Raw genomic sequence first — 113164 nt, forward strand, 5'->3', positions numbered from 1 at the left:
CAATATCCAGTTAACTTAAATTATTTATGTAAATTTGGTAATATCATGCTATAGTTCCGATATAGTAATATGTTTTTATGCAAAAAGAACAATCATTAAACTTTTGAAATAGAAGTAGGTATCACAGTTGGCAACAGTTATTTTTTATTCTTAATGTCAAGGAAAAAGAAATGACCTTGACCTGACCTTGCCTCTAATATAAAACGGTCAAATTTAATTTCACTGATACTATCACTTACTGATATTGTCTTCTTATTCTGTGAAAATTTCATTAATTTTTAAACATTAGAAATATGAGAAGAATCCTACCTTAACTATAGTTCACGGTTTGTAAAAAATATAAACCTAGTTTATTGTGAAACGCTCATTTTTGTGAAACTGGCGTGCTATTATTAGACATTTCCAAAAGAAAATCGAATTCGCAGAAATTCTGATTTAATTTCCTGTTTCTATTGTTGATGTTCCAAACTGAAATGGGTACCAGCTGATGAAGATACGAACATGAAAAAATATACATTTTTAAAATAATCATGCCAAAGTAAAATGGATTTTTTTTTTGTTTTTGTTCTATTTGCTTCTTCTTGTAAAGGTGGGTTTTTTGTTGATGTCGTTGTTTTTCGATCACAAAAAAAATTTTGATTCATATTAGTCCACAATTCAAACAAGACGTGAAAACATTTCTAGTAAAGTTGCTTTTCTTTTTAGAATTTAAAAATGCCCCACTATCACCCACCAACCCACAGTTAATTGAATAAAACTCTACCGGTAGTATATATTTATGATAAACACTATTACAATTACTAAACTTGAGCAAAACTTAGGTCAAAAATATTATTTCATTAAACGAATAACAGTCATTAGACTACATTTTCTTTTCATTTCATGTCAAATATAAATGAAAAATTTGAATTTCAAATAATCATCAAAAATTTGAATTTCAATTGTCGAGATACATGACATATTTAAGAGCTCCAAACTTTTGTTATTAAACAAATAACAGTTATTAGACTACATTTGCTTTTCATTTCATGTTAAATATATATGGATTCTCCATTTTATGGTAAGATTACTAAAGAAAACCAGAACATTAATACATGTATACCATAACAAATAAATGAAGGATATGGAGATAACGAAGAGTATTCAATATCAAGGTCGATAAAACAATACAAAATAGAAGCAGAGCAAACACGGACCTCCAAAACATCAGAGTTGGGATCAGGTGCCATGGAGGAGTGAGCATTCCCTGTTGACCGGTCACACCTGCCGTGTGGTCCCTGTCATTATCGGGAAACAACGGGAAAATCCGTCGTTAATTCAGTGTATAAATAATGAACAAATAATTAGTATGAAAAACATCAGTCGGCATTTGACTCGATGAAAAATTTTATTCATTGGCTTTGACTGGTTACCCACACCCCCACTGATTTAATACATTAACTACTAATATATCGCATATGAAAATTCATTCATTTAAGGGAAAATGCTCCTAGTTTCAGCTTAAAAATTTCAAATTTATTTTACTTTTTTTTCATGTTTACAAATATATAACTAAGATATTTCTAATGATCATCAAAAATTTGAAAAATACTGTGAAAAAATAAAGAATGAAGACAGTGGAAGGCAATTGACTGTAACTTTACTAAAAAATGGAAGCTACATGATAGATATCGATGCAGATTGCATTGAAAGTACGGTACACACAAGAAACAAAGTGCAAAGAATGCTTCAAGGTGATGAATTTCAGTTATCGAGATACAAGACAGATTTAGAAATTGTTCAGTTTTGTATCTCCTTTGTAAAACAAAAATGATGTTCAAATTTTTTCTGATCATTAGAATTGCCTTCGTTAGGAATTGTAAACATTAAATTTGCATGATTTTTTTTTAAAAATTCAGTTGAAACTATGTACACGTCCGTGTAAAGTGTGTAGATTTTTTTAATGAAATCTTCACACGATCCAATGCAAACTGATTTAATCTTCCCCTTTTTACACGTTTTTGCATCCTTCATCAATTATCACCCATTTAAAGGGAAGTTTGGTACGTCATTTAAACAGTTTAGAAACCATCTAACCCCAAACAATTTGCAAAAACTTTGCAAAAAGTTACAGACAAACCACAGGCAGACGAACAGATGGACGACTGATGATAAAAAAAAATCCAACTTGAGCTACCAGCTCAAGTAAAAATCAAAAATGTTTATGCATATGAAGCTTTTATGTAAGTACAGTCTGTCACTCTGTTATCACTTTTAAATCCGTATGGTTTCTGTTAACGTTCTGTTTTCACTCTATTTTCACTTTTCAATCCGTATGGTTTCTGTTACCGTTCTATTCTGTAGAATGCGAAGTTCACGCATCGTTGCTTCTAGAGCATCTAAAAGGAGTCGATATTTAAAAAGTGGAACAGTCATTGGTAAGCTGGGTGCATTGGGATTTTGGGCATCTACTAGAACGCTGGGATTTTGACCATCTACAGGAACTCTGGGAATTTGGCCATCTCCTGGTACAGTGTAAGATTCAACAGGACTTCCATTGTAGTAGAAGTTGTAGGTTTGATGTACTGGATTTGGTTTATCATCGGGGTCCTCATACTTATTACGAGAGTGTGCCTAAGAAAAAGGGTTTGAAGATTGTTATTGGAAAGGGATTTATGGAATATTCCAATTTTATACTTTAATTGCAATAAAATCTTAAAGAAACATTTATTCTTATATTCTGCTAGAACAGTAACATTGTGTATACTGTGGCTTCTTTCAAATGATTTTTTTAGTGTAAATGTGCAAATTACAAATCGTAATTATGAATATACTAGTATTACACTTTTGTTTATCTTTCAGAAATATCAAGGCCGGGCCCGCCTAATAATAAACATTTCAAAATTAGTTAAACATTAATCATTAAACTTCTAAGCAAACAATTCTCTGAAATATTGCCGACTCGACGTTAAACAATAATAATCAATCTAGTACGCAAACACAAAACACCAATATTTTGAAGCAGAAAGTCATTAGTATCATGAATTTTGAAAGATTAAAAAGTTCGTTTCAAGAATTCTTGCTAACTTTCTGACTTATCATGACATCATAAACATGTTTTATAATCGTTATCAACATAACTTTGATTACAAGGAGTCCTCTTTGACTAAAATATTTCCCATAAAGGGGAAGAACTTTGATTAAATACAATTCTTCTCCCTACAAAATGTTCTACATTGAAATAAAGTTACATGTACATCTGAATAATACCTCTGACCGCCTCCTTTTCTTTGGAAATTCCTGTTTCAATTGTCGATCATTATTTTCAGTGTGCTCGAATTGCTTTACGGATATGCAGCATCCCATGATGATTATTTAAACAAAAAACGCCTTCGTTGAGGAGCTTAAGAATGAATAAAATATTTCAACGTCAATGTTTGTTCTATAGCTGAAAAAAAGATTTACATCATCAACTTTTTACATTTTATTTTTGTAAACCAAAGAGTTAGTCATAAATTTATTTTTATATTTCATTTCCCTTGAAATGTTTTGTATTTATTAAGAGAGATTTACCTGTTCTTAAATCACAACGACGTTCTTTTGCCACAAACATTAAACAAGCTAAACATTTTGTTGCTTTGTAATAGGCTATAAGATTTTTCGCATGTAAATACAGATTAACTTGCGATTCTTCCTGATCAAGTCTCCCTTTTTATATGGTGCAATGAATGCGTGCACGTGATAAATTCAGAATATCCAACAAAGTAAGGAAATTATTCAAAAATAACTTGGAAAGGAGAGAGAATGCAGTAATGTTTAAAATTAAGCCAAGAGGATATCAGAATTTCAGTTTGTATTGTTAGTGTTGGATCGTGACGAGAATCTAAAAAAGTAAAATTAATCCACAAATTTAAAGATTCGCTTTAATTATTTTTGAGTATGAGAAAATTTTCTTCTATATTTTGTCAAAGGACTACTCTAAATATAAACGAACTTTGAAAATCCAATAAAATAATTTTGAATATGAGAAAAATATCTTCTATATTTAGTGAAAAGACTTAAGTTTCCACTACCAGCTGCAGTATTGACGTGTCTCCACGTAAGTGGGATCAGGTGCCTTAAGCTTGGGCCAGTAATCATCCCCTCTTGATCGGTCAAAACCCGCCTTGAGCCCTATATATTGATCAGGAAAACAGATCCATTGTAAAGTATAGTATAAAACATAGCACTTATAAAATATATGAAATACCTCAGCCAAAATACATCCACACGATATTTGTCATCAAAGTTATAATAACGATCATAGACTTTACAAAATGCTTACTATATAGAATTAATTTCCTGTCACATCAACTTATCAGAAAGCTAGTTGATCGTAGTTTCATAGTGATCGTTTATTTGTTTGATTGATTATTATTTAACGTACATCTCGAGAATTTTTCACTCATATGGAGACGTCATAACGTGCCGGTGGAGAACTGCCAATTTTAAACCTACGAGGGACTTTCAATAAATAATGTCATCGGTGCTCGGAAAGAAACAAAAAACGCTTTTCTAAGATTTAGTCTTAATAATTAAACTAAAATATTCTCTATTAAGTAAAACACATGTCCGTAACATTTTTATTCAATTTCTAATTGTTTTTGGAACACATTTTTGAGTATGACCCTTCGTATACTGGAATATGGCAGATCCTATGATTTAATGGAACTATGTGATGAAAAGTGGTCACATAAACTGTTATCAACTAATTAAAATGAAGATTCAATAATTAGAGAAAGTCAAGCTTAATGGCATATGATTTCTATCTTGTATGTCATCGAGCTGATGACATTATTTATTGAACGTCCCTCGAATACTACGGCACTACGCTAGGCGCCGATCTTTCAGGACTCTCTGGAAATGAGTTATACATGTACTTGTTTCTGCTCGGTGCCAGATGTCTAACACTCTCGGACTGTGACGCAACAGAACTCCATATCTTCAACTTTCGTTATGTATAAGAGATGTGGCAGCGGCGTATCACAGAAAGACAACGACGTTCTCTTAAATGGACCAGACATTTCTAATCCCTGTGCATTAACTCTGTCGAAAACGTACAAGTTAATTTCTCCGAGCTTAAGCTCATTTTAAAATATAATTTTGCACGCATGTAAATAATAAGCACTTATGTGAAGTTACCTTTTGTCTTTTCAATATGTATTGTTGAATGCTCATGAATCTCAAAATTGAGCAAATAAAGAAAGAATGAATGAAAAGAATGAATGAAACTTGGAGGGCTATCAATTTTAAACCTATACTCGGCACTCAAGGCCATGGAGCAATGAGAGATCTTTTTGTGTCAACGCCTACTGCGACACAGGACCTCGGTTTGAATGGCCTCATCCGAAGGAAGGTCTCATATGTATGACCTCTACTTATTTATAATATTTATAGTTTTCTTTTAGATCAATCATTATTCGTTACCAAAATCTTCTCCTTTTACAAACTAAAATTTTCATATCGTCTTGAATTCTTTTAACATAATTCCTCCTCTCTATTTTCCTTTAGTTATTTTTGAATAATTTCCTTAATTATCAATTTAGAATTTACCATGCAATCATTGCCAATGTAAAAGTATATAAAAGGGAGACTTTATCAGGAAGAATTACCAGTTTGTATTTAGATGCCAAAAAAAGCTTATGTTTAGCCTCATCCAACACAAAAGAATGTCTAGTTCATCTCATTTTTGTGGCAAAAGCACAGTGTGATTCAAAAACAGGTAAATCCATCTTAATAAAACGTATCTTGAATACTGTAATAAGATATTTACGTATATAAAACAAATATATTTGACATTTTATAATTTAAATGAATTGAAGAATCTGCAAATTCCTAAATATACGCGTGGAATTAATTATCGCGTAATTCCGCGAGAAGCACTACTCGCGAAATAAAATTACTCGCTTTTATTTTTATAGTGCTATAAACGATGTTAAATCTCTTGATAAACCAACCATTCGCGGATTATTATTCTCGCCATTTGACGTTGAAAAGGCTTTTCGCGATAATAAGTACTCACGAAAAATAAGAAATCTAGAGTATTTATCAAACTTTGATTCACTCAATAAAATTTAAAACCTCAGTGAAATGAGTGATGTAATTTTTTTTTTCAGCAATAGACAAAACTAATATTTTATCCATTCTTTAATTGCTTGACTGTAGTTTTGGGCTAGAAAATCAACATCATGGGATGCTGCTTTTCCATAAAGCAATTTGAACACACTGAAAATGATAACCGACAATTGAAACGGGTATTTTCAGAGAAAAGGAGGCGGTCAGAGGTATGGTTTATAGATGTATAAATAACTATAGAACGAACCAATCATTCATTCAAAATTCATGATACATGTACTACTAAATAATCTACGTAAATTTTGTTTTTTTTTATTTTATTGATTGCTGAGAAGTTTAATTTATGGCTAATGTTTAAATACTAGTAAATTTGGATCGTTTTATTATGGAGCCTGACACTGATGTTAAGACATTTGGAATAATATTATTCATAAGTTACAATTTTTGATTTACACGTTCAAGAATACATTTGAGAGAATTGATCTCTTAGCAAGGATATTTTGTAAGTAAAAACAGATTGAAATAGATGTTTCTTAAATATTGTATTTTTTCACAATTACAAAATAATATAGTTGCAAATAAATCCTTACTCATAACGATCTTCAAACATGCATCTATTCTTAGGCATGCTCTCGTCGTAATCAGAACGAGGCTCCTGAGGATAAACAGAATCCAGTACATCAAACCTACAACTTCTACTACAATGGAAGACCTGCTGAACCTTACACTGTTCCAGAAGAGGGTCAGGATCCCAGAGCACCCAACTTACATGTACCAATGACGTTGCCATTATTTACGTATCAATTGCAATTAGAAAGTGAAAAAGAAAAAGAAAGAGAAACTGAAAGAGAAAATGAAAGAGAAACTGAGAGAGAACGTGAGATCCCTGAACTACCTCCTTCTCCAGAGCCCAGAACAGTGTACCTACGTATTAAAAAGTGAAAGTAGAGTAAAAAGACAAGACTTGATTTATCTTACATAAAAACATTAACACCCTTTTATCTTACCTGAGTTGAAAGCTGATAGCGTTTTTGATCACCAGTTGTTCGACTCCGTCTGTCTGGCCGTGGTAGAGGTTTCACGAATATTTCGCATTCTAAATTGTTCAAGTAACGAACCAAGGCCCCTTTCAATGGGATAATCAAGAAAAGACAGAAATGGGATTTTCATTTTCATTTATTTTTTCAAATTATACAAAGAATAATTTTTGTGTTGAAATATTTTTTAAAAATAATTTAGAAATCTCTTGCTCAAGAATCACTGGACAAGATGGGCATTATATGAAAGCTTATTGAGGTAAATCTTTACTATTCGAAGTACATGTATGGTTCCAGATGGGGCAAATGAAATAAAAGTTTTGCAAGGAACAATATAAGAAATGTAAGGAAATCTTTCAAAGAACCACGATAGAACATTAAATTAAATTTGCCGATCCCAATTAAGTACAGCTGTTTGTAAGAACCAGGCAGGGGGTGATTCATGACCACTTCAGATTTTTACAAAATTTTAATATGTTGCTTCATGGACCAAAGGAACATCATTGGACAACATAATTTTTTTGGCCAGCCTTTGTTGCCATGGAAACAATGCACCATGTAAATGCACATGGCAACCAAGCAAAAGATTGAAAAAAATGTGAATTTAGCTATTATTGAACACAGGAACAGAGCTTTTTTGATAATAGTACCATAAATAAATTTTTTTTTCCTGAGAAGTACATACAAAATGATAAATGATTACCATAAGGATAAAATAATATAGGATTTATTAAAGGTGCTGAATTTCAATTTAACATAGGTCATTTCATAAAATTCACTTTTCACAATATTTCTTCAAATCCATCATATTTTAGAAGAATATTAAGAAAAAGGCCCGCATGATAAAGAAATCTGATAACATGGGATAGAAAGAGCACATTCTTAATTTTAATAAAATTAAATAAAACACATGGGTTTTTTAAAAATATTCTGTTACCATGGCAACGAAATTTCACAAAAATTTATTTTTCACAATAATAACAATTTTTAGGAGCATTGTAAGAAAAAATCCCACATGTTAAAGAAATCTGATTATGTGGAATAGAAAGAGAACTTTCTTAATTTTAATAAAATTAAATAAAACCCATGGGTTTTTAAATAATATTCTGTAACCATGGCAACAAAATGTCACAAAAATTCATTTTTCACAAAAATAACCATTTTTAAGAGCATAGTAAGAAAACATGCCACATGTTAAAGAAATCTGATAATGTGGAATAGAAAGAGGACTGTCTTAATTTCAATAAAATTAAATAAAACCCATGGGTTTTTAAGTAATATTCTGTTACCATGGCAACGAAATGTCACAAAAATTCATTTTTCAATTTTTCACAAAAATAACCGTTTTTAGGAGCATAGTAAGAAAAAATGCCACATGTTAAAGAAATCTGATAATGTGGAATAGAAAGAGAACTTTCTTAATTTCAATAAAATTAAATAAAACCCATGGGTTTTTAAGTAATATTCTGTTGCCATGGCAACAAAATGTCACAAAAATTCATTTTTCACAATGATAACCATTTTTAAGAGCATAGTTAGAAAAAACCCACATGTTAAAGAAAAACTTAAAGCATGGGATAGAAAGACCACATTATTAATTCTAATATAACAAAACAAAACCATTATCAGGTTTTTCAAAAATATTCTGTAACCATGGCAACAGAATATCACAAAAATCCATTTTTCAAGAAAATGCCAAAATACATCATTTTCAGAGTATGTTGTGGAAAAAATACCACAAGCACAAAAAAATCATAATATAAGATAGAAAATGTTCTCCTAAACCTTACAAATATTAGATAAAACCAGTGGATTTCTCATAAATACATGTATTTGAAACCATGGTAACAAATTATTCTGGCAATGCCTTTTTAAATACATTTAATTGTCTTTACAAAATCTCCATACAGTACAAAATAATTATTGACAAACATACATGTATTATTTTCACAGTTTATTGTAAATGCATGAAAATATATTTTTTTTAATATGCTTTTGTGATTTGTATCTGGTTACCATGACAATATCTCCAAAAATATTGTATTTGCCTATACAATTTGGCCAATGTGATTAGCTTATATGAAGAAAACTGTATGCGTGGCCATTAGCTAAAATATTGAAAGACAACATTTTTTTGTACCTAACTTTTTTTAAACAAATATTTTGTTTCTGTGGTAACTGTGATTAAGCATTTATGAGACATGATCTAAATATTTCAATTGTATTTTTAAAGCAATTTTTTGAATAATCATCTGTAAATGTACTTTTTGCTGAAATATATAGTTTACAGTAAAGAAATCTCGAAAAAATGTAAATATAACATTATAAAGTGTATCAAATGTCAAAAAATCCATGTTCTTGACTAGATAGGGAAACTAAAATTCAAAATTTTATGTTGAAGGGGTGTAATATTAAATATCCTTGGGTATATCCTGGTCTTGGTTTCAATAAAACCCCTTTTACATTTGGAGGAGCTTAAAAATCAATATCCTTTGTTTCTGGTCTGGATTTCTTTCAAAAAGTTTTAAACTGAAAGTGTCTTTATTAGAGTTTTTTAGCCATCATTTAGAAATGTGCCGTTGAGATTTTCTGTATCAACAGTACAGGTACATCTATGTGTCCTGGCTGCTAAATAGGTGCTCCAGCTAGATTCCTCTGACATAGTGCATGTGGTTGATTCATCAATCTGGAAAAAATATAATTCAAAATTTGAAATCTGTTAATGAAAATAGGCATTCCATTAATCAATTTTTTCTTGTTGCTGTTGAAGGAAGAGAGAAGCTAAGGTTCGTTTTCTCTATGAACATGATCATGAATACAAGAAGACCATGGTCCATAACACTCACCAGAGTAACTGGTCATTCTGTTCTACACCAGATTTTCCTACTTGTAATACCTATTGTGGTTAAGGCCTATATTCTTAGGGGGAGGGGGACATAATTTAAACAATTTAGAATCTACACTTAATCCCTGGATGCTTTAACATAAGTTTCAGCTTTTCTGACCCAGTGGCTCTCTATTTTTCTCTTTTCTTGATTATCACCCCTTGTATGGTGTCTTAGCCCTGCCAAGTTTGGTACAATTTGGCCCTATTGTTCTTGAGAAAAACCTCAGCTCTACAATTCTTCTCTAAATTTTCAAGTGATGTAACCCCTTCTTTAACCTCACCCCATCCTTGCCTCAAATAGTTAGCTGTTATTTGATTCAGAATATTAGTATGATTATTACAGCCTTGCTCATCTGAAAAGGGTCTTTTTCAACGACAAAAATTCTGTTTAGATATGCTGAATTTTACAAATTTTGATTTTTAACTTTCTACTGATTTTAGTTTCCAATATTCAAAGAAACCACTGAATAGATTGAACAAAATAATGAAGATCACACTGTGTTACATTTACAATGATACATCTTTTACTCCTATTTGGCTTCCACATACATGTAACTGCAGTACAACTTGTTTAGTACAAAGACGTGGACATTGTGAATTCACAGATATAGTGAAGTCTTCTCGGATCCCCAACTATATAAATTTCACAAATTACAAATATGGATATAATGAATTATTGATATATATAGCGAATACTTTTACAGTTCCTAGTTTGTTATAACCGAGTTGTACATATATGTGTAGATAAATGATTTAACAAGATACCCAGGGCCACATCACTCACCTGGCTTGGATAAAGATTAAAAATCAGCTTTGTTTTGAAATGCTTAAATGCATATGACATCTCCCTCTAAGGGAGAGAGAGAGAGGGGGAGGGAGGGATTGATTGAACATAACTGAATCTACACTAAGGATGCTTACGGGGTATTTATTTTTGGCTAACTGTGAGTTTTAATTTCTCTACAAGTTGGAACTTTTTTTGTGGCCCCGACCTATACCTGGAGGGGGGGGGGGTTGGTCATAATTTGAACAAATCCACACTACGAGAAAATGCTTCCGTGTCCATGATGCGTATATATAACTTACTGGCTTTTCTGTTCTTTAGAAGAATATTTTAAAGGATTTTTTCTCTATATTCTTATGTAAAAAATTTGATTGGCCTTTGTGGTCCCACCCTATCCCTGGGGTCATGATTTGATCAAACTTGAATCTACAACACCTGAAAATGCTTCCATATAAATAGTACCAATCAAGGCTTGGTGTATCCGAGAAGAAGATTTTAAAATATTTCTTTTATGTATTCCTATGTTAAACTTTGATCATCCTAATGTCCCCGTCCTACACCTGGGGTTCATGATTTGAAAAATTTGAATCTACACTACCCGACAATGGTTCCACATAAGTTTCATATTTCCTGGGCCATTGGTTCTTGAGAAGATATCAGTAATGCTATTAAATTTTGCAATTCTCTCCCTTTGAAGAATGACGATGACAGACAAAAGACAAACTTTGATCAGAAAAGATCACTTGAGCCTTCAACTCAGGTGAGCTAAAAAAAATTCAGAGAATCAAGATCAAAAGAAATACCTGTTTCAAAGTCTCTGAATGGCAGTGTTCACTATAATTCAGCCCTTAGTCAGAAGGTCCTTGATTGCTAAACAAAAAGGAATGTTCGTAATGATAATTAAAAAAAAAAAACGGAAGTTGTCAACACAAAATACCAAATTATCTAATGATACATAAATAATATAAAGTATATATAACACTAACGTTAGTTGAATTGATTATCTTTTCTTGGTGACAGTGGTCCTCAATTTTTACATTATCTCAGCTGTGCAGGTGTTGTCCAAGGGGATTTTGAAATTCAGAACAAGGCTCAGATTGCATCTGAAATGATAACAAATCATGAAATTCATCATATGACAAGAGAATGCATACATTTATTTAACCATTTAGCTTTTGAATTATTGATAATTAAATATTTATTTACTTCCCCCATGTACTAGTTAAATCATTATGAATTTATACTATTAGTTTTAATTCTAAATTAGACGAAAACATTGGCAGAAACCCATGCATATTTTATGTGCTCTCATATTTATAAATCTCTCTCTTTTCTATGTGTGTATATATTTGCTTGTAGGAATATTTGGGAGCCCCCCCCCCCCCCCGGATAGGGTTTTATGGCTTTTTTTAAAGATTCTTTTGGGAGGTTTACACCCCATCCCCCGTTTCAACTGATAAAACCATAATAGTATTTTATTAGTTGTTTTGCTTGTCAATTAAATTTTGTAGGACTCCTCACCCTTATCTATAATTCAAATAAAAGTAAATGCAATTATAGAATATCATACATGTACACATATAAGTTTGAAAATATAGAGTTTCAAAGGGCACAATTTTACATTTTGATTACATGAATAAGAAAATAGTAATTATGGTTTTGCCATAACATCTGATTTTTTTTATGGGCTTAATTAAATATTCACGATTTTAAGAAGGACCCATTGGCCATTCCGAAAACAGTGTTTGAAATAACAGTGCGCCTGACCGCCCGATACGCACAAATTTTGCTGTGGTCTTACCAATTTGCACAAATTGATGCCACGCTGGACTTGTTTAAAGTTTTCATTAATTAAAATTTATTAATGTGATTTATCGCTTCCAGATCAACTAATGGTATCATGAGCAGTACAGGATTTGTGATTAAAAGGGGGGGGGGTGGATAACTTTGTTCAGGCAAGGGGTCTTGATAGTGATACTCCAAAGTACAGTCGTATGTTAGTCATACCATAGTTTGAATGAAGGGGGTCCAGGGGGCAAAGCCCCAGAAGCTCCTGAGATTTCGTGTGTTTAAGAGTAAAATTAGGCAAAAAAAATAGTGGTATTATACGAAAGTATGGCATTATTAATATAATACTTTCCTACAGCAAAACATGGACACTATTATATTCATATCGGAGGCAGGGGGGTATCATTCAGTGAGCTCATTGCTATCAGTACCTCTAGTTTCAAAAATCAATTTTACAAAAGACAATTATTTCCTCAGGCTGGTAGATTTTTAGCAGGACAGATACTTTTTACTAACAGTCGGGCTTAAATGTTTGTTTCCGCTTTCCCGACCGACCCTAATTTATTGTTCCGACCCTAAAATTTTTTTAAATGCTTTTGTCCCATGAAGTGCAATATTTCACCCAGGGAATCATAGTCTCCAATTTTGCAAGCTTTTCAAGACAGGAAGAAGTTTGAGTCACCTTTCTATTATAAGTTTAAGTCACAGAAATGCTTGAAAACACCATTTCTTTTGTCATTAACGTTACATGTACTTCTATACACGTTTTGATTAAAGAAGTAAAAAAAAAAAAATTTTAAAAGAAATTTGCATACCTACCTACCTACCCTATATTTTTTTAACCTGAAAGCGGAAACAAAAATAGCCAATAGTGTCTTTGTTTAGATATAAGTCTGTGTTATGTATTAAATAATAAATACCTGATCTAAATATGACATCCATAGAGGCGCCGAGACATAGAAAAAAATTATGCTCCATCCAATCTCTGCTATGACTTTCACTGCTTCTTGCTATGACTTCATGTATGCTGAGGTCGAGGACTTCTTCCGGTCGACTGGGGTATATTGCAGTAATAAGGGAGTATCGACGGAAAGGAGAGATACTGATCATACTGTAATCCCCAGCAGCGAGCTAGTGTTCAAATTCCAGTACAAAATTAAATATTTTCCCAAAATTAACTGAATTTAAGTAGTTTTGATGTTATTGTTAAACATGTTAGTTTTTTCAAAACACTCAAACTCTGTTTTTATTTAGCATGTTTAGGAAATAAAATTTTGTTTTTGTCAAATAAAATTAAGCAAATTGCAGGCAGTTATTATTTTTATCCTAGGCTTATATTTTTCTAATAATATTTTAGACTTACATGCCCCTTGGATGTATGAAAACTGTCAAAACATATCCAAAATGAAGATGAAATCACACACATTTCTTAATCCCCACCTTCTAAATTGAAGAGTTAAATACACTCTTTCCAACTCCTTTTACTAGAGAGTGCCAAGGGAGATAACTAGAATTTCATGTTTTTACATAATTTAAAATCACAATTTCTATTCGTAATTAAAATAACCCATGGGTTTTTTAATTGTTTTTTACTCTTTGATACTAGATGTTCAATATTTTATAATTCACATTCAAGGAGAGTGCGGGCCTTCTTAAAAAATCACCTGCACGTACAGACACCTTTCAATGGATACTGTTGACTGTTTCAGTATATATTGAATTCATTTTTTAATCAACTATGCATGAAATCCATTTCTAACTGTGATCAAGTATTTAGTTTTATGCATCTTAATGTAAATATGATAGTTTTTTAAAAATCTATCACTATCATGAATCACTTATTTTCATTTCTGCCTGGTTCTTATAAATAGCTGTACTTAAAAGTTGTCTAAAATCCAGTTTATGCATATAATGTATGAACGCACAGGAGAATATTTGTCGTTTTCTTAATTACACGGCTATTTTAGCGATTTTACTCACATTGATATTGAAATTTTTCCTATGGTGGAGATTCAGTACCCCCCAGATTTAAGACAGCTTTTTTCAATGGGGTGACACTCCTGGGAACATAAACATCTTTGAAGATTTTTCTAAATTAACCGTTTGAATTGAGTAACTCAGGTGAACGTTGTAATCCATGGGACCCTTGTTAATTTTGTTGTTGTTGTTTTTGTTTCTTTGTGTGTATGTACCTGCGTTTTAATTACCATCATCTTGTAGTTTGCTTCCATATTTTATGTTTGTTTTATCAAGAGGATTTATAAAGGAATGATAGACATTTATGTCATTAAGAGTTATCTCTCTTATCAGAGTTTCAATGAACCTTAATGAAAAGCAAAAAACATGTACAAAGGACAATTTTGAAAAAAAATATGTACTGAAGCCAGTTTTATTTTGTCGAGTAAGATTAAAGAAGTTTTTCTTTAATTATTTGTATTATTAAGTGCAATAATTGATCTATTACATGGGTAAAAACTTGATGATTCATCAAAGTCGCAATAAACTCAGAATCCTTGCAGAAAAAGAATTTTTGAATTCAAAAATTTTTGTACTTATTTTTCGATTAGTGAGTTAAATATTTTATTATAAAGTCACGTTTTTATCAATATTTCGCTTTTTTATTAAAATACTATAAAAAGAATTAAGCTTATAAATATTTTTAAACTCATATATTTATAATTCCAGTTAGTTCGACACAAACCAGCACCAAAGCTTCCTGTATACAGTTAAATATAATACATTTTGTCAAAAAAATATATTGCTTCCCTATAAGATTTTTCATGTATTCTTATACATTCCAACAATATGTCACGCCCCACCATTGTGTTCCGTTTAGAAATTAACAAAGATTTTCAGTAAACATAAAGTGGCGTTATGATTGACAATTGCACACAAATGTCATACAGTATATCATAATGCGCTCCAGCGCGTCATTGAAAATTATGCCATGTTGTGAAAACTATTTTATTTCTAGACATATTATTTAATTCTGTCAATGACATAATCTGTGCAATTGTGGTACATTTTGAAACGTCTGACAGATCACGTGACATTCCGACTTTTGGTAGAACGATAAGCCAAGATTTTTTAGAAGAATAGTGGAACAGAAAACCTAGGCTAGTGAAGATGATTTAGGGTAATCTGATCCTCATGTTCTAAGATCAGGCATTAACTCAGAGCCAGTGATTCAGGTACATTTATGGAACGCCGGGACTGTCGTACATGAGGATTAAACATGACTCAATAAGGTGACGTAGCATTGTTTTTGAAAGTGGGGGGGGGGGGGTCAGCCGGAGAAAAAGATAACTTGCCTGAAGAAAGTGGACAAGCCAAAAAAAAAACATTGATCATTTTCAATAGTAAAAGTTATGTTTGAGAAAAGGGGGAGGGTGTTGCTACGTGCGTGTAATGTCTGCTCTCAAAATCTTATGTCTTTTCCTGATACATATCATTTATATAGTTTAGCTAAAGACAGTGAATATCAGTCATTTTTTATACACCATAGTATAACAATTAATACAATGGAATGATAAAAATATTTTAATAAATAAGTGCATCTCTCTCTCTCTTTGTAAACTACTGAAGTGTTGATATGATCTCGATCTCTCTCCCTCGTTGTAAACTACTGAAGTATCGACATGACTTCGAAATTCCTTTTTAATTAATGTAGGGATAAATCCAGTTGATAAGTCAACGAAATCTAAACAAGCTTGAAATTCAACCATACTTAAATTTTTCCAATTCCAAGAATCTTTGTTCTTTTTTGACTCGATTGAGAATAAGTGCCCACAAATTAAAGACAGAGGTTGGCAGATTATGTTCCGTTGTTGAAGATGAACATCATTTTTTTTCTTTGTGTATGCCCTCTTTATAAACAACTAAACATGCGCGGATCTAGAGGGGATGGGGGGTCAGAACACCCCTCCCCCCCCCTTGGAATTTGCAAGGATATTAAATTTATATGCTAAATCAAGAAAAAAGTAGCCTCAAAAATAAATAATGATATAGGGATAACTATTGTGTGGTACATGCATGATTATTCCGCTTACGTGTGGTTGATTCCCAATTATTATTGATAACCCAAAATCATGAAGAATGTTCATATCTAAGAACGAAAAAAGTAAAACTTTCTAAATATAACAAGGGGGTTCAGAAAGGTAGCTTCCAAAAGATCATCATCATAAAGAAGAAAGCACCGCATATAATACTGTGTCTACATCATAACGAAATGCAAAATGTACCGCACGGAATACTGGACTGGACATGATATTTAACGATCAGCATCATCATAATAACAGAAATACTACACATAATGATGAATATACTATATATACTGTGAGAAGTATAAAATATATTGTTGTGTTTACTACATATAGTAAGAACTACCGCATATAATGTTAAAAGCACTTTATATTATGATAGATGTACATATGAGAGAAGTACTGCATATCATGGAAGTTGTACACGATATAATGTAGAAACTATACTTCATATAATTAAAATAGTACCGCGTATAATGAAGGAAGCACTGCATATACTGTTTAATCCTCATATAAGACAGTCCCGGCGTTCCATATACATTTCCATTTTTTATGTTTCTTATGAATACCAGTTTTCTTATTACAAACGCCACATTGACCGTAGGCCTACGTGACGTAATTTCTTTCTTTCTGTAGCAGACGAACATACAAGTAAAATTGATGCAAAGCATCAAATCGGTCGCAAACAAAATCTAGCATTTCATAAAAGCAACTATGCAAGGAAAGCACAAGACATTCAAAGCTGAAATGGTGGTCATGTTTTGTTTTTTTTTTCAGACAAAAAAATAACTTAAAAAAATTAAATAGAAATTCTGGTGCATCTGCTCATCAAATGGATTCATCGATATACTAAAGCCAATGATAAATGATAAGAATTTATTGCCATCAAAATGAAGATGAAGACCTCTCAAGATGAATACCCCAGATCTTTGGCACGTGATAATGTCCAGTTTCTAGTATACGTTTAAGAAGTATATTTTATTCATAATATATACACAAAGAAGTATACAATGAACATGGATTGAACAGCAGGCCAACGGCCTATATTAGTTCTCTCCATAATGTCCGGTGTCTGTAGAGTAGGCTGCATTTAGCAATATTCTTATCTTTAAAAAAAAAAGCAAAAGTATATTATATCATAATGCAGTATATTTCAGTTTCGTCTATATAATACCTTTAGTTTTCCCTGCATATGTTGTTTAAGTAGAAGTTTTATCTCAGCATCAACTTTCAAAGTCTGTGACAGCGATGATATGGAGTTGTAGCGTAACGTATAAATGCTGAGCTGTCTGGAGCTTGCAAGCTGAGGAGTACCTATTGTAAACTCTTTTTGTTTAACCAAAAATCATAAATTATCTGTTGAGAAGTAGTACAAATGAATTTTAAACATCATAACAACAATTAATACTTAGTTTAAAGCAATTTTTTAAAACATTTTACTCATGCTCTTATACGTTTGTCATTTAAGATTACTGAACTCATTTCCCCATGCACTTTCAAACACAACCACAAATAGATCGGCCGCCGATAAGGCTGATTATGTATTTGAGTGATAGAAAATGGGTGGCACTGTAGCTCTCCGGTTTGCCTAATTATTTTTATGGAGAGCTCAGTTCTGCAGCTAAAGTTTGTGCGAGGTGAGGCGGATGGCAAGAAAAGTTGCAAGCCTTACTCTTTTTATATGTATCAGTCGAATAATTTATATTTAAAAACGGCTTATAGAGACAAAAGAGTTACATTATCGATACAAAGTAGTGCATATTAGACTACCAAAATAGGAAAAAGGTGTGTCGGCCCCAGATTTAAAAATTTCCAGCCTCAAGTGCCTGTGTTTAGACATTGATAAATAAAATAATGTTCAGATTGCAATACCCGGGTGTCTTTTCTTTTATTTATTTTTTTTTTGTCGTAAAGTGCTCATGTTTCTTGGAGAAATAAACAGTCCGTGTTGTGTTCAAAATGCTTTAATTCAATTCTTTATACAATTCATTGGGATACCACAAAATCTATACTTATAAATTAACAAATTTTGCAAATAAACTCTGAAACGGCTGCACAAGAGTTCGTACCTACTGCTCTAGGAATACACTAGGTATAAGTTGATGTCCGTAAACTATATTCAGATTTCACTCGCATAGTAATTATCGTAAATTTAATCAAAAGTCTACTTTCATTTTCGGTAAACAGTCTCGAAATATCATAAAAGAGAGTGTGGTGGTGTTTCCGGTTGGCGGATTTAAGTTACTTGCCGTGTTTAATGAAACTGACATTAAGCTAGCATTAAAATTATTTCATGGACGTCATTAATGAATTATCAAAGTTGATTTAAGTGATATAAAGGAAATAAGCTGCGATTACTGATTAAAAAACCAAAATGAGCAAATCCTTTCCGTTTATGTCCGATTTCACTTTTTATTGAAAGTTCTAGAATGTCAGAAAGTATCGAGATCATCTTGAATGCAGGCACGTAGCAATAGGGGGGGGGGGGGTCCCAACATATTTTTTATATTGAAACTAAATGATAATGAAATTTACAAATTAATGTCGATTAATGACTATGGTTATTTGTTTTTAAAATATATATAGTAAGAGTGGTGCACTTTAATTTTTCAGTTTTTACTAAAGCTATCAAAAGTTTGCGTTTCAGAGGTTTTTCTACATACAGTCTTTTCTTTGTATTAAAGGCCTGTATGCATATGGAAGGAAATCTATGGCAAATTTAATTTTTTGAAAATGCTTCTAAATGAAGATTTGCTTCTTTTATCCTTAATGGAAATGGAATCAGTATCCGAAGTATACTCAGTAATGGACAAAATAGCTCTACAGATATTAAAATGAAGTTTCCAATGTGTAAAGCAGGCACGTAGCAACAGGGGGGGGGGGGGGGGGCAATAGCCCCCCTCCTACCTTTTTTCATAACATTACCTTTGGCTTTACTATTGAAAATTACCATTGAAAGGTTGGTCGCCCCCCCCCCCCCCCCCCACTTCTTACCACAGTAAATTTTCTTTCTCTGGTTGGCCCCCCACTTTCAAAAACGATGCTACGTGCCTGTAAAGAGACAATGTCAATTTCAATAAACACCCTTAGTACAGGAAACATAGTACAACAGATATCAAAATAAAGTTGCTTTGTAAAATGTAAGAAGAAAACGTCATTTTCTTTTAAGTATTAAAAGGGAGTGTACATATCTTATACATGTAATTCACCGTTTCTGTTCCTCAACTAACTGCAGGGTTTTGAAGTACTAGTATTCGGCAGGCTTGTATAATAACTGTGTAGAAACTGAAAGATTCTTCAAGGAATAGTTCTGTTAGCAGTAAAAAAAAAAGGGGGGGATCATTTTCCCCCGCGCTTGCGCGGGGTTTTATTTAGTTTTACACAAATAAACTCAGTTTTTTTCTCGATGTTTAGCGTCCGCGTGCTCCTTGGTTTCACACTCATGTCAGAAAAGAAACTGGAGTCCTGAAATTAGTTATTCTGGTCAGAATTCTGTCGATTTTAATATATATTTGTCTAAATCGTCTATTAGGTGATATATGTCAAACCACACACCCACACACATACCCTCTCACACACACACACACACACACCTTTAGCCACAACATGACCATAATTGAAAGGAAATAGCATCAATATTGTTAAGAGCAATGTTCTATCTATAGATGTATATTTTCTCGTCGTCAACATTTTTTTCACTGGGTGCATGCTTTTTCCATGTATCTGTCGGTTTTTTTCCCGACTATTCAACCATTTAAATGGACAATGCACATGTTCAAGGTAAGATCTAGTCATGTAATTTAATCCTTCTCAAGAATTACTAATCGAATAATATATTTTTTTACTGCTACATTATTTAGCTCTGTTTTGGAGACCAACTCTTCTTTTACATGTACATTAATTTTTTGTTGTCATGACGTCCATTTTTTTTTCCGAGATCACTATAGTTTACCACGTATTGCGTACAATATTTACGTTACAATGAAGCGCATTGAAGTGGTAAAATGTTCCGTTCGAATGAAACGTTTTGAGCTATCTTTAGAGTGTTTATTGTCATCTTATGACACGCCCATTTGTTTGTTCAAATACCTGTAGAACAGGTTTTCCATAAATATAATAGCCAATCAAATTGAGGATCTAAATAAACACCGAGTAAACACGTGTTCGACCGAAACATGTGTTGTGGTAACTTCAATAGACACGATAAGTTCAAAAATATGTACATATTCGTTGCAATTTGTGTTTTACGGAAGCGGGGAGTCTCTAACTCCCTCTTCTAATTTTTTTAAAGCTCCATTTCAGTGTAACTCATGATGAATGGGGTGTCCTAAAACTACGACGAATATTTCTCTGTCGTTTCTAAAAATATGGGCGTGTCATTATGTTATAATTGACGTTCAAAACATGACTCAGAACTTTTCATCCAAACGGAAAATTTTACCACTTCAATGCGCTTCATTGTATATAAACTGTTAATTTACGAGGTGCGTTGGTGTAAAATTAATTTTTTTTTTAACTTCTTTACAATGAAGCGCATTGAAGTGGTAAATTTTTCCGTATGAATTTTCTTAAAAACGTTGTTTGTCATGATATTATGACACGTCCATGATCACTGTCCATGTTTTTAGAAAAGTGAAAAGAGACTGTCTTATTCAGTTATTGCTCATTCGAATACCTGTAAAACAGGTTCCCTTTATAAATAAATAGCCAATCAAATTGGCAGTCTGCGTAAACACTGTGTAAACACGTGTTCGATCGATACATACATGTACGAGGGTTGTTAGAAAAATTCTCGGAAGTGTTCTATTGTGAGCCAATCTGATAAAAATCAGATCGTTCATCCGTTCCTTTATTTTCTTATTGATTTGAAGAAACCCCGTTTGAGGTCACCACCTGGTGAACTTTTTGTTTCCGTACCTGATCGCTTTAGGAGTCTAGGGGTCAACAAATTAACCTTCAGATATAACTTAGCTTCTCAGATATGATATCTTAAAGGTACTTGGACACAGATTTGAAGTTATATATTTTAATAGCATTTCACACAAAAATTAATTAAAAATCTTATTTCATATAAAAGATATCAAAATTTCAAATTTTTTGGCGGGTTTGATTGACACATCCTTGCACTTTCACAAATTAATTTTATTCTTAATCCTTAGGAAAAGTGGCAGTCTCGTTGTGTATAAATGAAAAATATTAATACTATAATGCAGAAAATTCAGAATAGACATGTTTGAAAGCAAAACAAACTCACAATATTTTGGCAGTCCGTGCAGTTATGGTAAGCAGACTGTGACGACTGAACGCACCCGGTGAATTGTAAACATCAACAAAAACAGAACTCGTGCCCTGTTTAAAAAAACCGTGTACATAACACGAGTGTGCTCGATTTTCTCTTAGATCGGAATGACGATACTTGTGAATGAATTTTCCTTTCTAACATTTCTACTCTGAATAAAATTATTTTTCTGGATAAAAGTTTTAATATTTCTCATTAATACACAACAAGATTGCCACTTTTCCTAAGGATTAAGATTAAGGTTAAAATTTGTGAAAGTGCAATAATGAGTCAATCAAACCCGCAAAAATTTGAAGCTTTAATAACATTTAACTGAAATAAGATTTTTAATTAATTTTTGTGTGAAATGCTATTAAAATATATAAGTCGTAATATTATAGAGAAAATATTGACTTCAAATCTGTGTCCAAGTACCCTTTAAGCTGTCAACAATCATCTGGCCAAAAAGATTTCTACTTACGGTTTAAGTAGAAAAAGACAACAAAAGTGTAAAGAAATGAAAGATATTAAGAACTTTGAAAAATCTTAACGGGTTGGTTTTCACGCAACTTAAAGTGATTGCTCCGTGAATCCTATGACCGCATAGTAAAAATCATTGTAAATTTTCAAAATTTTAATAAATTTTTAACATAGAAACTAACCAAAAGATAGAAATTTAATAATCAGACATAGGTCATAATTCACAGTACACAATAGATTTTCCGTAAACCAATGTGTCCGCGAACTTTTCTAACAACCCTCGTATGTTGTGGTTAGGCCAATAAAATGATAAAGTAATGATTATGTTCATAAACATATTTGTTGCAATACGTGTTTTACAGAAGCGAAGACTCTAACTCTCGCTTCCAATTTTATAAAATACTAGTATCCATTTCAATGTAACTCATGTTGCTGTAACTGCTGGTACGCGAGCAATCAAACGTCGCGTAAAAAAAACAACAAATGACAAACGTGAGTGAAGGGATCATAGGGACTCCCCCTCTTACTTGTTTAAAACAAGATGTGTTTGTGAAACACTGATGCCCCCGTATGGCAAAATAGCAAAGACTAAACTTTTCTTCAATGCAAATTTTATTAATTGGTACCAAAAGTGGGGTATTCTCACTGGAAAACAATTAAGGAATTTGAAAGCAGGTCAATGTTAAAGATTTTCAATAAGTACAAAAATCTCCAAGGTCAAGGTCAAAAGGTCAAGATAATTGGTATCCAATGAAAAGTCTTGCCATATAGAATACTTCTGTAGAGTATGGAAGCCCTAGCCCTAACCGTTCACAAGTTATGGCCAAGGTTAATTTTTTTAAAAGTAGGTCAAACTCCAAGGTCAATGTCAAAGGGTCAAAGTTCTTGTTATCAAATGAAAGGTCTTTTCACAAGGATTGAATATGTAAAGTATGAAAGCACTAGCCCTAACTCTTTAAAACTTATGGTCAAGGTTTGCTTTTTTAAAGTAGGTCAAACTCAAAGGTCAAGGTCAAGGGGTCAAAGTTCTTGGTATTCAATGAAGGGACTTCTCACAAGGATTACATATATGAAGTATGAAAGCCTTACCCCTTACCGTTTAAAAGTTATGGTCAAGGTTAAAGTTTTTCACAAATACGAAAATCTACAAGGTCAAGGTCAAAGGGTCAAGGTTGTTGGTATCCAATGAAAGGTCTTTAAACAAAGAATACATATGTGAAGTATAAATGTCCTGGTGTCTACTGTTCAAAACATATAGCCAAAGTAAAAGTTTAAAATTTTCATGTAAAAGTGAGTCAAACTCCAAGGTCAAGGTCAAAAGGTCAAATTTGGTGGTACCCAAAGAAAGGTCTTGTCACAAGGTATACACTTGTGAAATATGAAAGTCATAGCTACACTTAATCAAAAGTTATGGGAAAGGTTAATGTTTTTGCGGACAAACAGACAGACAGAGAGACAGACAGAGAGACAGACAGACAGATAGACACGACAAAAACTATATACCCCCGAAACTTCGTTTACGGGGGCATAAAAAAACGTATATTTACTTTACTATGAACATAACAATATGCCCATCTGCCTTATTGGTCACCTGAGCATCATGCAACAAACTTTCCAATGATTGAATTTGGTTCATGTTTTAAGTTGTGACATGACCTTTCTTATGACCTCACTAATTTACATGCGTATTTGGGTACATATCACTCAACCAATCAGCTGATTTTGCAGAAAGCTGTTGTAGTATCCCATTTTAAGCATTCGCAACTGAAATGCCGAGTGAGGTGGACGTGCAGGTATTTATCATTTAAAAAAAAATATTTAGGGGATGCATAATATAATTTGTTTTCCAAAAAAATTAAATTTAGATTTTATTACTTAGTGCTTTTTTCTCTATTCAGCTCTTGCTGACATTTTTTTTAAATTTAAGCCTCGACTTAATTAATGCAAAATATTTTGATATATAAGAATCGTGCAGGAATATTTTTGAAGCAAAAATGCTTCGGGAGAACGTAATCTGAGAGAAATGCCCGACAATGTCCTCCTCCGGTCGTCATATACAAAACTGAAATAAACAGATGAAAGGAAGGGGTCCCATCCATATTTTTTTTAAAACTTCATGTTTTTAATAAAATGTATTGTAACCAAAGGGGATCTGAGTAATCACTGGTCCCCCCCCCATCCCACCCTCCTTAATTTTTTTCTTTTTCGTAAATGATATTTGGTAAACTTGTATTTAATTTATCAACAAATAACGATATCACGCACATAGTGTTTTGGTTGGATATAAATCTAACCCCACTAAATACTATTTTCCACTGATTTTTTTTTAAGGGGGGGTGTTCAAAGTAGTCATTTGTGAACTGCCCCACTCCCTCTTTTCTTAAATTTTTGAATCCGACACGAATAAATTTACGTTGTAAAATTTTATTTTTAATTCACCTCAAATTTTGAGTAAATACTAACAGTGCTACATGCATCATGCTAATTGAACGATTTTGTGTCTGTATATACAGATACAGCTTTCCGTCATAGCTAAAAATAAACCGTACTGTATCGTTGATATTTTGCAGATACAGTACAGTTTCTGCTCATTTGCATAAGAAACGCCCACAAAAAGTGTTCTGTATCGCAGTTACAGTACGGTTGACTTCAAAGGAAAACTCGCCGGGTCATGTCACAAGTTATATTTAGAATACTCGTTTCCTACTGTATCAGAGATACAGGGCGGGGCCCGGCTCGAGCTATCGCTCTCGCCTCAAGCCCCGCCCTGTATCTCTGATACAGTAGGAAACTGGTACTCTAAATAATACTTGTGACATGACCCGGTGAGTTTTCCTTTGAAGTCAAGCATACTGTAACTGCGATACAGAACACTTTTTGTGGGCATTTCTTATGCAAATGAGCAGAAACTGTACCGTATCTGCAAAATATCAACGATACAGTACGGTTTATAAACGGAAAGCTGTATCCATATACAGACATACCAATCGTTCAATTCGCCATAGAACTGTTAGTATTTACTCAAAAACTGAGGTGAATTAAGAATAAAATTTTACAACGTAAAGGTATAATTGTCGGATTCAAAAATTTTAGAAAGGAGGGAGTGGGGAAGTTCACAAATTATTACTTTGACCCCCCCCTCCAAAAAAAAAAACGGAAAATCGTATTCCGTGGGGTTATATTTATAATCAACCAACACCTATGTGCGTCATTTCGTTACTTGTTGACGAATTAAAAAGCGTATGTATACAAGATTAGGAAAAAAAATTATTTACGAAAGCGAAAAAGAAAAAAAAAACTCAAAGGAGGTGGGATGGGGGCACCAGTGTGTGCTGTATTCCCCTTTTTATAGTTACTCTACATTTTAATGAAAACATAATCGTAAAATACCCCCCCCCCTTTCCTTTCATCTGCTTATTTCAATTTGTATATGACGACCGGTGGAGGACATTGTCGGACATTTCTCTCAGAATCTACGATCTCCCGAAGCATTTTTGTTTCAAAAATATTCCCACATGATTCTTATATATCAAAATGTTTTGCATTAAATCGTAGCTTAAACCGAAAAAAAAAAGTCAGCAAAAAGTGCATAGAGAAAAAAAAATCCTGCGCAATCAAATCTAAATAAAATTTTTGGAGAACAAATTAATTTATGCATCCCTTAAATAATTATTTTAAAATGATAGATACCTGCACGTCCATCTCACTCGGCATTTCAGTTGCGAATGCTTAATTAATGGGATACTAAATCAACTTTCTGCAAAATCATCTGATTGGTTGGGAGGTATGTACCCAAATACGCATGTAAATTAGTGAGGTCCTTGGAAAGGTCATGTCACAAGTCATTTAGAATACTCGTTTCTTACTGTATCAGAGATACAGTGCGGGGCCCGGCTCGAGCTATCGCTCTCGCCTCAAGCCCCGCCCTGTATCTCTGATACAGTAGGAAACTGGTACTCTAAATAATACCTAGATGCCATGGCATTCACAATTTTGAAAGAGGTGCCATAGTTCATCATAATTATACAGTTAGCAATAGCTTACTTTGGTTACTTAATACCCATAGGCAGGGTAGGGGAACAAAAAATGCATTTCAACTAATCAGTAATATTCAGCAATAATCAGAAGTGCCCCTACCACAAATGAACCCCTGACCCTTGGTCCACACATTTCACAATTTTTGAAAAGGCACCCTTGCTTATCAAAAATGTCTGATTAATACCAAGGAGCAGATTTCAAACAATTAATTCATTTTCAGTATACATTGTATAAGTACCTGGCAGTTAAAACTGTCTAATCCAACACCTGCGTAATCCGGCACACTGTGAAATCCGACATTTAATTTCGTTCCCATTTCCAGGTTTCTTTACACTGTATAATCCGGCACCCTGTCTATTCCGACACAGAATTTGTCTCCCAATGCATGTTGGATAAGACACTGTAGGTTTCTTGTATAGTCCCCCTCTATGGTACCCCTGACCCCGTGGCCTTGAAATTCACAATTCTGGAAGAAGGACCCTTGCTAATCATAGCTATATATGCAGTTCATCTGCTTATTACTCAGGAGCAGAGAAGACGATTTTCAAAAGATTTAATGTATTTTCACTATACAATCAATAGAGTCCCGTCTTAACACTAGAAACCCTGACCCTGGGGCCAAAAAATTCACAATTTCGAAAGAGGCATTCCTGCTTATCATAACTATGTACTTGATTAGTTTATTTAATACCCAGGAGCAGAGAATTCACAATTTTGGAATAGGCAGAGTTATTCAACATAGCTATGTACTTGATTGGTTTATTTAATACCCAGGAGCAGAGAAGAAAGGAGCAGAGAAGAAGATTTTAAAGAAGTAATGTTGTTTCACTATATTATCAATAGAGCCCCGCCCTAACACCAAAACCCCTGATCCTGGGGCTATTGCGTAAAATTTACAATTCTGGAAGAGACATTCTTGCTCACAATACTTATACTTAGTTTATTAAATACCCAGGAGCAGAGAATAAAATTTTCAAAGAAATAATGCATTTCACTATATAATCTAATATAGCCCCGTCCTAGAACACCAAAACCCCAGACAGTGGGACCATATGGATTTCACAAGAAGAAGAAAAGCTATTTACCCCCCCCCCCCCCCCTCCCCCAAGCTTACAAATATGTCAGCATTCAAAATTTAATGTATACATGTATTGCATATCTATGATTATACACATATTTGCTCAAATTATATGCATGTCATTGGCGGATCCAGGGGGGGGGGGGTTTCCGGTGGTTGGACCCCCCTTTATTTTTTGCCAAGTGGAGAAAGAGAGAGAAAGAAGGGGGATAAAACGTTTCCCGAGAATAAGTATTTGTACGTCTAACTTAAATATGTATCGAATAGATAGATTCTCACACATTTACCGGTAGGTTTTCCATTCACCTTCACTATTACTTTTTATGAGTGAATGGTAGAAAATATTCTACTTATTTTTATATATCTATGATATGTAACATGCGAGGTTAGATTTGATATTAGATTCCCGCGATCTTAATTTGGCTGTGTTGGCTATATACAAGAAGATGTCGTTTTTTTTAAAAATTAAATCTTATGAAGGAACTAAATATTAATTCATCGTTTTATACCCAACTCAAAAAGGATTTTCAAATTCTTCAAGAAAATCCATTCTACCTTTCGGAAATAATGCAAATCCATTCAATTTTAAGGCTTCAGTAGTTTTTTAAATGTGTTAATTTTTTTTATACGGACTGGGGGTACCTTTTCAAAGAAAAAAAGGACGTAGAACAAAGATATTTTCCACAATCTTATATTTTTCCATACACGTGTGTGTGAATCTTTGGCTGAGAGTGTGTAAGGGGGGGGGGGGGTGTTAGGGGGACACAACCCTGGAACCCCCCCTTTCAAAAATTGCTGGATCAGCCCCTGCATGTACCATGGGATTAAGTGAGTTTTACGATTAATGTACCATAGGTCGCCATTTTTTCTGTTGTTTTATCTATGGTTTATCTACCCATAGGCGGATCCTTCATAACCTATAGGCGGAGCCTTGAATTACATACAAAACAAAACTTTATTTTCAATCTTTAATAATGTGTACACATATGTACATAATACTAGTATAATGGCAAAAAAAACAAAAAAGAATTAGGTCGACATCTTTAACTAGAAATGATAAAATCTTGATTTACAATCCATTTAAAAAAAAAAAGGCAAGGAAATTTTCGTGTATGCCACATTCTCGAAAGTACCTTAGTATTCCACACATAACATGTACAATGATTTTGGGGGGTATGGATGGTCATCTTTCTGCGAGCTTCCACAACAAATTTACCTCTTAACTAGCTACTTGTTAATGAGTGCAGGTTCGGTTAAATTCTCAAGTTCAGGAATTTCACTTCCGGTACCTAATATACACGCAGATCGCTATTCTTAAAAAGTTTTCACACTCCAACTTGTGTTTTTTCTCGAGTTTTTACTCTCGGTAGCCTTTAGAAGGGCTTTCATATTATCGTTATCGTAAACATGGTAAAACTTCCCACATCGATCGTCAGAAGGGTCCAACTGCTGTATATCATTCTCGGGTGTAACCGGCTCTTTGGTCAAATGAAAATCCGCTTGAGTAAGAGATAAATCCCAAAACCATCAAACACGTTTACTTCGTCCTCTATCAACTGTCCTATTTGTGAAAGAGTTTGGTCATCGATAAAACTGTCCCATTCAAAATTTTGCGGCAGTTCAATATCCATGCTCATTGCATCACGTTCGTCCATTTTCGCTTTTTAACTGCATGTGCGCGAAATCCGCAATTAAATGTATTATACATGAACAATGTACAGCGCGTGCTATTATAACTATGTCAGGTGACAAACCATATTAGGAAATATTTTTGGAACTTGTACATAATCCCCCTGCCATATTAGGAATTCTGAGAGTGCTATGGTACATGTGACTTACCGTATACGTTTTTATTGGTTTCCTACAGATACCCTATAGAGAGGTTAAAAGGTCACTCGAAGGCTGCGCCTTCTCGTGACCTTTTAACCTCTCTATAGGGTATGTGGAGAAAACCAATAAAAACTTATACGGTAACTACTACATATTTTTTTAACTGTATCATATTGCAGCTGGTTAAAAAATAATCAAAATGGGATGCTGCAGTTCACTTATAGACAGATATATCGACCATGACAACAATAACCAGGAACAGGAACTCCAAGAATTCTCTGACTGGAACCACAATGATCGGGATAAAACACGTGAAGATCCGTTCAAAATCAATGTCTCTCAGTGTAAGGAACAGGATGAAAATCACAAAACAACGGAAATCAAAGACAGAAACGATGATTCTGGTATATCGGAGGTATTGTAGGAGTATTTTACCCTATCTTTGGACTTTCAGTAGGCGTGACTTTCTCGGCGCTACGTAATGGAGAATACTAGTAGATTCTCATTGGTTACGAAATTAATAAAATAGGAACTTAAAATTGTTGTTGATATCGATCAGACGACTTATGCCCCACCTCTGTGCCGTGAGAGAACTTTTGATTGGCTATTTACTACACCAGTTGACATTCGGCCGCACTTCTATCATATGTATATTTCAACAGTGAAGGGAAGCTGTGTAAATTTCAGAAGCTAATTAGGTAACGTCGAGAATGCCACGCCTTACTGAAAGTCCACACTAAGCGTGTAATTCTTCTAAGCTATTCTCCTGGCTGTTTGCGCTGGTGTGGTCTGTTTGTTTGTTGTTTGACGGTCCTCTCGAGAATTTTTCATGGAGGCAATGTGTATAAGACGAAATTTAAACACCACCCCCCTTTTTAGTAATAATTATTACAAAACTGTTGTGTTAAAAGAAAAAAAAACGTAAATAATTTTTACCAAAATTTGCTTCGTTTATGAAAGTTTTGCACTTTTTGCTGAAAAATGTGACACTTTCTGACTTTAAAGTTAAGCGTTCAATCGCTTTAGTGTCGTGTATATTAACAAACATTTTGTAAGGAACTATATATGGGGGGGGCAAAATATGGGGGTGACTTCTTGGGGGTGTGTGTGTATATATTTATTTTATTTTACGAAAAACAACAGGGTCAATTCAAGTTTTATATGATTCTATCGGTCTCCGTTATTATTTCTGGACATTTTAAATTTCAAAATTTATAATTCTTTTCTTTATTCCATCAAGATCTTATTTTAATAATTTAAATTATTTCTTGTAGATACACTATTGCCCTGAAGAAAATAGGATACTTGAAGATAGAAGAAAAAATAAATCACCATCATATAAATATTTCAGTGGCGATAAGCACCATGTCTGTTCTTCCGAGAGAGAGCTAGTTTACGGCGACGACCCATTATTAAAATCCGTGAATAACGCCAAGAAGCCCCCGAATGATGATGGAGCTGTTGTAAAAGTGGTTCCCCCGGCACCACCCCCTCCAGTGGCCCCCTGTAGAAAATTCTAAGACGTTGTGCAGATGTACCTCAACAAATGTGCTTATGGAAAGCTGTAGGGTACCACCACATTACAGGTTCTCTACGGCATATCACATATATGTACTGAATGAATCTTTATGTATACATTGTGTTTAAATTCTTGCAAAGTAATGTTCTATTTGAAACCCAAAAATAAAAGAATGACAAAGTAATACACGTAACAGTTATCCTCACTCTCTTTGTCAGTTTTAGTGGATTTTTCTTAATGCATTTCGATATATACATGTATCCAATTGAAGTTGGAAATAAGATTCCGTATAAACATAATTTTTAGCGAGGATTTATTTTTGGCATTATTAGGGAGGGTGCAAAAATTAAATATCGCTAAAAAATAATAATTACTGCGTTTAAGTTGTCACTAGCTTCTTGGTTAGCATTTAAAAAATCGCTAAAAATAAAGTACCGTCTTTTAAGGACAAATCGCTAAAATTGCGTTCCACTAATATACAATGTACGGTATATCTGATAAATTTGGTTATTTTACTAGTTTGCTTGATTGTATGTTGTTATATACGTCTCATTCGAGAATTTTTCACTCATTTAGAGACGTCAGCACCAGGCACCAAAAAAAATGGTGTACTGAATGATTTGGCATTGCAAAAAGATGGCCCTCTAAAGGTAGTTCATCTGCTTTATACCCCAGAGAAGAAAATTTTCCCCCCCCCCCCCCCCCCCCCGAAAAAGGATTTTTGAGTTTGGACAAACTTCCTTTCTTTGTTTCTTGCTTGTCAACTTTTTCAAGTAGTTAAAAAAGAGTTTTCTCTTAACACCAGAACCCCAGAGCCCCAATTTTGGTTGTTTATTTAATACCTACCCTATCAAAAACGATGCTACGTGGCTGGGCATAAACCGGTGAAGGGCTACAAGTTGTGATCATTACTCGACACTAAGGGCCAATGAGCAGTAATAAGGAATCTTTATCATCCCAACGCCTGTGAAAACGCGGGGCCTTAGCTTAAGGTCTCATTTGAAGGACCCGCAACTTTTACTGCAAGTTCCGAGCGCATGACGAACGAACAGTTGCTACATCTACCAACTTATTTTATTTACGCCTCTCTATTGTGCTTAAGGTGGCAAGTTTTGTTTCAATTGAAATCACAACTGACGTCAACAGGAAATATTTCCTTTACTGCGTTCATCATCCGACTATGCTTTACTCGCATTGGTCAATATTTTAATGAGCTACGAAGAATTCTCTCCTCGTTCAACTACGGCCAGATGGGAGAGGAGCGTACATTTTGGCCGTGGTTTGCGAAGATGGATCAATTATGGCTTTGTTATTCTTGAGAAGAAGATTTTTAAAGAATTTACCTATATGTTTCCCCATAAGTTTCATCTTTCCTGGCACAGTGGTTCTTGAGAAGAAGATTTTTAAAACATGCCACCAAATTTTCACAAATTCCCAATTATCTCCCCTTGAACGGGATAAACTTGAACTCCCTTCACCCAAGGATGTTTTGTGGCAAGATCACGAAAATGTGAAAAGTTTACAGACAGACGGACAGACAGACAGACAGACGGCTAGACAGATAGATAGACAGACAGACGGACGCCGGACAAAATGTGATCAGAAAAGCTCACTTGAGCCTTCGGCTCAGGTGAGCTAAAAACGACGCTACGTGGCTGAGCATAAACCGATGAAGGGCTTCAAGTTGTGATCATTACTCGACAATACCGACATGAGCTACCTCCAATTTTGACCGTAGAGTTTGAATCACTGATGAAAAACTTTAACCTTGGTTATTACTTTGGAACGGTTGAAACTAGGTCTTTCATAAGTCACAGGTGTTTTCCATAATGTGAAAAGAATATCCTTGGGTAGAACAAACTTTTGAGTTTGACCTACTTTTGAAAAAAAACACCTTCTAACCTTGGCAATAACTTTCGAATGGTTAGTGCTATGTCTTCCATATTTCATTTGCGTGTTTCTTGTAACAAGACCCTCACATCTGTATTGATCAACAATTTGTACTATTTGACCTTAGCATAGCCTTTTACCTACTTAAAAAAAACTTTATCCTTGACTTTTTTAACAGTAAGTGCTAGGGCTTTTACATTTCACAGGTGTTTACCTTGTGAGAAAGCCTAACATTTTATCCTGTTGACATCAAACATTCACAAACACATCTTGTTTGACATGTAACAATGTTGTGTAACATAAATATTAGTATGGTGTTCATAAAAACTTAGTACATGAAAAGTAGCTATTAGTGAACAAGAAAATTGATTGATTGTATGTTGCTTAACGTCCTTCTAGAGAATTTTTCACATATTGAGATGTAACTGTATGCCGGTGAAGGGCTTAAAATTTAGATCTATACTCCGCACTCAGGGCCACTGAGCAGTGGGGGTTCTTGAACGTGCCAACGCATACCATGACACGGGACCTACGTTTTTAAGGTCATATCCGAAAGATTCGTGAATTTCACTTCTAATGCCGAGCATTTAGCGAAGAAACAAATGTTCAGACAGACATAATTTTTATTCTCATACAGCTTTAATTTTCATACAACTTACAATCTAGCATACATACCATTCCAAATAAAATGTGCACCAAAATATAACATGACATACATTTTCATTCAATAAAGCACATTTGTCTTAGTCATATAAAAATATACATCTTTAAAATGACCTCCTTTGTATTACATGTATGTGCAGTTTCAGTGTTGGGGGAAAATCATACCTTGAATGCAAAAAATACTGTGAGAAATGAATACATTTTTTATGATGTTAAAAAAACTTAGTTACAAGCTTGTCAAAAAGAAAAGCCCCAAGGACTAAGATTTTTTTTTCTTTCTAAATAAAGTTTATGGCAATTTCTTGCAAACAGTATTACATAAGAATGATATTTTTTTACAACCTAGATTTACGAAGCAATATTAAGCAAACATATTCTGATAATATGATCAAAATACATATAACATATAAAAACAAAATTGATACTCTAAAACCTTTTTTTTAACCCTATCAATAAATTACCCTCTATTTTCATCTCAGGAACTAAGATACTGTTATAAAATAATTTTAAAATCAACATCTGTGGTTTAGAGAGGGTATATATTTTCTTTTTTCTTTTTTTTTTTACAGGTTGTATGTATGGTTTTAAAAAGCTGTAATGAATAAGACAATCTAGAATAATTACCAGTAATTGAATTGACAGCTAGGTATATTATGTTTTGAACTCTTAATTAAAATAAAAATAGTGATCAAATTAGCTGTTTCTTGTTCAAATTCCACATAATTTGTTAAAAATTCAGTAACAAAATTAATGCATTTGTAAATGTCATGGTCTATATAAAAACATAAATATCATTTGTGAATGAAAACAAATTTTCTTACAAGGATAAAATAAGTTCAAACATAACAAGTACACTACATCAATTGAACTTTAACAACAATTCACAAATAAGAAGTGATCGTGCATAACAAAGTACTGGCTTCAAAATGGTGGACACTGGACACATGTACATTATTTGAGGACAATGGCAACTTATCTTCTTTAACAAAATCTTCCACACTCAACTTTCAAACAAAATTTAGTCATTATCAAAAATATGGTATAAATAGTGTGCAGGATGTTAAACATAAACTGTTTGGGGATGCACAAGAATGATGATAATGATTCTTATCTCCAATTACTGAAGAGTTCTATAATGTCAAAACAGACAAGTTGACAATCTTTTTTTTTAATTCTGAAACTGTGCATATTAAAATAAATATTAAAATGGTTAAAAGTTTTAGGTTTTAAAAGGAGATGTGAATTTTGTTGCAGTGAAAAAAAATCAAGAAGAACTTCCATAAAAACATACATGTATTCATGGAACAGGAGATTTTTTTTGTGTGGGTTAATTTGTGTGTGTTATCAGAAAAAATGGAGGTAGAGGGTGCCAACAAAACATTCTCACCTTTTAAAGCCCTAACTAGTTGCTAAAATCTACATGCATATCTAAAATTAGTGATAAGTGCTTTATCAAAATATATAATGCTGTGATTTTAACAATATGTTCTTAAAGCTCGTGCTTGACAACTCCTTTATCCTTTAGACTAGGGTGTTAGTGTTCCTATTTTACAAAATTGTCCATCCCTTTGTATAACGTTCCCTACATTCTTTGTTATTTTTCACACATCAACTATCCATCACCCACCAACTATCATTTTTTTTTTGGGGGGGGGAAAATCAATATTATTTTCTCTGTTAGAAAAAAAGACATTTTATGGCACCTTGCACTGTTGTCTTAATTTAACTTCCATTAATTTATACATATATATTTTCCATAAATTTTCCTAAATTTCCCTAAATATAGGGAAAAAAATCTGTTTCATATATGAATTATTTGTTGAGGAACCTGTATAAACTGATAAGTGTAGGGTACTAGTGTAAAATAGAATAAAAAGATCTTAATAGTAAATGACACAGTTTGAAAATTGATCAAAGTATCCTTAACATTATATATAAAGATTATGATAGAGTCATTGAAAAAAATTTTTTTTTTACATTTATTCATCTAATACATGTACACATCAGTTATTTACTTTTGATCGCTAATTTGAATTTTTTTTCCTGGAGAAATATGTCAGATACCAAATGTTGAATTAAACTAGAATAATTGAATTAATGTACACCTTTATATGATCGAGTTTTAACAAAAGTCTGAATACAATTGTCTTGTACTTGGAGCTTTCTTAATTAGAATGATCAATATGTTTTACCAATCTCACTATATAACACGAAGGCTTGTCCCTTATTGTTAAATACAAGAAAATGGCAGCAAATCAACATTTCTCACACATATTAAACTTTTGGCATTATCACAATTTTATATGTTAACTGGAAAGTAAAATTGACACACTTTATCTTAAATCAAAACTAAAACAAATAATAAAGTACATGCATCTAGGAATTATAATTTAGGTATTCTGAAATTATTAATATATTACTGCAAATGTGGCAGAAAAAAGGAGTCTTCAATAATTATTTTTCGGAATAAAATTATTTATTTAAATGTGATTTGTGGACATCTGGCAATTAGATTTTGGCTTGAAATCTCTGAGCAGAATTATATACATGTACTGGTATTGCATGGAATTCATCCATCTAATTCTATTTTTAAATCTCTTACACAGAAAATACGGAGAAAGTATGAAGTGATTTTCTTGTTCTACACTATTTAGCTTTGATTTACTTATTAAAACAGATTATTCGCTCAAGACAATATGGCTTATTCAAGTTAATAATTAACAACTTCATCAATGAGTTCCATAATTAGAACAGCACTTGTTTTTTTATCTAGGAGTTTGAATTTCTTTACCCTTTCTTAGAGGTAGTTGTTTTTCCCAAATGACTTCAGATCTTTATCAAAACTTGTTCCTTTGAAATAATTTGGTAATGTAATAAAAACCAAAATTGCTTGCTAGGCATGGGCATATCTTGCATTTAAAATAAAAATTGTAGATTCAAAGCATTATCAAGCACCATTTTCATTAAACAAAAAGCTCACATTTACATATGTATAAGTTACAATGGCATTCAGCACTTAAAAATATCAATATAAAAATGGTCTAACAGAAATATTAATAACATTTTGAACTAAATTAAACTTGGCTCAAAAGTCAATATGAAACTGATTTGACCACAAACTTGCTATATAACATATAAAAAGAAGTTTTTAAAATAAATGTTATGAAACCATAAAGAGGGTTTCTTCAGCAGGTGCAAAATTTGGCGATCTGCTTGCTTTTGGCAAAAATTTCTTTCATGGCCACAGAGTTCTGTGTTGTTGCAAAAGAATGTTAACCTTTTTAAAGAATGTTGTATATTTAATATTTACTGATTTAAGCAAGAGTTTGATTGAAAACCAACATCAGATGAAAGATTTAACATTTAACAAAAGCAATTTTTCTTATATTCAATTCTCATAATCAAGGGTGCAAATTTGCAGATTTCAATTTTTTAAGCCTTTTACAAAACTTCTTAAATAAGCCAAAGATAGCAAGCCACTGAAAATTCCTGCTATACAGTATCTCTTGAGAAAACAGCAGGAAGAATAAAATTAATGTCTTTACCAAGTAAAAATTTTTTCAATGTTAACAAATATGAACCATCATGGGATCAAACAATGCTTTACATAACAATGTGCAATCAAAATGATGTATCTCAATAAGTATTTAGGCTCCTTACAAACAAAACTCTGAAGTGAGTTCCTGAGGGCTGAACAGACTAGGAACAAAAGAACACATAAATAGAAGCAATACTAATGACCTTGTCTGCTGACCTTTGACCTCCAATGCTTTGTTTTAACCTTGTAGTGTTTATATGTAACAGTCAAGGTCACCGTCCCTTAAGTTTACTGGTGATCCACTCTAGGCCCTGATACAACCTAAAATTATAACAAAAAAAAAATAATGTCTGACAATAAAATGACAGTCAGTGTATAAAACAGGATATTTTACTGCTTAGTCAATTACTTTGAGATCTGAAAATCTTTTCAGATACCATTTACCATGTTATATGCCAAATAAACTGCTCTTCTTATTTTTAATCATAATGTGGTTTTGTTAAAGTGATCAATTAATTTACAACTAATTATGAAAAGAACATACTACTTGAAGAATTATCCAAAAAAAAAAAAAATACAGCTTTATCTTTTAATTTTTTCCCCCCACTTTTCTTATACATGTACTTGCACTTCTCTAGCTACTAAATTCCCCTGATGGAGCACAAAAGACCTATATTTGATAACTTACCCTATTCCCAAACAGCCCTAAATTTGATAACTTACCCTATTCCCAAACAGCCCTAAATTTGATAACTTACCCTATTCCCAAACAGCCCTATATTTGATAACTTACCCTATTCCCAAACAGCCCTATATTTGATAACTTACCCTATTCCAATGAGAGAGCAGCCCCGTATATTTGATAACTTACCCTATTCCAATGAGAGGGCAGTCTGTAAATTTGATAACTTACCCTATTCCAATGAGAGGGCAGCTCTGTATATTTGATAACTTACCCTATTCCAATGAGAGGGCAGAGCAGCCCCTGTATATTTGATAACTTACCCTATTCCAATGAGAGGGCAGAGCAGCCCTATATTTGATAACTTACCCTATTCCAATGAGAGGACAGCTCTGTATATTTGATAACTTACCCTATTCCAATGAGAGGACAGAGCAGCCGTATATTAGATAACTTACCCTATTCCAATGAGAGGGCAGCTCTGTATATTTGATAACTTACCCTATTCCAATGAGAGGGCAGTCTGTAAATTTGATAACTTACCCTATTCCAATGAGAGGGCAGTCTGTATATTTGATAACTTACCCTATTCCAATGAGAGGGCAGTCTGTATATTTGATAACTTACCCTTCTCCTGAAAGAGCACAGCAGCCCTGTATATGCCAGGGATGGTCTTTAATGGACGTTAAATTTAAATGCTGTGAAATCTCGGCAGCAGACATGGAGCCTTTAATGTCTTGCTTGTTCGCAAATACCAAAATGGCTGCCTTCCTTAAATCCTATAAAATATTGGTTTAATAATCAAAACTAAAAATCTCTTTCAAACTTCGTACAACAGGTTAAAACATTTATATAACATTATTTTATAAAGAAATACTCAAACTTAAACTGTAATTTTCCAGTAATTTGCAATTGCACCTATATTCTTATTATGCAAATACATGCAATTATCTGCTGATTTGCATCTATCACTTTTATAACCCGTCCTCATTATATATAAATTGATAATTCACCTGTAGGGCATAAGACCTACATAAGTTACATTAATATGTCATGACTGTACAGTCCCTTTTTATCACATATTACTAAATATACATTGTGCACATTCCATTCAAACTCTACTACACAGTTTATCAGAAAGAGTGTAGTGGAATTAGTTGACCCATGCACACTGTACAGATAAAAAAAAGCGATTTCATTTAAAAACAAAATATTTTAAATTTGATTAAATATGTGTTCAAAATTTTGAATTTCATTAATCTAAAAAAAAATTCTGAATTCATTTATACGTTTATAATTATGCTATTTTTGTTTCAGAAAAATTTTTAAAAATTAATTTTAAAAAGTTCTATAACTAAAAAAAAATCTCAATATACTATACAAGGTAAATTTATGAAGTCAGAAATCACAAGATATCAATAGGTCTGACAAGATCAATGTCAAAATAGAACAAACAAATCCTACTGAAGAGGAGATAATGAAGCAAAAGCAAAGCTGGGTCATGTGGATAGGGCACACTTTTTGCTAGCCATAGCAGCAATACATGGTAAATCCTATCCTAGAACCCCACCCCCACCCCACTCCACTAAAAATGAACTCAAGAAGTATGGAAGGCAAAGAAAGAGAAGTAAGAGAAACCTGAATGCCAATATCAAAAGTTTGGTAAAGCCTTTCAAACATATTTCAAACTCCACTTTCCGGGTCTTGAGTCAAAAAATGTACAATGTTGTAGAAAGGAATACACATACAAATTTTGGAAACTTTAATAAAAACTTTTCAAAAAATTAAAATTATCTAAAGAAAGCTCTTGTTACAAGAAACACAAGGGAAATATAAAATCCCTAGCACCAACCAATCAAAAATATTAGCAAATTTAAAGGCTTTGGAAAAAACATGCAGATGGACAGTCAAAAAAGTACCCCCCCCCCCCCCCCCAAAAAAAAAAACACTTCAGAGAAGAAAGAATGAAGGTTAATAATTCTACAAAGTTTTGGGTGATTTTTCTTCATGTTGAGATAATAAAATGAAATCCTTAGTGACGTACCTCGTGGTTCAGCATTTTACACAGCTCCTCTTTTGTGATGGACAACCTTTCTCTGTCTGTGGAATCCACAACCAGAATAACAAACTGTACAGAGAAAAAAGGAACAGTCATTAAGAATCAAATAACTATCCATATGTGTCTGAATATTCAAATGTGGTAGGGAAATAAAGATTGATGAGTTAAGTTCAAATACACCCTTGGAGTTGGATACAGTAACACAAAATATTTATACAAATACAGTTTATACAGTTTTAGTCTTTACATTTTAACACTCGATCACTTGAGCATTTCTTTAATATTCATTTGAGTGTTGCTGTAATACTCACTTAAATGTTGCTGTAGTACTCACTTGAGCATTACTGTGATACTCACTTGAGTGTTGCTGTAGTACTCACTTGAGCATTGCCTTAATACTCAACTTAAGCGTTGCTTTAGTACTCACTTGAGCGTTGCTATAATACTCACTTGAGCATTGCCGTTATACACACTTCAGCGTTGCTGAAGTACTCACTTGAGCATTGCAGTTATACACACTTCAGCATTGCTGTAGTACTCACTTGACATTGCAGTTATACACACTTCAGCATTGCTTTAGTACTCACTTGAACATTGCTATAATACTCACTTGAGCATTGTCGTTATACACACTTCAGCGTTGCTGTAGTACTCACTTGAGCATTGCAGTTATACACACTTCAGCATTGCTGTAGTACTCACTTGAGCATTGCAGTTATACACACTTCAGCATTGCTTTAGTACTCACTTGAGCCTTGCTGTAATAATTGAGCGTTGCTGTAATACTCACTTAAGTGTTTCTGTAATACTCACTTGAGCCTTGCTTTAGTACTCACTTGAGCATTGCTGTAGTACGTGTTCCAGGCCGATCGCAGCGTTTCCTGACCTCCTATGTCCCACATCAGGAAGTGAATATTCTTCCAAATCACCTCTTCTACATTACTGCCTATGGTGGGAGACGTGTGAACAACTTCATTCATTAAACTAAAATTAAAATTAGAAAGGTTTATCAGCATTTTCGTTTGATCTTAAACATGATAAGTCATTTTGGAAAAAAAAAGATTCCTGCAAAAATATACAATCAAAGAATTTTCATGTAATGGGAGAACAAAATAAAGGGAGGAAAAAGAAAATGTGAATCCATATGTTTATATAACATTTAGTTAATACTTCTTAAACTGTACATTTACATGAAATAAATTTAAATCTTAAGCAAAAGGCTTTTTCAACTCATATATATGTAATTAAATAAGTTAGATCCCTGCAAATGAATATATTAGTCATTCATGAAGTGTACATAGCATTGAATAAGTACTGAAAGAATTCAAGGCACTTTTTAAATTTTTGTTCCACCATGTTCACAGTGCATGTCGTATTTTAATTACAGGCATGCATAACATGCTTAACAATTTTGTAAACAATATCAGAGAGAAATTTAAAAATTCCCCTATGAAACCAAAGCGATGAACTCGGAAGATGGGTTGTATTTTAGTTATTAGTTTAGGGGCTGTTTGGGGGAGGGGGTTGGCTTATAAAATAGCCAAACTATAGCAAACCACAGTCCTTTTCAATTAGATACTAGAGTTTGTAATATTCTACTTATCTGAATGGCCAATACAATATGAAGAGACTGAGAACAAACCAGTAAAGTCCTATAATTGAATAAGATTCTAGAGTTTGTAACATTCTATTTGACTGTCTCAATGACCAATACAATGAGAGACCTAGGACAGGTGAATATCAAGAAAGTAAGGGCCTAAAGAACACTACCCGTTTTACAGCATTGTAAGACCTGCCCTTTAAATATAAATTTCGGGTTCAAATACAATTGTCCGTGATCGCCTTGCCTTTTAAACCTCAGTAATGATTGCTCTGTGAGAATTTTTTCTGATTTTTTTTGAAAGGAAACACCTGTCTGACCTCTGCATGCAATGTACTCAGTGATCGGGTCATCTATTCATAAATTGTTTGACTCCCCTCTCCCCCACTGACTTACTTAAAATGGACCAACTCAAAACTTTTTTTTTATATTTGTGACACAACATTTTTAAAAATTCACATTGAAATTTTCTAGAAAAAAGAGTTTCTCACCTACCTAAAGGCCCAATAATTTTACCCCAGGTCAGGAAAAGGCAAGAAAATATTTAATATTTTTAAAATGGCCTCATATGAATAGTTAAACGAGGAATTGTACAATACCTGAATATATATTGTACACAATGGATGTGTTATGACACAACAGATAGGTTGAATGGAAAGTGTGTATTGTGTATTATTTACCATGTTTACTGAATTAAAATTTTTTTTTACATTTTCTAAATACCCCAGTACATTTTTTTTTAAATCTAGGAGTGTATTGGACATTTAAATCTTCTTAAATCTTTATCCTTAAACATGTTAAACATGACAAAGAATGTAGCTATCAATATGAACATAATATCATAATGATTGCTCCTGTGCTCTCAACATTGCAAGAAAGGTGATAGATCTACATGATGTATGAAAATTATTTCACCTGAACAAAACTGTATCTCCTTTCCTATACATGTACAGTGTATAAATACAAAATAAAATTGTAATTAAAAGCTTGTAACAACAAAGACTTTCTTTGTGTGTTTGATTTGCAAGTGGGTCAGAAAGAGATGAAGATAAATACAGATGTCATTGTTGTGAACATGAACTGTACATTAACATTCTAAAATCTCCTAAAACGTAGAATTGCCATAATTCAAATACACTCTCTATGTGACAATTCTAAAATTAAATAATATATAGCTATATGTGTGCAGGGCATGAAAGTCTATAAATAATCAAATATACATCTTCAGCACTCTGAATAAGAAATTACTAATTCTAAATGAATATTCAGATTCTCAAATTCCAACATCTTAATTAACTGCTAATTAAATGTTAATGTAAACATGTAACTATATTATTAAAATGCCATTAGTTAGCAGTTTGAAAAGAAAGACATACAACTTAACCATGCAGTCATGTTAAAGTCACATAAAATTACTAAAAACTTTTATTGTGCAGACTGGTGGATCCAGGAATCTTGCAGGGGGGGGGGGGGCAGTTTGGGGTTGGGGAAGAGTCCTCCAGCCACATAAAAAAAAAATGATTTATTAAATCTTGAACAAAAAATTTTGGACTCTGTCCCCCTGAGACCCCCCTTTTAAATCCAATGAATCTAGGCTCTCTGTTTTCATGGTTATGTGTATGTTTGTCTCTATTTTTTGCCCTAGAGATTGAGCTTTGGTTCTGTAGCTATCAGTATCTTAGATTAAAATAAAATTATGTACTAATTCCTAAACGATTAAGAATTATGTGCATGCAGAGTTTTTACAGTACATGTACATGATGTGCAACATCTGAAATATAGCACATTCATCATGCTCACATCTAGTCAGAATCAATATTATTCTCCATACACCTCACACCCTGTGAAAAGCGGATTACATTTAATATCTCCTTAATAAAACATCACAGGTAGGAAGTTTATCAATGTTCATCACCTGTTATAACCTTTGAGAAAGGAATCTAATTATCATAGAAAAAATCTAATTATCACACACCTGTAAACCAAAAGTGAACCAATTATGTCTTTACAATGCTTAAGTGTGCGATAATTTGGTTAAAAATATGATATTAGCATGATTAGTTCATGTCTAGACAATTCCGTCTTAAACATGTAAAAATGGACTATTTATTAGAATACACCATTCAAAATCCTTAGAACATGCACCTTTTCCAATTGCAACTATATTTTCGAAGTACTAATAAACATGCACCTTTTCCAATTGCATACATTTTTGAAGTACAAATATTCATGCACCTTTTCCAATTGCATATATTTTTGAAGTACAAATATTCATGCACCTTGTCCAATTGCATACATTTTCAAAGTAAAAATAAAACATTATTTTACTTACAACTGATACAAGATGGTTGTCTTCCCAGCATTGTCCAGACCAACGATGATGACTTTGTGTTCTGTAATAACAGAAAAAATACAGATTTAATCATAAATGTCATCTAATTTTTGGTGACACGTCATATGCAGCCAGAGTTTGAGCTTCAATGGTCTTTTTTGCAGTACCATAAAATGTGGCTGCATAAATATATATCTGTCAACAGTCGCACATTAAAATACATGCATATAAATAGTCCAAATAGTAAAACAAAGGGATAGTTGTATCATTTATCACACTCATTTCAATGAAACAAGCTGTATGTGTTTTTTTCTCCATTTTATTTACTAACTTTACTCAATGCATAGATATTGTAACATCATTAACTTCAGACTAAATGTACTTTTTGTGAGTCAAATCTTAAGTCTTAAATTGTAATTAAATTTGTCAAATTGTACAATGATAAATTGAGCAGCAACTTGGAATGATCTTTCAATTACTATTTAGCAGTGAATGATTTCTTTTTAGGGGGAGGGAAGTAAGTTGTATTTTTCGGAACTATAGTTCAACTTAATAATTTTCAACATTTCAAGACAAGCCCATTGAACTCATCACGGAAATACAATACCTGTCACTAAACTGATCGCACTCATTACTAGCTGCAGATCTGTAGCTCACTGGTAATGGAAAAATTGGGATGAACGATCTTACCTCAATGTGAACAATTTTTTTTAAAAATCCTCAGACCTCTGTCAACTACTTGTACTCTCATAGGTGAAATCTACATGAAGTGCATTTGACTGAATTATCCTGGCACCCAAAATGGCAGTTAAAGTGGATGAAATCTTTGATGGTATCAATTTTACGCCCATGAGGGTTATAAATGATTGATATAAGGAATGTTTTGTTGTGGAAATAGTTAAAGAAAATATTAGTAACACAGTTAGTAAATTTTGAGATGGCAATTTGAAAAACACAGAGAAATAAAACAAGAAAAAGCACACTTCTTTGTGTGCAATAAATGTACACATTTTCAATGGATGTAATTGCAGCTCTCTGGTCTGTCAACATATTTTTTTGGAGAGCTACTGTTCTGCAGCTATAGCTAAATACCTGTCAGGCATACATTTATGGTGCGTGACCTGTTGAAGATGGATTACAAGACTAAATGCATAATCTACAAACACTCAAGAATGCAATTATGCTTTTTCATTCATTATAAAATTAAACACATATATTTTTTCAGGTCTCTGATTGTTATAAATATGTAGCATTGGTTTTAATTAAACATACATGCACAGATTCAAGATAGAACACCAATGCAGCCAGTATTGAGTTCAAGATTGCAATGACCGAGAATACATGTACATGCATATGCATACATTAATTTTCCAGTAACTTTTAGAAAAAAAGGATTTTTTTTACCTGTAGTGTTTCAATCAAATTATAGAAGTAATAAGGCATAGTATAAAAAAGACAAAAATTCCATATCATGGTCATCCCTTAGACACAGAGAATTTCCCCACATATTACGCTGTGATCCAAACAATTTAGATATATCCTCTAAGTCCCCTGTTAGTGGAGGAACCCTGATGCCCCAGATTCTAACTTCTTGATTTAAACATAATTCTTAGTGAAAACCCAGCATATGGATTTACACAGGTGTGAGATTTTGGTCCAAAACCAAGAAAAAACAAATTATCCTGTAGTGAAAGTTAAACCTTGGTACAATGTATTTCCTATTCGATCAAACTGAAAGATGCAATTAAACTTTGTATGCAAATATTATCCATATAATAATACATATTTATATGATATCACACCTTTTCATAAGCACAGCAAACAGTAAAACTAGATTAGCGGGAACACAGATATTGCGAATTCACGGATACACTGTTGTACAGCAAAGTAATATTGGATCCCCAGCTATTTAAATTTGAACGAATTTGTTATATGGATAAAACAAATTACAGATATAGTGAAGTTATTTCACATGTCCCCAGTGACTTCGTTATAACCAAGTTTTATTGTATAATCAAAAATATTTTTTAAAAAGTGTTCAGCACTGTTCAAAAAAGTGCCAATTGTACACAGACCTTCATTTACCTAATGTGGATTTATGATGGGAGTAGCCTTTATCGTATATATTCATTATTCATGACCTACTTTTCTCAAGAAAATATATACATGTACTGATACATCCAGTTGACGAATGTGATTTACAGTACATGTAGCTTACATGATCCACAGGGGCTTGTCACGAAATATTTATCTTCTTTTATAAAGTTACCCCTACTATAAAAATACATTGTATTTTTATAGTAGGGGTGACTTAAATATTTCGTGACAAGCCCCTGTGCATGATCATGATGTAAGAATCTCATGAAGAAGGATGGATGTGTAATAAAACTCAAGTTCACGATTTACATTGAGAAGAAATTCAAAAATTATGTTTAATATGGTGTGTATTGAATGAAGTGGTGTAATTTTCACAAAACGTACCTTCATTTGTAAATAAACTCCACAATCTTGAAAATAGTAACCCCATTGTTATGTTTGGATTGGGGTTTCTAAAAATAAACAGGAGATTCCCTCTTCACTGGAACCGTTATAAAACGCAAAATAACACCCAAGGGTCACATTATTTCGAAAATATATACCAAATAGACACAATTTAACATATATTACACAGAAATGAGTTTCTAACACCCAAGAAATTTTCACAACAGCTGATTGTTCGTGACTGAATACTGACACGATCTATCGGAAGTTATTTGTCACGGGAAGATTGCCCATGCGTGAAACAGATTTCCGGTTTCACTTTCACTTTACAGCCAACAATGTGACAAGATAGAAAATTTATTCAACTCAGAACTTTTGTTATATTTTGTGCAATTTTAATGTATTTTTTAAGGTTAAAGTAAAGATTTAAAAAATGACAGAGGAGAAGTTGAAAGTGTAAGTGATTTTGTTTTTATTTGAAAGTGTATTTGTAATTATTTTTTAGCCAAAACTGAAAAGACAAGATCAATCTATTTTCAGTTTCATATATTTGATAGCTCTGAATCTTATAACTGTGGTAAATGGAAAAAAAATTCATGTAACTGGTAGAATTTTTAGATATATATTTAACTTATTCATCGTTGCATTTTTCCTTAGGGATTTAAGTGTTCCATTTCCAACAGAGGAAGAGGCACGTATTGCCTATGGAACACTCAGTGTTGATTCTGAACCTAAAAGGGGCGGTGTCAAGAAAGAACTGACAGTGAAAGGAAATTTGCTCAATGTGTAAGATGTTAACCTCAGTTGCTCTTGATCATCTCAAAAAGCATGAAAAAAATCATCTATTGAAATTGTCAATAAGCAATTGTAAACTAAAATCAAAAGTTCCAGACATTTTTTCATGAGATTTAGGTGGATATATATATAAAAAGAATCAATGCATTTTTAAAATTTCTGCACTAAAAGGTCACAATAAATCGCAAAGGAAAGGAAGAGACATCTTATTTTGATAACCAAGGGAAATACATGTATGTTTCGTTAAAGAGGCTTGGGAGTTGTGGCCATATTTAGACTATATTGATCTCCTTTAGAAGAATTAAGAGCTCCATATGAAGATATACAAAAAAGATCAATTCTTAAAACTGAAATGTATGGAATTTTTCTTTGCCAAATGATTGTTGACAGCTTAAGGTATCATATCTAGTAAATGAAATTATATCTGGTGGTTAATTTGTTGACCCCCCATCCTCCTTTAATATCCCTTGTTTTTGTATACTTGCAGTTCCCTCCCTTTTTGAAGAGAAAAATGTATAACAGTTACACAAATATTGTAGATTAGATGATATATCCGGAATTCGTTTTTAAAATATTTCATTTTTGTTTGCAGACACTTTGAATCTCAGGAAGCTCGTATGATGAGAGTAGGCGTCAACTCCTTTTTTGACCACCTTAATCTAGTGATTCAGACCATGGAACGATTCGGACCTCCTCAGGAGAAACCAAAGTCCTGATACATGTTTTTGTTGTCATTATGATTTTGAAATTATTTTTTAATGTATCCCAACATGGTTAAGAGAGAAAGACAGAGAAAGAAAGACTTTGATAATAGTGACTTCAAAGATGTATTTAAAGTCTCTTCCAACCCTTCACTTTTAGCATGCTCTCTAGTAGAGTTGAAAACCAACAAAACATTCTATTTGTTTTATTTGACCTTAACATTGTATTTGTAGTGCCCTAAAATGAGTCATTGGAAGAATTGGAAATGATGCATATGTTATTTTTATGACAAATTTGTTTATACTATCTATATATCTACAATGTACTTGTACTATTTTAATATCAGTATTTTTTTTTTTATATTTAAATGACCTTTCTGCCAGGTACTACACTCGTCTGGTTAAACTGAAAGTACATATATATTGCTTTGCATATCATTAAAGAATCCATAATACAAATCCGTACATCGGTATTTTCTTTGTGTCAGTGGTTGATGAAATAAACATACATGTAATACTGCAGTTACGTATTTTACAATTTTGTTATGCACATGATTTTGTGGTTCTCTTCATACCACAATGAACTCTTGTGAATGGTACTAGTACTGGTTATAAGTACTGCTTGTAAATCATTAAGATCCAAGGGCCCCCAAATAAAGTTAATTATACAGAGCATGATTAGCCTTAAAGATTATGCTTTAATCTGACTGATAGTTTGATACAAGCAGGGGATTTTTGAAAAAGTCTCCCACTTTCACAAAGTGGGAGATATGAATTTTGGTCTCTCTGTTCATCCGTTCATCCAATTCAATGAACTTGATTAGATTAATACGCAGAAAATTGTATAAATGTTTAAAAAGAGGAAATAACTGTATAAGCTATTTCGCAATATGAATTAAATTAATTTTTCCCTGGAAAATTGTTGGCTTAACATGCAGTACACAAGACATTATTATGAGTTTCTTTAATGTTTCCCGTAGCATAATACTTATTCTTGACAAGCAAGAAAGAAAATCCAAGCCTTGGTTTTTTTTCAACCCCCACCCCCAAAGTAAAACATTACTACACAAATGCGGTACCATGTTATAAAGCGATGGGTATCCCCAATACGGCAAATCATTCTCCGCATATGGTTGGCTCCTGCTAACGGATTCCTAAATTCTATTGAAAACGTAAAAACAAAATCAACATAGGCGTCGGCACTGGGGGGGGGGGGGTCTTACCCCCTCTCCCTCCCCACCTTTTTTGCAAAGATATAAGGCATTGAACATTGGGTCGTAAGTTACCCTCCTTCAACAGTCACGGTATAGTGTAGGCCAAAAAATATAAGTGTTAGTGTTTGAAAAAAAAATGTACTGAAAGAAGTCCGTACCAAACTCCTACCCCCACCCCCCACCCCCCACCCTCCCTTGACAAAGGATTTTCGAGTTTTTTCTTTTTTCTTTCTTTCTTGATGTACGTGCATACTTCAACATACAAGGTCATTGGGTGGGGGGAGGGATTCAGAATGTATTTTTAAATTAGATGACATTTTTTGTCCTCTACTTACATGTAGGCCGTTTAAATTTATTTCTCTGACGAAATGAATAAAAAAAATGCTTATTATTTCACATTCGAAGTGTTTTTCGAAGTGATTTCTAAAGAGGATTGTCTTCATCTCCGGAAAGACACGAGAATACGTGATTGATCGATTCCAATATAATGACGTTTAATAAACTGTGACGTCATTTTATTGTAGACTTGAATCATGTCATGCCAAAAATTCAAATTTTTTAACGATCATGACGGGTATGTAAAATTTCTTTTTGGAAATTATATTTGAGAAATTTAAACTGATTTTAAAATTTAAAATTCAAGTTAACGCTTCACTCTAGGGTTTCAGATCCTCTCATTTCTACTGCGGAATTTTGCTTGTACGCCCCATTGATTCTGTGCATAGGAACAATACTCACACTGGGACTTGGTCCTTCGATAAAAATTGACAGTGTTCTTACCGTAAGTATATATTAACACCACATATGGCTTTTTTTTTTTATAAATACTATTTTTAAATTTTACCTTTAGAATCTTTTGCATAATTAATCAAAACGCGTAAGATTTACTAACTACTGATTTCCAATATTTTACAGGAAGTTTTAGGAGAACACGCTGTAGCTGCAGCAACATTTTTTGCATGTTTTAATATTGTACAAGGTAGGACGTTTTTTTTAAATTGAGCTAGTTTACATCAAAATAAGTAATCTAAAATTCATTAATTTTTTTTAATGGCATTTGTTTTTCTTGTAAATTCAATTTGGACACCTACACAGAAGGAACGGTCGAAAGGTGACATCAGCCTTCCAATCCCTCCACCCTCCACCCCCCCCCCCCCCCCCCCCGGAGGCTTATTTCTGGTTATATGTGTATCCGCAATCCTCTCGATTTTACGTTTTAATAGGAATGCACAAATATATCCTTTAGCCCTATCCTGCGCCAAAAAAATCAAATCAAGTCAAGTGAGTTTAATATCTCAATTTTCTATTTTTCCAAGTTGAAAAAGCAGTTATCCCATAAACAAATATATATATTTATCATCTAAAGTCTTTTTAGTTAACTTTTAAATGAATGTTTGGAATCATTATTTAATTATAATATTTTAACCAGTGAAAAAGTAAATCATTGTGGGCCGCATTGAATTTTGAATTTTTTGGCCTGAGAAACTATTAATTAATTTTTTGGCCTAATCATATTTTAACCAGTTCAAAAGTAAATCGTTGAGTAGGGAGTAAACAAGATTTCAGTTCCCCGCAATCGGGGCTATTTCCCTCGACTCTGTCTCGGGAATTAGTCCCAGCCTTGCAGAACTGTAATTACTTTTTATCAAAAGAATTATTTATATTTTATGGAATCCGAAAAATATAGCAGGATTATACTGAATGCTTGTAGTTTTTCATCCGGTGGACGGCCATGGCGAGGAAACGCTGGAATCTTCATCAACATCCGGGGACGAAAAGTTCACTGAAGCTTCCTCCCAGACAGACGATAGAAACTACAAAATGGAGACAATGGTTATGAAGCAGAAATATGACAGGGAGATCAGGAAGTTAGGCAGAGAATCCAGGATTGTAAAAAGGAAGTTGGGCAAGAAAAGCACGTATTTCTTTTTTTTTCATGAATTGGGAAGGATGTGTTCTGTTCTTCCCATTTAGTCTCAAGCTAATGTAAGAATATAAATATAGGCTTATGTATATACTCAGTAGCGGACCCAACGGCCGCAAGATTCCGTCCTCCATCCTTAAGTTGGTGTACTAGTATTTTACATTTTGATTAAGAAAATATAAATAACCCAACAAAATAATCATATACATTACACACCCACCTGGAAGTAAGGACCCCTTGTTGTAATAAGGAAAGCAACTCATGTATGTATTACCCCCTTTTTTGGGGAGGATCTTCAAAGAATTCTGATGCCGGCTTTTTGCTTAGATTCCTTACAAGTATGTGCCTCCATCTTTTTTAAAACAGTCTTGATTCAGTCATTGTACCATATTTTGTATATACAAACTTTCCTTTTTAGTCACAGATTTACGAAGAAAGATAGAAGCCACCGACAAGGAACTGAGTAGTCTGCAATTACAAATCCCCGCCCTCGAAAATGAAAGATCCGCCCTCCTGTCGGAGACCGACGCCGTTGACAAACAACTCGAGGAAGAAAAGACTCGTTATGACACATTGATGACAAAATACGAAACATTTCATGCTCAACTCATGCAAAGTGGAATAGCCTCGCTGATGTCTATGGATTTTTTAAACACTAATCCAGAATTATGGCCAAAGATTTAACTGCTTCACTGAGATACAATTTTTATTTCTACTGGGTGTAGATGGAAGCATAATTTATGACTTATTATTGCTTTTAATAAATTATTAATCATATTATAAAAAAAATGATTTTGGCCTCAACCTTTGTTGCACCAATTACCCAGTCGAAAAGATAAATGGTACTTCTTTAGATGATTATTTGTGAAGATGTATATATAAACATGATGAACAAAAAAAATGTTTTTTCTTAGTTTGTTGGTACACTGTTTTGGGAGTAATATTGCAACTTTGAAGAAAATACATAACCCGCTTTCTGCAACGACTGCAACATTGATTCCCATACTGAGATCTACATGATCTAAAGAAAGCACTTTATTGTTAAAATGAAGCGATAATACAGCATGTACATGCAGTAATTACATGTATATTTCTATAAATAAGGAAATCTGAAAAGTTAAATTAAGTCATTGGGTTCCAATGAAAGCTTAGCTGGTATTTTAATTTTGCCATAATGTCCTTCTGTCATAAAATTCCGGAATATGAGGCAGTTGTGTCAGACAGGCGTCTTTTATTTTGAATTCAATGAGATATATCAAACTAACGTATAAATTGACCTTTACTCGGCACCCAGGACCATTGTGAGGAATCTTTATCGTGCCGTCACCGACTGCCACAAGGGGCCTCGGTTTTGAAGGTCTCAACCGAAGGACCTCACTGTTGAATTGAAAAACCACCGCAAGAGATTTACTGTTTTCACGGGAAAGTTTTTGAACAAAAATTGCTTCATAATAATATTTAACAAGCAAATTCAAAGAATTGTGGTCCCCCACTTTCGGTGTCTTTGTGGGTGAGATGTCAAATATGAACGCCCTATTATATGTCATTTAGAAATTATCACCAAAGTTGATTTTTTTTAAAAACAAGGTCAATCGTGAAGGTCAAGGAATCAGAAATCACAGCTTGCTCGGAAATATCTTTTCATAGGCAATTCACGTACATGTCAAATATGAAAGCCCTATCTCTTGTCAATCAAAAGGTAAAAGGAACAAAATGCGTTTGTGAAACACTGATGACCCCGTATGACAACAAAGCGAAGACTAAACTTTTCTTAAATGGAAATTAAATATATTGATACCTAAATGTTAAAAAGTAGGTCAAACTCCAAGGTCAAGGTAATTAAAGGGACAAAGTTCTTAGTATCCAATGAAAGGTCTTCTCACAAGGATTACTGTGAAAAATGAAAGCCCTAGCCCTTAAAATTCAAAAGTTATGACGAAAGTTAAAGTTTTTTTTAAAAAGTAGGTCAAACTCCAAGGCCAAAGGTTGTAAGTGCTTGATATTCAATAAAAGGATTTGTCGCAAGGATTTAATATTTGAAGTATGAAAGCCCTTTAGGCTAGCATTAACCCTTCAAAAGTTATGGCCAACGTTAAAGTTTTTAAAAAGTGGGACAAACTCCAAAGTCAAGGTCAGAAGGTCAAAGATCATATCATCCCATGAAAGGACTTCTCACAAGGATTACATATGTGAAGTTTGAAAGCCCTAGCCCTTACCATTTTAAAGTTATGGCCAAGGTTAAAGTTTATTCATAAGTACGGAAATCTCCTAGGTCAAGGTCGAAAGGTCAAAGTTGTTGATATCAAATGAAAGTCTTGCCACAAAAATACATATGTGAAATATAAAAGCCCTAGTATCTACCGTTCAAAAGTTATCATGGCTAAAGTAAAAATTAAATTTTTTTGTGTAAAAGTGGGTCAAACTCCAAGGTCAATGTCAAAAGGTCAAATTTGGTGGTACCCAAAGAAAGGTCTTGTCACAAGGAATACATGTATGAAATATGAAAGTCATAGCTTCACTAAATCAAAAGTTATGGGCAAGGTTAAAGTTTTTGTGACGGACGGACAGACAGACAGCTAGACGGACAGACGATTGAGATTTAATGTCCCCTCGCTTTCGCGAAAGCGGGGTACAAAATAACCTTATTATGGGGCACAGTTGGTACCCAGGGTAATAGATCGTTTTCCTGTGACGTACCACATATTTTACCTTGGGATTATTCCGATTGGCCGCCATTTTGTAGGTCAAAGCAGTGAATTTCCTCTTTAAGCAACCAACTTTGAACTTGTATGCAAGAAATACAAGCAAATTCAAATTGCAAAATGCAAATTGTGGTCCCCCGCTTTCGGTGTCTTTGTTGGTGAGATGTTATTTTTTATGACATATTGTGTCTAATATGAACATCCTATCATATGTCATTTCATAGAAATTATCATTGAAGTTGAATTTTTGAAGGATGAAAACCCTTATCCTGACCGTTAAAAAGTTATGGCCAAAGTTAACGTTTTTTAAAAGTAGGTCAACTCCAAGGTCAAGATCAAAGGGTCAAAGTTGTTGATGAAATGTTTTCTCACAAGGATTACATATGTGAAGCATGAAAGCCCTAGCCCTTACCGTTCAAAAGTTGTGGTCAAGGTTAAAGTTTTTACATAAGTACGTAAATCTTTAAGGTCAAGGTCAAAAGGTCAAAGTTGTTGATATCCAATGAAAGGACTTGTCACAAAAGAAACATATGTGAAATATAAAAGTCCTAGTATCTATCGTTCAAAAGATGTGACCAAAGTTAAAGTTTTTTTTAAAAGTAGTTAAAACTCCAATGTCAAGGTCAAAGGGTAAAAGTTGTTGGTATCCAATGAAAGGTCTTCTCAAAAAGATTACATATGTGAAGTACGAAAGCCCTAGCCCTCACCGTTCAAAAGTTATGGTCAAGGTTAAAGTTTTTCCATAAGTAAGTAAATCTCCAAGGTCAAGGTCAAAAAGTCAAGGTTGTTGGTATCCAATGAAATGTCTTGCAACAAGGAATACATATGTGAAATATAAAAGTCTTAGTATCTACTGTTTAAAAGTTGTGACCAAGGTTAAAGTTTTTAAAAAGTAGTTGAAACTCCAAGGTCAAGGTCAAAGGGTAAAAGTTCTTGGTATCCAATGAAAGATCTTTTCATCAGGATTATAAATGTGAAGTATGAAAGCTGTAGTACTTATTGTTCAAAAGTTATAGCCAAGGTTAAAGTTTTTTCATAGATACGGAAATCTCCAAGGTCAAGGTCAAAAAGTCAAGGATGTTGGTATCCAATGAAAGGTCTTTCCACAAACAATACATTTGTGAAATATGAAAGTCCTAGTACCTTCCATTCAAAAGTTATGGCCAAAGTAAAAGTTTGAAATTTCTGTGTAAAAGTGGGTCAAACTCCAAGGTCAAGGTCAAAAGGTCAAATTTGGTGGCACACAAAGAAAGGTTTTGTCACAAGGAATACACATGTGAATTATGAAAGTCATAGCTCTACTAAATCAAAAGTTATGGGCAAGGTTAAAGTTTTTGTGACGGACAGACTGACAGACGGACAGACTGACAGACTGACGGACAGACGGACAGACAGACAGACGAATGAGATTTAATGTCCCCTCGCTTTCGCGAAAGCGGGGGACAATAAGGGGGACATATTTACAGTATTAAAATATTGAATAAAAAGGGGCTTTAACAAATGTATATTCACATGAACAGCAGTAATGTCTTCACCTCAGTGACCAGTATAACAAATTGAACTTGGTTGAATAATGATGGGATCTGAGAATTTTGCCCTACAATAGGGCGGCCATAGAGAAGTAACTCTTGGCAAGCTTATACATCACTTCGATGGAAAAAGGTCGATCTTTTCCTACAGATTACTTGGTACACTTGGTATTCAAGGACTATATTATAGTTATTGTCCTAGAAAAATTCAAGCATTTTCTCAATAAAAAAAAAGACCAGAGGTATCTTTGAAAAAATTGTGACATTCATACTGAGAGGATATGGAGTTGATCTCTGAAAATCATGAAACACTATGGGGCACATAAATCTCTTCAATTGTTTTTAATTTCTGTGATAAATGCTGCTGGATATATAAAATAAAATGAAAAAAAGAAAAAAAAAATGCGTGGAATCCCATTAAATATCATATACTTCCCACAAAAACTTAAAAGAATTTCTTATTAAACTAGAAAAAATTTAATTGAATAAAGGATGTGAAATACTTCGTAAATGGCATTCTTCCTGCAGTACTGTACCAACCAGGCACGTGATCTTTCACCAGAGCAAACACAAAGTGAAGTCATATTTTGAATTAAGCAAAAGGCCCAGGGGCCACATTGCTCACCGGAGCACATCGGCTAGGACAAGACAAATCAGATCAGAATTGAAAAGTTGAATTTTAATACTACTTGAGAATGCCTCCATATCAATGCAGCATATAACTTTGTTCTTGAGAAAAAAATTTTTAAACAATTTGTTTATACTACTTTGTAATACATGTAATTTTAATTTGATTCCCCATTGTTTCCCTCCCTATCCCAAAGGGTCATGATATGAACAAATTTAAATCTTCAATACACGAGGATGCTTACATGTCAATATGACTAAACATACCTGTGCTGTTCTTGGGATTTTCCTCTTAATTTTCATATGAAAAACTTTGATCCACCATTGAGAACTATAACTACCCTTAATTGGGGGATTATGATTTGAACAAATTTTATTCTACACTACCTGAGGATGCTTCCATATAAATACACATGTATCACTAATCATGGCTTTGCTATTCTTGAGAAGAAAATTTAAAAAAAAAAGATATTTTAATGTAAAACTTGGATACCCCATTGTAGCCCCACCCTATCCCTGGGGGTTACGATTTGAAAAAACAAGAATCTACACTACCTGAGGATGCTTCCATATAAATATCACTAATCATGGCTTTGCAGTACTTGAGAAGAAAATTTTTAAAGATTTCCCTATATATTCCTATGTAAAACTTTGATCAGCCATTGTGGCGCAATCTTACCACCCGGGGGTCATGATTTGAACAATCTTGAATCTACACTACCTGAGGATGATTCAACATGAGTTTCATCTTTCCTGTCCCTATGGATTTTGAGAAGAAGATTTTTAAAGATTTTTAGCTCTTCTCAGCCAAAGGCTCAAAGAGCTAGCTAAAGCTATGGCCATTAGTGCGGTGTGCGGTGTGTGTAAACTTTTTAGAATATGGGCCAAAACTGAAGAACCCCATGGCCAGTCAGTGTCAATTTGTCACAGGCTATCCTTGGCCAAAGGGCTACTATTTTTACTAAAATAAGGGTTGGGACTCTAAAACAAGGGGAGATAATCAGGGAAAAAAAACCCAAAAGTACTGGTTGCTAAAAAATCTTCTCCATAACCACCGAGCAGATTTTCACCAAACTTTGAAACAAGGATCAGTATATGTTGAAAATTAAAATTTGCACGGAGATTTACCCTGGGGCAAAGGGCGTGGTCTCAAGGTCACTTCAAAGTTGACCTAAATTTAAGCTGAGAATCATCAAACTTTGTGACTTAATGCATCTGGGGTTTTACATTTTATGGCTTTATTTTAGTATCTCCGGTACTTATAGGATAAGAATCATCAAACTTTGTCAGTTGATGCATCTTGGGTTTTCGGAGAATATCAACCAAAAAGTAGGCCATGGTGACCTACTTTTGAATATCTCGGGTACTAATTGGCTTAGAGTCATCAAATTTTGTTAGTTCATATATCGGCAAGTTGGGTTTTTGAAAATCGTCTACTAAAAAGTAGGTCATCGTGACTTACTTTTGACATTTTATGGCTATATTTAAATATCTCGAGTACTGATTGACCTAGAATTGTTAAACTTTGTCAGTTGGGGCATCTTTGGTTTTCGGAGAATGTCGACCAAAAAGTAGGTCATAGTGACCTACTTTTGAATATCTCAGGTACTTATTGGCTTAGAATCATCAAACTTTGTCAGTTGATGTATCTTGAGTTTTGGAAATTCGTCTACTATAAATTAGGTCACTGTGATATTTTATGGCTATCTTTAAGTATCTCGAGTACTTATTGGCTTAGAATCAGCAAACTTCGTCAGTTGATGCGTCTTTGGTTTTTGGAGAATGTACACAGAAAAGTAGGTCACAGTGACCCTCTTTGAATATCTCAAATACTTATTGGCTTAGAATATTCAATCTTTGTGTATCAATGCATTAATGATTTTTTATAGCTTTATTAAAATAGCTTCAAATAGAAGTGACAGATTGTACAATTTATCAGAAGAGCGATTCAAGGCCCTAGGGCCTCTTGTTTCTTATTTATTACTATGTAAAACTTTGATCGGCCATTGTGGCCCCAACCCAACCCCTGGGGGTCATGATTTAAAGAAAGTTGAATGTACACTACCTGATGATGATTCAACATGAGTTTCATCTTTCCTGTCCCAATGGATCTTGAGAAGAAGATTTTAAAAGTTTTTTCTTATATATTCCTATGTAAAACTTAGTTCGGCCATTGTGGCCCCACCCTACCCCCGGGGGACATGATTTGTATAAATTTAAATTTGCACTACGTAAGGATGATTCCACCCACATGACTTTCATCTTTCCTGGCCCAGTGGTTCTTAATTAAGAAGAAGGTTTTTTAAAAATAACATTAATTTTTCACTAATTCATTATTATCTCCCCTTTGAAAAGGGCGTGGCCCTTCGTGTGAACAAACTTGAATTCCCTTGCCCAAGGATACTTTGTGGCAAGTTTTGGTTAAAATTGGCCCAGTGGTTCTTGAGAAGATGAAAATGTGAAAATTTTACAACAAGGACGCCGACAACGACGACAGACAACGGAAAAATTTTGATAAGAAAAGCTCACTTAAGCCTTCGACTCAGGTGAGCTAAAAAGCACACTTTGCTCATAAATGAATAAAGGTCTATTTATAGTATCCAATACAGTCAAAATCCCCTGTTGAATAAATAGGAACAGATTTAGCTAGGTTACTGTCCTTGAGCTCTCATTGTGTTAGATATCTGTATGTATCAGCATTGCCCGATCATACATGAGATGTAAAGTCCAGATTCCGATATCAAGCTCTGTCGCATGTGAATTCTGAAAAAATACAAAATGTACACAACTGAAGACCTAAGCAGGTATTTGTAATTTTTTCCCTATGTTTTACCAAATGATTTTTAGTCTTAAGAAAAAAAATTATTATTTTGAGATAAAACAGACGTTTAAAAAACTTCTAATTAAAAGAATTTAATTTAATTTAAGTATTCCTTCTGTGCTAACTTCTTTCTTGTTTTGAACCTTAAAATGAAAGTAAGATCAAAGATCAAGATAAAAAAGATAAATTGCAAACTACTTTCAATTTATTCTGTACACAGATTTTATGCTTTTACTGCATGTAACAACAATGTCTGATATTTTCTGATTCAGAAGTTCCTTTCAAAAAATTATTTTTTTAAGTATGTTTGTTTATACATGTATACATGTACCAATGGTCCGGTTTAACGTCACCAAAGTCTTAAAAAACACAACACATAAAGAAAATGCATCAACATTTCAATTATCAAAATCTACCTTTTATGATAAAAAAAGATGTAAAATAAAAAAAATATGTTATTTCTGTGTGTTTGTTTGCTAAATACTTAATGAAAGTGAAAGCCACCAGCTTAAGTCAAAATCCTCTTTTGATAATAAATTGCTGTAGAATTCAAGCAGACCAAAATTAAAATATTTTTCAAGATTGATTCTCAGAAGTGTTGTTATCTGCAGATTTCGAAATAAATTCCATAATCCATAAATATTTTATAGGCGATTGAAAATTTGACTTAAGTCTGTTTGTTTCATGATCCTGTGACCTGCAGGTCTCGGTCTACTCAAGAATCCTGTCATCATGCTGAATATCCAACAGTAGAGAATCATTATCAAAGTCAAATCTCAAGGCTTTCTTTAAATTTGCCTCGTTGCTATAGAGAACTTGTTGTTGCTATGGAAATAAACAATAATACAATATTCAATAATTTGTTAGGAAATCCAAGTTGAATTCTATAATTTTGAAATTTGTTTCTTGTTTATCATAGATAACATTTCATTTGATTTTTCCGTAAACCTTTTACATTGTTTCTCATTTTATGTATCAATGGCCATATTTGTTGCCAGACAACAGATTCAATTTTTAAAAAAGGCCCATGGATTTGACTTGAAATTCTAAAGGAGAAATTCCTCTGCCTTTAAATGAAACACGTGCAACACGTGCAACAACTGTATTAATCTGGCCTCTTTTTAAATTTGGCCTTGAATATTGCCAAAATCACGAAAAATGCTGAATCAGCAAAAATTGCAAAACATGTACCTTCGAAGACCTTATTAATTTTTTTTACTGCAAAGTTCAAAAACTTTTAAAAATGTGTATCTTTACTACACCAGTAAATGAAAATAGTTCTTATGATTTTTTGTCAGTCTGCCGGTTGCAAAGTAAATTTCTTTGGCCAAGTATCCTTGGTAACCATGACTCAATTTTTTTTTTAATTTTCCATACATTGGTCATATTGCAAGAGAAATTTATGAGTGAAAAATCATTGAATTTTGAAAACCCTTACTTTTTAGTTTATACATTTTTGTTTGATTTTTATGTGGACTGGTATTTAAAGCCTAACCTTGTACATTTTATTGATCAAGTTCAATTAATCTGTGCTAGCCCTCATTTTGTTTTCCCGCTTAACACCGTTCTCCGCAGTCACGCATTTTAACGCATATATCATTTCCTATTTCTAACGCAAAATCACGCATATACCGTTTCCCCGAAATCACGGATTTTCACTTTAAAAAGTTCATTTAATCATGAATTTAATGCCATTTTCCTTCTTTTTTACACTTGCCAAAATCTCATAAAATGGGAAAAGGGCTTTATGGGATTTGATCACGTGACCAACCCGTTTTACATCCCAATAAAACTAAAAAAATGATACCTTATTTCTTAAGTGTATGATGCGCCACAGTTCAGTAAGTTGTAAAGTGTTAACTAGAACGTTGAGTTTTGAAGCAGGTTCAATTAAAAGTGTCGATTCGCCCTGTACCTGGGCTAAACATGCTAAACTTGCAAGGATGATATATGTAAGGATGCACATTACGGGACTTGCTACGGATACTGAAATTTGATCTCCATTTTACAATTTAGTGACCACCTTTACCAAAAATACTGCCTTCCTGCAAACATTTACTGCAAGTCTGCAGCAAACATTACTGTAAACTTGCTGCAGATATTCTGCAGGCATTGCTGCAAGCAATGCATGCTGCAATGACGCTAACAAACCATGACGGCCTACCGGTACATAAAGCCTCAGTGATTGCAGCAAGTTTGCGGTAGGTATGCAGCAAGGTTGCAGCAAACACTTTACCATGCTAATGATGCTTGCAAACATTGGACTTTCCAAATATGTACACCTCGCTAATACTTTCGGCAAACGTTCCTGCTAACTTGCAGCAAACAATTTAGCTATTTTCGCACATTCCTGCGTACAAGCAGCAAGTTCACAAAGAGCTGTAGTCCTGTACTGACCTTTATCTGTTAATCAGAGAAAATTAAATTTTTCCACATGTGTTTGAAATGATACAAGTTTACGAAGTGATCTATTGATGGTCTATTTTCATGTACCTAGACAATGTTCCCCACACAAAAGACCCCCCCCCCCCCCTAGATCCGCGCATGTTTTAATTTTTATCAAGGGAGGTCCACGCTTACACTGTATAATATATATATTAAATGAATTCTTTTTTTTTTTAAGAATAAGTTCTATCTTGTGTCATCCCAAACACCTTATGAATGTTTAGACACTGGACCGGCCCCTGACGTTTTCAGGATGAAAATTGATGAATTAAGATCAAGTCTTGAAATTTCTGTTTTCAGGATGAAAATTGATGAATTTAGATCAAGTCTTGAAATTTCTAAGTTAATTTTTTTAAGTTTCAAATTAAAAAATTGCTTATCGACATATCTTATTTTAATTTTAAAACCCATGCAAGAGTTACGCGGTATTTTACCTATTGATCTAACCTAGCCATGCATATGTATATATATCTCGACCATGTTTAGCTTCGGAAAATCCTGCTCTAAAAATAGAAAAGGGAAATGGTCAATTTTCTGAAAATTCGGACTTATTTTTGGACGTTACATGATTGTATATCGGTATATAAATTGTTCTCATAGTAGTTGTTTGCAATTTCAAGGAATTGTTCAAGTAAAGAAAGGTTAAGAAATGTACATTTTGTATGCATAACAGCAAAGCTTTTATCTAACAACTCATCCATAAAGTATAACTTCTGACTTCTTTATTCAAATCAATTATAACTGTCTAAAATCTTTGTTACATTCCATATTAATTTGTTGCACTTCTTTTCATAATTAGTTTACTATTTTCATATAAACTTTCCTACATGCATACATGTATTTGTTCTTTTCAACAGATCTGGACGATTTATTCAACTTAATTACTGAATGGAAGGTTTTCAGAAGCCGTTATATATTTATCATCAAGTACGTAATTATATATATAACAATTAAATATCATTATTTACAATTTTCACCAGTATATACAATTTCGTGTTATTTATAAAGCTTTTGCAATAATTTGTTCAGGCCTGGGACCGATAAACCATTGGCAGTTCATTATTTTTACGTTTTCCGAGAATAAATATGTGTAGGTCGAACTTATGTATTGAATAGATATAGGTTCTCATACATTTAGTTTCCTCCATTCACTTACACTATTACTTTTTTATGAGAGAAGGGTAGAAAATATTCTCCTTATTTTTATATATCTTATATATGATATGTAACGTGCGTGGTTTAATTTGTAATTCCTGCGATCTTTGGCCGTGTTGGCTATATATGTGCCGTGTTTTTATCATATCTTTTGAAGGAACTTACATGTAACAATTTGTTTTTACTTTTAAACTCCACCCGCATCCCACCCCAAAAAGCTAGTTTTTCAAAGTCTAAACGAGAATTCTTTGTTCTCTTCGAAAATGCTGCATTTCCATTCAATTTCAGTTTTTTTTAATACGTGTTTTTTTTAAATGTTACCTCTTTCAAATAAAAAAGGGACGTAAAACTAAGTAATTATTTACCAAAACCTTAGATCTTTCCATACGTGTGTGTGAATCTTTGCTTGAGAGTGTGTAAGAGGGGGGGGGGTTAGGGACACAAGCCTAGAACCCCCCCTTTCCAAAATGGCTGGATCCGCCCCTGTAAACAGTTCATTATAAGCGGGTATGTGTAATACATAAAACGAGAATATTTAAACAAGAAACGAGAAACAATGGGATGTCAGATTCAGCATAAAATAGCTAAATGTAATGACCTTAAACGTCAATAAAGGGGGGCAGCTGGTGTTTTTTATTTCATTTTGTTCATAGTCGAGCCATGATCGAGCCTCTTTATTGTAAACCACTTATTTCTCAAAAATTACCTCGATACAAAGTGAGATATCTTAAAAGATACATGTATTTCCGATTGGGGTTGTAGATGAAGGAAAAAAACAGTCTGGAGTCACTTCTGAGTATTCCATCTTAAGGTTTTATCCTACATCTATAACCCCAACCAAAAGTACTAATACATGAATCTTACAATGCTAGTAACTAATTAAGATGTCTTACTTTGTATCGAAGTAATTTTTTAGGAATATATGAGTGGTTTACAATAAAGAGGCTCGACCAGAGATTTCTGAAACGATTTCACTGACAAGAACAAAGTCTCTCGAAGCGAACGATGTCATTTTTAAGTAGGTTAATGATTGATATATTAACAAAATACGAGCTTGAAGCGGGGGTGCTTGAAATTGAGTGACAGTGTAGTTACCTTGTGGTACAAATAAATAGGGGTTACCCCTTACGAAACAAGTGCCTGTAGTCAGAATTCTAACTATAACTCAGTCAAAAATAATCATGATCAACCGTTAATTACTGAATATTAGCTTTTTACTATAACATTGTCCAAGGAAATCTTCCTGAAATAGTCTGATGCAGAAGCAGTGAAAGGTAAGATAATTTTAAAAAAGAACTTAAAAAGGGAAGAGAATTTTTTTAATTTACGAATCGAAATATAGGAATTTATATAATTTAACTTTTTTTAAAAATATATATATATTCTTTGACTTTGTAACAATTGGAATTTTTTTTTTATTATTTCAGAGAATCTCTCTCTTACCAGTTGAACACGTACTTTAAAGTTGTTGATATTGGTATTAATTAAATCTGTCATCATTTTATTTTTGTGCGTGAGATAGTTGTGTGGGTTTTCCTGTTATAAAACAAAATGAAATCAAAAGCACAATTAAGCTGCCCCCTTTGTTGACATTTTAAGGTAATTAGGTGGTTTATGCTGAATCTGACATTCCATTGTTTCTCGTTTCGTGTTTTACACAAACCGGGTACCCATTTATGCGCTCTCAGAAACGAAAGTTCCTTTAGCTTAGCTTGCTCAAGTTCCCGGTAATCAAAAGCAAAAGTGATCGCTTCATTTGCGCTTTTGATTAGAACATAAACGTACAATAAATAACTCAGATTCGTATACTTGTAAGTATATCCTACGTTTAAATTTTCCGAAATGGGAAAATTAATCCCTTGAAGTAAAGAGTGATAAATCATTATGTGCCCTGTATGAGCTTGTAGAAAACAGGTAAGAAAGAATGATGAACAAAAAATGTACTTTTTGCAATGGTCAATATTTGGTTAATACTCAGAGTCTGATAACTTCCTTTATTCTGCTGTGGTCCCTGCAAACTCTTAGCTAAAAAGGACTTGGGGGAAAAAAAAACAACCCAGGACTAGTACAATTCATTTTAGAATGCAAAAGTTAATTTTGCTTATGCTGAAATTCGTCGCTAGGAAATTAAAATATTACATATTGACATTCAGTGTGAATTTTTTCTTTATGAAATCCATTATATCATATCTCTATAACACACGCAAAACCTTGTTACCGCGCGTTAGAATACACAGTAGGAACTATATCCATTTTCAAAATTTTTAAGAACACCAAAATGTACACTGTTTTGACACAGTTTCACGAAAAATATTAACCCTGTTAATTTTAACGTAAAAATACAACAAATTTGCGTTTAGAATTAATTTGTCACTTTTTTCCTCGCAATGTTCGTTTGCGTTATTTGAATTTACAACGTAACAAACGTCACGAAAGGCTCTTAAGTTTAATTAAAAAGCACACCAGTATTGAGGGGCGCTAAATTCGTATAAAAGATTACCGAAATAAACAATCATGAAGAGGAAACATAAGGGAATGTAAATATAAGCATTGAATTCATATTTTGGGATGTCTTCGGTCCTATAACACACCTGGCCGTGCCGACAAATTATCATACCGCGCGTTAATTGGTTGTTGCTGAATTTAAGTAGCTGCAGATCTTTAGCTCGCGCTGGACTGAAAAAAATTGGGATGGATGACCAGACTCCGGTCTGCATGTCAACTATATATATATATATTTTCGGATAGCTACCGTTCTGCGGCTAGTAATATGCTGTAATTAAAGCAAACATTTCTTCTTTTTTAATTTCAGAAATTACTAGACTTACATGTAACATGAACAATTTATCTGGAAAACCAAAGAAAAATGTTTCTTCTAGAGAAATATCAAATCGACCTATCACATCAGGCGCTAGCAATACCAGCAATATAACTGTTCTGGAGAAGTTTGTAAATGGAATTAATTTTAACCATGAAGGTCAATGGACGCCAACTGAACCAGAAGACAGTGAGAGGACCTCTGCTAGGACCGCTGGGAAATGCTGCTGCTGTTGTTGTCCTCAATGCAGGGGAAAACCACAGGATTCGAGTCTTCGGCAGACACAAATGGAAAATAAAGAAACTCAAACACTAATTAGTGCAAAGTCTGAACATGATTTCCAAATTGAAGAAATCTTTGAAAGGTTTTTGATCTCACAACTGGAAAACAGTATTTTCAAAAGCAACATCAGAAAACCTTATACGTTGCTAAAGGATTTAAGATGTATCGATAATTCTAGTATTGAAAAAACAATCGAAAAGAAATCATCATTTAATAGTCTTAAAGGAGACACGGGTAATGATGACAAGCTCACTAATCTGATGTACTTTCTAATCAAGCGTTTTCAGTGGTTAGAACCAATAAATATTCATGCATATCCAGTGAAAGACTTTTCACGAAATCTAGAAGAATTTGTCAACAGAGAACTGCGTGCTGTTCGTTCATCTAGAAGCCCAATTAGTTCGCAACTAGCAAGTGAACTGCATTCTATGAATATGGAAATAATACGAGTCGCTACATTCAGTAGCTTTCCGCGAGCCAGTTCTGTGTCCACTATAAGACTGGCCAAGGAAGGTTTCTACTACACTGGCAAGGAGGATACAGTCGTCTGCTTTGCCTGTGGACAACAAAGGCATGGATGGGAACCAGCAGACAATCCAAGAGAAATTCACCAACAAATCTCTCCAAATTGTCCATTTTTAAATTCTGAACAATCCAAAAATGTTCCAATTGGACAAAACGAAACTGTTGGAAACATGCAAGTACGAGAAAACGAGAGAAGGCAAGGTATTGTGAATCGACAACCAGAAGCTTTGCAAAATTTCAGACAAGCGCCCAATGCTGAAGTTGTTTCTTCCTCTAGTCACGAAAGAAACATGGAACAAAATGGAAATTCAGAGAAACAAGATATTAAAACAACTCACCAGAAAGCACTGGAGCGGCAGAAAAAGATCAACAAATTTATGAAAAGTTTAGATCCTCTTGGAATCAACTTCGATCGTCCAAAGTACCCTTCATATGCTGTAATGGCAACAAGAGTAAGTTCTTTCAAAGACTGGCCATCAAGTGTAATGCAGACACCACGTGATCTTGCAATGGCGGGATTTATTTACGCGGGATATGGGGACTACACACGTTGCTTCTTCTGTGGTGGAGGACTGCGTAACTGGGAACCGCAGGATGAGCCATGGAGAGAACACGCCCGATGGTTTCCGAAGTGTGCATTCTTGAGACAGAACAAAGGAGACGAGTATGTGGCAATGATTCATATCGAACACGAAGAAGAGGTAGCAGAAAAGTTTTTTTAAAAAATCTTAATCACTCTGATAAATGTTCATGTACATGTACATTGCATTGTGGTCATTGTTGGGAAATATTTTATTTTTTCAGGAAGAACAACTTGCGTTAGAAAGCGCAGAGAAACCATCATCTTCCTATGCGAACTGTGCATCAGCATTACCAGGAGCAACAGAATCAAAAGATGAAGCCCTCGCCGAAATCTTCGACTTATCGTCGGTTCAGAGTGTACTTCAAATGGGTTATTCTCTTGAAGAGGTGAAGGCGGCCTTTGAATTCTTGAAACTTGCAAAAGGTGGGTCATATCTACGTTTTCCACCTATCGATCATTGCCTGAAACTTTCTCACATTGTGCATGTTACTTAAGTTATTGTTGAAAAATTGAAAAGTAAGCAGCTACAGACAGATGACAAACATATTGGAATCACAAGAGCATTTTTTTTTCAGATGGACAAATAATCATTTAGTAATGAAAAAGATAAATTGGTACTGGTTAATATGTGTAGTTCAACTGAGAGTAGTTAGTTTGCTTTGTCTTTTAATGATTTCAATTTTTTCAGATGTGGGAGAAATCTCTGGAGAGGACATAATGAATGTCATTCTGTCGAACGAGGAAAACACGGCAGCATCAGAGACAACGTGTACAACTCACAATACGAATAGACAGACTGTTAGATTAGAAATCCCTGCACCCTCAGATCAGAGTGATAGATATACAGAGCGTATGTCTGGATTGGCGAGTTTAAAGCCAATACCTGATCCTACAGCACTCATGGAAGCCTCTCATGGTAAACCTAAACATTACAGTAACTCATCAGTATAAATGATAAGCAATCTGATTAAAATCAGATCCTTTGATCCGCTCACATACGAGTAGATTAAAATCAGATCCTTTGATCCGCTCACATACGAATAGATCGCTTGTGTAGCGATCTATGTGAGCGGATCAAAGGAACTGATTTTAATCAGATTGCACCTTGTGTAGCGATCTATCTGAGCGGATCAAAGGATCTGATTTTAATCAGATTGAAATGATAAGAGACTGAGGAGATCTTCGGCTGATATACCTATCAGTTTACATGTATATTACAAGGAAGAAAAATAAAACAATTGTGTGATATTTTCCTTATGTGTGATAATTTCCTTTTTGGGATGGTTTTTGTCAAAACAAATTTATCTTTTTAAAAAGATATAGGTAGGTTAGCGTCATAGCACTTTTTTAACACAGAAAGGAAGGTTCGTAATCAACTGCATGGTTTATTTTCCTGAATTCTTTAATCTTTAGCGAGGCTGGAGTCTGATAGAGTTATATTTTTATACCCCCGCTTGAAAAATGGGAGGGTACATAGTAATCGGTATTTCCGTCCGTCCGTCCGTCCGTCTGTTACGCTTTGGGGTACCCATCTCTTATCCGCAACTCCTCTCAAACCACTGAAGGAAATTTAATGAAACTTTCACAGAATCTTTATTACATATTGCCATTGTGCACCTCCTATATTACTTTTTGATCTGACATATATTTTGGATTTTCCAGAGCAAAACATTATATTCATATGGGAGGCGGGGGTATTATTTAGTGAGCTCATTGCTTACAGTACCTCTAGTTTGTAAAGTATGTTGTAATTTTATAGAATTAAAATCATATTAGCGTGGGACTGCATCGTATGAATCGCTTCTCGTGTCTTGCCAACAAACTGAGAAAGGAAGAAAAGAGATTTCTTATGAGGTTGACGGTATTATCCAGGAAGGTGGTAGAACTCGCAAGCTAGATGTCTAGAATCTTGGCATTATATGACCTGTTTTTGTTTTGTAGTTAACTTTAAAGTGTAAGCTACACAATAAGTAAACAAACTTCAGAATAAAACAGAAAAGGCTGATTTAGTGCTATTTAATGAAACGACGAAATTGTTATCGTACAGTCTATCCATAGTTGTAGTTTTAACAGAGTGCTAGACTGAAGTTTTCAATTACGTGCACAACCTTATATTAGTAGGCTTTGAAAGCAAGAATAAAATGTTGGGAGTGCCACAAAATAACTCAGATTTCAAATGTATGACATTTGAAAGAAATTCAAATAGGGTCATATGACTAAATCAGCAAGATGGTAGATCACCTTTGACGTCCGAGGTTATGTGGGTGGTACAAGCCATCCGAGGAAGTATAAGTGTGAAGTTTTCCCAGAATGCCCGACCGTGAAACCGAGCATTCGTATTCCAAAAATATGTACTAACGTAGTTAAAAGTGCTCGAGAAATTATGGAAATTGTTTTAAAAGTTGAAGTATGAAAGTTATTTTTAGATTATTTTTTTTTTGTTGTTTTGTTTTGTTGCTTCCGATTTAATCTCACTCATTTTTAAAATGTCAGTAAAAATGGAGTTCAGTTATATTACTTTCCTTTATATGCATGCATAGTGACAATCGTTAATTCAAATATGCTCTCTCTCTGATTTTGTAGACAGGCAGTCTTTGATTGAAGAATACAGGGAGTTACGAAATCTCCGCGTCTGTAAAATCTGCCTAGAGAACGACGCTTCAATTGCCATGTTGCCCTGTGGTCACCTATGCTGTTGTACAGACTGTGCTCCGGCCATGAGAAATTGTCCGATATGTGGTCAGTTTGTAAAGGGGACGGTCCGAACATGGCTAGCCTAAATGTAGTGAATGGAACATTCTAAGATTTTCAAATTTTAAAACTATTTGTAAACCATTTTCACATCTATTACTTTTTTCCTTATATACATGTAGTATTGTTTGTCCTTTTGTCCCTCGGCTGTTCATTCTGTTTGTTTATACATAATTTTGCTTATATGTATGAAAGAACAAAGAATTAAAAGATTAAACGAATCTCACCACAGAAGTACTGTGTTATTTACTAATAATTTAACAGTATTCCAAATCAGAAGTCACTAAAAACAATACAAAGTAGGAGCAGAGCAAACACGGACCTCCGATTCATCAGAGATGGGATCAGGTGCCATGGAGTGAGCATCCCCTGCCGACCGGTCACACCCGCCGTGTGCTCCTTGTCATATATGAAAAACATCAGTCAGCATTAGACTCAATGATAAATTTATTTGCTGACAAAGTCATTGTATCGACCATAGAACTTACGAATTGATGACTTTAAACGATACTGCTGAAATTCTTGTTTCATCAACTTGTTTGTCAATAATTTCCCTCGTTGTAGAAATTGTTCAAACGTAGAGCATGCTCTTGCATATCTTATCAAATGAGATATGTAAACTCCGTATGCAGGTGATGAAGGTACATTGTATATTGCTGCATATTAAGTAAGGGAAGTTAACGATAGAAAAGTAAAAATTTTCACGTTTATCATAGAGCTTGGTTGTTAGATTACCATTAACGTCTTTTCAAGTAAAATATCTAAGTATCAAACAGTTGTGTGAGACTCTGTGGTATCTTTTATCTCAAGCTCACCAGGATATATCGTACCGACACAAGAATGGAAATTACATGTACCATTGTTAATTGACAGTTCGTCGTCGATATATCTAAATATTTCTATTTCTAATTTTTTTTTTCTGTGATAACTCTTTGAAAGTTAGCGGAGTTGATATCTCGATAATTCTACCAGAATGTTAATTGGGCAGGTCGATAGGTCAGGAGCTAAGGAGGCCTAATATGCATGCAAAACTTGTGCGCATCTGTCCCTGTGTCTGACACTAAGGAGGCCAAATATGCATGTAAATTTTGTGCGGCTGCCTTTGTGTTTGACGTCAGTGAGCGAGGACTATTAAAATTGGCATGGGGGTTCTCTTGTTATTAAAATCTATGTCTACATTTTAAAAATCTAAATATCTACAATTTTATTTTAAGATGAAATGGAAATATAGGGAATCACTGTCTAGTTAGTATAGTACGCCAGGGACATCAACGATAGTGTGAAACATGGGATAATTTATGCAAACCGGGCTTCGCCGATTATGCAAATTATTCCATGTTTCCCACTATCGTTGATGCCCTGGCATACTAGACTAACTAGACTGTGATTCCTTAAGGGGGGCGACTATAGTTTCCACTGCGCAATATTTCGCGCATCATAGTAAAATGAAGCGTATTTACTGTTTTAATGCAACTTTTTTCGCTTAATTATTAAAATTAAAAAAAATTAAGAAATTATAGGGATAAAAATGTAATTACAATTTGATATAACTGATTTTTTAACCGATTTTGCAACTGATAGGTAGGTTGACGTCGTTGCAGTGTGTTTTTGACGTTATGATAATCTGTAGCTCTTAAAGAAAGGGGTAATAAAAATATTATTAAAGAAAAAGTAGTAAAAATACGCTCTTGAAATTTAAAACATAGAAATTTGAGAATATCTCCAATATTTGTATAATGTTTTCATGTGAATCCATTGTGTACGTCATATTTTGTAATACTTTATAAAAATAGTAAAATTTGCTAATTTTTTACATTTTGAGATGCCCCCTCTGCTAACAAGACGGTAGAATTTTGTGTTTCTTACATATATTGTATAATATAGTATTACTCATCAAATATTATAGTTTGAACAAAATGTCTATAGTAGTATTTGTATAATTTGCTTTAAAGTGCTAAAAATTGGCATCTTCCTATATAATCCTATAGTAAATCGACCTGTATTTTGAGATGGTCCCTCAAAAATACCTGGACGGTAGATTTCCCCCAAACTTTGCATGTACACTGAAATTAATGTAAGTTATATATGGTATAAAAATGAAGAGTTTCGCTATTGTAGTTTTCACACAATAAAACTATAGTCGGTCCCCTTAAGTGTCGAGTTGAAGGCCACAGGAATTGTTTTCTTCTTTTCACGCATAAAATTTTACACAAATTCTGTTTCATATGAGTACAAAAATAGGCCGTTCTGCTAATAACGTGGCGAAATTGGTACCCGTGTGAATTCCAATAGATTGTTGGAAGACCTGGTCTCCAAAAACAACATAGATATTGTCAATCAAAAACTCAAGCATCTTATTGATGCCGACTTCGAATTCAGAGTACTTGTGTGTACAATCAAAATGCTTTTTTAACAAAAGAATTTTGCAAATGACCAATGACGTCACAAGGTGGGAAATGGTTGTGCATAAAGTTGAAAAGTCCTAAATTTTTTAGCTGTTAAGTTTGGTAAAATCTTGTGATTTCAAATTGTCCAAGAGTTCCTTGGAATTTTTAAGTATCAACATCTGATTTACACCACATCTTGAATATATTGTTGCACAGTACTCTTCAAGTTTCTCTTTCACTACTGTTAACTCGAATATCGTAGAGAGGAGTAAAGAAAGAGGCTTGGTTGAACATTTACTAGAACCCGATATGCATTTTTGTTTGTAAGGATTCTTATGAAGTTTCGGAATCCAATATAAAAGTTAATATGATATAAGTTAATATAAAAAGTGAAATAAAATACAATGTTAAAGAAAGTTTTCCAAATGATTCCCTCCTAAGATTTCACACATGGCTAATAAGAAATGACATTATGTACCGTTTTAATGCCCTGTTCACACGGAGAGTTTAATTCGAATTAAACGTAAGTTTACTGTGAATTAGCTTCGCTTAGCGTTCACACGGGGAATTAAATGCGAATTAGTTTAATTCGAATTAGTTTACTGCGCATTAAATTACTTCGCATTATCTCCGTGTGAATGCTAAGCGAAGCTAATTCGAATTAAATTTGGGGGCATGCGTAATGGCAAAATTAAGTCAAATGCGTCATGTCGGTGGTCAGTCTTAAGTACTTGTGCTATTTTTGAGTGAAAAACTAAGAAAAATGTGTTAATCACTAAAATATGTGTACAGACACTGTGACATTATGTCAAATGCATCTGCTTCTGCATAAGGCACAGGCTTTTGGATCGCTTGAAAAAAAAATTGTGTGTAAAAAAAAAAATAAAGGTACTGAACTCTTACACCGGGTACCAAATTGCGCTAATAAAATATTTTTTATTCACATGCTACTTTCGATTTAAATTTATTCATAAATAAACATTCTTCATTTCTACCAAAGCTCCTTCCGAAGTTCTATACTTTTCTCGAGATATTCTGAAATCAATCTCAAAAATGACCTTCTTTCTTTTACTCGACATTAGCTTGGGCCCCTAGCCATTCATATGTAAACAGACAGTGTTTGAAGTGCAGCGAAGAGTTGCATAGTATTTGCAAGATCTTTGAAAAAGACAAACTTAATGTCATTGTTATTTAGATCAAACTTCAAGGTCATAGGGGTGAAATCATTAGCATTTTCAGAAACGTCTTAATAGTCACAGATAATGCACAGCTTATATATAACTGGTTTCATATCATATAAATAAATAGGGCTTTGTTGAAAAGAAGATCCACTTATAAAGATTTTTTTTCTATATATTCAGCTGATATTCCTATTTAGATTTTTAAGCGCTAAGCGCAGCGCAAAGCGCTTTCTGTCAGCGTAAATCTACTTCCGTTCTGGATCCAGCGCCACTATCAGCAAGTTAGATAACTCTTCTTGTTATTCTAAAAATATGCAACTGGAAATCCCTGACTCTCTTCCTGCTATTTTAGTGTACTGATGTCTTACGTGTATTTCTAATAATAGGAAGCAATTAGTAAGGTAAAGCGATATTCCACAGTTAGTAGATAAAAGCAGTTCTGATCATGCTCTTCTCTATACATTATAGTTCATTTAAATCATGTCAGCACACATTACTTTTGTATCATGTAGCTAATAATTGCTGCATCTATTGCGCAAATACTTAATTAAAAGCAGTATATTATTTATCATGTACATGTAATATAGTGATTGAATAAGTACATATAATTTAAAACTCAGATGGGATTTTAATAATTAAGTTTATAAATCTTAAACTGGAAGTGAGTTACTAGTATTCAATATCAAAAAAAAAAATAAAATTGATTAACAATGTACATGATGTAATACTTCCATATTACGGTGTGTTCTTTATAAAATATCCATATAAACAGATAAACTATTATTATCTTTTTCTTCTATACCCTTACTTCAGGCAATGTAACTAAAACAAGCCTTCCTTTTAACACCTTGCACCATGCTGAGAGCTATCAGTGAAGTTGATTTTCGCATCTAAGTATCAATTAGTAGCAGACTGCAATGCATTCATGGACTTTTTAATGTCTTTACTTGTGCTGTACTCTATACTTGTATCATATGGGTAAAACATATATAAATAATTCGAAAGGAAAGGCAGTGTCTGCGGCGGTACAGGCATGCAGGATATGTGGTGGTTGTGTTTTCAACGAATCCATTCAAGTAGTAAAACTTATTTCTCGGAATATTGTGCTTTAAAATTGTGTGTGTAGTGTGCAGGATATGCCGGAAAATGCTAAAACCTTAATTAACGTTCTCAGCAATAGCAGGAATAGGGCTACTGCAATGTTAAGCAAACAAAATAAAACAATGTTGGATATCTTCATAAAGATTTATTAATACTTGAGATTAATATACTTGCATATATTTTCTTTCTCGGTCTCTTGAATTATACTTATTATTGAAATAGCAGAAAATAATGAGCAGTTATTTTCCATATTCCTTTTTAACTAGCACAACAATGCCATAGAGGTGTTTTTCCTCTCAGCATGTTTTGCATGGTAGTGAAGATCATACATACACAAGTAAAGAATGTTGTAAAGCATCAAGCGTCCGTAAAAAAAATACTGAGGCATTTTAAATCATTTTAACAATAGTCAAAAAATGCTTTGGGGTTTAATGAATTTTTTTTTCTAAAGAAGAAAAGTGTAAAAAAAAAAAAATATTGAAAAAAAGTAATATTTTACAAAGGAGTAAAACAAATTGTGATATCAACACAAATATTACTGCAGTATTTGCCATAAATCATGTATTTGAAAATCAGAGATTGAAGGATAGAATCGAAAGATAAATATTATAGTTTTATATTCAAATGTTTATTTACCTATTAAATGTATCTGACAAAAAGGGCGTTAATTCTACGGATGTTCATCTACATAGTGTTTTGTCACATGACGATGTTGCAAACAAGATGCCAATCTTCAATTTGAAACACTCATAAACGCGGAATGAATTTGTTATTAAAAATAATCACCAGAAGATTTTAGCTTTTAGTGTTGCACACAAATGAGAGGAATTTTAGCGACATTTTTAAGTGTTCAAATTTATTTCAAAATATACATTTTCCAGTATCGCTACATTTAAACTTGATTACTTAATAGTACCATCTCCCTTCCAATAAATAACAATTTATACGCAAATGTTACCTCTAACAGATCAGGACTAACATATTTGATTATGTACCAAACAACTGCGCTCGCGCTAGCGCTGTCGCACTGTCCACATATTGCTTAAAATTCATGCAAATTGAAATTCAAAATAATTCTGATGAATTTCAAATCAATATGCTTAGCGCTTCCCAGTACTTCCAGTACTTTGATTTTCTATATATTCGGATGATATATATATACCTATGTATAAAACTTTGATCCCCATCCTAGCCCGGGGGTTATGATTTAGAAAAAAAAACTTGAATCTACACTATGTAAAGAAGGTTTGCTGTAATTGTGTCAAGTTTTTTTGGCCTTATGATTATTGAAAAGAAGAATTTCAAAACAAGCCACTTTAAAATTTCACTATTTTAGAACTTATTATCTCCCCTTGAATTAGGACATGGCCATTAAACGTATAAACAGGCTTCAATCCCCTTCACCCATTAAAGGACTCTTAGTGGCAAGTTTAGTTGAAAATGGCCCAGTGGTTCTGGAGATGTCCAAAATGAAAAAAAAGTTTACAGCTAGACGGGCAGACAGCTAGACGGACAGGCGGACGGAATGTGATCAGAAAGAAACTCAAATGAACTTTAAATCAAGTCAGGTGAGCTAATAAATATGTAGTCACCATACGCCCCACCCCCTCTTTTCGGTTCCTACAGGCTGTACTATATATATTTTAATTCAATACGTATAGTTTCATTCTATTTATACCGTACGATATAATTTTATTTCAGGGATAAAATAAGGGTTAAAATGATAGAGAAACGAAACATATTTCCACCGCTTTATGTGTGATATCCAATGAAATGTCGTGTAAGTAAACACATTCGGTCGCTTTGCTTTACCCACCTGACTGCATCTCATGTGACTTGTATTGAGTTTTATTTTTCATATGATAGTTGACAAGAGTTGAGGACACAAGGTAAACAGTTTGTCATTATTTTTTTCCATGTTAAAGGGCGAAAAAGCCAATTACTTTTTTTGTTGCATTTCCAAGAACAAAGCGCTGCATTTGTACTTTCACTTTACCTTTTCGCCGTAAAATCCTGATGTGCAATAACCAATAAAGACGTATGTATTTATAAAACGGTTTGAAGAGCATGCAGAAATAGCAGGTTACAACAAAACAAGGAAGATTTCAGATTTATGCACAAACATTTTATATTTTAATTTTATGTAGTCTTCTATATGTCTCCAGCTGGTCTCAGTGTCAGTTGGATTAAACCTGGTATGGATTTCTGAAGCAATCCTGCCTGAGATGAGCTGCAAAGCTCTTTGGTCTTATTAGATAAGATGGACAAAAAGAAAACTACGGCTTCAATATTAAGCATTTTTAGAAAAGTTTGTATATGCAGGTGAACTTTGGTATCATATCTTCAACACTGCTACGGTTCCAGAAATAGCATGTTCAAAAAGTGCATGTAGTTGAACTTTGGTACATTATATCTCCAACACCCTTACAGTTCCATATTTAGCAAGTATAGAAAAGTGCATGCATTTGAACTTCCGTGTCTTCTAACCTGAGCACTGATATCTCTTACTAATTATTTTTTTTGAGTATTTTTTCCTCAATTTATCGAATCTTTAGATAACTTTTAGTTTTTTCTTGGTCCCAGCAAGTTAAGAGTTCCATCTGGAAATATTATTAACTGTGCCAAAAGCTGGGTGGGGTAGGGGGTGGGGTGGTGGTGTATGTTTGTAAAGAAGTGAAGGGGGACCTGGAAACTGGTCCGCATGCATCAGTTTCTTAACTATCACAAAGCATTCAAGTATCTTACTCTAGATATCATTTATAACTTTACTGTAATGTTATCTCAGGTGTTATATACATGATATATAAAAGGTATGTATTTGATAACTTATATGACTTTACAAACATAAGTAGGTCAAATCAAATTGATAATACCACGGGATTCTCATCTCGTGACCGAATTATCTCTCAAGATATCCAGCAAGTAGAATATTGACACAAGTCAGGACAAGGTGATCTTTTAAAATTCATTCCTTCCTTAAAAACTATCGCCTCTCACTAACTATACTTATCTATCATGTTTATATATTTTTAGATGCGCGGCTTTCTACTCCTCCCATTGGTTGCGGCGGTCGTCCACTGTGATACACTTTATTTCCATCCCAGGGAGAATCCCGCCGTTCCCGGGACTCCGTGTCAGGACGGGAAATCCTTCTGTCCGGACGGGAGCACCTGTTGTGTCCAGGAGACAGGGGAATATGGATGCTGTCCTCTCGCTGATGTAAGAATACTGTAAATCACTCTGTTTTTGCAACACCTGATTTATAATTTTAAGGGATACTATTATATGCGAGAATCAAATTTTTGCTAGCACACTGTCTTGTGTAATTATGCGAAAATAAAGTTACCGCTAATAAAAAGTGATTTACAATACAGGAAGGGTTGTAAGAATACATGAAGGGTTTAGAAATATGTCTAGAATTAGAGATTGAAAGGTAATCGATTGACCAATGCTGGAAAATGTAGAAATCTAACCAACCCTGTGCAGAAAATCTTGCGCCATTATTTTCAATACAGGATCTGTAGCATTATAAAATGGTCAAAGACTTAAATATAAACCATTATGCTACAGTTCTGCAGGTAAGGTAATCATGGTAATATATATAAACATTAATTGTTTGATAAATTGCAATATCCATGAATTTAAAATTGATTAATTAAAAGACATTCACATCTTACATATACACAAACATTACCATGTACCTTTCCCACTGATAATTTTTTTTTTTTTTAGATATTCTCAATTTTAAATTGTAGTAATATGAGATATGTTCTTACACAAAAAATCAGCATTCATTACCAGTAATTTATGCTCAAAACCCTGTTATGTATGCCCCTAACTTTTCTTAAAAAAAAAAAGTCACAAAAAGGGGGAAAGGTAGGTCCTTGGGCCCCTTCAGATTTTCTATTGAGTACACCAACAGTAATGCTTGAGAAAATAAGGAAGTTGTAAAGGGTATAAAGAGTAAGAAATCTACTTGATATATACTATTTATTTAAATAAACAAGGTCCTATAAATTTATCTATTAAATATATTCTAGATAGCTATTTATTTTTCTTTGGAGGAGTCATCACATTAATAAGAAGAGCTAATAAAAGTTGATAACAGGATCTTATTTTTTGAAAGTGAAATTGTTGAATTCATTGTTAATAGTTTCCTTTTTGAAATAAAGCTTGGGAATTCCTTTCAGTTCAGGAATTAATATACAAACAAAATAATGTAAATAGGTGAAGTTTTATAGCTTCCTGAACATGTTGAACAGGAAGTTTTTGAGAAATGACATTTCGTGATGATGATGCATTGATAAAATTGCTTATTTAAATGTCATGTACAGAAAGGTTGGGATAGTTACAGATGAATTCTCTTTCATGTGGTGTCAGCATTATCATTGAAAACAAAATGGAGGAAGGTTAATTTATGATATATACATTACCTTGAACATTTGAGAGGAATCATTCTAAAAATTTACATTGCCTAGAATGATGTTAGGTTCAGCATTTTTATTCGCCCTAGTTGAAGATTTGGGAGTAAGTCAGTAATAAGTCAGTAACTGTCTGTTTTTCCACAGAAACTGTAAGCTTGGTAGGAGCTAGGGTTTTTATTCATATTTCACCCTGTATATAACTCATTCTTCAGTACTGAGTTCAGATGTGTGACCAAAGGGCTATTTTTTAAAAATAATCAATTTCATAATTTATGTATATTAATTGAGTCAGTACCCTTCCTGCTTCTGAAAAAAAATGATGGGAAGATAATCTGAAGTCTTAAAGAGGAGACAGGTGTCCAAATGTACAAGCATGTCTGAAATTTTATGTACGTAACTTGGTGTCCACAGTGACTGTTTTTTAAATCAATAAGCTATTCTTTTCTGGTGAATCCTTTTTGAAGTATATAAACACTAGTTTGCATGTTTTATTGCATGACTTATTTCTGTCTTATTCCATTATAATTAGAAAATATATCCAAGATTACCAATGGACACCGTTACTTACATAAGCACTAAACAAGTAACATGTTACTAGAATTTAACAAGTTGTTAAAATATGAAAATAATGTAATCAATAAGGTATGATGAAATCATGTTTAATGTTTTATTAAATGGAATTTATTTAAAAAGTCACAAATTTTATTTCTGGTTTCAAAAAAGGAGAAATTATGTAAGTAACATGGACACCTAACTCCGAATCAGGCTTTAAAAAGGAACAAAAAAAAAAACAAGACAATCGAACACTTGTCTTTAATACTTTTAATATTTCATTTCAAAGCTTAATAATAGACTAGCTTTCAAAGAGAATTAATGCAGACAAGTAAACTGTCAGATGGATTGCTAATATCCTAGGTCTTCTATTTTGAGTCTTGGATCTTTGTGTCATTGTTACGAACATAATTCAGTCATTTCTTGTAAATCTGAAAGAAAAAAATATATATAAAACAAAATACAACATGATGTAATCAACACATATGCTGTTTAATCATATTTATTATATATCCTTGATAAAACCAGAAAGAAGGCAATTAAAGCACAAATTATGTCACTACTTCAGGTTTTCGTGTCTCTGTTACGAACGTAATTGCGTGAATGATATGGCAATATTAAAACAAATTTCAATAAGTATTCATCCTTTGATAAGAACAGAACAAAACTAACAAATATAGAATAAAATATAGTACAATATAACTTTATCATTAATAGATTATACAAATAATGCAAAAACACATGTCCGTAACAAAAGATGCGATTCAAAAGTCAAATGTTAAACCGAAAGTACTCGACTCGGACAGATTTATGCATTTTGTATGGTCATAAGTGACGTATTTTAGTTTCTGATTAATAGCTACATGGTATAAAGATACAATGACTGAATTTATGTGTTAAACATTCACTAAAATTGATACAATATAAAAATACTTACCGAATCTATTATGTACGTAACTTCTTTTTTTCCACATGGACACAATGAGCATCGCCATGTTTTTTAGCAGACAGCTGCGCAACCTTTCTACTTTCGTTTTCAATTTATAATTATACCACTGCTATGGACTTCCTGAGCCAAACTTATGATTCATTGGCTGTTATTTTAGCAATCATACTGAAAGCTATTATTTTCATAACGGTCAAGACACCAAACATTTTACAATCAGAGATCATTTTAAAATTACAAAAAGAACTGAGTTATGTTCATGAAGCATATTGTTAGAAATAATTTATCACACATACTCAATAATTAAACACAGAAATTGAACTTGACAAATTATTTAATGTTTGTAGAGAGGTCTTAAAAAGTTCAATGCATATGGACACCATGCGTTACGAACATAAGCTACAAATTTTTAAGTTAAGAAAAAAATAATTAGGATAATTTTAGCATGTTTGACAAAATAAATATATTATTTCATTTATATGCTAAGATAATGTACACATATATCATGCCAAATGATTTTATTTTTAAATAAAACAATATCTTTATGCCTATTTGAAAATTGTGTCACATTTTCTGCAATTGAAATCCCCTAAATGCAATACAATGATCAATATTTTTTTATTCCTCAACTCATATCCATAAAACTATTTATACTATATCCTTGCACAAGTATCAAATCATATCAATATCAATCTATCTGCTTACACTTTATTTATTGGAAAATAAAGGAGAAAAGAAATATATTTTAAAAATTCACCAGTATTGAAGAATGAGTTATATATAATTATTAATTCTTTGTGATTAGATATTTCTTTGTTTACTGTAGATCACTTAATTTTTTTGAAACCCGATTTTCATGAAATAGCCATTAACTCTTTATTAGAGAGAAAAATTTTTTCAAGAATTGTGGTTATTGCTCTATATTATCTTTAGAAATATTGATACTGGTATATGCTAGTTTTTCAAGATCATTAATTTAAAAATTCTGTATTAACACTTTCGTTTCCGTGCAATATCTTGAGAAGCTTTTGAGCTTTTGCAAGGACATTTTATACCACTACTCCAATGGCCTAAGGAAAATCCCAGTTTATTTTGAGGTCAATAGGTCTAAGGTCAAGGTCGTAAATTCATACATTCTTTGAGTGCTTGTGTTAAACTTTCATTCTGAGGTGATATCTCAAGAAGCTTTTGAGTATTTGCCAATTTTGCAATTGAATTTTATACCATAACTCCCTATGGCCCCTCCTGCCCTTCTTAAAATGCCCCACCCACCTCGACTCTTATGCCCCCCCCCCCCCCCTTTCCAGACATTCTCTTCTTTTAATTTCCTTAAGGGGGATACAGGTTCTCTGAATTAGCTTGTTGATTTAAGCTATTTATCTTGCTTTAATTATAATTTACACTGGATCTAACATATACTTTTCAGCATCAATTGATTGAAGCAGGTCTATTACCATGAACATGATATGATGAAACAGTAAGGCCTACTAATGCAAAGTAGCATGTTGATGCATCAAGGGATGCATATTACAAGACTTTTTGAATGTGCTGGATTTGATCTAAATTTTCCGGATGCTTAAGGATATCCGATCCTCAGCCAGGAAGGATAACTCCAAAAATTAATATTTAATTTGAAATGCATCAAAATGAAGCTTGAAAATGGAATTCTTTCATGCAACAATTTTCATTTTATTCATCTTTATAAGATTCAAAGGTTTTTTGAAGTCTTAGAAAAGGTCTTATAAAAGTTGACATTTTTACCCTATGAAAGGAAAAAAAATAATATAGTTTTAGAGAAATAAGATTTTCTTGAATCCAGCCTTAGATACCAATGCTTAATAGCATGATATGAAATAAGAAGTGATATGAGGTGTTTTGCAATGATAGCAAAAAGTTTTACACTATGTATTATAGAATACTTGACAGAAATAGGAGACAAAAAATACTAAATAAGTATAAAAATCATGACAATTTTTCTGAATGCCTGGATACCTATCATTTTTTTACCGAAAATATATTTTTGATCAATTTGCAATTAAAAAAAATGCATTGCTGATATTCCAATTCGCCTTTTCTGCAAAAATATTGTTGATTTGACATTTTCCCCTAAATAATAGGATTAATATGATTTACTTTCATCTTCAACTTTAAAGAAATACTGTGGATACATAACTTTGTGGATTCAAAGATAATTATTTATGAATATTTTTGATAACTTAACTTCTAATTTTATAAACCTGAGGATCGGACTACCTTAACCCAGGTTAAAGTTTTTTGAGCTTACTCATGAATACCAGTATTACTTCAGAATCTATTTGTACCATACTTACAAGAATGATAATTCATAGAATGAACACTCTCAGTCTTGTTCAGATGCTGATTTGACTCACATTTTCCGTATAAGCATGATGAGTGAGCAGGTTAAAGTTTATGATATTTATAATGCAGGCTAATTCTGGCCAATATTGCTTCAATTTAAGCCCTCTGTAGACCAAACTGGGGTGGATGATGCATCAAATGATGAACATTATATGAGGCTTGCTTAGATTTGACATACATTTTCTGGATGATTGAACAGTTTTCAGTTTTCAGACAATTTAAGTTCATTTCCAATTTGGGACCAAATTGCTTAAAGGCTTCAACTAGAGATGCACTCTTCTAGTTAGTTAGTTGTGCGTGGAATTTTGCTTTACTTAGAAATGAAATTTATTGACTGAGTTCATCTGTGTTTTTTTCCTTTTTTTAAGTCAAATTTGCATCAATATTGCGATTTTCCATTTTGTTAGGCTGTATGCTGTAGCGATAAAATCCACTGTTGCCCGATGGGATACATCTGTAATATAACCACGTCCCAGTGTCATAAAGGGGGTCTCATCCAATCCTTAACCTACGTATACAACCAGGTCAGAGAAAAGGTGGTGGGCATCAGATTTTGTTTTTCATGTTCATTTCAGTGTAGTGTTGCTTCGGAAACAATTTTATGTCACTTGCAGTAACAATATAAAATTGATTAGAAAGAGGTACCGTAAAATGTTTCGTTGTCAAATCGTAATGAAATGCAATTTTTAAAAAAAATTAATCAAGGCAATTATTTATTTGCAGTGTTTTATATGTAACTAGCATAATGTTTTACCTCCACATCACACCATCCCACCACCACCCAAATTTTGTACACTAATAGAGAAATCATTTTGACTCAAATGTGACCTGGAAATATTTGTATTTGACTGTATGCGTTAATTAAGACAGTGATTTGGTAAGTCATCAAGTTTATTGTTGCACAAAGTGTACACAGTTCATGTTCACAGGTAATCATATGGTATATTTAAATGCATGGTGTCTACTGAAAAAATGAAACTCTTAATAAGAAAATGTAATTTTTTTTGCATAGAAAGTTTCGCTGAAGTTAGAGAACGTAGTTTGTCCTGATGGTCAGCATGAATGTAAAACTGGACAGACTTGCTGTAAACTGTCTAGTGGAGAATATGGGTGTTGTCCATTACCAAAGGTAAATCAAAATTTATGAATAAAAAAAATTAATAATGTGAACCCGAATTGATTAAATCTCTCTTTTAGATTCTATTTCAATTGAATAAATCATTGTGTGTAAAAGAACATGGTGAAAATTTAAAAAATAATTTCAAACAAAATTTATACATGATGCAAGAGTGTACAATTTTACATAGCACTTAAATTCTTATCAATGCAGCAACAATACTTATTATGAAGTTTGAAATTTATTATGAATGGGATATGAATGTTTGCATTTTATTAGAAATGATTTTTGTATTCTACTTGATTTAATCAGGCAGTCTGCTGTAGCGATGGTAAACACTGTTGTCCAGAAAGCACGACCTGTGATACTGGTACCGGAAAGTGCCAGAGAGGGAACCAGCTGACAGTGGACTGGTTTGAGAAAGAACCTGCTCTGTTAAGATCCGAGAATGTGGTTTGCCCTGATGGTCAACATGAATGTAAGACTGGACAGACTTGCTGTAAACTGTCCAGTGGAGGATATGGGTGTTGTCCTGTTCCAAATGTAAGTTTCAATTTTCTAACTTCTAAACTTTTTTTTTAAAAATTGTTTAACATCCCTCTGGAGATCTTTTCACTCATATGGAGACACCATCACTTGCCAGCTGTCAGCACTCATGGGCATTGAGCAGTGAGGGATCTTTTTCATGCCAGCACCTACTGGGACATGGGACCTCTGTTTACACGGTCTCATCTAAAGGACCGGTGTCCATGTCCCACAGTGGGACTCAAACCCGTCACTTAAGGATTGACTCCTTACTTGGTGACTCTAGAGCAGACACTCAAAATACTGTGCCATGTGGTGACTTTCTAACCTTAACATAGTAAAAACATTTATTTATAATGTTCACATAATCAGTATATTACCTCTATTTTAATCCCAGAACATGTTTGGTTTTTTTTTCAGGCTGTGTGCTGTAGTGATGGTAAACACTGCTGTCCTTCTGGGACTACTTGTGAAGTGTCATCAGGCAAATGTAAAAGAGGGTCCAGTCTAGTCATGGACTGGTTTGAGAAACAACCTGCTCTGTTCAGATCCGAGAATGTGGTTTGTCCTGATAGTCAACATGAATGTAAGACTGGACAGACTTGCTGTAAACTGTCTAGTGGAGGATATGGGTGTTGTCCTATACCAAATGTAAGATAATGGCATAGCTATGTGTATTGCAGTCCTTATAATTACTGTAGTAAAATATGAAACATGTACTGAAGGGGATTAAATGTGAACATGTATACTTGTTTTGAACATTATATTGTTCTTACTTTCAAATCAGCAAAAATGAACCTTATTTGTTAACGGAAATGCATTTTTTCTGTATTAATTGTTTACATAATTTTCTCACAAAATATGGAAAAAGGAGGTTTTTCTATCTAATCGGAATAATAATTTGAATCGGAGGAAAATTTGATAAAGAAAATAAAAAAGTTATAAAATATTTTCAATTTATTGCCCTTAAGAAGGGGGAATCATATATCCCTCAACAAATGAAGGGGTACTATCTCTCTATGCAGGGGATAGATCTTTTAAAACACCTTAAGCAAAGGACACTTGTTTTCTTCTTTAGGACCATTCGTATCTCATAAGAGAGGACTTTTCTTTGCTTCCTTAGTATATGGCAATACTTATCTCCCCCTTGTAAAGGGCAGTTTTAAGCTCATCTGAGTTTTCCTAATAACCCATTGCTTGTCATATGTCCGTCTGTCTAGCTGTCTATCTGTAAGTTTTTCACATTTTCAACTTCTTCTCAAGAACTGAATGTGGTGAAGACCAGCATGGTCAAAGTAACTCAGGTAAACACTGTGGCCCAATGACTTCTAGGTATCTCCCTTATAAGGACGACTCTTATCACGATGATGAAATATGAAGATTGGAAGTGAATTATTTATTTTTTCAGGCTGTGTGCTGTAGTGATGGTAAACACTGCTGTCCTTCTGGGACTACTTGTGAAGTGTCATCAGGCAAATGTAAAAGAGGGTCCAGTCTTGTCACAGACTGGTTTGAGAAACAACCTGCTCTGTTAAGATCCGAGAATGTGGTTTGTCCTGATGGTCAACATGAATGTAAGACTGGACAGACTTGCTGTAAACTGGCCAGTGGAGGATATGGATGTTGTCCTGTACCAAATGTAAGTTTTTCATTTTTGAACCTTTATTTACTTAGTAAAATCATTTCTTTATGATGTCAACATGCTCGGTATACCTCTATTTTAATCCCAGAACATGTTTGTATTTTTTTTCAGGCTGTGTGCTGTAGTGATGGTAAACATTGTTGTCCTTCTGGGACTACTTGTGAAGTGTCCTCAGGCAAATGTAAAAGAGGGTCCAGTCAAGTCACGGACTGGTTTGAGAAACAACCTGCTCAGTTAAGATCTGAGAAAGTTGTTTGTCCTGATGGTCAGTCAGAGTGCAAGACAGGACAGACTTGCTGTAAATTGTCCAGTGGACAGTATGGATGCTGTCCTCTACCAAAGGTTAGTTTGTAGAAAGTTAAACTTTAGACTGTACAAATAGCAATTTATATTGCAAATGCCAATACTCTGTCTGCAATTTTGTTTGATTATGTCTGAGATTCACAATGAAAATGAAATTTTAACTCTAATACAAAATACACATGTGAAACTTAGGATTTGCAAATATTAACTAAAGAATCTAATCTTAACCAATTAATCCATTTTGTAAACCGACTTCTTATACAATTAAAGTATATTATTGAGGGAGTTAGCAAGATTCCAGTACCCCAAAGCCAGGACTATTTCCCGAGGCACAGCACAGTTTTTAATTGTTTTATTATACCATAACAAAAATAAAAAAAATGGAGGATTACAAATGACGGGGAATTAGCTTTTTGGAGTGGGGATTAGCTCACTTGACTAACGCAAGGGGATTAGTCCAATAACATATTATACCAATTAATACAAAAGTAAAATGTAGAGGATTACGGAAAACTGGGAATTAGCTTCCGAAGCAGGGATTAGCTTATTTGAATAACACAGAGATTAGTCCGTTCACAGTTATTTCTAGGGAATTATTCACATTTTACTAGGCAAAAAAAAATTAATAAATTGTTTCTCAGGCACCGCCGCATCAGTTCAAAAACGGCCGCATTGATCAATTTTATTGACATATGGAAAAGGGAAATAACCCAATTTTCTATTTTTCCAAGTTGAAAAAGAAAATCGAGTTATTGCCCTTTTCATAAATGCTAAGAAAGACGTTTTTATTAGAAAAACTATATCTTTCTTCTAAATCTACAGTATTTTATCAGTTAACTTTTAAATAAATGTTTGGAATAACATTATTTAAAGTTGAATATATATTATAACTAATTTCAGAGAACAAAACTTAAGAGTTAGTAGATATCATCATTTTATTGAACAAATGACTTTAAAAAAAGGTGTAGACTACATCCTGCTTCCAAAAAAAAAAAAAGCCTGCCTGCCGCATTGAATTTAGAATTTTTTGGCCTGAGAAACAATTTATTAATTTTTTTTGGCCCTATCTATTCTTTATGTAGGGAAAAATAAGTAGAGGTATAATAAGTAATTCTAATACATTCTTTTTCCACTATGGAAGAGTTACACTTCTTCGTGTGGTCTTTTGTGAAAAAGCCGGAAAATGTACAAATCTCATGGGGTTTCTCGGATAAAGGTAACATAAACATGTATAATAATTTATTATACAATATATAGAATGTTGATGAACAAATCAGAATGAAATGTAAATGAAATATTTTATTGTTGTGGAATTTAGATACATCAAGAGTAGGAATGACAACAATATCAATTTATATTTTATTGTTGATTGTATGTATCTGTTCATCCTGTGGTACATCTAAATACAATACACATGCCTAGGAAATGTATATATTTTTGTATTTAATGGATGATAAATTTAAGGCTCATGCTCTCTTACATATGTCTTTTAGTTCTTCTATTCTTTAGTTGGAATAACAAATACATTTAACATTTAAAATTGGATTGAGATTGGCATGTTTTGTACTATCCACAATGCCATGCTGTCAAAGTCAGATGACTTAAAGTGCCTCTAATTTTGAAGAGTGCACACATAGAAATCATTATATGTAAAGCAACAGATTGTTAACCAACTAAACCAAATGTTTACTAACAAATCTAATTGTTAAGTAGCTAATCTAATTGCTTATAATAATTAATTATCTAACTGTTAACAAGCTATTTGTTAAGGAACTATATAATTGTTAACCAATTGATCTAATTTTGCAAACAAATGAAGAGATTGACACTATATTGTATAGTAATTAATTATAATATTGACTTAAAAGCATTTGGCTTTATCCAGAAAAAGTCATACAATTCATTGAAGCTTCTGGTTTAAGTACTGATTTAAGTATTGATTTGCTTCTGTAAAATGTCTACAGTTATTATTTGTCCCATTGAGCTCCAGACTACCAAGTTTGACTATAATTACCTTGTAAGTAGAAATTTTAGCGAGACGCAAATTTAACAATTTGTCCTTTAATATTGGTATTTTATTTTTAGCGATTTTGAAAACTTCACTAAAGAAGCTATTACAAATAAAGTGCAATTAAATTTAGCGATATTAAATTTTAGCAATCTCAGGTTAATAATGCTATAGTTAAATTCTTGCTAAAATTCTGCTTATACGGTATTTTTATTTATTTGATGAACTGTACATAATTATATGTTTCTTTTTTCAGGCAGTGTGCTGTAGTGATGGTAAACACTGCTGTGCAGAAGGAACAACTTGTGATGTGTCCTCAGGGAAATGTAAAAGAGGGTCCCATTTAGTCATGGACTGGTTTGAGAAACAACCTGCTGTGTTAAGGTCAGAGAATGTGGTTTGTCCTGATGGTCAACATGAATGTAAGACTGGACAGACTTGCTGTAAACTGTCCAGTGGAGGTTATGGGTGTTGTCCATTACCAAAGGTAAATTTTATCTTGGTAGTTCAAAAGGATTTGTATAATTATTCATTACAAAGTGTATTCATTAAAGCCTCTTTTAAGACTCTAAAACACATATACATAAATCACTGTTATGTACAATCAATTTTTTAAATGAGGCCAGTCATTAATTAACCAAAAGGTTGATGAAATTAGGATATCAAGAGTCTCATTTGAAGTCATCTTGAAGTCACAATGACCTAATCAGCAAATACAATACATGTATATCATTAGCTCAAATGCAGAGCGACATTTTTCATACTAATTGCTAGCTATATAGGCCACTATTTATTCTGAGACTTCTAAAGATTTTTCCATTAACTCGACCATGACAAGCACATAGTAGGTGTGGCCAATTGACAGGGGATGCTTACTTCTTCATGGCATCTAATCCTGCCTCTGATGTTTTTTGAGATCTGTGTTTTCTCTGCTCTTGATTTATGTTTAAATGCTCTTTGAGCTGGAACACTGTTCTTACTATTCTTCATATTTTGTTATTCCTATTTATTCTTTAATCAGGCAGTCTGCTGTAGCGATGGTAAACATTGCTGTCCAGAAAGCACGACCTGTGATACTGGTACCGGAAAGTGCAAGAGAGGGAACCAGTTGACAATGGACTGGTTTGAGAAAGAACCTGCTCTGTTAAGATCCGAGAATGTGGTTTGTCCTGATGGTCAACATGAATGTAAGACTGGACAGACTTGCTGTAAACTGTCTAGTGGAGGATATGGGTGTTGTCCTGTACCAAATGTAAGTTTTGATTTTCAACAAATCTTACTATTGAATACCTTGTATTTGCTTATTTTGGCTTTATTCTGTGACGTTACATCTTTCTATTTACAGAAAGAAATTGAAATTAATAAAATGTTTGTTAGAGATACAATATATTTGAAGCATTTTCTAGCTACATGTACATTCTGGAATCATTAAAACCACTAATGTTATCCATAGTGGTTGAAGACCTGAAGGGTTTCTGTTTTGTCAAGTTATAAATTATATTAAATTTTTTCACTGAACCCACCAAAAAAGTAATTAATGGACCAACAAGCAATTAAAAGCTATTCTCAAATTGAAACTTTTTCAATGTTAGGACTCTGAAACATTAATACTTGCTTTGACAGACACAGCCCTTTAGGTCAAAAAGATTAGCAATGATCAATTACATTGAAAAAGGGAAATAACTCAATTTTATATGTTTCCAAGAACTTGTCCAGTTCTTGGGATTTTGAATTTTTTTTTACTTAGAAATGCATGGTAAAGATTAATTTCTTTTTTAGCCTAATATAGATTTTTTTCTGTTTTGCATTCTAGTCAGATTATCGGTTACATTGATTTAAAGAATGTTGCTTTTTTCAGGCCATATGCTGTAGTGATCTTAGTCAGGCTGTATGCTGTATTTATCTTTTTCAGGCGGTATGCTGTAGTGATGGCAAACACTGCTGCCCACAGAACACGAAGTGTGAAGTCTCCTCCGGGAAGTGTACAAGGGGTGACAGTCTGGAGCTCCACTTGATCGAGCAGCTTCCAGTTGCCAAACCTCCACAGGGAGGTCTTCTATCTTCTGTCATGTGCCCTGACGGCGCCTCAGAGTGCAAGGATGGGCAGACATGTTGTCTGTTAACCAGCGGCAAATATGGCTGCTGCCCAATCCAGGACGTATGTTTTCTTAATCAGCAATATATGAAATATATACAAGTGGAAATTTATCTTGAATATCATTGGTTTGTAAAAGTAATAAATCATAGGACCTACATATTATTTGAAGTATCTGTCACAATATCTTCTAGATAAACAAATTTTCTCGAGCTGACTACATGACTGCCACAGATAATTATGTGAAAATGATAAAGTTTTCGCAAAAAAGGTGATTTTAAGTACATAGCACCTGGAACGTTAACAACATACAAACGAACAAATGTAGCACAAAGATCTGTTCCATTTAACAGGCTGTCTGCTGTTCAGATCATATCCACTGCTGCCCACAAGGAACAAGGTGTGACCTGCAGGAACAGAAATGTATCGGGCACGGGGAAAGTCTAGGGATCATCAGCATGGACATGGTCCAGATAAAAGAGGGGAAATCCCAGGAATCCCATCCCTTGACCCCTCTAACAGCAAATGTTGAATGTCCTGATGGCCAATCAGAATGCAAGACAGGGCAGACATGTTGTAAACTGTCCAGTGGAAAATATGGGTGCTGCCCCCTGCCAAAGGTAAATGAAGACAGTTGTGTTTTTACCTCACCTGAGCCAAAGGCTCAAGTGAGCTTTTCTGATCACAATTTGTCCGTTGTCTATCTGTCTGTCTAGCTATCTGTAAACTTTTCACATTTTTGACTTCTTCTCTAGAAAAGCTGGGCCAATTTCAACCAAACTTGTTACAATGTATCCTTGGGTGAAGGGGATTCAAGTTTTTTCAAATGAAGGGCCACGCCCTCATTCAAGGGGAGATAATTAGGAATTAATGAAAATTTGGTGGTATGTTTTAAAAATCTTCTTCTCGAGAACCACTGTGCCAGGAAGGATGAAACTTGAGGGGAAACATCCTCAGGTAGTGTAGATTCAAGGTTGTACAAATCATGACCCCCAGGGGTAGGGCGGGGCCACAATGGCCGACCAAAGTTTTACATAGAAATATATAGGAAAATTCTTTAAAAATCTTCTTTTCAAGAATAACAAGGCCATAATTGATTATATTTATATGGAAGCATCCTCAGGTAGTGTAGATTCAAGTTTGTTCAAATCATGACCCCCGGGGGTAGGGCGGGGCCACAATGGCCGACCAAAATTTTACATAGAAATATAAAGGAAAGTTCTTTAAAAATCTTCTTCTCAAGAATAACAAAGCCATAATTGATCATATTTAATATATGGAAGCATCCTCAGATAGTGAAGATTCAAGTTTGTTCAAATCATGACCCCAGGTGGTAGGGCCGGGCCACAAATTATTGCCAGTCAAAGTTTTACATAGACATAGAAAGGAAAATTCTTTAAAAATCATCTTACCAAGAATAGCAAAGCCATGATTGGTAATAGGACTACCTTTGGATTTAAACTATTCAATAATAAACCAATTTCTACTTTTTCCTAGCCACAGTGCTCAGGTGAGCGATGTGGCCCATGGGCCTCTTGTTAATAGATTGTTTATCGAAGATTGATGAGGCAACTGTTTTATGAAAATTCTCCCGAGAAATAAAAATTTTCTGAATAGCTACATACAGCTGTATAGGTAAAACAATTAATTCTTTTATAGAAACATTTTTTTATTCAATATTAACAGCTCTTTGAAAATAAAAGAAATTTTGTGATGTGAAAATGATCCTTAAGTTTATAATTTTTTGACCAATGTGTTGTGCTGGCATGAAGCAGTGCTGCATTTTCATTGGCTGATGATTTTATTACACAAGCAAAGTGCAGGGCTGATATGAGGCATTGCTGTATTTTCATTGGCTGATGTTTTGGGGAAACAGGCTGTGTGCTGTGCTGACATGAGGCATTGCTGCATTTTCATTGGCTGATGATTTTGCTACACAGGCATTATGTTCTGCTGACATGAAGCAGTTCTGCATTTTCATTGGCTGATGTTTTTTTTTGTTACACAGGCTGTATGTTGTGCTGACATGAGAAATTGCTATATTTCATTGGCTAATCAGAACAGTTATAAGTCATTGCTGTATTTTCATTTGCTGATGTTTTTTGTTACACAGGCTGTGTGCTGTGCTGACTTGAGGCATTGCTGTGTTTTCATTGGCTGATCAGTACTGATATTAAGCATTGCTTTATTTTCATTGGCTGATGTTTTTTAGGCTGTGTGCTGTGCTGACATGAGACATTGCTGCCCCGAGGGAACCACTTGTGAAGTTTCCTCAGGGAAGTGTAAGAGGGGAGATAACATACTGATGGACTGGTTCCAGAAGTTACCTGCAGTGGTCAAGGCAGAAAGTGTTATGTGTCCTGATGGTCAGCATGAATGTAAAGATGGACAGACATGCTGCAAAACTGCTAGTGAACAATGGGGATGTTGTCCTTTACCAAATGTAGGTCACATTTTATATCATAATCTTTATCTCAGTCATGCATCATTCATCATCCTTCATTTGAAATCCTTGTTTATTTCTTCTTAAATTGATTTAAATACCTCTTAAAAAAAAGAAATTTATGTTTTCCAGGCTGTTTGCTGTAGTGATGGTAAACACTGCTGTCCTTCTGGGACTACTTGTGAAGTGTCATCAGGCAAATGTAAAAGAGGGTCCAGTCTTGTCACGGACTGGTTTGAGAAACAACCTGCTGTGTTAAGATCCGAGAATGTGGTTTGTCCTGATGGTCAACATGAATGTAAGACTGGACAGACTTGCTGTAAACTGTCTAGTGGAGGATATGGGTGTTGTCCATTACCAAATGTAAGAGTAAAGTCTAAGAACTTAGTCGTTGAATATATTAATTATTGTTAGCCCAGTGAAATTAATGAATAGTTTCTCAGGCCATAAATTTTAAATTCTTAGTGGCAGGGAAGTTCTTTTTTGTTTGGAGGTAGGTGTTCTAACTTTTTATAATGCAAGTCATTCAACAAAATGACAATATCAACCAATTCTTTGTATTTTTGTTCTTTTACATTATTTATTATATGTATTTAACTTTAAATAATGCTATTTCAAATATTAGTTTAAAAAATAATTCATAAAATACCATATTACAAGATTGATTGATTGATTGTATATTGTTTAACGTCCCTCTCCAGAATATTTCACTGATATGGAGACATCACCATTGCCGGTGAAGGACTGCAAATTTAGGCCTATGCTCGGCACTTACGGCCTATGAGCAGGGAGGGATCTTTATCGTGCCACACCTGCTGTGACACGGGGCCTCAGTTTATACGGTCTCATCTGATGGACCGCCCCATTTTAGTCGCTTTTTACGACAAGCAAGGGGGTACTGAGGACCTATTCTAACCCGGATCCCCACGGGACACCATATTACAAGAAAAATATTATTGTTTATCTAATTAAAATGTCTTTAATTCGCATTTATGAAAAGGGAAATGACTCGATTTTTTTTTTTTTTTTTTACTCAGAAAAATTGAAAATTGAGTTATTTCCCTTTTTCAAAATATACATATAAATTAAACTTGCCAGACCTGCCTACCCTTCCACTTATGGCATAATTCTTATGCTTTTTGTCACTAAATTACACAGTTTCGCAATTGCAAACAATTTTAAGCTATAAGCGTCAGACCTTACAATTTTGTGCAATGGGCTGTAATCTTTTTTATATCTAAATGGTTTTCAAAATTAGTATTGCTTTCAAATTAGGCACACAGTACATGCCCAGCAATTTGGAAGATGCAAATGTGCCAGAAACTTTTGTAAAGAATTACCCTGTATATGTGCTATTAATTCTACTAGTACGACTAAAGTAGTTGTGATAGGCTAGCTTTTGACCAAATATGTCCATGTGATGTTAGAGGTTTAAGACATGAGGGGATGTTAAGATGTAGATATTCAACCTCTTCAAATAACATATAATTTGTGTATAGAACAAAGGATTTACAAAATTTAATGGTTTTCCAAAAATGTTTACATCAATATTATATATACAGTGTACAACATAGCATCTTATTTTAATTATATAGAATCCAAGTTTGAAATTATTTAATCAAAAAAAGAAATAAATTATGCCATTGTCCTACAAATTGCACCAAAATAAGGGTCTAGATTGCACCTGTGGGATAAAAAAGGTAGACAGCTCTGAATTGATCAATACTGCAGTTACCTGATGCAGCAGTGCCTGAAAAACTATTAATTTTTTGGGTCTTACCTAATCATTGTTCATTGAAACATGATTGAAATGTATGTTTTTCAGGCTGTGTGCTGTAGTGATGGTAAACACTGCTGTCCTTCTGGGACTACTTGTGAAGTGTCCTCAGGCAAATGTAAACGAGGGTCCAGTCTAGTCACGGACTGGTTTGAGAAACAACCTGCTCTGTTGAGATCCGAGAATGTGGTTTGTCCTGATGGTCAACATGAATGTAAGACTGGACAGACTTGCTGTAAACTGTCTAGTGGAGGATATGGGTGTTGTCCTCTACCAAATGTAAGAATTCTATTTAAAAACTTTAGTTATTGAATACATTTTATTTATTATTGTCAGCCAAAAAAAAAAATTAAATTAAGAGTTTCTAAGGCCAAAAATTTCATAATTCTGGTGGCAGGGAGGTTCTTTTTTTTTTTTTTTAAGGCAAGTGTTATACCATTTTTTTCTTGCCTGTCATTTAAGAAAATAAAAATTTTAACCGAATCTTAGTATTTCTGTTCTCTTACATTTTCATACCCCCCCCCCAGCTTGAAAAGCTGGAGAGTTTATAGTAATTGGTATGTCCGTTCGTCTGTCCATCCATCTGTTATGCTTTGGGGAACCAATCTCTGATCTGCAACTCCTCTTATACCACTGAATGAAATTTAATATACCACTGAATGAAATTTAATGAAACTTGCAAAAAATCTTTATTATATATTGCCATTGTGCACCTCCTTTTTTTTTTTTTTTTTTTTTTTTTACTTTTTTGATCAGACACATATTTTGGGTTTCCCACAGCAAAACATGGACACCGCCATTATATTCATATCTGAGGCAGGGGGTATATTCATATCTGAGACAGGGGCTATCATTTACTGAGCTCATTGCACACAGAACCTTTAGTCTTAAAATATGTATTTAACTTGAAATAATGTTATTTCAAACATTATTTTAAAAGTTAGTTCATAAAACATCCTAATACAAGAAAAATATTGTTTATCTAAGAAAAACGTCATTAGCATTTATGAAAAGGGAAATAATCCAATTTTTTTTTATTTGAAAAAATGGAAAATTGAGCTTTTTCCCTTTTTCAAAATATCAATAAAATTGACAGACCTGACCACCCTTCCAAGTTTGACGTAAGTTTTCCACTTTTTGTCACTAAATTACGCTGTTACACAATTGCGATATATTTTCTGCTATAAGTGTCAGACCTTACAATTTTGCTTTATGGGCTATGATCTATTTTTTGTCTCCCTATTTTTATAGAGAAGATCTGTAAAACGCTTAACATATCAAGGGAACTACAGTTCTCCATGGGCAAGAAAGAAAATGGTTATCAAAATTAATATTGTTTTCAAATTAGGCACACAGCACATGCCCAGCATTTTGGAAGATGCAAATGTGCCAGAAACTTTTGTAAAGAATTACCCTGTATATGTGCTATTAATTCTACTAGTAAGACTGAAGTAGGTGTGATAGGCTAGCTTTTGACCAAATATGTCCATGTGACGTAAGAGGTTTAAGACATGATGGTATGTTAAGATGTAAATATTCAACCTTTTCAAAGAGCATATAATTTATGTACAGAACATAGGGTTTACAAAATTTAATGACTTTCATAAATGTTAACATCAGTATTATATAGTGTAAAAATTAGCGTCTTGTTTTGATTATATAGAATCAAAGTTTGAAATTAAGCATATAAAAAGAAATAAATTACACCTTAGTTTTAAAAATTCCACCAAATTAAGGGTTTAGATTGCACCTGTGGTATAAAAAATGAAGTCAGGTCTTCATTGATCACTGCTACAGTCTTTACCTGCTGCAGCAGTGCCTGAAAAACTATTGATCAATTTTTTTTGGCCTTACCTGATCAATGTTCATTGAAAAATGTTTGAAATGTATGTTTTCCAGGCTGTTTGCTGTAGTGATGGTAAACACTGCTGTCCTTCTGGGACTACTTGTGAAGTGTCATCAGGCAAATGTAAAAGAGGGTCCAGTCTTGTCACGGACTGGTTTGAGAAACAACCTGCTCTGTTAAGATCCGAGAATGTGGTTTGTCCTGATGGTCAACATGAATGTAAAACTGGACAGACTTGCTGTAAACTGTCTAGTGGAGGATATGGGTGTTGTCCTGTACCAAATGTAAGTTTTCTTTTTCGAACCTTTATTTACTTAATCAAATCATTATACAGTTATTGACTAGGTATGAGGGCAACGTATGATTTGTTGGACCTGAAGGTGAAAATGTTGCCGAGGCCGCAGGCCAAGGGCAACGTTTTCACCTGCAGGTCCAACAAATCATATGTTGCCTGAATCCCAGTCTATAACTGTTTTGTTATACCCTTCACTGCTCACTTAAGATTGATCAATTTTATCAATACATGCTATATTATCAATATTACTGTATATGGAAAATTATTGATTAATCAGTTGATAAAGCATCAAGCTGAGAAAGAACAAAATCAAATATATATTTAGTGTATCACAAAAATTATTTATCACAAAACATACTCTTACCTTCTTTCTTACCTTGCTGTTAGCAACAACTCTTGAAGCTCTTAACTTCGGCTATATTTGTATCGCCGATATTGAATGATGATTAATTACTTGTGACGTAAAAGTGACGTTGCAGTCTAAAATTCTTATGTAAGACCGGTCAACAGTGAAATTGTTAGACCGATGTAATAAACATTTCTTTTGTTGGACTTTTTATTAGTAATAATATATAGAAGGATATTTATAAGGGTATAACAATTCTTTATGATGTACACATGATCAGTACATCTCACAGAACATGTGTAAATATGTTTTTCAGGCTGTGTGCTGTAGTGATGGTAAACACTGTTGTCCTTCTGGGACTACATGTGAAGTGTCATCAGGCAAATGTAAAAGAGGGTCCAGTCTTGTCACGGACTGGTTTGAGAAACAACCTGCTGTGTTAAGATCCGAGAATGTGGTTTGTCCTGATGGTCAACATGAATGTAAGACTGGACAGACTTGCTGTAAACTGTCTAGTGGAGGATATGGGTGTTGCCCATTACCAAATGTAAGAACTCGGCTTAAGAACTGAATCATTGAATATACATCTATCTTACCTGATCAATGTTCATTTGAAAAACGTTTGAAATGTATTTTATTAGGCTGTGTGCTGTAGTGATGGTAAACACTGTTGTCCTTCTGGGACTACATGTGAAGTTTCCTCAGGCAAATGTAAAAGAGGGTCCAGTCTAGTCACGGACTGGTTTGAGAAACAACCTGCACTAAAAAGACATCACACAGAAATAAAACCAAAAAATAAAGTTGTTTGTCCTGATCAGACTACAAGCTGTCCTGACAAGAATACATGCTGCAAAAATAAGGAAGGCAAATTTGGGTGCTGTGCCTATAATAACGTGAGCATGAATTCTTTTCAACCTGATTTTTAATATACACATGAAATTTGACAAAGCATTAGAGTCAGAACATTCCCAATTTTCAAAACATGTCATTTTTTCTTAGAAGAGATGATATGAATATTGAAAAAAACTGTAAAAGTTTATGTAGGCAAAAAATTCGAAAATGGATTTTGTTCAGGAAAAGGAGAATTTTTTTATAAAAAGTATGAAAAAGAAAGTGCTACTGTAAATCACTCTTTATTCACGAGAACTTAATTTTCGCGTAATTACGCGAGACAATGAGCTCGCGAAAATTTCATTCTCGCATTTAAAAGTATTCCTTACAATTATATAGAGGAAAAACAACAATTCGTGAAAATTATGTCTCGCTAATAAAAAGTCAATGACTATCTCACAAAAATAAAGTGTCGCAAAAATTTAGTAATATACGAGGGGTTATCAAAAAGTTCGTGGACTGAGGCTATAAAATTAGTACAATGTAGTCTGCGCTTTCAAAATTGATATGGAACATAAAGCAACACAAACTAAAGAAATGTTGAAAATTTTAGCCTGATATGTTCATTATTTGCCAAATTATTATAAAATGAAAACAACATTATATGATCACCCGGCGCTGTCGTCGTTTATTTTCATGACGTCCGATAACGTCATTGTTTTTTCAATGTCCTCTTCTTATACCTCATACACTTTTTTGATGAGATTTCCTGGAGCTGAGCGAGGACTTTAACCCACCTTGTTTATATGACTTTACAATGTCATGAATTGTGGCCTTCAATGAATATAACATTTCAGATGGATTAATACATTGGGAGAGATGCACGCTTGATTGTGCCGGAATATTTTGCTTTTGGGATTTCAATATCTACAACACATGATCAACGTCATTTTTGACGGGATTGATTTTTCCCACCTTGACTGCAAATCGACATTAACTGTGTATTCCTTTTTTCTCTGAATCTATTTTGACATTAAAAGACAAGTACTTTGGATGCATTTTATTTCTCTGTAGCCAGTTTCAACATATTTTAGGTCTATACTATTTTTTCAGGGGCAAAACTTTATAGAATGTTGGAAACGGAAACCCCTCCCCCCTTTTGACGTCATTTTCAAGGCCTCATTTGTTTGGACATTCCGTGTAAAATTTACGATAAAATTTCATAGAACTTCCAGAATGAAGTGAAAATTTCATATTTTATAAAACAATTGTGTCCCGACACATACCTGAATTAACGGAATTATTGGATGTCAAATAATCATGTCAAATGAGTTTTTCTCAGTTACACATAGGTCGAAAAAACATCGTTTTCGAGGTTGCGCCACCTGGACATACCATTGCCTACAAAATCCTTACTAATTTATCAAAAAATAAAAATCAAGATTTGTGATTTATTCTTTTGATAGAAAAGATTATGCTAACTATATATTTCAAAATTCATAGATGTACCTTAAGCGGTTTTAATTTTATGGCGCTAGTCCACGAACTTTTTGATAACCCCTCGTACAGTATTCATATTGGATATTACCAGCATAGTATACTGTACATGTGCATAAATGGGCTTATTCAAAATTTAGTGCAAATGCTAGGTATTGAGTTGTTGGCATATTTATGAATTAGCATTGCAGACTAATGCATAATTATTAATAAAAAATACTCATAAATTAGCACATGGTTTTCCGTGCCAAAGTTGCTAAAATATGAGGCCCACATTTTAAAGTACACATACAGCTTGATACAGTATTATGATTTAAAAGTTGAAAACTCTTTTGTGCATATTGCATTATGTATTCAGTATCAAAGATGGTGTCTATATTTAAAAAAAATATATGAATGAAATATAAGGAGATAACAAACATTGTTCAAGCATCAAAAGTCCATAAATCAATACAAAATAGGAGCGGAGCAAACACGGACCTCCAAAACATCAGAAGTGAGAGCAGGTTAATAGCCATTCTCTGTAACCACTTAAACTTCGTTGCCACGCATGGTCACCGATTTTGATGAAACTTCACCCATGCTTAGTACTTGACACCAGAAACAAATATCAAACAAAATTTCGTTGCTATGTGTCTCGGTTGCTATGGAAACAACCGGAAAAGTTTGAAAAATCGAGATTTTCAGCCACTTTAAATCTTGACTGTGGCTTAATAAAAACTAGAAAAAGCAAACAAACCATTCTCACAAAAAAATGACACCGTGATGTCACTTATACTGTAAAGAAACTGTTTAGAATATATCTCTAAGTAAGAGGTAACCAAGGGTACATTTGGAATATTTTTAAAATGCTGAAATATGCTGAAAAACACTCCGTATTCACTAATGGTAGGTGTTACATGTTCAAACTCAATCATCGACTTCAGAAAAACGATGAAAATGTTTGACCTTAAGTATATAAGTATAAGCAATATCATTTTATAAGTAATTTTTATGGTTGCCATGGTAACACAGCGTAACCATGCAAAACCGGTAACTAAGATTGGGTTAATGCTACTGTCTTGAGGAAACACATGAAAATTCAAGACTGGCAAATATGCATCCTTAGGACCTTGCAACACCAACACCATAAGAAAAATTGTGTATAATTGCTACTTTGCAGTGTTACCATGGAAACAAAGTACCAGTGCTTAAAAGTGAATTTTTTTTCGCTGCATTCAGAATAAAATTGCCATTTTATCAAGAAACAAATTAAAGGACTCAGCTTGAATAGCACTTATCTGGTTGAACTAAAGATGAATGTGATAGATTGATAAAATTTGATGAAGAAAACAACACTCACAGTTGCTATTGTTACCAAAGGAAAATGTTTAACTTTGTAACCTTTATATCAATATTAAACCCTATGTACCAGCTTCTTGAATGCAGTTAGAGATTGAATGATAGTATAAAAAAGTCATATTAGTTGTTCATAAATATCAATCATAAAAGTTTTGGGAATTTACATTTAAGGGTACGTATCCAAGGAAAGAAAATATTTTTCAGGTTTTTAAGCATATATTTTCTGCTTATTTCCATAGCAACGGTCTACTTAAAGAATCTAATCTGATTTTTTTTCAAATGGGAAAACTTGGAGCACACCAACATCTTATAAAATTGATCATTAGTTTTGAGGAAATGTGCTTTTTTAAAAAGATAGGATCAGATTTAAACATACAGAGTGTTACTTTGAAGGCTCCCTGTGGTATAAAAACCATGGCAACCATTGCCAACCAAAATGAAATATCATATTTTGTTCTTGGTATATGTTTCAAGGCTCTTTTTTCTATTATTTGGTCACATTTCATCCTATAATTGCTTTTTATTTTTTGTATGAGTTTATAAAATTCAATGAATATTTTTTTTTACTTTTGAATACTTTGTTACCATAGTAACGTATGTAATAGTTGATTTACCAAACATTTTTATCATGCATTTGAGACATCTGACCTTCAACTTTTGGAAACAGTCATTGCCAATTGTTTGCTTTGCCGCAAATGTTAACTATGGGGCTCTAAACATGTTAAAAAATGCCATTTTTCGAACTTTAAGACATGTTGCCATGGTAACTATAAAGCATAGCAACCAATTTTTGCCTGATTTCAGTTTAGGGTATCAATGACTTTTATCATAGAGAGTTTGAAGAAATTCTGAGACTCTGCGTGCCACAGCTCCTATATAAAATTTCAAATCATTACAGAGAATGGCTCTTAAATATTTCTTGGGGTTAATTCATATCATAGAATTCTTATCCTGATATTGTGAGATGAAGACTCATATATATATATCTGTAAATTCTGTCTTCTAGGCTGTTTGCTGTAAGAGTGGTACTTACTGTTGTCCTAAAGGCTATATCTGTGATACACTACCAGAAATCTGCAGAATGCCGGAGGCCAAAGAAGCTTGGAAAAACACTGCCAATATATTTATACAGAATATATTAAAGAAAAGGGTCCAGGACCTACCATAATGTGGCTATCAGCTTAATTGATGTATATATTAATCTGTTACTGTAATTTGGGTGCCTGTGTTAAGAATAATGTTGAAAGCTACAAAAGTATACTTTAAAATTAGATAAATATTTTTATGAAATGTTAGAGAAGTTAAAAGATTTAATTATGTTAGTGTTAACTTCAAGTACATGTAGATGGCTGATTATCTCGTTTTGTATGTTTCATGGGTTGGTGTATAAATTGAAATTTTGCTAAGAGCGTACCCAATTGTTACCTTTTAGAAATTTTTTTTAATGTTTAGAGGGTCTAGTTATGTTTAAAAAATTTTCATTGAGCCATTTGTATTGACCTATAAAAACCAAAATGTTATATTGACATATTGACAGCTTTTTTGAAAGAATTCATTTAACTAAATAATATAAATTTAATAAAAAAAATATTTCATATACAGTCTTTCTAGCACCTAAGTGCTGGGACTTGATTGCTTATTTATGAACATTTAGGTAACAACATGTAGCAAATACAGAAGTGTATGTGTGTTTATAATACAGTGCAGAATTTTTTTTTAACCTATCAACCTAAAACTCAATGAAACCCCCATTAATAAGGGGTAACAAATAATATTATGTTTTTGGTGAATGAGATTTATATGATAATTCAGCTTTTGTTAATATTGACAGTATGTATTTGATAGTGTCATTGTTTTATTTATAAAATGAATTTGTATTACATTTTTGTACATACACCTATCCCTAGTCTAAATACCTTTCTACTTATAAAAGAAATTCTAAGCAAGCAAATTGTATAATTTGTATCATTTTTGAATTCAGAAACATCTCTCAAGACTGCTTTTTGTAGAGAAAATGTTTTTATTTCACTAAGATCAAAAATATAATATTATCCAGAAGAAGCATTCAATTTTGTAAATATAACTAGTCATATGTATTATTGTTTAAGTGTTAAATGTTTAGGAAACATATGCATTGTAGCAAAAAGCAAAACTGTAGTGTTGAGGCCTATTTTCATGTACATATACACATAAATACAAATTAAACCTTAATTAAATCAGGTTAATGATTTTATTGCCAAGATAGACTTCTTAACATAAAATTGGTATGCCTGCAGTATACATATACTAGTATTCTATTTTAGCTAGGTAAAAACGTAATTTTTAAATAAGTTTACTATTTACTTGTACATCAGTGCAGGGCATTTGCCTTTTTTGGATGCCCATGATAATTACTACGAAACACTTGTAGCTAATTTACAGGAAACTCAGGACACCCACAACCATAATCTCCACAAAATGTTAAAAAATGACAAAGTACAGTTAAGGGGTTCATTTCTTCAACCTCAAAGAAATCAAATCCCAATCAACCTTGTGTATGTACATGTATATACATGTAAATAAAGTTTAATATTTGGCAAACCCAAAAATCCTGATGCAATGAAGGTAAATGATGCTACAGTATCTAGGTTTCTTTTTAGCGCTAGCAAGCAAACAATGAGCAAGATAATTTATCTGAAAGTAAATTCCTGTTTATTACTGATCAATTTAACTTAGTTTAAAGTCTGGCAGAAAGATGTGTTTAGCTTCAGTTTGTAGAAAACTTATGTTTTGTTAAAGAAATATTAAAAAGGTACAAGCAGTGTCATAATTCCAATTCAAAACATTCTTGAGAACAGTGTTGAAATTAATTTTTTATATTTTTTTCTTACACTTAGGGGAAATTTGTAAGCCTTTATGTGTTGTGTTTGCTCATATAAATGTGTTTCAAGCAAAGAAATTGTCACTTAATAGTATGTGTAATTGTCACATATGTATGTTTGACGTAAATTAGTGTGAATCGGCATATACATGTAAATTATTTACTTGTAAAAGCATTCCAAAGTCATTTTCAGATTTTTGTCACTCAATAAACGTAAGCTACAAAATGTTGTCTTATATTTATTTTGGGCTATTGCAATTTATGTATAGCAAAAAATAATCCTCTAGTAAGATTTTTCTTTGAAAAAAATGGTAATTTTTTTTACCCAGTTGCAGCAGTATAAACCATCTGATAAGAAAGATAACTTGGGGGGTAAATGGCTACAGCCTGTATGAATTTTAACGAGGAATGCCACACCAAAATTCTATTTCATTGATCTTTAATACACCCCTTTTCAGTTATGGTTTCAGCATTGGAATGCCGATATCAGCTCTTAATTTTTTCATATGAATATTTTTTTTTTACATTTTTTCATAGAAAATGATAAAAAAGAGATTTATTTGCATGTAAGATGCTTTAGAGTTTAAAAATAATTGCGATTGAATACATCATATGAATATCTAATGAAATATGTTAAGAAGAGCCATATAAAAATAAAAAAAATTTTGCAACAAATAATTTTTGAAATGAAATATATGGAGATAACGAACAGTATTTAATTCATCTTGCATGAAAAAATAAGATAGAGCGCAAAGTAAGTATCATCCCATTTTTCTGTCGTAATTTTAACAATTTCGTCGAGCATAATAGTTAATATCTTTAAAAAAAATAAAAATCTTTCTGTGAAAATGTTGTAATTCATTTTTTTTTAAAGAAATGAATATCTTATTATTTTAATGAAGAAAATGTACACCTTTATGATAAAATGAATGGGAAATATGTGGTTATCTATACTTTTGTAAGGTTTTTCCGATACGGTCTTAGGTAAATAACTCTGTTTTCCATTTCAGCCATTCTTGGAATGGAACACAAATAATAAAGTTTACGGTTTATACACATTTTAAAATCCACGTTAGCACAAACATAGGAAGTATAAAAATCCAAATAAAATTTGTCCGAAGTGATTGTAATACTTAAACAAATGGTGTAAACCTACACTTTCTGCCAGAAATATCAAACCCCATATAATAACAGAAATGTTCTCCATTGTGAAGTGTCGATCTCTTTCCCTGGATTCCCGAAAAAATCAGCTTGTTGGTCCTGCTCTGAACACACTGGAGTATTATACACATTTTAAAATCCACTTTAGGACGATCTCCGCCTCTTTAAAATTCACCATTAAATTCTTTCTTGCAGATGAACCATATTCCCTTCCCGGGACATTCCTTGAGCTTCTTGGTGTTTCGACTATAGGACTATCGCTGTCCTCACCCGTGAATTTAATATCTCCGTTCCATGTTTGATATACCGGGTATGTCCCTCGTACAAGAACTCAAATCACGTAAAATCACAATAATCACAAAAAACGCCTTAATCCTGCATCCACATGCGAAACATTTGTAATATTTGCTGATTTCTCCACTCTGTTTGCGAATGTGATGAATATTTTCATTTTTTATAAACATCACAAAAAAATTCGGGCATTCCTCTCGTTTCGATGCATTGTTACAACGCACTTTGAAAAATTACGCACTTTGAAAAATTTTTTCAAAGTGCGTTAAAATTTGGAACCAAGCTAACGCACTTTGAAAAAAATAATTTTTTTTTTCAAAGTGCGTTAATATCGACCATATTAACGCACTTTGAAAAAAAGTGATAAGATTGATCAATGTTCCTTCAAATAATCGGTATGATAAAAAACAGATTCTGGTTTGATAATTTTTTCATGATAAAGTCACAGTAGGACCTGCAGTTGAGATATTGACGTTTTAAATATTTAAGGTTTTGATAAAATAAAAGGGAAAATTAAAGGGTCTTGAAAAAAAGAGTGACGATTGTTTAAGTTCATTAATACGTTTCTTCTTTTTTTTAATTCTAGTCTTTGATAAGTAGATGTAAAGGTGTATAGGGGACACTAACAGAGGACAGCTTCAAGCAACTTAGCATTTATCATAATAAAAAGGGGCCAATTTGATTGTTCAAAACTATGAAAATTCTTTCTCTCTCATACGTTTTACTGTACTTAAAAATTTCTTGTTTTCATCTGTTTTAATTAACTCATTTATTATGTTCCCCAAACGGAGTTTGGGAACATATTGTTTTTACTCGGTTTCTTATTATTATTATTAAGGTCTTCCGACTTCCTTCGGAAGACCTTATTGTTTTCCGTCGGTTTCCTATTATTATTATTATTCTTTTTTTCATTTTTATGGCGATATCTCAGCTGTGACTGTACAGATTTCAAAGATTTTTACAGGAAAGATGCACCAGGTTAATATCTCCAGACGTGTTTTTCATTTTTTCAAAATTTTCTTCCGTTCGCGATTTTTGGGGAAATTTGTATTTTTTAAATGGATTTTTGTACATTACTTTTCTCGAAAACGGCAGATGATATGACTTTGAAACTTATGGACATGAAAGAACATCACATGCAGATGTGCTTAACGTCCTTCATTTTTTGTCGTTCCTACTTCCGGTCGCAAACGGAAGTGAATTCAAAAAGTCCAATTTTTCAACTTTTTTGTTTTTCAATATTTTTCTTTCGGATTAACAGGGTTTATAGAGCATCTTTAAAGATATCTATATATGTTTTCATTTTCTTCATGCATGTGTTTTTTGCAAAGATATGACCGAACCAAACTTTGTCTTACTGTCGGCGGTTCGAATCCCACTCGAGGCGTTCCCCAAATTTTTTCTTTGTTTTTGTCTTTTTTCAGTTGCGAATTACTTTTCACTCTTTTATAACATGCTTGGAACATTTTGCCGATTTTTAAAAGCTATATTTGGAGATATTTTGTGAAATACCTGGAACAATCACGATCTGTGTTGAGAAACTACTGTAAATAAACGTAAACGAAAAAATACATTCTAAAATCTATTTCATGGGATGACGCAGAATAGAACTCTCAAGAAAAGTCGGTCGGAAGACCTACTTGTTGCCCTAGCAACAAGAACGCATCTAGTTATTATTATTATTCTTTTTTTTCTTCTTTGTTCTCCGGTACTTTTTTTGTCCGCGAGTGTTCTCAGAAACTGTTCACCCAACTAAGTTAAAACCTTTTTAGGGTTAATAGGTGTCAAGTGTAGGTGTGCACAACGAAGGTCATTTTGCGCGCATACGCATGCACGTGCGTGCGCGTGAAATGAGTGAAATGACTGATATACTTATTATAGCCATAACTTTTACATTTTTTATTGAAATGCTTTGAAACTCATTCTATAAGGATATATTAATAGTCTAGATAATATGACATAGTCAAATTAGCACGAACTCACGTGCATGCACGTGCGCTTCCCTCTGATTGGCTAAAACAAAGATTTCAATATCTCTTTTGTTTTTTGACGAAATGCTTTGAAATTTTAAACATAGTCATGCATTAGGATATACTACAATATTATATATAGCAGGTATCATGAAAACACGCGCATGCACGTGCGCTGCAATCTGATTGGCTAAAACTTTAAATGGGTATAACTCCTTTGATTTTCAACCAAACAGGATGGGATTTAGAACGTAGATAGACATAGTCGATTCCTACAAAAAGGTAAGGTCATCATGCACATGCATGCACGTGCATGCACGTGAGATGGGTAAAATCAAAATTACACTTGATGAAGCGTATTTTTTAATACTTTTGGATTAAATGCTTTATTATTTTATTATATTAATGTATATAGATAGTGTAGACAAGAGAATATGGTCATTACGCACATGCATTTACATGTGCACGCGTGCAAATGCTAAAATTTGAATGTATTTGGTATACTTCAGGGAAACGTTGTTAAAGCGTAAAATGCATAGAGTTTGTCGTTTTTAATGAAGCTTAAAGGGAGTATGGCACCAAAAGGGAGTTGGGGAGCGTTTGGGGAACATCTGTAACGGTTCCCGTTACAATTAGCCCTAGTTATTGAAAGTTTTCAACGTCATATCAGTTAGGTAAATACATAATTATATGAATGCTTTGAGTATAGCATAGACATCGAGACTGGGCAAAGGGCCAGGGGCTAAGCCCCCCCACTTATTTTGGAAAGATATATACATCGTATAAGCATTGAAAATGCAGCGTACCCTTTTTAGGTTTATTGCTCCCCTCCCCCGTTTGTTACCGACACCTATGTATTGGAAAGATAAAGATTTGGACTGAGGGATCTTATACCCGTCTTCTCCTCTTTTCGACAGGAGTAAATCAATTCATTTTTAGACGGGGTCACGTGACCCCGTCTTATAGTTTACCGTCAGAGGCGTCAAAACTTAAGCCGTGGTGATAACACATGTATCACCCCTACTAATGTTATTGTGATTTAAATTCAAGACACGTGGTTTAGGTTGACCTATGCAAGGATTATAAGGTAGAACCGGTTCTATAAATAGAATTGTCAGTAAACAAGATATTGCTATAGTCTTTTTCTTTTGAAAACATGTCCTGTAAAAATGTGATTCCAGACCATTTTGAAGGACTTAAATGATTTTTAACAGAAAAATAGGGTGGCTAAAGGGGGGGTTAAAATATAAATGTATCATACATTATGGCGAAAATTAGAGCTCACTGGCGACCGATGCGCAGGTAAATAATATGTGTAATTTCATCCACACTGACAAACCTTTGTTTGCCTTATTTGGCTATTGTTATAAATGCGCACAGAAGATCTTACCACGAGCAACTGACCAATGAATAGCAACGTTTACGCCAAATACATGTTTACATGTTTACTTCGAACACGTGGTTCAGTTCAATCTATGATTGTGTCAATTTGAGTGTCAATGGAGTGCAAAATCAAAAAAATATTCTTATGAACAAAATACAAAGATTAGAAACTATGAAAGATTTGTTGTTAGCTAGATAAAAATATGTTTAATAAAATGTAATTTTTGTCTACTTTAGAACACCAGCGCTTCAAGTAAGCATTTAAATGGACAGAACTTTGTTTACATAACTATACTCGTGATCACGTAGCCGGGGAATCCACCTGACAATTGTATTCACCGATAGTACAACAAAGGAATTAAGACAGCACAAAATCGCTTTTTTGCAGTATGACTTTGAGAAACCTAGCCTTCCACCATTTATTCAAATGACTTTTTTGTCATTGTGAGCATGAAAGGAATAGAATTCTAAGAAATGATTTTCATTTACTTCCATGGTTTTCTTTTCTTTCAAGTGTAAAATTCCTGTAGTATTCGTAGTAACCCATAATGCAATTCTCATTCAGCTGATTGGTCATTCAAAGTCATGTTGGTGCCGCATTTGCTAATCTGACGCCAAAAATATAGTCCCGGTTCCCATGCAAAATTTTATCCAAAGAGAAATTTTAATTCATTACTGCAGTAAAGTGTAATATAGAGAATGCTTATTTTGAGTTTGAATGAATGTAAGAGAGATCGATTAAGTACATTTCTACAGATATTATAGGGTGGTGAAAACTGAAATGCAACATAACTTTTCTATTTACCACATCTCCACGTGGTAGTCACTTCCTAGCCACATTTCCGTGAATAATTTACCCTATCTCGCTATAGTCTCGCTAACTCTCGCCAGAGCCACTGCCAGAGTTACTCAGAACTCATCGGGCTTTATAATTTGCAGAACACCGAAAAATAAAAGGTTCCGAACACATTAGTAGGGGTGTGTATTATATCTACGCATATGAAAGAGTGCATAAATTGTTTTGATCAAAACATAACCATTCTGTAACAAACTGAAGAAAGTGATATAAACCTTTTTCTAACTCAAACTAATAAAGTATTTTGATAATTTAAAACTGAAGATATTAACCGTAAATCACACTATAAACAAAGTACTATCCTGCGTATTATTATGACTGCGTACGCATCATCCATTGTTTACTTCCGGAAAAAATATTAATTCGTACCCGGTGAAATTCGGAGCAAATCAGAAAGGTTTCCAGACTGAGCAATTTTTAAAATTTCTACTTCAAATTAAATGAAAAATGTGAATATATATCATTCACCGTTTGGTGTCTGTATGTTAATGAAAAATTAAGTTATTAAAACTCGTAAAAAAAAAAATCACATTTGTGAAATCTAGCATGAAGATTATTTTGACCCCGTCTTTCAGTACTGTCTCAGTACTTTGATTGAGGTTAGGGTTAGGCTTAGTTTTTTGAAAGATAAATAAGTAAAATAACAAATAAAATCTTTCCATGACTAAAATATTTTTTTTTTCAAAGTGCGTTAAGTGTCTCCATGGTAAAATATATTGATGTAGAATCTTAACGCACTTTGAAAAATTTTTTGAAAGTGCGTTGAGTTGGTCCCAAATTTAACGCATTTTAAAAAATTTTTTCAAAGTGCGTTGATATTGTTCCAATTTTAACGCACTTTGAAAATTTTTTTCAAAGTGCGTTGCCACAATGCATCCTCCGTTCGAATTAAAATATAGTTTCCACTTTCATCAACATAGTAAATATTTAGGTATCTTGTCCGATTTCCTGGTAGAGACATTCTTTAAATCCATAAGCACACAAAGAAAATCGAAATTTTTCCAAAAAAAATTTTTTTCCACATAGAATCACTTGATCACAAATTCCATTTCTCCCAATGAATAGTCTTGAAACACTGAAATGATACACAAGTAAATAAAGGTTACGGTTTACTCACATTCTAAAATCCACATTAGCACAAACATATTAAGTATAAAAATCCAAATAAATTTGTCCGAAGTGATTGCAATGACACATGAAAACTGACTGACTGCCTGTCTAAAATCGCTCCTAGATATTTATACCAATTTAATGGAGCAATGCAATTGTAAACAAAAACCCATTGTTCATTTAGAGCAATGTTTTATAAACAATTCGTAGTTATGTAATTTTTGCTATGCGTACTATTGTATCATAAAACTAAAACAAATGTTCTGTATATACATGTACATGTAAGTAAGCACTGATGAACATCCGAATATAAAACTTTTTTTTTTTTTTTTGCGGAAAACAAGTACACACTGTATTCTGTTTTTTATGATTAACACTCTGAGATTCGATCTTTTCTTCTTGATTCCAACCATTCTCTTACCCTCCCCCCTCCTCATCTTTTGCCCGTCAACTGAACAGCTAACACCAATTACTTTACAATAAAATATACCTATCAGGAAGTAAAAAGAATATAGGTACACGTAGATTTTTTGAAATTCTCTCTTAGTTTTATTGAGAAAATACAATTATTGATACATGTAATAATAAAATTTAACATATTTTCCTGTTTTCTGCCCTCATTTAAGATTTTACTCAATATGGAAGAAGCATTAAGTCCGATAGATGTTGCATAAAAGATCGTTGATTCCATAACTCTAATATATCCTTATAAATATCCTAGAACAGTTTTCAACTCAATGCTAATTTCTGAAGAAATGAGCTACTAAACGTTATCCTTGAATTTCACATTTTCTTTATACTATTGTGAAATGTTATTTCATCTTATTTAACATGTTTAATGAAAAAAAAAAGTTTTCAGAGTCTACTTGATTTGTTTGTTGTTAAAAATGTGTTTAAGTCTCACTTTTGGCTCTTCCAATGTCTATAGGTCTTAGAAGTCTTTTGTCAAGACTGCATGAAAATGAACCAGGGCAAACTGATCTTATTTCATTCCTTAACCAAGAGGCCCTTGGGCCACATCGCTCAATGATCACATTCCTTCGACAAGCCAACGGGCCAGGTTGCTCACCTGACTTTATAAGTAGGGAAAAAGCACAAAACAGTTCAGGATTGATAAGTTTACTTCGGAGGGAGGGGAGGGGGGGGGGGGGGGGCTTGATATTTAGCTCACCTCAGATGAAAGCTCAAGTGAGCTTTTCTGATCACCTGTTATCCGTTATCCGTACGTCCGTCTGTCTGTCTGTTAAAATTTTGTTGATAAAATGCTTTGAAACTCAAAAAATAGAAAATACCGATATGAAAGGTGTAAACAAGATGATATAGTCATCATGCATATGCTTGCACGTGCATTGGTGAAATGACCGATAAATTTGATTTAGCTGTCAGTTTAATATTTTTTTTTATAAAATGCTTTGATACACAGAATTTAGAAACATTATAGTTGACAAGATGATATGGTCAACATATTTATGTATGCACGTGCATGCGCGTGCAAAGAGTAAAATGACAAATATATTTTTAAAAAGTCATAACCTTTTTTTTTTTTACTTTTTAGATAAAATTCTTTAAAACTCGGTTTTATAAAATACTTTAATAGTGTAGAAAAAATGACATTGTCATCATGAACATGTTTACACGTGCGCTCGCGTACGATGCTTAAGTGACCAATATACTTGACATAACTGTAACTTTTATATTTTTTAATAAAATGTTTTGATTCTTAGAATTAAGATGCATTTATTGTATGCTTATAGACGAGTTGAGATGACCATCCTGAATATGCATGTGCGTACCCTATCGTGTAATGCTGAAACGATAAATATATTTGATTGCCTTACTTAATGAAGTTTATAAATAGGAAATTTAAAAATTACACCAGTTACATGTAATATTTGTTCAAGATTTTACAAATTAGATGTGAAGAACAATTAAGAAGCATTGAGTCAGATAGATGTATTACGGATGCATATAATTATGTTCACTGACTTATATATAAATATCCTTATATATAAATCCTTATGTCCTTGAACTGTTGACAAGATTTATTTCTGAAGAAGTTTTGAGCTGCTACAAGGTATCTTGAGGTTCACATTTTTATTATGCTTTTGTGAAATTTTATTCGAAATAGGTTTTCTGGATCATTTCACATGTTTCATAAAAAAATAATCAAATAAATAGATTGAGGAATAACTTTGATATCAATAGTTTTTTAGCTCACCTGAGCCGAAGGCTCAAGTGAGTTTTTCTGATCACATTTGATCCGGCGTCCGTCTGTCCGTCTGTCTGTTTAGCTGTCCGTCTGTCTGTAAACTTTTCACATTTTCGACTTCTTCTCAAGAACCGCTGGGCCAATTTCAACCAAACTTGCCACAAAGCATCCTTGGGTAAAGGGGGTTCAAGTTTGTTCAAATGAAGGGCAACGCCCTCATTCAAGGGGAGATAATTGGGAATTAATGAAAATTTGGTGGTATGTTTTAAAAATCTTCTTCTCTAGAACCACTGTGCCAGGAAAGATGAAACTTATTTGGAAACATCCTCATGTAGTGTAGATTCAAATTTGTTCAAATCATGACCCCTGGGGGTAGGGCGGGGCCACAATCGCCGACCAAAGTTTTACATAGAAATATATAGGAAAATTCTTTAAAAATCTTCTTCTAATGAATAACAAAGCCATAATTGATCATATTAATATGGAAGCATCCTCAGGTAGTGTAGATTCAAGTTTGTTCAATTCATGACCCCCGGGGGTAGGGAGGGGCCACAATGGCCGACCAAAGTTTTATATAGAAATATATTAGAAAATTCTTTAAGAATCTTATTCTCAAGAATAACAAAGCCATAATTGATAATATTTATATGGAAACATCCTCAGGTAGTGTAGATTCAAGTTTGTTCAAATCATGACCCCAGGGGTAGGGCGGAGCCACAATGGCCGACCAAAGTTTTACATAGAAATATATAGGAAAATTCTTTAAAAATCTTCTTCTCAAGAATAACAAAGCCATAATTAATCATATTTATATAGAAACATCCTCAGGCAGTGTAGATTCAAGTTTGTTCAAATCATGACCCCCGGGGGTAGGGCGGGGCCACAATGGCCGACCAAAGTTTTACATAGAAATATATAGAAAAGTTCTTTAAAAATCTTCTCAAGAAAAGCATAGCCATAATTGATCATATTTATATGGAAGCATCCTCAGGTAGTGTAGATTCAAGTTTGTTCAAACCATGACCCCCGGGGGTAGGGCGGGGCCACAATGGCCAATCAAAGTTTTACATAGACATACGTGTATATATATCCTTATATATAAATCCTTATGTCCTTGAACTGTTGACAAGATTTATTTCTGAAGAAGTTTTGAGCTACAACAAGGTATTTTGAGGTTCACATTTTTATCATGCTATTGTAAAATTTTATTTAAAATAGGTTTTCTCGATCATTTCACATGTTTCATTAAAAAAAAATCAAATAAATAGATTGATGAATAACTTTGATATCAATAGTTTTTTACTGGTATTACATGTTTA

At 33.4% G+C, this 113164-nt stretch overlaps 8 protein-coding genes and 1 long non-coding RNA gene across 19 annotated transcripts; 6 read left to right on the forward strand and 3 right to left on the reverse strand.

Moving 5' to 3' along the window:
* Positions 1 to 2200: 2200 nt before the first annotated feature.
* On the reverse strand, positions 2201 to 3365 carry LOC134261275 (uncharacterized). The gene is made up of 2 exons (XM_062743718.1): positions 3250 to 3365; positions 2201 to 2613 (listed from the first exon to the last, which is right to left on the reverse strand). Exons 1-2 carry the CDS (start codon positions 3343 to 3345, stop codon positions 2299 to 2301), a joined length of 411 nt encoding a protein of 136 aa, XP_062599702.1. The 5' UTR covers positions 3346 to 3365; the 3' UTR covers positions 2201 to 2298.
* A 2822-nt stretch (positions 3366 to 6187) lies between these two features.
* LOC134261492 (E3 ubiquitin-protein ligase BRE1A-like) lies at positions 6188 to 7035 on the forward strand. Its single transcript, XM_062743932.1, has 2 exons — positions 6188 to 6302; positions 6718 to 7035. The coding sequence occupies exons 1-2, from the start codon at positions 6207 to 6209 to the stop codon at positions 7033 to 7035; spliced, it is 414 nt and encodes a 137-aa protein (XP_062599916.1). The 5' UTR covers positions 6188 to 6206.
* Positions 7036 to 9420: 2385 nt separating this feature from the next.
* Positions 9421 to 13758, reverse strand: LOC134261285 (uncharacterized). Of its 2 annotated transcripts, none has more exons than XR_009990792.1 (4): positions 13510 to 13758; positions 11839 to 11904; positions 11605 to 11671; positions 9421 to 9816 (listed from the first exon to the last, which is right to left on the reverse strand). It is a non-coding gene; the product is annotated as an uncharacterized LOC134261285 (long non-coding RNA). The 2 variants fall into 2 exon arrangements; XR_009990791.1 differs by having other exon boundaries at positions 11788 to 11904.
* Positions 13759 to 29508: 15750 nt separating this feature from the next.
* LOC134261293 (uncharacterized) lies at positions 29509 to 31019 on the forward strand. Its single transcript, XM_062743739.1, has 2 exons — positions 29509 to 29748; positions 30608 to 31019. Exons 1-2 carry the CDS (start codon positions 29533 to 29535, stop codon positions 30851 to 30853), a joined length of 462 nt encoding a protein of 153 aa, XP_062599723.1. The 5' UTR covers positions 29509 to 29532; the 3' UTR covers positions 30854 to 31019.
* A 4163-nt stretch (positions 31020 to 35182) lies between these two features.
* LOC134261669 (ADP-ribosylation factor-like protein 5B) lies at positions 35183 to 46373 on the reverse strand. Its single transcript, XM_062744092.1, has 6 exons — positions 46098 to 46373; positions 43617 to 43677; positions 40521 to 40668; positions 39670 to 39753; positions 38253 to 38404; positions 35183 to 37264 (listed from the first exon to the last, which is right to left on the reverse strand). Exons 1-6 carry the CDS (start codon positions 46141 to 46143, stop codon positions 37216 to 37218), a joined length of 540 nt encoding a protein of 179 aa, XP_062600076.1. The 5' UTR covers positions 46144 to 46373; the 3' UTR covers positions 35183 to 37215.
* An 80-nt stretch (positions 46374 to 46453) lies between these two features.
* On the forward strand, positions 46454 to 48115 carry LOC134261303 (EKC/KEOPS complex subunit LAGE3-like). Its single transcript, XM_062743748.1, has 3 exons — positions 46454 to 46553; positions 46755 to 46883; positions 47485 to 48115. Exons 1-3 carry the CDS (start codon positions 46531 to 46533, stop codon positions 47606 to 47608), a joined length of 276 nt encoding a protein of 91 aa, XP_062599732.1. The 5' UTR covers positions 46454 to 46530; the 3' UTR covers positions 47609 to 48115.
* A 1205-nt stretch (positions 48116 to 49320) lies between these two features.
* On the forward strand, positions 49321 to 51615 carry LOC134261315 (uncharacterized). The gene is made up of 5 exons (XM_062743758.1): positions 49321 to 49381; positions 49468 to 49588; positions 49723 to 49786; positions 50519 to 50722; positions 51150 to 51615. Exons 1-5 carry the CDS (start codon positions 49341 to 49343, stop codon positions 51413 to 51415), a joined length of 696 nt encoding a protein of 231 aa, XP_062599742.1. The 5' UTR covers positions 49321 to 49340; the 3' UTR covers positions 51416 to 51615.
* Positions 51616 to 58345: 6730 nt separating this feature from the next.
* Positions 58346 to 69132, forward strand: LOC134261681 (baculoviral IAP repeat-containing protein 3-like). Of its 2 annotated transcripts, none has more exons than XM_062744097.1 (5): positions 58346 to 58393; positions 64823 to 66336; positions 66440 to 66641; positions 66907 to 67134; positions 68802 to 69132. In XM_062744097.1, exons 2-5 carry the CDS (start codon positions 64846 to 64848, stop codon positions 68996 to 68998), a joined length of 2118 nt encoding a protein of 705 aa, XP_062600081.1. In that variant the 5' UTR covers positions 58346 to 58393; positions 64823 to 64845; the 3' UTR covers positions 68999 to 69132. The 2 variants fall into 2 exon arrangements, with proteins under 2 accessions (XP_062600081.1, XP_062600087.1); XM_062744103.1 differs by lacking the exon at positions 58346 to 58393 and adding an exon at positions 61722 to 61782.
* Positions 69133 to 75412: 6280 nt separating this feature from the next.
* LOC134261699 (progranulin-like) lies at positions 75413 to 103091 on the forward strand. Of its 9 annotated transcripts, XM_062744109.1 has the most exons (18): positions 75413 to 75527; positions 76672 to 76857; positions 82952 to 83068; positions 83369 to 83599; positions 84002 to 84232; positions 84990 to 85220; positions 85335 to 85565; positions 87791 to 88021; positions 88556 to 88786; positions 89447 to 89692; positions 89983 to 90249; positions 91842 to 92072; positions 92205 to 92435; positions 93898 to 94128; positions 95749 to 95979; positions 96653 to 96883; positions 96978 to 97229; positions 101012 to 103091. In XM_062744109.1, the coding sequence occupies exons 2-18, from the start codon at positions 76672 to 76674 to the stop codon at positions 101171 to 101173; spliced, it is 3771 nt and encodes a 1256-aa protein (XP_062600093.1). In that variant the 5' UTR covers positions 75413 to 75527; the 3' UTR covers positions 101174 to 103091. The 9 variants fall into 9 exon arrangements, with proteins under 9 accessions (XP_062600093.1, XP_062600101.1, XP_062600117.1 ...); XM_062744117.1 differs by lacking the exon at positions 95749 to 95979; XM_062744133.1 differs by lacking the exon at positions 93898 to 94128.
* Positions 103092 to 113164: the final 10073 nt, after the last annotated feature.

The sequence above is a fragment of the Saccostrea cucullata genome, unplaced genomic scaffold (assembly GCF_032062105.1).
Source record: "Saccostrea cucullata isolate Sc308-1 unplaced genomic scaffold, CSIRO_AGI_Scuc_v1 ctg356, whole genome shotgun sequence".
Taxonomy (NCBI): domain Eukaryota; kingdom Metazoa; phylum Mollusca; class Bivalvia; order Ostreida; family Ostreidae; genus Saccostrea; species Saccostrea cuccullata.

Bases quoted from the DNA above. Each gene is read 5' to 3' on its own strand.
- LOC134261275 (XM_062743718.1), bottom strand. From the start codon at position 3,345: ATGGGATGCTGCATATCCGTAAAGCAATTCGAGCACACTGAAAATAAT. The intron at 2,614-3,249 runs GTATTATTCAGA...CCTTTTTCTTAG, and splicing joins AGAAAAGGAGGCGGTCAGAG to GCACACTCTCGTAATAAGTA.
- LOC134261492 (XM_062743932.1), top strand. From the start codon at position 6,207: ATGGGATGCTGCTTTTCCATAAAGCAATTTGAACACACTGAAAATGAT. The intron at 6,303-6,717 runs GTATGGTTTATA...ATCTATTCTTAG, and splicing joins AGAAAAGGAGGCGGTCAGAG to GCATGCTCTCGTCGTAATCA.
- LOC134261293 (XM_062743739.1), top strand. From the start codon at position 29,533: ATGGGATGCTGCAGTTCACTTATAGACAGATATATCGACCATGACAAC. The intron at 29,749-30,607 runs GTATTGTAGGAG...TATTTCTTGTAG, and splicing joins ATGATTCTGGTATATCGGAG to ATACACTATTGCCCTGAAGA.
- LOC134261669 (XM_062744092.1), bottom strand. From the start codon at position 46,143: ATGGGGTTACTATTTTCAAGATTGTGGAGTTTATTTACAAATGAAG. The intron at 40,669-43,616 runs GTAAGTAAAATA...TTTTAATTTTAG, and splicing joins ACAACCATCTTGTATCAGTT to TTTAATGAATGAAGTTGTTC. The intron at 39,754-40,520 runs GTGAGTACTAAA...TTCTCTGTACAG, and splicing joins CGTACTACAGCAATGCTCAA to TTTGTTATTCTGGTTGTGGA.
- LOC134261303 (XM_062743748.1), top strand. From the start codon at position 46,531: ATGACAGAGGAGAAGTTGAAAGT. The intron at 46,554-46,754 runs GTAAGTGATTTT...ATTTTTCCTTAG, and splicing joins ACAGAGGAGAAGTTGAAAGT to GGATTTAAGTGTTCCATTTC. The intron at 46,884-47,484 runs GTAAGATGTTAA...TTTTGTTTGCAG, and splicing joins AAAGGAAATTTGCTCAATGT to ACACTTTGAATCTCAGGAAG.
- LOC134261315 (XM_062743758.1), top strand. From the start codon at position 49,341: ATGTCATGCCAAAAATTCAAATTTTTTAACGATCATGACGG. The intron at 49,382-49,467 runs GTATGTAAAATT...GCTTCACTCTAG, and splicing joins TTTTTTAACGATCATGACGG to GGTTTCAGATCCTCTCATTT. The intron at 49,787-50,518 runs GTAGGACGTTTT...GAATGCTTGTAG, and splicing joins ATGTTTTAATATTGTACAAG to TTTTTCATCCGGTGGACGGC.
- LOC134261681 (XM_062744097.1), top strand. From the start codon at position 64,846: ATGAACAATTTATCTGGAAAACCAAAGAAAAATGTTTCTTCTAGAGAA. The intron at 66,642-66,906 runs GTGGGTCATATC...CAATTTTTTCAG, and splicing joins ATTCTTGAAACTTGCAAAAG to ATGTGGGAGAAATCTCTGGA. The intron at 67,135-68,801 runs GTAAACCTAAAC...CTGATTTTGTAG, and splicing joins ACTCATGGAAGCCTCTCATG to ACAGGCAGTCTTTGATTGAA.
- LOC134261699 (XM_062744109.1), top strand. From the start codon at position 76,672: ATGCGCGGCTTTCTACTCCTCCCATTGGTTGCGGCGGTCGTCCACTGT. The intron at 83,069-83,368 runs GTAAATCAAAAT...TGATTTAATCAG, and splicing joins GGTGTTGTCCATTACCAAAG to GCAGTCTGCTGTAGCGATGG. The intron at 84,233-84,989 runs GTAAGATAATGG...TTATTTTTTCAG, and splicing joins GGTGTTGTCCTATACCAAAT to GCTGTGTGCTGTAGTGATGG.